The sequence below is a fragment of the Malus domestica genome, chromosome 04, assembly GCF_042453785.1.
Source record: "Malus domestica chromosome 04, GDT2T_hap1".
Lineage (NCBI taxonomy): Eukaryota > Viridiplantae > Streptophyta > Magnoliopsida > Rosales > Rosaceae > Malus > Malus domestica.
Window position 1 is genome coordinate 6,857,091 of NC_091664.1, and position 142,105 is coordinate 6,999,195.

At 37.5% G+C, this 142,105-nt stretch overlaps 3 protein-coding genes and 1 long non-coding RNA gene across 7 annotated transcripts; 2 read left to right on the forward strand and 2 right to left on the reverse strand.

The window, feature by feature from the left end:
* Positions 1-386: 386 nt before the first annotated feature.
* Positions 387-2,760, forward strand: LOC103424903 (uncharacterized). The gene is made up of 2 exons (XR_527841.4): positions 387-685; positions 2,389-2,760. It is a non-coding gene; the product is annotated as an uncharacterized lncRNA (long non-coding RNA).
* Positions 2,761-4,090: 1,330 nt separating this feature from the next.
* Positions 4,091-58,141, reverse strand: LOC103424911 (uncharacterized). The gene is made up of 64 exons (XM_029100981.2): positions 57,903-58,141; positions 56,015-56,118; positions 54,437-54,571; positions 54,300-54,350; positions 53,827-53,921; positions 53,622-53,739; positions 52,965-53,066; positions 52,669-52,857; positions 52,418-52,578; positions 50,722-50,892; positions 50,258-50,350; positions 49,814-50,138; positions 49,605-49,709; positions 49,436-49,531; positions 48,772-48,839; positions 47,251-47,371; positions 46,937-47,155; positions 46,629-46,832; positions 46,355-46,464; positions 37,714-37,810; positions 37,521-37,619; positions 36,778-36,942; positions 36,630-36,704; positions 36,007-36,426; positions 35,578-35,925; positions 35,360-35,491; positions 34,565-34,678; positions 34,297-34,481; positions 34,047-34,155; positions 33,700-33,843; positions 33,232-33,522; positions 31,371-32,021; positions 31,078-31,269; positions 23,023-23,126; positions 22,046-22,335; positions 21,855-21,939; positions 21,355-21,690; positions 20,684-21,043; positions 20,083-20,572; positions 19,374-19,537; positions 18,292-18,454; positions 17,898-18,167; positions 17,481-17,675; positions 16,995-17,037; positions 16,340-16,464; positions 15,688-16,188; positions 13,948-14,712; positions 13,755-13,828; positions 13,299-13,647; positions 13,119-13,217; positions 12,895-13,050; positions 12,282-12,463; positions 10,479-10,982; positions 9,634-9,811; positions 9,404-9,540; positions 8,175-8,301; positions 7,796-8,017; positions 7,356-7,715; positions 6,843-7,001; positions 6,462-6,743; positions 6,173-6,385; positions 5,999-6,051; positions 5,256-5,364; positions 4,091-4,734 (listed from the first exon to the last, which is right to left on the reverse strand). The coding sequence occupies exons 1-64, from the start codon at positions 57,997-57,999 to the stop codon at positions 4,387-4,389; spliced, it is 13,029 nt and encodes a 4,342-aa protein (XP_028956814.1). The 5' UTR covers positions 58,000-58,141; the 3' UTR covers positions 4,091-4,386.
* Positions 58,142-85,711: 27,570 nt separating this feature from the next.
* Positions 85,712-102,021, forward strand: LOC103400372 (polycomb group protein EMBRYONIC FLOWER 2-like). Of its 4 annotated transcripts, none has more exons than XM_008339017.4 (15): positions 85,712-85,902; positions 86,160-86,300; positions 86,760-86,815; positions 87,149-87,213; positions 87,873-87,925; positions 88,639-88,692; positions 88,766-88,825; positions 89,028-89,074; positions 89,180-89,313; positions 90,326-90,584; positions 90,850-90,898; positions 100,401-100,484; positions 101,029-101,108; positions 101,303-101,392; positions 101,658-102,021. In XM_008339017.4, the coding sequence occupies exons 2-15, from the start codon at positions 86,175-86,177 to the stop codon at positions 101,791-101,793; spliced, it is 1,293 nt and encodes a 430-aa protein (XP_008337239.2). In that variant the 5' UTR covers positions 85,712-85,902; positions 86,160-86,174; the 3' UTR covers positions 101,794-102,021.
* Positions 102,022-104,375: 2,354 nt separating this feature from the next.
* Positions 104,376-106,317, reverse strand: LOC139195250 (uncharacterized). Its single transcript, XM_070820455.1, has 2 exons — positions 104,637-106,317; positions 104,376-104,550 (listed from the first exon to the last, which is right to left on the reverse strand). Exon 1 carries the CDS (start codon positions 106,268-106,270, stop codon positions 105,191-105,193), a length of 1,080 nt encoding a protein of 359 aa, XP_070676556.1. The 5' UTR covers positions 106,271-106,317; the 3' UTR covers positions 104,376-104,550; positions 104,637-105,190.
* Between the last annotated feature and the right edge of the window lie 35,788 nt (positions 106,318-142,105).

Here is a 142,105-nt window from a genome sequence, read left to right on the forward strand (position 1 = left end):
GACTACCACACATAAAATTTTAGCTCTGCTACTGCAAGGAGCCAAGTAATGTCCTATTTTGGTTTTAGTGTCAAAATAGTTCATGCGTTTTACACACTTGGCCAATTTTGTATGTGTGTTTTCAATTTGGCCTATTTGGCTTTGTATTTAGCTTGGTTAGCCAATGTAATCCAATCAATCTAAATTAACTTGAAAATTGTTTTTGGACTATTTTATAAAAATTAAAATATTAACTATAGATATTTTTTAATACAATCGATATTTTACTGTAAACTACTTTGATTGAAAAAGAAGAGTTGGCAATGCGATAGGATGAAACAATAAATCCTATCCATATGACAATCAGGGCCGGCTGAAGTACACACCCACCTAGGCCCCCCATTTTTTTTTTTTTAAACACACGCACACATATATAATATATATAAAATTTTATAACTAATAGTTATCAAAAAAATAAAATCATAGGCAATAATAATTTTTCACAATTTTTTTTTTATATTTGTTTATTTTCTCTCAATCCAACTGTTCATTCATTTATTGAACGTAATAAGTAACTTTGTAACAATAAACAATAAAAAAAATATTAGAATTTGATGTACTGGGTAGCAAGGCTAGCGACTCTTTTTTCGGTCAAATCAGTCCGACTTGGTGGCGACTGGTAGGCGATATCCTTCCTCTCCTACAGGTCAGGTCACTATTTTTCTTCTCCAGCTTCCCTTTCCTATTCTTTTTCCTTTAATTCAATTTGTAAGCTTGTTTATAAATGGAATTAGGATTTTTGAATCTGTGCCCCCTCTAGGGATTTAGGATTTGAAAGATTTTAAGGATTTAGAGATTCGATCTTTTAGGTGTTTATGGATTACTATAAGGATTTAGGATTTGAAAGATTTTACGGATTTTTCTAACTCAATCTTTTAGGGGTTTATGGATTCAATTTTAGGGTTTTTATTTTGAAATATTGTTAAGTTGGAAACATAAAAAATAAAAACTAATGATTATCAATGTCATCATCCATTTGCAGATTGAGTGGGTTAGCGAATTAGTTGAAAATTAGATTATATAAACTTATTTAGTACATTTGCATCTAAAAAGCAAGACATGTAATATTTAAGTAATGTTTATATATTTTTCTTCTTTTAATGATATTTGATGTAGAGGTAGACTTTTTCAAGTATTTAGCGATTTTTTTTTTGTTTTTTTTGTTTTATACATATCAATGTATAAAGGATCGGAATTCAGAAAACTCTATTGCCCACTTTAAAAGCTCGCTTAGAGCCCCAAATTCTCAGGGCCGGTCTTAAGGAAAATCCTTGCAAATCATAAGGATTTAACCAACCCTCCAACACTCTATGATATTGTCCCGTCAAGCATAGAATGCCCCCACAACCCCAAATCTGTAGACTTGGTTTTACTATTTCAAAGGCTGCTTAGCCGATGCCTACAATATTGTGCAGATTTTTTTTTTGTTAGTTTCTATAATTTTCTATAGATAATAATCACACATTTACAACTTTGTCTTACAATTATGTGGATTAAAGAAATGAGGATAATGGGATTAACTTCTTGGAAAAATTAGGTATCAAACTAATAAGCACATATATGCATATTAGGAATTGAACTTTACATAAGATTATTTATTAGGTTTATTCAACATATCAACGTAGATAATATATGCATATTAGAAATATATAAGGTTATTTGATTAGGTGTACTCAACATATCAACATAGAGATGCACGTATATGCATATTAGGAATTGAACTTTTACATTAGGAATGAATATATTAAGTTATTGATTAGGTGTATTCAACATATTAACGTACAAATTAAACGTGTATCGATGTTTCTCAAAAACTATTTAATTTTTTAAAATTTCTTTAGTCAACATATAAATTTCGTAGATCTAGTAGTATTATAACAATTAATGTCCTTCTATAAATTAGTAGATTCAGATTAAATTTTAAATCTACCCCTATTAAATACAGAGTCTTTTGGATCACTGTATATACCTTGGCCATTACTGTATATATTTCATATTTTGCATTAGAAATGTATTGTTTGGTTTTGGTAAAGTTGGAGGTAAATTCTAGTCGGTCGTTGATTTACCAAAAAACTAGATAGAGAGTTGGCATCTCGACTCAGATTTCTGGTAAATCAGTGATTCGATTAGAACTTAATTCCATAAAACTTCATTTTCATGACGAAGTTGCTTAGCGAATTCGAGTTCAAGAAGCTAGAACATGAGTTGTAACATCCCACATCGTCTAGGGGAGTGCATCATGTAAGCCTTATATGTATATTCTCATCTCTACCTAACATTGCCTAGGGGAGTGCATCATGTAAGCCTTGTATGTATATTCTCATCTCTACCTAACACGAGGCTTTTTAGGAGTTCACTGGCTTCGGGTTCCGTAGGAACTTTGAAGTTAAGCGAGAAAGGGGCCAGAGCATTCTTAGGATGGGTGACCCACCGAGAAGTTCTGCTCGCATGAGTTTCCAGAAACAAAACCGCGAGGGCGTGGTCGAGACCCAAAGCGGACAATATCGTGCTACGGTGAAGTCGAACCTGGGATGTGGTGAGGACCCGGACCGGGATGTGACATGAGTTCCAACTTGACACATGGTGAGATTAGTCACCTACTATAAATTATATTCTTCTAGTAAAAGAACGAAAATTTTACAACAATTCTAGTCGAGAGCTTGTATATTTTCAACATAACTTGTTACTTCTATTGATGAAATTTAATATTTTTTGAGTAAATATATGAAAAATCCATCCTCTGTGATTAGATAATTGAAGCTTAGAGATTATGCGTTTAAAAACTTTATTAACTTTGTTCTTCATGGCCACTTAGTAGTACAATTTAGTTGTATTCCTCTTCACTTCTTAGAAAGAATTTTTATGTTCGAATTTTACAGATGACGAGTTTGAAATCAATTTATGCCCCCTCTCCCCAAATCGTTTTTATAAATATATTGTTGTATATAAATATGTTTAAAAATACTTCATGAGTATACCAATAAAGTTTTCTTTAGACGTCAGACATTCTAAACCAATTTTTTATTTTTTTGGTTATTTTGCTATAATTTCTGTGAATAATAACTACACATTTATAACTTTCTTTTACATTTGTGTGGATATGCATCTTATGAGTTGAAAATTTACATTAGTAATGAATATATAAGGCTTTTAATTTTACTTAGTAGTGGGTTAAACTTTTTTTTTTTTTTTGGTTAAACTATTAGTTGTTAGGGGGGTGGGGGAGGGGATTTGTTGGGGATTGAGCCCGCACTTGATTGCTTTCCGCCATTGTGGTAAAGCTTCAGGTTATTGATTAGGTGTATACAACATATCAATATAGATATATTAAGAATTGAACTTTTACATTAGGAATGAATATATATCAATATATATTAAGAATTGAACTTTTACATTAGGAATGAATATGTTAGATTATTAATTAGGTGTATTCTATATATTAACGTAGAGATTAAACGTGCATCGCTGTTTTTCAGAAACTATTTTATTTGTAAAAAATTCTTTAGTCAACACATAAATTTGTACTGTGATACTATGATACCCTTCCTTAAATTAGTGTTTCTGATTAAATTTTAAATCTACCATAGAACCCTTTGGCAGATGCAAGATCTGAGACGAGCCATAAAGCATTTGATCATGATCAATTTTGTAAGCCGACCTGAGTATTGAGCATTTATCTGCAAGAACTAAATTCATTGCAATCCGATTCCACCTCTCCCCTCAACAACTAACTATTTAGTCAACTAACGCTACTGTTTTTAAGAAAACAAAGTTGAAGATAAACCCTAGCCGATCGTTGATTTACCAAAAATCTAGTTAAGAGAGTCAGGTGCGATCGGTCTCATCCGATTCGAGCTTGATTCCATAAAACTTGACTTTCACGACCAAGTTGCTTCAGCATGAAGGTGAATTCTACTTCACCCGATTTGAAAGACTGAAGATTCATAGGTGAGATCGCCCCCTGCAAAAGCTTGTGACGGAACCAATGATATTCCTGAGTCACTTGACTCATAAGCAGAAAGACTCGACGCAACCAAAATCCAGACTGGTATTTAAGTGAAAAAATTTCATTCGACTCCACCAGAATCCAATCGTGGTGTCATACAATAGTCGGGTCCCTTCCCAGGAGAGAGATTCATCATCACCTTGAGCGAGACATCAACCGGTAATTGTTTACAGAGAGATGAACGTGATACAAATTGCACCCAACGCTATACGAGAGACGATGTACCGTACAGTAACACTGTACAAGACAGACGATATGCTATACAGTAACACCGTATACGAGAGACCTTTTCTAGCTACAAAATTTTTGGAAAAGGTCTTTACAATATAAACACACATATTTCAGTTCTCTTTTAGAGATCGCAAAAGAGGCTGAGGATCGTCAAGAATCCTCATAGGTTTCCAGTCAGATTCTTCCTTGGTTTGCCTTAGAGCCACAAAGTGAAGTGCGTCGCTTTGGACTTGATAAATGTGACACGCCCACGGGTAAGAATCTGGAGCAGACCACACCTTTTGCGCTTCGAATTCCGTCTCTTCAGCAAGTGACTCGGACACGCAACACACTTTGTCAAGTTCCGGCTCCATAAAACTAGCCATAGCAATGCATCCGGGAGACACATATCCCTCTGGAGCCCGAGGATGCCAAATCGATACCGGTGATGCATAGTCATCCGTGCAGTTCCTCCATACCTGCATATGTACGTGTATGTTAACCATTATATAATAGATGACCGTAGAAAGGTCATTAATATATGACAAAAAAGAGCCATCATATAAAACTTCAAGCGAAACAGGACTCATCATGGTTCAATATCGAATGTAATTATGGCAGGCCGCGCAGACCGGGGTGACAGACTATATTAGAAGTTTAAAAGAAGTTTGAAAAGGAGTGAATGGTTTATGATTAAAATTTCTAATATCCCCTACTTTCATTCCAATCGTTATTATGTGAGAAATGAAATGCTCTCGACTATTCCACACGTGATATGCCTGACATATGAAAAGAAAACATAAAACTTTCTGCTGATGATGATTAAGTTGATCATCAATAGCTACAATTTGTATGAAGGAAGTTTTTCAGTACAATGAGTGAGATGCTATTAAGGCAAACCACAGATGCAACACACAAAAATACGACCTAAAAAGTTCTATTGATCCTCATAGACTATCCTAACTAGGTTATAACTCTATTAGTGATTATAAATTCTTACCAGGTCATAACCAACTGGAAGTGCAAACAATCTGTCAATCTTGCGATAAACAGCAGCAACGTTTGGAGGATGGCTGCCAATGCGAGCAATATCACCAATCGAGACATAGCTGAAGAAAAAAAACCACTCATCAATTTTCGCAATGACAACTAGCAAGTTAGTAGCAGCTGGTAGTGAAATGCATAATTTCAGGAGACTGAAATGTTAACACGGTTCTACTTTCTTTAGAATACAGAGTAAAGGATCATCTTAACAAACACTTAAGACATGTTTTTCATTTTTGTAAATCACATTATATTAAAGGCTAAAGAGAACCACATATGGCCATTTTCGTCTTTTCCTGACTTTTCTCCTTTAATTGGGGAAGATTCGGATGGAGCCCTAGGGGTGGGGCATTAAACCGGTGATATACCATAGCTTTAGCTCAGCTAGAGAAACGTCTAGGAACAGCACTTTTCAACATGCCAGTCGGTCCCTTTAGGTTGAGCAAGAATGTGACGGAGCTTCTTGAACTTCATGAAGTTCAATAACAAGTAGCCTTTAAAAGTATCCTAGCTAAAAAAAGAAACAGCGCTCTAACTGTTGCAACAGAGCATTCACATGAACAGTCCTGCTCCAAACTAAGTAGGCTCTTTGACTGATAAATAGAAAGATGCATTTATAGTCCGAGACAAAAAATATAAAATGCAATGAATATTAATGTTATCAAGAAAAATAGAAAGTAGAAAATCGATAATAATTACCCGTCTGGACAGATGGGTCTCCAAATGCTACATATTACACCATCTTCAGGAACCTAATTATATAAAACAATGATTCATCTTTAGACTGCTAAACCATAAGGTGCCAAATCTTAACCAGATAACAAGAAAGTACTAAAAATGGAAACAAGGTAAGCAACGTGAACAGTAAATCACCTGTTTTCTGCACAACGTGCATCGACTTCTGGATTCTTGTTCGCTGCTCCAAATCTTTGAAAAGTTAATACTGTGTTTAACAAATTTACCATCCAATGCAGAATTGTATGATGGGATGTCTCTCAGCCTAGTAATTGCCTTGTTTGGTATACGGTGCTCTCTCCCATCAGCTTCAGACCCGGAAAAATACACATGTCGCTGGCTTGATGGAACCTGAGAATGGTGAACCATATTAAAATTGTGTATAGGTTACCTCTTAAAAGAACAAATCTTTATGTACAGTATTAACCTTCAGAATTAGGCAGTTCATGTCCGACTGAGATGCTTTCCACATCTTCCGTACTACGGAACAGATCCTAACAGCTTGGAGTTCATTTCCCTCAATTTCTTCAACAGTGCACTTTATCACCCGGACAAAATTTTCTGATCTTCTAAAATTTTTGAGGTGGAGGATCAAGTGAGATGGTTGATTGCAGCCTGCTTTTGCCAACTCCACAGCCATGAGCTCTTCCCAAGGTACATCCCACATGATCTTGCAAGGTTTCTTATCCATTTTGTCTGGAGCCAAACACTAGGAAGCAAAGAAAGAAGATTGAATGTCAAGCAGACAAAAGCATTGGGCACATATAACAGAAAAACCTATAGGCCATTGCAAGACTGCTTGACTAACCTGAAGCAGCATGACTCGCTTATTTGTCACTAAAACAATCCGTTGGTAAGGCACAACAAAATGATCTTCATAATAATCAGACCAAGCAAACTTTGATGGTTCCTTGAATAGCTCAGTACAACCAAAGTGCCGATGTGCTTCTGCAAGGTATAAAATCATCTGCCGAAAAGAAACAAAGAAAGTAAAAATAAATAGGACTTGTACATTAAGATAATAGCGACTTCTTTTTGGTGGAGCAGTGTGACAGTGTCAAATAAAATTACCCAAGACTCGCAAATGTTAGCAGTAAAAGGCTAATAACTAACAGATACATTTGATACATATTTGAATCTTTGATACATGTATTTCAAGTATCTCAGCAATGTGCCAATTGAAGTGAAAGACTTATAATCACAAAACTGAATTTTTTACCATCTCCTCCTTATGCATCCCGTATCCTACTCACTCACACTCCCAGGAAAACCAAAGCAAATAGTTTATTTGATCACTGAAGTTAAGGAAGTAACAAATTACCTGCCCAACAGCTTCTCTCTCACAATACTCTCTAAGTACAGCATCAGCATGGATTGCTCGGGGATTTCTAATTCTTTGGAAGGTTGTCTTGCTATTGAAAACTTCTAAGCATTTGGAACAACTTGCTCCAATTCCATCAACAGTCAATGAGAAGAAGTCCAATGCCCCACTGACTGGTTGCACTATCACTCCTAGAAAAGCACGCCCAAGCCCATGAACTAGTCCTAAAACACCATTCTGTCTTGCGCTCTCTACAGGCTTTTTCAGCACTCCAGACACCCCAAAGGCAACACCTTGCACAAGTGCTTCTGTACCTTGAATAATTCCATCACCCACCCCAGTTATTCTCCTTGACGTCACCTGAAACCATTTCAAAAACAGCCTTTCATCATAACATTGCATTACTAATTTTTATTTCTTGGTTAATATGAAAACATTACCTGCTTTGAACGCAGTTGCAGAAATTGTCCATCCGTCGACAGCTCAGCAAACCCATTACTAAGAGAAGCCAATGTTGAACTTGTCATACCAAGTACATCGACTGAAAATATCAAATGTAGAGGATTATGGATCAGATCTCTCCAAATACGGTTACCAATGGCAGAAGCAATGGAACTCTTCCGCATGAATCTGTCTTTGTGCATCACCCTTCTCAAATGCACCTGCAGCAATGACATATTACTGTCATGACTATAGCCTCACCTCAATATTATGATAGATTGGAAACATGTTCCGTAGTTTACATATGAAGACTGTTTACAAGTTTGAGAAACTGGAGAGCAAATCATAGCATCTGAATAGAGAACCACCCAGACTCACCTGAATCTTGAATGCATTTCCGACAGCTGATAGTATGGGGCTCCACACTCCTAGAACCCCATGAGGTCTTTGGGCTGGTGCTGTTTCCAATGACACCTTCAGCCTAACTTCTGAAACATCTATTAGGCTGGAAAGAGAAGGAAAGAAAAACAGCAAAAAAGAGAGTGAGGAAATAGAACTATTATCCCAAAATTAAATCACAAAAAATTATTCCTGATAGTTCACAACTCATATTTCCCCATAAGTAGACAGTTCCAAAGTTTGCAGGTCTCTAAACACCCCACAAATATAACCCCCAAAAATACAGCCACTAATCCTATATGTAATTGCAAAAAGAATAGGCTGTGCTCAGACAGGTAACAAATATTTGGGTGATAATACAACGGAACATGGAAGGAGGGAGGGTGGGTGATAATACAACGGGAACATGGAGGGAGGGTGGGTGATAATACAATTGGAACATGGAGGGAGGGAGGGTGATAATACAACGGGAACATGTTTCCCCATCAGTAGACAGTTCCCAAGTTTGCAGGTCTCTTGCAGCACCCCACAAATATAACCCCCAAAAATACAGCCACTAATCCTATATGTAATTGCAAAACGAATAGGCAGTGCTCAGACAGGTAACAAATATTTGGGTGATAATACAACGGGAACATGGAGGGAGGGAGGGAGGGTGGGTGATAATACAACGAATCCTATATGTAATTGCAGAAAGAATTGGCTGTGCTCAGACAGGTAACAAATATTTGGGTGATAATACAACGGGAACATGGAGGGAGGGAGGTAATTGCAAAAAGAATAGGCTGTGCTCAGACCTAACAAATATTTGGGTGATAATACAATGGGAACATGGAGGGAGGGAGGGAGGGAGGGAGGGGCACCCAATGGGTCATGGGGAATGGAACTAGAAGGGTATCGATATTTAGTTGTATACTTATATCTTTCTAAATCATATGGCTAATATTAAAAGAAAAGGAAACGGAATAAATGCTATAGCAAATGACATAAGAACCAATTTTGATTAATAAAAAGAAGGCCCAATGCCTTAGCATATGAGCTTTAACCGCCAAATAAGGACAAAGCAGTGGTGGTCAATTTTTTTCCCCATTACATTTTCTTTTTTTGTTTGGTGAAGGAAAAACAGTTCTCTTCGGCGCTCATAACTATATTGCTGCAAATCCAATGAATTGCAGTTTCTGCACACAAGCAGAAGTAGTGATACTTACTCAATGCGTATTTCTGGATCAACTTCTGTGACACTAGAACTTTTAGGCAAACGATCCAACTGTAGATTATTGTAGAAATCTACCAAAGCCCAAATTATTGGTTCATGAATATTAAGCCTCCAACACTTATCGGTTACCTATCATGTCATCACAAATTTGGGTCAGAGCTTAGGTACTTCACTGTTACAATTGATAACAAACATTTTAGGCATCCTGTAAAAAGGCATTACCCGTATATAAACATAAGGGTACACCTGTACGCCATCACTATTTTCCTTGCGCATTGTAATAGTCGTTTTGAACACTGGGTAATGCATGTCAGAGTTCATTTCTGGAGCCAACAGCACTGGCATCAATGTTAGAGGAAGCTGGTTGTCCAGCTGCAGAAGACCCAGTATGAGCTTGAACCTAGCAGAGTGAAACATAAACGTTTGGTGTGTAAAGCATATTATTTAATAAGAAAAGCTACATTGGAGTGAGGATGGATCTGAAAACACGGAGTTAGAAGGATAAAAAATTGGACACACAAAAAGAATCAAACAAATGACAGTCACATTCACAGATTCTGTAAATTTAAAACAAGTGTTTAGCTTAAAAGAACTGGGGTTCTGATTCTCCTGACAGAAGATTAAGAAGCAAAAGTTGTTTCACGGACCACGATACTCTACAATAACTTTATTGAATATAAACACTAGAACTTGGTTTGCTGTAAATTTGAATGAAAACTTATTTTCGGTTTTTAATTCAAACTTTCATACTTACGACACCACCTTTACAGCCACAATTCAACTAACATTTCGTTGTTTTAATTCTATTTAATAGTCATGATACTACTGCCAATATGCAATTCACATGATTATTTTAGGTATGCAAATGAAACAATGCTTCATCTTTCTAGTATGTTTTTAATGAGGTGATTACAAATCACTAATCCTCATTAATGTCATTAATAGCTCAATCTATAGGATAACATAAGTGATAAGAAAAGTTAAAATTTCAGAACTTCACATAACATTACAGCTGAAAGACATCCATAAGAAAATCCTATAGGAGTATAAGAAGGTTATGCTCTCACCTGGCTGTTGTACCACCATCATAACCGGTCGAATATGATACGAAGACTCTCTCAAAATAAAAGTAGGAGACCTCTTTTGGTCTATGGTCAACAATAGAGATCCCTACAACTCCAAACTCAATTATAAGCTCAACAGGGGAGGCACTATTACTTTGATTGGTGTTTTGCATATGAGAATGCCCCCAATTTCCAGCAATTTGCAAATCCAAACTTGTCCCCGAAGTTGTTGTGTCTGTGAACCTAGCTACCTTGATATCACCAACTTCCATAACATGAAATTGTAATCCAAGTCCCTCATCTGCACAACATATCCCGGTCCTTTCCAAATCAAGTTCCCAAGGCCCATTGCTAGCACCGTCAACCCCAGCTTCTATGATCTTTTGGCCATAAGGGTCTTCCCAAGAAAAATTCGTTGTTGAAAGAGGCGCTAGGAGAATCCAGGCATCCTCACCAAAAGCAGACTGGCGAATTCTAATTGTTTTGCTGACTGTCCTGTTCTCAATTCTGCTCAAATGAAGCTTTAATAGGTTAGTCACCTATATCTCTCTCATATATATATATATATTATACACACACGACACACACTACACACACATGGCCCATTTCTTATAAGGGATGCCCTTTTACTATTGATTAAAACAGATCTCAAGTGGGCCCAACCATCACTAAGGTCGTACCCAGTGCACAAGGCTCCCGCTTTACGCAGGGTCTGGGAGAGGTGAATGTCGGCTAGCCTTACCCCCATTTATGGAGAGGCTGCTCCGAAGTCTCGAACCCAAGACCTACCGCTCATGGGTGAAGGCACTTGCCATCGCACCAAGTGCCCAACCATCACTGCGATTAAAAAGTCAACGAAATTGCAAATCATTTAGCCATCTAAATACAACACAACAAATAAATGAGCAAAACGTGTGTGATAACACTACGACATTTTATTACGATGATCAAATAGTCAAACAATTTTCGATTCAAATAAGTTTTTGCAGGGGCTTATCCCCGACTGGGGATCTAAAAACTAAAGTTCAAATCACTTGATCACATTGTAAAGCGGCCCGGTCGGTGAACAGGTGTGTGTATCAATGTGCACGTATGCATTTTAACCGCCTTAAGAGTGATCAAAATAGATTAATTGTTGAAAGGGATCATTGGGAGGGGTATTTCACAATGTGGGTCAATAATTAGAATAGTCTAGCTTGTAAATCCCATTCAAACAACCATCCCTACAGAGGATCAGCCAAATCCTGTTTGACCATTTGACGATCGTAACGATCAATATTTCATCGATCGATAGCCTTATAGCCAACATTTGACAATATAGTAATATACAGTTATACATACGTCTGTTCTTTAATACACACCATATTTCATCAATAAGAGAATATACAGATGCAAAGAGAATATATGGCGGCGGATATGGCACCACTTTTTTTACACAACTTCTGACACACGTTTTTGTGGGCCCACTTGCAATGTATTTCAACAATCTAAACCATCTTTTAGGTCTTCCCTCAAAGATCATGTCTACCAAAAATCACCCAAATTTGAAACCATATTTCTTTTGTATGCAGTAATTCTTTATAGAATAGTATTCGCCCATTTTCTTCACTATAAATAACTGTCTTAATGGTTTTGGATTTGTCTAATTTTTTGCAAATATGATCTATAAATGATGTTATAAAAAATAGATGGTTCGGATCGTTAAAATACATTACGGAGTAAGCCCCACATTATATATGTATATATTATATAATATTATATATATTTAATATTTACCAGCATATAACAAAAACACGATATAAGTACCTGATGGGACCACGGTTTGATCCGAGGCGGAATACAACGATGAAACGCGAACCTTCTTCATAGCCCCGAATCTCTGTTCTCAAAAATCTCCGAGTACCATCATGCTTCTTCAAAACAAGATAAATGGTATCCTCCTTTACAATTTGAACAGGGAATGACCAGTCGGTATCTTCTAGACGAACCTAACAATGGAACCGAAAAATAGAAATAAGTTTTTTCAGAGTGCATAAGATTAAAGCTCGGATCATTCATCTACGTAGATAATTGAAACAAAAACCGTCCAGCATGATTCCAAAAGAAAAGGTTCTAGTTCGGGCAGGATACACCCGAACCAAGCCTTACTTTTGTACCAACCTGAGCTAAATTAATTTATCAGGCTTTCATGTAGCTTTTGCTTCTCCAAATATGATACATATTTTATACTATATTTGATCACATGGGACTTGTCAGGGGTCACATGTCCCTTACTAGGTGAAGTATCGTATTGTGAGTAGGTTCTTTAGATCCTTTTAAGGGTAAAACGCACCCTGATTTTCCAAAACAATGGATACAGATACAAGGACCATTGTTAAATATGTTTCCTATAAAGAATTACCGCGTACACTCCACTAACCTGAAGTTTATCATGTCCTTCTGACTCACGATGTACAAACGAGACCCTTGAATCAGATGCTCGAAGAATCTTTGGTTCATCCTCACTGCATAACTTAATGGATATATCCCGACCAAGTCTATTGGTAAAAGTCATATATGGTCGGATAGAAATTACCTGGAAAGAGAGCAAAGGGTAAATAACCAGTCTTAAGATTTATTGCAATCTCTAAAAATTAAAATTACCTTTGTGGGAACAGATTGATATAGGCATGGTTTTGTTGTAATAAAAATCCGCATACAATTGCCTTCACTATCATAAGCATAGAGATCCAAAGACCCATCCTAACAAACAAGGAAAGAGAAAATCTTAACGAGACTTGTTTACCAATAATGGATCCATATAAAAAAGACATAGACATCTACCATGTCACCAAGGGGAGAAAGATCTTTGGCAGGTCCAAACTGCTCCTTGCCAGATTGATCAATGGACAACGCAAGGCCCAACAATTTAAATTTCAAAGGTGAAGCAATTGTATGACCTTCATATATTTCCTCTTCAGTTATTTCCTCCAGGACAGTTTCATTGTCCTTTTTAGAGTGAAATGGATTACCAACCTTTCGTGTATGTTTCTTTCCTTTGATATCTAAAAGCCTAAGTTTGAGAGGGGGACACCTAGAAATTGAATACCAATAAGGAGCATAGAGCCTAATGATCTTAGCTTGCAGTGGCCGTTCTTTGTCAGAATTCTGTTCAAGAACAATTTGAACAATCCTGCAGAAACAATTACCACGGAACTATCAGACTATAAAAGAAATGCACTTCAAGAAATGTAGAGACTAAGATACACAATATAATTTATGATGCAGATTATTTGAAACCTTCCAGATATCGAACTTCTCAAACTTATAGTTTTTGGCGGAACTTCATGAGGATGGGAAAAAAGAACAGCTTCCTGCAAAAGAAATAAATGAAAGGGTGGGATATATAATAAAATTTATGTCAAAGAAAAATAGAATCATACAAAAGAACAAAAAAAAAAAAAAAGGGATTAGTTTGGTCTTAAAGGCTCACATTTATAGGCAGCCACCCTCTTTGTGGAAGCAGTGAAAAGAACAAAGGGTTTCTTATGTCAGCACTATAAACATTGACACTTTTGCCTGGAAAGAATACCCCTCTAGAGCAGGCAAAAAAGTTACCACTATCTTGCATCTCAAAAACAGAAAATTCAGCTGCAAGCGGAAGAAAATTGGAGATAGATAGCGGGGACTTGATTACAAGAGTCCAATCCTGGATCGGATCAGAACGAATATCTTTGGCAATTTCTGTTGCTTGTACACTCATACAAAACCACAACTTATGAGAACCGCTTGAAGAACTACCACTTATCTGAGTGCAATACAACAGTTCCTCTGACTCAGTGAGAGAAGACACACTTATCCCAGAGCATACTTTTGACTTACCAGAGTCCTCTGTTTGTTCAGACCCATCCACCACTGAACTCCAAGAATATTCACTACTATTGTGGAGAGAGGGCCTTAAACGCAATACATACATTCCAGGTTGTGCTAACCCAGATAGAGGAAGAGATACCGTATCTCCAGGTTTCAAAAGTCCAATATATATTTCCTGATGTGTATCATTTTGTTTTCTATTCCTGATCCATCTCCTTTGCCTTGCATAGTTTCCAGATCTTAATGGATCAAATGACTCGGGCCATTTTAAACTCTCAACATCTGGAGCATAAACCCAACCATCAGCAGTGTTAACAGATTCCATATCCAAATGCCAATCATCAAACCATTCCCAGCCAAGTGGTAACTCAACTGCAGGAACTCCCTGCATTACCGACAATAATCAGAAACAATCTAATTGCTCCAGAATTACTAAACCTGTCTAGTAATGAGACAGACCACAAAAAAAAGGTTTAGTCATCACCCAAATTAAAATATAGCTAATGGTCACAAACATTTGTTACTTCTCATCCAAAAAGAGCAACAAAAGAAAGGAGTGCCTCAAAAACTCTGCTCCTTCATTTTCGTACAAAGCTGTGAGTGGGTTTCTTCTAGAGTTTAGATTGGAGTGGCTTCGACCAAGAAAGTGTAGTTCACCAAAGATTTTTTTTGTAGGGGGTTAGACTTTGTAGATCTGTAGTTTTGGCTACTGCTTGGACTGTTTTGAGTAAATGTATTAAACAATCTCCAACCCGGTATACCATTCCACGGTATAGGGGGTTTGTTTTCCAGGTGATCAGGTATCCTTAAGTTTAAGATCTATGAGTGTAATGGTACTGGGCTGAGTGTTAGAGCGTTAGGGTGTATTTCTTCTATTTTGATATTTATTTTGGGCCTACAGGCGACATTCCACTTGACCATGTTTATAATGTGATTCAGTTAAAAGTTGAACCTTGTTTAATTTACTTTTCCGTCAGGCTCTGATGTTCAGACGTCAGCATTCCGATTTTGGGCGAATATCAACATTGGGGTGTGACAGAAGATGGGGAAGGAGGTTTTACAAGATTTATAAATGTTTTCATCGCATTAATTTCTCTTTTTATAAATGTTCTTATATCCTAACAAAAGAATCACAAATGTTTCTTCAATCCATATAGTATCACTAATTTAGGGACATCGTAGCTACCAATTTTGGATGAGAATATGTAACAAAAGTAATATACAACAAAACTATGAAAATCAACATGAAACATATGCTAAGCATGGAAAACTTCAGTCGGAGAGATTTAAATTCAAGGTTCAACCTACACGAGTTATCAACACAAGAACACATGCCAAGGACATCAACTAATTTCTTTACCTGATGAGATCCTGCACTTTCAACGATTTCTTGACTTGGTTGAACCGTGGTGCAAATCCAACCAGTACCAGGGCTGTATTTTTCAGTTTCAAAGAACTCATCGGTTTGAAGTTTCTTAAGATGTACTGGACCTTCAGGGGTACTGGCGTTGTTTTTTAACGTTGCGTCTTCCATGGAAACTTTTGATACAAGGCACAAATCAAGTACAAAATCCGTACTGTTACATACGGAAACAAGAGACCTAATATTCACATATCGATTGCCATCGTTCACATGTACTTCACTAGCAACAACGTCATTCCCTAACCGCCAACAAGCAGCTGGTGCAGCATAATTAAGCCTCACTGTAGTCCAAGGCCCTTCCCTGCTTGGACTGATCTGAATAAAACCAGATTTTCTGCCACTGTTATCAGTTTGATGATCACTTATCTCAGCTTCAGATATCGGTGACAAAAGCACCGCACATCTGATTTTTCCACAGGACTTTTCACCATTATATCCCTGAATCACAATTCACATAAGTATTACAAGGTTGATCTACTTGTTAGTACATTCTTGATAAATTTCTACCCCTAGAACGAGGTACATGTTCTGACACAAAACAGATACAATAGGAAAAATGATATTTCTAAAACATGAACGTGAACTCTACCGCAGAATCTGTTGAGGACAATTCAACCCAGGTCCATTTGTTCACGCTATCATATGGGTATGAATTATCATGGATGATCCATGCAATCTGCTTTAAAGGGGCTGAAAATAATCCAAGAGGGACCCCTAAAATCAAAAATGAAAAGTTAAACCCATCTTGCCCAAAATTGATAGGATAGACAAAATGCGTATTTCTTAAGTACTTAAAAAACAAAATTAAAAAAAAATTTAAGGAGTGCGGAAAATTCATTTACCTTACAGAAAATACATGTATATTTAGGTCAAAGTTGAAAAAAAAGGATGCATAACAGATAGGAACTAAACAAAAACAAACTATAGTATACAACAGGATTCACAATTTTTTACACGAGGACAGTGGGTAGGATCAACGTGGTGTAATGAAATCTGAAATACTATGCTTAGTTGGCATTTCTACATCTTCCGTTTCCGAGGTTTCTTTCAGTTTCTTAGTAACAATGGGTGAGGGTATTCTGCCTCAATAGTAGACACAGGTAATAAATAAGAGAATAGGATTCACAATGAGAATTTCAATATTATACAGATATGGCATGCAGATAAATAACAAATGCAGAAGGTGATCCCCATTGGGTATTAACTAGAAAGACCACAGATCAAATAAATAATAAATGAACTACCTTTCCCCAGCTCCGTCACAATTAATTCCACCGAGTAGTAGTCCTGCACAAATTTGGATAGAATAGCTTGAGTGGGAACAGAGACAATGAAGATGAAATGGGATAACCAAGAAGATTACTTATATGTTCATACAACCTCCAAACAATGATATATAAAAATAAACCAAATGGGTTAATACTGTTTAATGAATCATATACATCTACAGGTAGCATTACTGTCTATCATTTGAAATTTATGAAGCCAAAATTCAGTAAGTGAAGATTAGAAAATCCACTTAGCATGTCCTAAAAATACATTTTAATTACAAGATGTTACACAAATTTCATAGCACAAGAATTGAAATCCAGTAATCATCCTTTTGGTCAAAATTGTAAAATTAAAGTTCGGGTATTAACAGATGTGAAATCCAATGTGCAAAGAATACATGCAAAAGCAGAGCAGTTGTAATTGGGAAAACGTGCTAAAAAGAAAAATATTCTACATACTGGATCGTCGACTTTAAAGAAAAAAATTTCATTCCACTTGACCAACTCAAGCTCTGAAGACAAGTGATCTGAACTGCTTCCGCAAGTACGTGCACTTTGCTGATGGCTCAGTGATCCACTAGGGAGGTTCGCATCAGGACTAAGGCGAATTGCTATGGTATACTGGGGGGATGCTAACCCTCCAACCTGTGGGAACTGCATTTGCAGGTAGAATTAAAATTCATATATTTTTGTTATAAAATAAATTGAAAAAATTGTAAGCAACTTTATTTATTTATTTATTTTGTGAGAAAGACCCTTTTATTATGAAAAGACAATAAAACAATAAGCCAAAAAAAGTGGACATGATAACCACTGGAACAGAGAACAAATGGAAGGAATCAAAAGAAATTGAATCCATGAGGAATGAGAGTATACCTGCCCGTCCACTATGATAAGAGTAACCAATGTTCTAACTTTACGGAAATGTTTTCCTTGCAAGTGAGAGTCCAGCATATTCTTGGAAACAGGAACTTTCACGGGCCTCATATCCCCAGGAGTCATCTTAATTATGTTTGCGAGTCCCCTTAATTCTGTAGCTCGAATAAAGATATCCTGACCAAGTTTGTTTTGTGGAATTATATAGAAGTTTCTCTTGTGATGAACGTCAATAGCAGATCTTCCATCATCTGTTGGCGAGGATGCTTCCTATTCGATATCATGTTAAAAGAAAAAGAAAAGGTGAAACTGTAAGCAATAACTGTTAAATGCAGACAGGAGAAAGGGTGTACAAGGAAAACTTCATTTAGTGATGGAGGCAGAAGAAATTTACTCTTTTTCTATCATATTCATGCACATGAATAAGACTGTTCCAGCTTGCATAAGCTTGAATAATCATATTAGCATTAGAGACAGAAACATTCAAGTTCAGATCCCTTGTAGAGGTAAGGCGTAACTGGGACGCTGTAGTTGTAGCACTCGGATCATATTGGTACCTGTATGTGGGCCGATATAAGTAAATAACTACTGATGTTTCCGAAGTGAAATTTTAACCAAATATGAGCATAACTGCATCAAAAGTGATGTGGAAAAAGGAACACAAAGTTTACACTAGATGAGATATAAAATCTTTTCTCTAACCTTTCAACTAGTGGAAACTTCCTAAGCACCAAAGCTAAAAACATTTTTAACTTTTCTTATTTCTTCTCCACTCTACATTATCGATTAGATATTGGCCTAGAAGATGCCTGACATTTTGCGTATCAAGGTCAGACATTTGGGTAGCAAACCCATGTTTTCAAGAGGTTCTATGTTTGATCGTCGTTCCCAATTTCTTTGTTTGTTTTCGGGCTGCGTGGTGGGTGAGCTCCTGCACCTATATATTTCTCTCTATGTCCATATGTCTAGCTCTCCAGGTGCAGTAGGGGCTCCTCGTGGGTGAGGGTAGAAGCCTGACATATACAGTTGGACAGTTCCTCAACAACTTAAGCTTTTGGAGCATTTTAAATGAGCAGTTTCCATGAAAATTACCATTGAAATGATAATTCACCCACCGCGACCTCATTTAATCCGAGCATGGTCAACAATAACTAAAACATATATCAATCGCCATATTGTGATATCTGGTATAATTAGGGCGGGATACAAAGTCTTAATGAATTATCCCTCATGCCACAACCATTGACAGCACCCACAAAAAGATCCATAACCCTGAGAATCCACGGCCCTTTACTTGATCCTTTCAAAATTTCCAACTTCTTTTCCACACCATCCATTATGTATGCTCGACTTTTCTAGCTTCCTAGGTTCCACATGGATTCCTTTTAAACATTGAATTCAGAACTGATAAGCTACCTAATGCATCCTATATGTTTTCATAGAATTTTTTAATACTGAGGTAGAATAGAAAATTACCGTAAGAAACCATCTACTGGCTCAATGAGAGGCTCCCAAACTTCATACTTATCATTATATGATCTAGCAGCCAAAGAGAAGCTCACAGTAGAATTCAAGTAGTCGGTTCTTCCATGCAAACTGAACGCAATTCCACTTAAAGAGACATTAAACAATGGAACCATCTGTCATATTCCATGAGACAAAATCATTAGAGAAATTGCCGTAACTAACAGAAAATTAAAGTAACAGTAGGACTTGAGCTTTCAACATAACAACCACCAAAGACAGCATATATTTTTCTTTTCTTCAAAGAAAAAGATGGAAAGCTTAATATTATGTACTTGTGTTCCATGTTCAATAATTAAATACACAGTAACAAGTTATTATAAGAAGAGACGACTCAGCCGAGAAAATACCAGAATTGTCCATAAGGTTAATCTTCATGAACATAACAGAATTGTACATAAGAGTAGGTTTTCTCAATTTCTTGACACAATATTGCTAGATAAGATTAGGGGCCCATTCATTCCTTGAGCTTGCTTCACATTTTCTTTATTTAGAAATATGGCGTCCAGTTATCACTTATTACGGATGGATAATTGATACGTATAGAGAAAAAGTAATTATTAAAATTTGGAAGAAGGTTCCCTAATCCTACCTTTCATTATTCATTTACAAATCACTACGTTTCATACTCCTTATGTGCTATTTTAGTATGAATTCTTACCAAGCCACTATAGTCATCAAACAGTGCAGCAGAAAAAGTTCTCAATTCTGCATCAATTACAGTATCATCCGAACCACTTGGTACACTTGACTCGGCCAGCTTTAAAGCAAACCTTCTTGGAGGTTTTTTGAACCCACCGCGAACTATAAAGGTCCCCAACTCATTTCCAGCTGACCAGATACTAAAAGAATCTCTTGTAAGCTTGGCATCAGATGTATCCCATACACTTTCGTCCGAAAATTGATCTCCAGTGACCATATCACTGCGTATGCATCTTAATGAGCTGAAATCGGATTGCTTTGGTGTTCCCTTGCATGCAATACAACCAAGGGAAACAAACCCTGGAGGAGCCTGAGGAAGCCAGAAAGATATACTCTCCGTTCCCCTTTGTTTCTTAACTTGCCCAACAAGCTGGAAATCAAGAGGGGCTTTGAAGATCTCGTCACCTCCTGTTTCACGAAGAACAATGCAGGTATTTGGGGGCTCGTACCTAAGTTTAGTAACCATCAAACTTATGTTACTTAAGATACAACAGAAAAAGACATACACAAAATCATAATGTTATAAAGATAAGATATCCCTCAACACCATTATCATATACCCGTTGATTGCAATATCACCAAAATATACCATCCCCTGAGGGACAACTGGACGCCATATAGACAGTTTCTTCCTTGAGTTTGATCCCTGATTCCACCATATCAATTGGAAACTAGCAACAGCTTCGTAATGCCGCCTAGAGTTTACGGTTGCCAACCTTTCTGGTTGGACGTCATGACTTTGTGCAGAAGTATCTTGGACATCGAAAGGTTTAGATGATTTCTCAGGTGCTTCTGAAAATCCAAATATCATGTGACGCAAATCATAGGCTGTACCCATTACACTAGATGTATTTGGAGCTGCTGGCAAAAAGGTGCCAACAGAATTATCCACACGCCAGAATGCTAAATTTGACTGATAACTGCATTTTAAAATGGAACAAAAAATCACGTTTCAATCATTTTTACCAATGTAAACAGGCCAATTTAGTTGGAGATCTAACAGAAAGTGAATTTGGACCCAAAATCTAATAACAGAGTCATGACAATGCGTTAAATGTTTGAAGCCAATAAAAAATGTATTCCACTACCTCTTCGTATGGAATAGACATAAACCATCAAATATGTTCAAGTATTGCCAAATTTGGTACTTTTGAACCTCAGTGTAAACTATTGGCAACTTTAGTGTAATCCGAAATTATTAGAAGTGAGAGAGTTTGAAAGCACGACATACGGATTGTTGGTACTGATTGCAATGCAATCCCTTAAGGAAGAAGAAGAAACTAATGAAGCCAAGATACAAAAAGCAGAAGACAGTGGTGGCTGTGTTCTTCCAGGGGAAACGACACAACCCAATGCAACATATCCATTAGGTGCTTCAGGAAACCAAATGGAACAATTAGCTCCGTCAGAAAGGACATCATTTGGTATTGAATCAGAATCATTTACGCTATCAACAGACAAGCCCTCAGAAGGTAAAGGTGGCCAAATCAGCTTAAAAGACAGGGGCTTCTTGACTCTAGCAAAATTGGTATTTACAGCAAGAACTGCTTTTGTAGGCGGCTTGTCCCTGTCATAAGAAAATGGTATTATCAACATCCAAAACTATAAAAAATGAAAACAGTTTCAATTTTAGTAATACTGATATTTAAAGAGCACCATGAGGTACAACTAAGATATGACACTAAAACCATTAATATCAAAAGAAGCCGTTTTAAAACAGCATCCACTAACAATGGTGTCAGATAATCGCCAAGAACTGCAAAACCAGGAGGTGCACGAGGCCTCCAAAAAGCATATATTTGATCACTGTAGGGATCTGAAAATGTGAAGAAGCAGGAAATACATCATCAGCATGTAACTTTAGCAAGTCAAATCCTTCTTACAATATAGAAAAATAAACAAAATAAAACACTCTGGCCTACTTTGTATCGTTCCAATTTTGTCAAACTGCGAGCAAACCACTGTCATTTTCTTTGATGTTGTCCTTAAAAATGCCAAGATATCCTCTTCAACTGCTAAAAAAAGTCTGAGGATGCTAAATGAAAAATTCATAAATACATCTGAAACACTTAGATGTATATTGGTCTTTCCAGAAGCATTTGAATATTTTACAGAGGTGTCGAAAGGCTCCAGAATTGTGATTCCATTACTCTCCATAGTTAAACCAAGCACATTTGCATTCATCTCCATGGTATCACCCTTCATAACAAGCCTGGAAGCAGAAAGAGCATGTATAACGTCACTTTTCCATTACATTTCTGTAATATTTTAAGCATTCAGAGCATGGAAACCGATGCAAAAGTGATATAGGCTATTAAGTGAATCTCAAAATAAATGCATAGAGATTTTACTGACTATATATATATATATGTATGTATGTATGTATGTATGTATGTATATTTCAGAACATTAAAATATTTGTCTGAAGTTCAAGCAATAAAACAGAGTTTATAATGCATCAATTAAACATGAAAATTTCTAGCTAGAAGGTAAAAGGAAACGAAAAAGAAGAAAACGAAAAGAAAAGACAGAAGATAAAAGGAAAAGGAAATACTTGGGACCCATTTGAGAAACTATCCATAGTTATTCCTAATAATATTTCTAGCTACAGAAAAAATGGCAAAACACATAAATAACATCAAACATTCATAAAATCTGCAAACGAATTATACTAGTACGTCTAAACAATGATAATAAAAATAAATAAATTGAACTGCAGAATCCATCCAACTGTGCATGCAAAAGTTGGTTAGAGAGCACAAGTATCCATAGTTATTTCTAATAATATTTCTAGCTACAGGAAAAATGGCAAAACACATAAATAACATCAAACATTCATAAACTCTGCACACAATTTATACTAGTACATCTAAACATGATAGTAATAAAAAAAATTGACCTGCAGAATCCATCCAACTGTGCATGCAAAAGTTGGTTAGAGAGCACAAGTGATTCCCCAACATCTTCAGAAGTATTATAGAATGTCAGCTCTGGGCCAACCAACTGCAGCGAAATATTTTAGTTACAAAATAAATTTAGCTGTTCCAGAAAATGAGTATGGCCTGAAATTGGGAAAAAACAAAGGCTTATTTTTTGCTATGCCCCCTGGAACTCGATGATAATCTCATTTTCTCCTCTGAAACGCAAAATGCGTCACTAAACCCCCTGGAACCTGATTTTCGTCCATGTTGCTTGTTTCTGTCATTTATGTCATAAAATCTGTTAAATCCTCTTCCGTGGCTTAGTGGGCTCCAATTATTTGATGATGTGTTTACCATGTGTGAAAACAATAACAAAAAAATTATAATGAAAAAATTAGAAAATATCTAAAAAATTCTTTTCCTCCCATGGTCCCACCCTTTCTCTTCTTCTGTGACTAAAACCCCACCCACCATCTCTGCCCATCAGTGCAATTCCAGCACTGTACCAATCCACCCAAATTTTTTTGGAAGAAACGATAGATTTTTATTAAAACAATACAAGGAATTACAAGAAGTGGATAAGAAATCCACCACCTAGCAAAACTAGCTAAGTCCTCTCAAGTAGGACTACTTTACAACTAAAGCTGAACCAAATTCATTTTACGGCTGCTAACACATCCATCACTATATAAGAAAGAGAACAATCCCTCGATGCCCAGAGGGCTGCCCAGTACCTTACTCTACACCATAGTTCCTCTACTCCCACTCCCTTTTACAACAACAACAACAACAAAGCCTTTTCCCACTAAGTGGGGTCGGCTATATGAATCCTAGAACGCCATTGCGCTCGGTTTTGTGTCATGTCCTCCGTTAGATCCAAGTAATCAAGTCTTTTCTTAGGGTCTCTTCCAAAGTTTTCCTAGGTCTTCCTCTACCCCTTCGGCCCTAAACTTCTGTCCCGTAGTCACATTTTCGAACCGGAGCGTCAGTAGGCCTTCTTTGCACATGTCCAAACCACCAGAACCGATTTTCTCTCATATTTCCTTCAATTTTGGCTACTCCTACTTTACCTTGGATATCCTCATTCCCAATCTTATCCTTTCTCGTGTGCCCATACATCCCACGAAGCATCCTCATCTTCGCTACACCCATTTTGTGTACGTGTTGATGCTTCACCGCCCAACATTCTGTGCCATACAACATCGTTGGCCTTATTGCCGTCCTATAAAATTTTCCCTTGAGCTTCAGTGGCCTACGACGATCACACAACACGCCGGATACACTCTTACACTTCATCCATCCAACTTGTATTCTATGGTTGAGATCTCCAGCTAATTCTCCGTTCTCTTGCAAGATAGATCCTAGGTAGCGAAAACGGTCACTTTTTGTGATCTTCGCTAGATTGCTCCGGTCATTAGTGTGGATAAGTATATAAATGGATAGAGATAGGAAAGCAAACACAAGATGTACGTGATTCACCCAGATTGGCTACGTCCACGGAATAGAGGAGTTCTCATTAATTGTGAAGGGTTTACACAAGTACATAGGTTCAAGCTCTCCTTTAGGGAGTACAAGTGAATGATTTAGTACAAATGACATTAGGAAATATTGTGGGAGAATGATCTCGTAACCACGAAACTTCTAAGTCCCGGAGTGTGGTATCGGCTTGACTTTCCTTATCTGTCTCATAGGTAGATGTGGAATCTTCTCTGGAAGTACTCTTCTTCCATCCAGGGGTGGTATCTGTAACTGGTGGAGATGCACAAGGTAATGTATCAATGTCACTTGAAGCTTACTTGTAGTTTCAGGCTTGGTCAAGCGCGATACAAACCATGTAGTAGGAGTCCCCCAAGTCGCCGAGCTAGGGGATCTGCTGAAAGAGGTAACAGACAAGGTAAGCAATCAGAGCTCCGGCTGATTGTTCACATTCTCCCTATCTTGCAGGCAGCATGAAGGATAAAGAGAAGAAAAATGAGAAGAGATGATATGGGATACTTTTGCTTTTGAAGAAGTAACTTTCCACAGGCTTATTCTTGAACTGGGCTGGAGGGTTTTCTGGTTTCCTCCAAAGTATAAGGCCGACTGAAGAATTTGAGGGTCAAAACAAGTCCATCAAATCTAGAGTACGTTCGACCCTGCTGATATGGGATACTTTTGCTTTTGACAGAGTAGTGGATGTATCGGCACGTGTGCTGTTACGCTTGTCTCCACATGCTTCCTTGTATCCTTCTCACTTGCCCTATCTGTTCCTCAGGCAGATGCGGTATCTTCCTTGGAAGCATAAGATGTTGAAGATGAGTACTCGAGAGCAATGCCAGGGTAAGGGCTTCCAGGCAGTCAGTTCCTGGCTGGAAGCTTGATTCCAAGTGCTGACTGATTGCTCTCTTTCTCCTTGTCTTGCAGGTAAGAACAAGGCCAAAGGAAAAGACAGGGAAAAAGCATGATATGGGATACTCTTGCTTTTAACCCTGATGATATGAGATATTCTTGCTCTAGTATAGCTTGTTTACAGAGGTATTATCGGGGGGAAAGAAAGCTGAATATTTCGAAAGGCTTCGTTGGGAGTGCCCTCTCAGATAAGAGGAAGGGTTGAGCATTTTTGCAGGTCTGCCTGTCCGTTGGGGATGGAGGTCGACATATATAGAAGTCTCCCTAACATCAAGTAATAATGTTATTCCTTTACCCTGCTTGGTCATAGCACGGTAGTGGGAGCTGCCAGCTTCACAAGTTTTAACTCTGTCAGAGCACTTTGAAAAAGTGGTCTGTGGTATCTGGAAAGCTGATGTTGCGTGTGAAGATTACAGACAAGCTTTATCCAAGGAGATCCGGCTCTTGAAGTTGGGAAAGTGGTGCCTCTTTGGTTTTCGAACAAGCAATCCTGTCGGGGATCTGGCTCTCGAGATTCGGAGAACGATGCCTCTTCGATTTTTGAGAAAGCAATCATGCTGGGGGTCTGGCTCTCGAGATTCGGAGAACGGTGTCTTCGATTTTTGAGAAAGTAATCATGTTGGGAGTTGGGAGTGTTTTCTCGAATATGAGTAAAGGTTGGGCATGTTTGCTAGTCTACCTTGCCACGAAGCACAGAGGTTGACACACAGGGACTTTCCAATTATCCAGCAGTGGTACTGTTCCTTTACCCTCTCTTCGATTTTTGAGAAAGTAATCATGTTAGGAGTCTGGCTCTCGAGATTCGGAGGGCGATGCCTCTTCGATTTTGGAGCAAGCAATCTTGTTGGGGGTGTTTTCTCGAATGTGAGTAAAGGTTGGGCATGTTTGCTAGTCTACCTTGCCACGAAGCACAGAGGATGACACACAGGGACTTTCAAATTATCCAGCAGTGGTACTGTTCCTTTACCCTCTCTTCGATTTTTGAGAAAGTAATCATGTTGGGAGTCTGGCTCTCGAGATTCGGAGGGCGATGCCTCTTCGATTTTGGGGCAAGCAATCTTGTTGGGAGTGTTTTCTCGAATGTGAGTAAAGGTTGGGCATGTTTGCTAGTCTACCTTGCCATGAAGCACAGAGGTTGACACACCGGGACTTTCCAATTATCCAACAGTGGTACTGTTCCTTTACCCTTGTGGGTAATAATATGGTAGCTAGGCCGTCAAAATTTATGTGTCTAAACTTTGTTAGTGTTGTTTCTTTGCTATTCTTTTACCCTTCTTGGTTAGAGCGATGTAGTGAGAGTTGCAAGCTTCACGTGTCTCGACTTTGTCAGAGAACTTTGGCAAAGTTATATGTGGTACCCATGAGCTACTGTTGAGTGTGGGAAGTGGGTGATTGAACAGTACGATTCATGTGCTTTCTACTTCGCCAGAAATCTTCGACAGAATGCCCATAATTTCCGCAAAGTTGAGTGTGCGTGTGACAGGTGCTGACAAGGCTGGAAAAGTAGTCTCAACTTTGTCAGAGAACTTTGGCAAAGTTATATGTGGTACCCATGAGCTACTATTGCGTGTGGGAAGTGGGTGATTGAACAGTACGATTCATGTGCTTTCTACTTCGCCAGAAATCTTCGACAGAATGCCCATAATTTCCGCAAAGCTGAGTGTGCGTGTGACAGGTGCTGACAAGGCTGGAAAAGTAGGTGCCTCTTCGATTTCTGAGATTGACCCTCGTGGTCTCTGAGCAGCCCAGCTTTTGAGAAAGCAAACCTCTTCGATTTCTGAGATCGGCCCTCGTGGTCTCTGAGCAGCCCAGCTTTTGAGAAAGCAAACCTCTTCGATTTCTGAGATCGGCCTTCGTGGTCTTTGAGCAGCCCAGCTTTTGAGAAAGCAAACGCCTCTTCGATTTCTGAGATCGACCCTCGTGGTCTCTGAGCAGCCCAGCTTTTGAGAAAGCAAACGCCTCTTCGATTTCTGAAGCTTCGTCGAGTGCAGATTTTTATAGAGGCTGACATTAAGTTCCAAAGCACACTTGAATATCCACCAGTAGAAGCTCCATTCTTGCACTTCTAAGATCTTGATTTGTCCGACCTCTTCTCTTTTCTACACCTTTGAAAATGTCTGGCCCCTCCAACCGTCGTTTTGACTTGAACCTTGTTGAAGAGGCAGCCCCGCCTTCTCCAGACAACATATGGCGCCCATCCTTCGTCTCCCCTACTGGTCCTCTTACCGTTGGGGATTCCGTGATGAAGAATGATATGACCGCTGCGGTAGTGGCCAGGAACCTTCTCACTCCCAAAGATAACAGACTACTTTCCAAACGGTCTGATGAGTTGGCTGTTAAGGATTCTCTGGCTCTTAGTGTTCAGTGTGCAGGTTCTGTGTCTAATATGGCCCAACGCCTATTTGCTCGAACCCGCCAAGTTGAATCATTGGCGGCTGAAGTGATGAGTCTCAAACAGGAGATTAGAGGGCTCAAGCATGAGAATAAACAGTTGCACCGGCTCGCACATGACTATGCTACAAACATGAAGAGGAAGCTTGACCAGATGAAGGAATCTGATGGTCAGGTTTTACCTGACCATCAGAGATTTGTGGGTTTGTTCCAAAGGCATTTATTGCCTTCGTCTTCTGGGGCTGTACCGCGTAATGAAGCTCCAAATGATCAACCTCTGATGCCTCCTCCTTCTAGGGTTCTGTCCAGTACTGAGGCTCCGAATGATCCCCCTCCGGTGCCTTCTCTTTCTGGGGCTCTACCGACTGCCGAGACTTCTCCTAAGCAACCTTTGTGAAGGCTCCCTCTTGTTTGTTTATTTTGACTCAAGTATATGTACATATTTGTAATTTATCGGGGATATCAATAAATAAGCTTTCCTTCATTTCAACGTATTGTGTTAAATCACCAAAGCCTTTTTCGCTAAGTTCTTTGAATTTTCTTTTGTTGAAGCTTGTATGTTGGAGCTTTGTGAGTGGAGCATGTAGGTTGAGGTAGTGTTCCCTTAATTTCCCGAGCGAGGACAACTTCTCGGTTGGAGACTTGGAAAATCCAAGTCACTGAGTGGGATCGGCTATATGAATCTTAGAACGCCATTGTGTTCTGTCCTGTGTCATGTCCTCCGTTAGATCCAAGTACTCTTAAGTCTTTTCTTAGGGTCTCTCTCAAAGTTTTCCTGGGTCTTCCTCTACCCCTTCGGCCCTGAACCTCTGTCCCATAGTCGCATCTTCTAATCGGAGCGTCAGTAGGCCTTCTTTGCACATGTCCAAACCACCGTAACCGATTTTCTCTCATCTTTCCTTCAATTTCGGCTACTCCTACTTTAATCATAAAAAAAATCTTCTCTTACGCTCCAACCAAATGTTCCAAAAAACTGCCAACACCAAACAGCCCCACAAAGGTTTAGCTTTCTTCTCCTTTCCTAAAGACTCGAACTGGTAACTTGGAAGCTCGTAACAACCCTTTGGAATAACCCAACTAGCTCTAACTTCCTTGAACAATTTCCGCCACAGCTGTACCGAGTAAGAACAATGGAGTAAAACATGATTAACACTCTCCTCAAATTTACACAAACTGCACCACTGGGGAGAAATGCAAATAAAAGGCCTCGCTTTTGAACTTGATCACAGGTGTTGACCTTTCCAATAGCCACTAACCATACAAGAACTTTGAATTTTGGAGGAGCTTTTGATTTCCAAATTTGAGAATAGGATGCAAAATGTTGCACAGTTTCATTATTGCACAAGAAAGAAAGAGCTACACGATCTGCAAGTGAACAATCCTGATCTGTCTAGTTTCCACCACCTATTATCCACTCTTGATTGAAAAAAAAACGAACATCTTCCACCTTCTCTAATAACCCAGCTGCCTCTGCTTTCTCCAGCTGATTCAATTTTTTTCTGAAATCAAAATTCCAACTCAATGATTGAACAGAACAAATCCACAAAACTTGAAATTCTTTGGTCGTTCTTTCTCGATAACAAGAATAATCTAGGATATCGCTCTTTCAACGGTCCATCCTATAAAAACCTCACCCTCTCCCCATTGCCCACCTCAAACTTGCAACACTCTGGGAAAGAAGGACCCAATGAAATATCTATCCATGGACTACGACTTGAACCACGCAAGAAGGGTTTGCGTCTGACCCATTAGCCTCATGAAGAAGTTGAGGTTCGATCATAAAACCAATTGGCAATATGGAGAGTAGCCCAACTTACTCATAAGCCCATGCAAGGTCCCTCATTCCATCAATGTGAGATTCATTCCCAACACGGCTCCTCACATGTGGTGAATTTTCAAGCCTAACAAGTGGACAACACAACAGGGAGACGTGGAGCGCGTGTGGGCGTTTGGCTCCACACGTGGGACAATCTGCTCTGATCCCATCAAGAAGTTGAGGTTCTACCATAAAACCAATTGGCAATATAGGGTGTAGCCCAACTTACTTATAAGCCCATGCAAGGCCCCTCCTTCCATCAATGTGAGATTCATTCTCAACACCTCCGACCCTGTACTTGCTCCTTATCACCTTGTGCTACAGAGAATTTGAAACCTATAGGAATCTCCACAATTGGTAGCTTCTAAACATGTTTCTCTCAGTAATTCGCACGCTTTCTACGAATGACTCCTATCTCCATAGTCCAGAATGATAACCTTCTGTCCAATTTTGAAATATCTCGCTAAATGTCTATATCTTGCATTCCCTGCGAAACTAATCGCTCTAGCCCTCTCCCTTCCTCCCCTCTCCTTCACTGAATTCCTAGAACTGAAGTGCATGTCTCTCTCTCTATTCCTCCTTTTCCCAGTTGGCCTAGTATTTCAAACATATTTCCTAAGCACATATGAAGGTGAAGAAAACCTCCCTTCTTCGTGTCTGCACTACCAGGCCGCTCTCCCACTCTCAAATGCCAAAATTTGAGAATGACAGTTGGCAAACTTGATGAAGATAGACGACTGCCAAGCCGTCACCTTCATCCATGGAAGACGGTTTTAGTAAGAGGTGGTCATATGTGGATCAGTCAAGTCGTCTTCATTCATGGAAGACGGTTTTAGTAAGAGGTGGTCATATGTGGATCAATAGATGCCATCGTTTCGTTTATTAGGGTTTGATTGCGAAGGACAAAGAGAAGCTTAGATTGAAGGGGTGGGGTGTGGGAGGGGCGCTTGGGAGTAGATCTAATCAGGTGCCAATATAATATATAAATTTCAATTTAATATTTATTTTGTGAATCACTCATCAATTCTTTTCATTTCATTCTCGTTTTATTTCTGGTATTGAACTGGGAATTTAGATCACTTTGCTGTGTTTGGTTATGTAAGGATATTGAAATGGATAGAGAGGGAGAGAGAAGTCAGGTTGGGTGGAGTCGGGATCTGTGTTGGGGTAGTTGCCGGGTTGTTTGTTTCTTTAATCAATTTTGTATACGTGGTACTAATGGGTTACCACATCAGCAACCAAATGGGTCCCATTAATGCCACGTACGAGATTTTTAACAGATTTTTTGCCAGAAATGACAGACTGCAGGCTTGTTGAAAATCTAGTTTCAGGGTGACGCATTTCGCATTTCAGGGGGGAGGGGGGAAGTGAGACTAACATTAAGTTCCACAGAGCATAGCAAAATATAAGCCAAAAAGAAATAAAACGAAGCAAACACCTGCAACTCAATAACAATCTCTGTCGACCTGTCGGCCACAATACTTTGAGGTGGCACATTATTGACACCTTCTGTTGAGGAATTCATATTAGAATCTTCGTTCCCTCCCACTAAGGAGACCTGATCTTCCTTCAAAGCTGAATAGCTACTGTTGGATCCCATAGAAACGCATGAATCTAGGTATAGCCCATTCTACACCCACAGAAGTCACATTAGTAATTCAAATATCATAGAAGTTTTTTAGGTACTAGCATGTGGATAAACAAGAAAAGATGATATCGTAATGGGAGAACCTTGATGACAACATTTCTGAATTGCAACCTCTTCCCGTCTCCTATATATATTATTGGCTCTGTACTAGGCCCGGAGAGATTAAATCCCTGCCTATCTTTCAAATATAGTGTACCACCGTTGCCATCATAAACAAAATGATCATGCCTTCCATCATCAGCTATTAAAGGTCTTAAAGAAGAAAGAGAGAATTCAGAAGAGGGTTGCTTGTAAGTTGACTGATCCAAAATCACTGCATCCATTCCATGGACGGAGTTCTTTACTTCTTCACTTGACAGAGTATTGCTGATTGTAGGAACAAAAAACTCAACAACACCCAACAGAAAGTCAAGTGCAACAAGCAGTTGTGGCCTTTGGATGCATAAAGAAACAACTGTTGACAGCTGAGAAAATTTTGCATCAAGAATGAGCATCGTAGGTACTAATGTCAAATCATTCAGTTCCGTATCATGTGCACTGGAGATTTGTTGAGCACCATCATGAGTCACAAAATCTAGGGGACTTGAACCAACGCATTCGGGTTTTCCTACTGCCAACCTAAACTCTGGTTCAGTACCCTCACGATCATCAAGCACAGCAAACCCCTTTAGTGTTGCTGATAGGAAGCCTTCTCCTAGTGTATTTGATTTGTACAGTAACCATGCACCACTGATCTGTACGAGGAAAGGAAGTGATGGCATTATAAAACCGAGAAGATATATATGTACATATAACATCTATTCTTTTCTTAAAATGGGGATATCCACCGTGGTTACACACACATTGTACTATGATGACATCCAATACGGTCCTATTAAGTTCCAGTCTGCAAATTTAATATATCCTACAGTTACTATTATGAATTATGAAAAAATCAACAGTTTAACCATGTCCACAGTTGATTATTCCCTGTGTATTAACATCACCAAATTTTTTTTAAATAAAACAGTATTACTTTATTGAGAACTCTATATAGGAAGAGATAGCAGTGGCTGGCTACTAGCTTTACTTTTTCTATTAGCCTTGCTAGTGCTAGTAGTTAGCTTTAGGAGCCATTTTCAAGCTGTAGAATAGTGAAATAGCATTGCTTTAGTAGCTGTGTACAACCAAGCAGGCAAGGAAGAGAAACTAAGGGGTTTACAGGTTGATTACCTTGACCGTTTTACATATCCGCTCCCTTCACATTAGTGGAGTTTTCTTTTCTTTTTTCTTTTTTTTCTTTTTTCTTTTTTTTTTTTTTTTTTTGAAATTAGTGATAGTTAATTGACTTTGGTTGAACATTGTGGTGGGTTGAAACGAATATCGAGTATCACATCTATATGTGACACTATTTCTATAGGGGAGTGACTTACACCCACCATTTTTCTCTCGCTATGCACCCCTATTTATTGTTGGCCTTCAGATTGAAGAAATCATAGAGAATCTAGGGACATAAGTACAGGTGCGCAGAAATCATTCCCCTTTTTAACTGCGTGGAAGAATATTAGGTTTAATGGTTGGTTAAGATTGTTGACGAATGAAGACCCTGTTGGTCATATCAAAATAAGGGAGACGGTTGGATTTTAATTTTCGTCTTTCTTAATAAAGAAATCCTGTTTAAATCACTTAAACAAGGAATGTCCAAATACTGTATACTGGACCAGAAAATTTGAACAGAAAAGACATTTATATAAATGCAAGGCTTTGAAAATGAATTTCAATAAAGATGGATGTATTGATCAATCAATGATATTAAGGGGACTTGCAGGGGCCAATTCAATCTGTTAAAACCGAATATATATATATATATATATAAATACCTCCAATTTTCAAGAGACTGAATATAGATGCAAATATTGTAATAAATTACTGACAGTTAAAAAATCTACCAAATTAAGAAACTACCTGTACAGTGGCTAGAGATGCATCTCTTGCTACTCCAGTATGCAAGCACAATTCAACCAAATCAATAACAACAGAGACTTTCATCATAACCCAAGCTCCCTCATTTGCATTTCGAGATTCGACACCAACAGGGTCCTGAGGAGTGACGTGTTCTTCAACATCAACTGATGATATCATAGACTCATGGTTCAGTGGAGGTATAATATGTGGAGTTTCAGAAATGTTAGACTGTGCACAATCAGTGATAATCTGATATTCTCTGTTTGACAAAGCTGCTTTCAATTTCTCCATCTGAAAAGCACGAATCATAAACCTTTAGAATGTGACTTCTCTTATAATGCATTTTTCAGAAACACACCCTATACTTACACCTGCAACTTTAACAAATAATGTACAAGGGTGCACGAGTGCACGGAATAGAAAAAAACTTGGATTCACACACTGGTCGATGAATAAGTGATGCATTACCTTGATTACGACCTCAACACTAGGTATTTGATGCAGCAAATCTCGAAGTGACCTTCGAATCACAACGGAAACTCCCTTCACATCTTGAATTATACTTTCACCCAACTCTGCTTTAGTGCCAACATTTAGATTGATGTCCTCAACCTACATCCCCCCATAAATGAAGATTAATTAACATGCAGAGAGTAAATAAAAAATTACGATGCCAAGCACTCCAGGGTTTTAAAAATCCATTTCAATTGGAACCTCCATATCCTTTTCCAGCCACTACCCCTCAAAACAAATAAATAAAAATTGAGGATAGAGTTTAGACGGTAAAAGAAAAAACATCAAATGTACTCAATCACCTGAACCGTTAACACTTCCATATGAACAGCATTAATTTCACTTCTACTTCCACCAAACCATTTAAAGGTGTTCCGGACAGTAATATGAACAATGTCAAGCTTCAAGTAGCTGAAATAGAAAAATTCAGAGAATTACAGAACGTACATCAGAAATATCAAATAAAGATATGAATTATATTGGTGCACCAATGGAGCCTAAATTCAAAATCTAAAACTAAAATACAGAGTCTAAATTCCAAAGTAAGCATACTCAGGACTGTCGGTTTTCCGAGGCATCAAAATAATAGGCTTCCTAAGAGATACATCCAACTTCAGTGCAGGTGATCCCTCAAAATCACTAGTTGTAAACAATTTCTCTGAATTTGTGACTTGATCTTTTAGCTTGACAAAACCTTTTGAATTGTTGGGAACAAGACCCATGAAGTAACTAGCCACCTACAAATGATTTTACAGACATAAGAGAAGTGGAAACAAACTAGAGTGCATAACGAACAAAAGAGAAGTCAAATGTATATTACCTCCTGGATAAACCTATTCAAATAAACAATGCGTACTTCTGAAAGCTGCCCATAAAGGCTAAACTCATAACCTTCATAATCTTCCTCGTCAACACTGAATGAAGTAAGCACCAACTGCATCATAAAGAAAATAGTTGTAAAAATATCGATGATAGCCAATAAAAACAATTGAAATAGGAGAATAACAAAACAGCATAAGAAAAGAACATCCTGCAGAACAAAAGTATATATTTCTGTCAAAATAATGCAGAAACCCTATAATTCTTTATATATTTACTTACTATATTGCTATTCAAAATTCTCTATCAATGCTTACAAAACAGCAGCGCGCAACAAGAAGTCAGAATATTGTTAACAATCTGATCTTCCCAGCATCAACATTCCCTTTTTCCCATCTCCCTCAATAAAATCTCGCATCGAAATTATTTATTTCTTCCCCTATCCTCCCCTTGTCATCATTGTATTTCCAGTCACTCAAATCCAACAATTTGATCATATTCATTTTCCTCCTCACATTTACCATCTTATCAACTTTTTGGCATTCACATCACCCAATTTTTCCCAAGCCAATTCATCATTTCCCTCCACAAGACAAGCTATTCATATTTTGGTCTTAACTTGCCCTCTCCCTTCGACCAACAATTCCACCCAATTTAAAATTCATTGAGGAACACTTTTTAAATTTTATTTGGTCCACTGATCTATTCAATAACCATCCAACAAAATACACAAGATTACTAAGAAATAAATCTTAAATTTAGAAACCTCCAGAGGGATAAAGAGAGAAAGGAATACCTCAACAAATGAACTGCCTCCTGGATTTCTCATGTCGCATGCCCAGAAATACATATGGCTGCTAGGAAGACTCTCATCACTTATTCTAAGATTTCCAAGGGCTGCCTTAATACTAAAAGAGGATGGAAATACCTGAAATACAAGGAAGTTTAGTAAGCACGAATCAGGTAAGTTCAATAAAAATGGAAACTCTTCCAAAGATGGGAACTTGAAAAAACCTTAATATCGGTAACCAAATTATCTTGTGATAAAACAGCAAGCTTGCTTTCATCTTCATTCATTAATATAATTTGAGCGCGAGCCATATTTAATGTTAAATTAAAAACGACCCTGGACTTCCCCTTTCCCAGCAACCCTTTAATAGATGGCTCACTGATGGTCACTGATCGTGGATCATCAACTGCATCATCTCTGGAGATGTCATGTTTCACAATAGCTGCTGAAGGACTGTCACTGAAAGATTCACAGCTTTCATCCTCAATGGTAATAGCATTAACGAATTCCATGATGGCAAGAATTGTTGGTCGACGACAGAAAAATGATAGGGTAGCCAGGGTGACCGAGACCTAAACATCAATTTAAAGAATAATTATTCAAACCACAATGCAAGGGATTGATGTCCAAATTTCATGCAGAATAACACTCACCTGCATGTCTATGTTATGGTACAGAGGAGAATTTTGGTCATAGATAACTATTTGAGCTTTCACAAAACTATCCAACGGATCATCGAGTTCAATGTCCTTCTTAGTTGCTTGAAGACCATTGCCAGGGAGTAAACCAGCAATACGGGTAAAACAAGGGGATTTCAACAATAAAGTTTCAGGGTCAACCAAATTTTCTGGTGCCTCGTAAAATTCATCTCCTTCATTCAGGATAACATCACTGCCATCCAAAATTTGATTCCCGGTGGCACCAGGGGTTAAATTTGTTTCTGCATTGCCGATAAATGATCTTGCCAGATAGCAAGGCTGAGGCATTCTGTGACCAGAAACTAAATCTTCAATCTCCAAAGATTTCAAAACAGTTCCGATGAACATGTCACCTGCTCTAACCGATAGCTCAACCTGTATCCAAAAATACAACTCTGTGGAGTTGGAAAAAACCGATTGAAAACAGTACAACAACAACAACCAAGCCTTATCCCACTAAGTGGGGTTGGTTGGACGAATCCTAGAATGCCACTGCACTCGGTTTTGCGCCGATTGAAAAATAGTAAATAAAACATTAAAATAAAAACCGATTTGTCTAAATCAATTGATTTATTTACCTGGCCACCTATTGCTCGAAATTCAAATAAACGCCTTTCTTCGGTTAGGAGCACTTTCATAAAATTCTGGTCATGCTAGAGAAAGTAGCTCCTAGTTAGATCTGTCCCTTACAAGGAAACTTATGTCAAGTATATAGTTGAGGCTTACCTGACAACTACAACTGAAGCAGACCTTCAGTTCATCAAGAACACCAGTAATAAATGCTCTCTCCATTTTTGATATATCAACCAGATCCTCACTGGAATTAAGCTCGATTACTGAATCCTCAGACTCCGATGAAGTTTCAGTTAGACTAGTCACAGGAGCAGAACCCTGCATATAAGATTACTTAAGACATTGTTTATGCTTTTCCTTACAGTTGAAAGTGCTGCAATTTGTGGGAGTACTCCCTAAGAAATACCAAACAAGTTTCATAAAGTAACACTTATAAGAGAGATTGCCTAGCAGGAAAGTAATGACCAGAAAATGCTATATTCGAGGACAGAAACAACCTCCATAATTATGTCAGTACCAGTAATTCTGTGAAAATGTTATTCGGTAAAGAAAATCAGGAAAATAGGAACACAAATCAAACTAGATAAAGAGAGGAGGAAGAAAGCACTGCGACAAACGTCAAAACACCTATCTGTGACTCCAGAATCCAGGCCTTTGTGAACGACAATCCGAACAACAAATAGGAACACAAATCAAACTAGATAAAGAGGGAAGGACGAAAGCACTGCGACAAACGTCAAAACACCTATCTGTGACTGCAGAATCCAGGTCTTTGTGAACGACAATCGCAACAACCTAAACGACATTGGGCTGTGACGTTGCGCAGGTTAAAGGTTTATGGGGAATGGTAAAAATCATAAAATACTAATTTCAATCAGCAACTACACAAGAATTACCGATGAACGATAGACAGCCCCCTGCAACCGGCTCTGCCAAGTTTTCTTCGAATCATCGGAGTCACATTGTAATATTAGTGCATTTGCATCCTCCACCACCTATATAAAAACATCAAATAAGTATAGTCAACAAAACAATTTTATAGGGGGTAATCAAACTAATTTTCTTAAACTATAAAGATGGAGCTACAACTTTGGTATTTGCTCGTGCAGCATCACAGACAGCCAATACAAGATCAGCACCACCAACAGACTCTGGAGGAACCTGATATATGTGTTTTCCACTTAAGCTGCAATAAGCATATGATTCCAAGAATCAGTTGCAGTAAGAACAAATTCTACCAAACAACATTTCACTTAACATAAACTGTTACATTAAATTAGGCATTGCATATGAATTATGATGTATAGATATGAAATACTGAAAACTATTTCATAATTTACTAGTGCAACAATCTAAATAGCAGTAAATTTATGTAAAGTTAGAAACAAATAGAGGTAGTGGCAAAACAACAGGACAAAGACCAGTAACAAGTCTAAGATAATTTGGAAAACTAAAGTGCATTAAAAAATACCCCTAATAAAAGGAAAAGGATTAACAGCATCTCTATACACAAATATACCTATTTTTGTTTTTCCTAACATAACTCCGCCTATGTCTTACATGGCCGGTCCCAAGCCCGGATAAAGGAGGAGGGGGAGGGCGTCAGGTAGTCGACAGCCGGCACTCCATGATCACGTCGAATCCTTATGAAAATGAATCCAGAACAAAATCGCGCTAAAGTTAGGGCGTCACCCGTAAGTGGCGCGCTGTGTGGCCTGAGCACAGTGATAAGTGAGCAAGGGTCGCTGTATCTCCATCGGCACCCGGATGCAGTGTTAAATGAGCAAGGGGGCCATAGAAACTTCTTTTCGAACGACTCCACTCAAAGTTGTTTGGGAGCATATGCTCCTATCAACTTTACCCGGGACACACAAAAGAAGTACTTTGATCCTATTAGACGGGGGAGGGTGAAGAAGCTAGGACAGAAGGGTAGAGTTCAAGAGAGCAAAATGCGTTTAGGAACGTGGAATATAGGAACCTTAACGGGAAAATCTATGGAAGTAGTGGAAGTTATGGTGAGGAGAAGGATAAATATTATGTGCCTACAAGAAACTAAGTGGGTTGGTAGTAAGGCAAAGGATCTAGAAAACTCAGGGTTTAAACTTTGGTATTCGGGCACAAATAGAACGAAAAACGGTGTTGGCATCATCGTGGACAAGACCTTGGTACAAGATGTTGTAGATGTCAAGAGGGTAGGAGATAGAATCATGGCAATCAAGATTGTAATAGGACAAGAACTTATCAATGTGATTAGTGCGTACGCACCTCAAGTAGGGTTGGATACGAGTTCGAAGGAGAAATTTTGGGAAGATCTTGGAGACTTGGTGCAAGGAATTGCTCAAACGGAGAAGTTATTTATAGGAGGAGATTTAAATGGACACGTGGGCAGGGAGACAGGCAACTATGGAGGTTTTCATGGTGGCCATGGTTTTGGGGAGAGAAACGAGGATGGGGAAGCTATCTTGGATTTTGCAATGGCATATGATCTCTTCTTAGCCAACACCTTCTTTAAGAAGAGAGAAGAACATGTGATCACCTACAAGAGTGGGTCGTCAAAAACACAAATAGATTTTCTTCTAATGAGGAAAGGGGATCGTATAACTTGTAAGGATTGCAAAGTTATACCAGGAGAGAGCGTGGCTAATCAACATCGCTTGTTGGTGATGGATGTACATATCAAAAGAGTAAGACAAAAGAACAAGACTTGGAAGTGCCCAAGGACTAGATGGTGGAATCTAAAAGAAGAAAAACAAGCCATTTTCAAAGAGAAGGTAATCACCCAATGTGTGTGGGATAGAGAGGGGGAAGCTAGCCAAATGTGGGATTCCATGGCTAGTTGTATCCGAAAAGTAGCAAAAGAGGTATTAGGAGAGTCCAAGGGCTTTGCCCCACACCAAAAGGAATCTTGGTGGTGGAATGAGGAGGTACAAACGAAGGTGAAGGCTAAGAAGGAATGTTGTAAAGCCTTATACAAGGAGAGGACCGATGAAAATGGTGAAAGGTATAGAAAAGCGAAGCAAGAGGCGAAGAAAGCTGTCAGAGAAGCTAAGTTAGCGGCTTACGACGATATGTATAAACGACTAGATACCAAAGAAGGAGAGTTGGATATCTATAAACTATCTAGAGCAAGGGAAAAGAAGACAAGGGACCTAAACCAAGTGAGGTGCATCAAGGATAAGGATGGAAAGGTTCTTGCTACAGAGAACGCGGTTAAAGACAGATGGAGAGGTTATTTTCATAATCTTTTCAATGAAGGACATGAAATGAGTGCTTCTTTAGGGGAGTTGAGTAACTCAGAAGAGTGTAGAAACTACTCTTTTTATCGTCGAATTCGGAAGGAAGAAGTGATTGTAGCTTTGAAGAAGATGAAGCATAAAAAAGCAATAGGCCCAGACGATATACCAATCGAAGTGTGGAAACTTTTGGGAGAGACAGGTATAACATGGCTCACTGACCTTTTCAATAGGATTTTGAAAACGAAGAAGATGCCAAATGAGTGGCGAACGAGCACTTTGGTGCCTATCTACAAGAATAAGGGCGACGTACAAAATTGCATGAACTATAGGGGTATTAAGCTAATGAGTCATACAATGAAGCTCTGGGAGAGAGTCATTGAGCATAGATTGAGGCAAGAGACACGGGTTTCGGACAACCAATTCGGGTTCATGCCAGGGCGCTCAACCATGGAGGCAATCTATCTCTTACGAAGATTGATGGAAAGATATAGAGATGGGAAAAAGGATTTACACATGGTCTTTATAGATTTGGAAAAAGCGTATGATAGGGTCCCAAGAGACATTCTTTGGAGGATTTTAGAGAAGAAAGGAGTACGAGTAGCATATATCCAAGCTATAAAGGATATGTATGAAGGAGCAAAGACTGCCGTAAGAACTCATGAAGGACAGACCGAAAGCTTTCCCATAACTGTAGGATTACATCAAGGCTCATCCTTAAGTCCTTACCTTTTTGCGTTGGTAATGGATGAGTTAACAGGACATATTCAAGATGATATTCCTTGGTGTATGCTTTTCGCAGACGATATAGTGTTGATAGATGAAACTCAGGAAGGGGTAAATGCAAAGCTTAACCTTTGGAGAGAAGTGTTGGAATCTAAAGGTCTTCGCCTAAGCCGATCAAAGACAGAATATATGGAGTGCAAGTTCAGTGCAAATGGAGGCCAAAACGAGTTAGGAGTGAGGATCGGAGATCAAGAAATGCCAAAGAGCGACCGTTTTCGTTACCTAGGATCTATCTTGCAAAAGAACGGAGAATTAGATGGAGATCTCAACCATAGAATACAAGCTGGATGGATGAAGTGGAAGAGTGCATCCGGCGTGTTGTGTGACCGCCGTATGCCACTGAAGCTCAAGGGAAAATTTTATAGGACGGCAATAAGGCCGGCGATGCTGTATGGCACAGAATGTTGGGCGGTGAAACATCAACACGTACACAAAATGGGTGTAGCGGAGATGAGGATGCTTCGTTGGATGTGTGGGCACACGAGAAAGGATAAGATTAGGAATGAGGATATCCGGGGTAAAGTAGGAGTAGCCGAAATTGAAGGAAAGATGAGAGAAAATCGGTTACGGTGGTTTGGACATGTGCAAAGAAGGCCTACTGACGCTCCAATTAGAAGATGCGACTATGGGACAGAGGTTCAGGGCCGAAGGGGTAGAGGAAGACCTAGGAAAACTTTGGAAGAGACTCTAAGAAAAGACTTAGAGTACTTGGATCTAACGAAGGACATGACACAGGATCGAGCACAATGGCGTTCTAAGATTCATATAGCCGATCCCACTCAGTGACTTGGATTTTCCAAGTCTCCAACCGAGAAGTTTTCCTCACTCGGGAAATTAAGGGAACACTACCCCAACCTACATGCTCCACTCAGAAAGCTTCAACATACAAGCTTCAACAAAAGAAAATTCAAAGAACTTAGCGAAGAAGGCTTTGGGGTATTTAACACAATACGTTGAAATGAAGGAAAGCTTATTTATTGATATCCCCGATAAGCTACAAATATGTACATATACATGAGTCAAAATAAACACACAAGAGGGAGCCTTCACAAAGGTTGCTTAGGAGAAGTCTCAGCAGTCGGTAGAGCCCCAGAAAGAGAAGGCACCGGAGGGGGATCATTTGGAGCCTCAGTACTGGACAGAACCCTAGAAGGAGGAGGCATCAGAGGTTGATCATTTGGAGCTTCATTACGCGGTACAGCCCCAGAAGACGAAGGCAATAAATGTCTTTGGAACAAACCCACAAATCTCTGATGATCAAGTAAAACCTGACCATCAGTTTCCTTCATCTGGTCAAGCTTCCTCTTCATGTTTGTAGCATAGTCATGTGCGAGCCGGTGCAACTGTTTATTCTCATGCTTGAGCCCTCTAATCTCCTGTTTGAGACTCATCACTTCAGCCGCCAATGATTCAACTTGGCGGGTTCGAGCAAATAGGCGTTGGGCCATATTAGACACAGAACCTGCACACTGAACACTAAGAGCCAGCGAATCCTTAACAGCTAACTCATCAGACCGTTTGGAAAGTAGTCTGTTATCTTTGGGAGTGAGAAGGTTCCTGGCCACCACCGCAGCGGTCATATCATTCTTCATCACGGAATCCCCAACGGTAAGAGGACCAGTAGGGGAGACGAAGGATGGGCGCCATATGTTGTCTGGAGAAGGCGGGGCTGCCTCTTCAACAAGGTTCAAGTCAAAACGACGGTCGGAGGGGCCAGACATTTTCAAAGGTGTTGAAGAGAGAAGAGGTCGGACAAATCAAGATCTTAGAAGTGCAAGAATGAAGCTTCTACTGGTGGAGATTCAAGTGTGCTTTAGAACTTAATGCCAGCCCCTATAAAAATCTGCACTCGACGGAGCTTCAGAAATCGAAGAGGCGCCTGCTCAGAAATCGAAGAGGCGTTTGCTTTCTCAAAAGCTGAGCTGCTTAGAGATCACGAGGGTTGATCTCAGAAATCGAAGAGGCTTTTGCTTTCTCAAAAGTTGGGCTGCTCAAAGACCACGAAGGCCGATCTCAGAAATCGAAGAGGCGCTCGCTTTCTCAAAAGCTGGGCTCCCCAGAGACCACGAGGGCCGATCTCAGAAATCGAAGAGGCACCTATTTTTCCAGCCCTGTCAGCACCTGTCACACGCACACTCAGCTTTGCGGAAATTATGGGCATTCTGTCGAAGACTTCTGGGGAAGTAGAAAACACATGAATCTTACTGTTCAATCACCCACTTCCCACACGCAACAATAGCTCATGGGTACCACAGATAACTGTGCCAAAGTTCTCTGCCAAAGTTGAGCACGTGAAGCTTGCAGCTCCCACTACATCGCTCTGACCAAGAAGGGTAAAAGAATAGCAAAGAAACAGCACTAACAAAGTTTAGACCCATAAATTTTGAAGGTCTAGCTACCATATTATTACCCACAAGGGTAAAGGAACAGTACCACTGCTGGATAATTGGAAAGTCCCTGTGTGTCAACCTCTGTGCTTCGTGGCAAGGTAGACTAGCAAACATGCCCAACCTTTACTCACATTCGAGAAAACACTCCCAACAAGATTGCTTGCTCCAAAATCGAAGAGGCACCGCCTTCCGAATCTCGAGAGCCAGACTCCCAACATGATTACTTTCTCAAAAATCGAAGAGACACTGCTCCCCGAATCTTCGAGAGCCAAACCCCCAGCATGATTGTTTTCTCAAAAATCGATGAGGCATCGTTCTCCGAATCAATCGAAGAGGCGCTCGCTTTCTCAAAAGCTGGGCTGCTCAGAGACCACGAGGGCCGATCTCAGAAATCGAAGAGGCACCTACTTTTCTAGCCTTGTCAGCACCTGTCACACGCACACTCCGCTTTGCAGAAATTATGGGCATTCTGTCGAAGATTTCTAGTGAAGTAGAAAGCACATGAATCTTACTATTCAATTACCCACTTCCCACACGCAACAATAGCTCATGGGTACCACAGATAACTTTGTCAAAGTTCTCTGCCAAAGTTGAGCACGTGAAGCTTGCAGCTCCCACTACATCGCTCTGACCAAGAAAGGTAAAAGAATAGCAAAGAAACAGCACTAACAAAGTTTAGACACATAAATTTTGAAGGTCTAGCTACCATAATATTACCCACAAGGGTAAAGGAACAGTACCACTGCTGGATAATTGGAAAGTCCCTGTGTGTCAACCTCTGTGCTTCGTGGCAAGGTAGACTAGCAAACATGCCCAACCTTTACTCACATTCGAGAAAACACTCCCAACAAGATTGCTTGCTCCAAAATCGAAGAGGCACCGTCCTCCGAATCTCGAGAGCCAGACTCCCAACATGACTACTTTCTCAAAATCGAAGAGAGGGTAAAGGAACAGTACCATTGCTGGATAATTGGAAAGTCCCTATGTGTCAACCTTTGTGCTTCGTGGCAAGGTAGACTAGCAAACATGCCCAACCTTTACTCAAATTCGAGACAACACTCCCAACAAGATTGCTTGCTCCAAAATCAAAGAGGCACCGCCCTCCGAATCTCGAGAGCCAGACTCCCAACATGATTACTTACTCAAAAATCGAAGAGACACTGCTCTCCGAATCTCGAGAGCCAGACCCCCAGCATGATTGCTTTCTCAAAAATCGAAGAGGCATCGTTCTCCGAATCTCGAGAGCCAGGACCACTTTTTCAAAGTGCTCTGACAGAGTTAAAACATGTGAAACTGACAGCTCCCACTACCGTGCTATGACCAAGCAGGGTAAAGGAATAGCATTACTACTTGTTGTTAGGGAGACGCCTATATATGTCAACCTCCATCCCCAACGGACAGGCAGACCTGCAAAAATGCTCAACCCTTCATCATATCTGAGAGGGCACTCCCAACGAAGCCTTTCGAAATATTCAGCTTTCTTTCCCCCCGATAATACCTCTGCAAACAAGCTATACTAGAGCAAGAATATCTCATATCATCAGGGTTAAAAGCAAGAGTATCCCATATCATGCTTTTTCCCTATCTTTTCCTTTGGCCTTGTTTTTACCTGCAAGACAAGGAGAAAGAGAGCAATCAGTCAGCACTTGGAATCAAGCTTCCAGCCAGGAACTGACTGCCTGGAACCCCTTACCTGATTACTTACCTGGCATTGCTCTCGAGTACTCATCTTCAACATCTTATGTTTCCAAGGAAGATTCCGCATCTGCTTGAGGAACAGATAGGGCAAGTGCGAAGGATACAAGGAAGCATGTGGAGACAAGCGTAACAGCACACGTGCCGATACATCCATTACTCTGTCAAAAGCAAAAGTATCCCATATCAGCAGGGTGGAACGTACTCTAGATTTGATGGACTTGTTTTGACCCTCAAATTCTTCAGTCGGCCTTATACTCTGGAGGAAACCAGAAAACCCTCCAGCTCAGTTCAAGAATAAGCCTGTGGAAAGTTACTTCTTCAAAAGCAAAAGTATCTCATATCATCTCTTCTCATTTTTCTTCTCTTTATCCTTCATGCTGTTGCAAGATGGGGAGAAGGTGAACAATCAGTCGGAGCTCTGATTGCTTACCTTGTCTGTCACCTCTTTCAGCAGACCCCCTAGCTCGGCGACTTGGGGGACTCCTACTACATGGTTTGTATCGCGCTTGACCAAGCCTGAAACTACAAGTAAGCTTCAAGTGAAATTGATACATTACCTTGTGCATCTCCACCAGTTAAAGATACCACCCCTGGATGGAGGAAAAGTACTTCCAGAGAAGATGCCACATCTACCTATGAGACAGATAAGGCAAGTCAAGACGACACACCACTCCGATACTTAGAAGTTTCGTGATTACGAGATCATTCTCCCACAATATTTCCTAATGTCATTTGTACTAAATCATTCACTTGTACTCACTAAAGGAGAGCTTGAACCTATGTACTTGTGTAAACCCTTCACAATTAATGAGAACTCTTCTATTCCGTGGACGTAGCCAATCTGGGTGAACCACGTACATCTTGTGTTTGCTTTCCTATCTCTATCCATTTATATACTTATCCACACTAATGACCGGAGCAATCTAGCGAAGATCACAAAAAGCGACCGTTTTCGCTACCTAGGATCTATCTTGCAAGAGAACGGAGAATTAGATGGAAATCTCAACCATAGAATACGAGCTGGATGGATGAAGTGTAAGAGCGCATCCGGCGTGTTGTGTGACCGTCGTAGGCCACTGAAGCTCAAGGGAAAATTTTATAGGATGGCAATAAGGCCAGCGATGTTGTATGGCACAGAATGTTGGGCGGTGAAGCATCAACACGTACACAAAATGGGTGTAGCGGAGATGAGGATGCTTCGTGGGATGTGTGGGCACACGAGAAAGGATAAGATTGGGAATGAGGATATCCGAGGTAAAGTAGGAGTAGCCGAAATTGTAGGAAAGATGAGAGAAAATCGGCCCCGGTGATTTGGACATGTGCAAAGAAGGCCGACTGACACTCCGGTTCGAAGATGTGACTACGGGACAGAGGTTCAGGGCCGAAGGGGTAGAGGAAGACCTAGGAAAACTTTGGAAGAGACTCTAAGAAAAGACTTAGAGTACTTGGATCTAACGGATGACATGACACAAAACCGAGCGCAATGGCGTTCTAGGATTCATATAGCCGACCCCACTTAGTGGGAAAAGGCTTTGTTGTTGTTGTTGTTGTTGTTGTTGTTTTTCCTAACATACCTTACTTTTAGATAGACAGATAATATCAAGGAAAAGTTGGCATCAGAACCTGATACACTGTTTGTACGATTTCGAGCTAGGGCTCTCAAGTACATAAAGGAAAGGCCCAACTAAGCATAGGTAGCGCCGCTGCCACACTGCTTCCCTATTTCCAAGACCCTTCACATTAAAATAAATAAATGAGCATAGATATTCAAACATAGCACTACATAATAGACATGAAACTTTTTAGAAAGTGTTCGTTTGTTTTGGGGATGAGTGGGAAAAAAAAAAAAAAAAAGGGATAGATTGATTGATTGAAAGACAGCACGAGAGAGAAAAACCTTCCGTGTAAGAAGACACAACCACCCCTCAAAATCAGCCTCATTCCAAGGGCAAAGAAGATCTGAGTCCTCACTATCCTCCTCCTCAAACATCTTAACAATTTGCATCAATCGATGATACCTAGCTGGAGAGAAGTGAAACCCTAATGATGGCAGCCGTACAGCAACTCTTGTTGACGGGTAGGATGGGCGCTCTAATCTAATCTGGATAAAGTGACAAAATAAAACTAAAAACATCAGAAACAATCTTTTCACATTCAACAGAAAAACATGCTTCCATTTTAAGCTAAAAAGGTCCCAGCGTATACCTGTTGAAGGTTTACATTGACCCCGCACTTATCAAACAAAGGCAACAAACTAACACCATTTGTACCACCATTTGAGTTGGCAGAACTAGAAGACTTCTTTGAAGGAGATTGGCTCCAACAGTAGTCACCATCAACAAGAAAAGCAGATACATCGCTTAAAATTAAATTAAACTGCAGATACAAATCTAGCTCCTCTTGTGATCCATCTTCACAGCTATCCTGCATGCATTTTTAAGCTTGATGTAAATTTTTAGAAGAAACAAACATTCCCAAAAACCAACTTTCCCAAGTCAAGCATGAGCTTTGTTGTTAACCTTGGTACCAATAACCAACTTTCCCAAGTCAAGCATGAGCTTTGTTGGATGCTTGTTGTCGGGACAAAAATCAGTAGGAATTGTAATCTTGGGGGCTGCAATATCCAGGTCCAACAAAAACCTAACAGAAGATAATAAATGATAAAGAATATAATACATTAATAAAATAAACATAAAGAAGCTAAAGCATCACGTACTTTTATTAAGAAAATAATCAGAAATCACAAATAGATGGGAAGTCCATCAAAATAATCATCAAACAAGAAACTCAAAAATCCCTGAAACGCATACGAGGTTCTCTAAAAGTCCTAAAATACATTAACCAGAAGCCAAATGAGTGTACAAATCTAATTCTACTCCATAGTGATCCCACTTACTACACCTTTGCATAAAAATAAAAAAATAAACTACATTCATTTCCAAGCATACAGTACAGTCCATGAAGGTCAATGGCACACACTATCAAAGAAGAATTGCCTTTTGTTGGCTCCGATGCCCAAATCATTTTCCACTAGAAAGCTATAGCAACTATGAGGCCAACCCCACAGCAGTCTAAAACCTATCCCACGTGACACGAGAATGCAAGACAAATATTTGTATATATACACACACACACACGGGTTAGGATCGGGGGACCCCCATTTTTTGGCACACATTTGTAGGACCCACTCCTAACTTTTTTTCTAGTATCCAATGAAGAAAGTTGAGGTTCCACCATAAAACCAATTGGCAATATAGGGAGTAGCCCAACTTACTTATAAGCCAAAGCAAGGTCTCTACTCCCATCAATGTGGATCCATTCTCAACACGTCCCCTAACATGTGGCGAATTTTCGAGCCTAACACATGGACAACACAACAGGGTGACATGGAGCATGTGTGGCCGTTTAGCTTCATACGTGGGACAACCTGCTCTAATACCATGAAAAAAGTTGAGTACCACCATAAACCAATTGGCAATATGGGGAGTAGCCCAACTTACTTAAAAGCCCACGCAAGGTCCCTTCTCCCATCCATGTAGGATTCATTCTCAACATCCAAACCGTCTATATTTTAATTCATCATTCATAGATCATTCTTCCAAAAAAATTAGACAAATCCAAAACCATTAAGACATTCGTTTACAGTGAAGAAAATGAACGACTACGGTTTTGCAAAGAAACACTAAAATGACTCATTATATGCAACGGTCATACAATTCAAGTTTGGGTGATTTTTGGTAGACGTGACCTTTGAGGGAAGACCTAAAGATAGGCGGTTCAGACTGTTGAAAGACATTATGACGTGGTCTTTACAAAAAAGGCTGTCAAAATGTGTATCCTGGTCCTAACCCTACATATATATATATATGTCCACCTAGAAGGGCCCCTACTATACTGTATACCTGGGTATATATAATCAGCACTTCCAGAGCCCTTTTACAATTGCACAACTATCCCTCACTTGAAATGATCAATACAAAATTTAACAGGAAGGACTCAAGTTACTCCATAAAAAGAAACAAAGAACCTAATTAAAAAACCTGGAATGGTCCTTCAATGCTCTATTCACTTGTTGCTGAGCTGTGCGCTTGACTCCATTGATTGTCATCTGGTACAAAATGAACAAGACAGTTTGTATGCCATTAATCCCAAACTTGACCACCATGCTTGGGAGAACAGAATAACAGGCAGCCATAGGTCAATGAAGCCATGGTAAACAATATAATCACTGTTTCACTGAATTCTTGCACATTCCATCTTGAGCATGTTCCACAAAAAAAAAAAAAAAAAAAAAAAAAGCAGTAAGTTCTGTACTTCATTTAGCATCCTCACAATATTATGTACATTTTCTTTATCATGCATTATGACACCAAGGGAAAGTCAGAAGTGACATGGCATAAAAACACGCTAAAGAATTTGTCCAATGCATGCATGTTTCCCTTGAATATTTAATATTTTTTTCCTAATTTCTTCCATGTATTTGCTCTAAAAGTCCCCCAGTATTTAAACCCATGAATTACATGCCAATCTAATAATTCAGATTTAATACTTTGGGAAGTTCAAACAACAATCTTCAAATAGAAGAAACACACATACACACACAATGACTGGAACATTGTAACATGTCCAACAGCAGAAAGCAAGGATACTAGTTTAAACAACTATTTAAGCATATTTCAAAAATTAGCACACGCTAGATAGAACCTGCACTGCAGCTGCAGTTTCCAATGCTATTTTCTGACTGACAGCTGTATTACTTCGAAAGAATTTGATAATTTGACCGATTACGTCCTTTAGATACTGCCAAAGAGATAAAATCAGTAAAAAATCACCACTTAGAGGAACAAATAATTCAGTCGTAGCAGAAACCTACCGTCACATAACAAGGAGAAGCTTTAGCAACCAAGCTCCAGTCCACATTTTTGTTTAAAGGCCTATAACAGAATGTGCCAACTAAAGAATCATAGGTACTCGCACTCTGCAGGGTAAGTAGATGATATGTGGTTTTACTAATCACGTAGGGAACTGAGCCACAAATGTTGATCGGAAAATGACAAAGAACACATCAGGATAAAGGCCTACCTCTGCAAGGAGACCACTTGGCGTGGATAACTTGTATGATCCTAATTTCATGTCAAAAACTTTTGTCTCTGGATAAAGCTTTATAAAGCAATCCAAGCCTTCACATGATAATTCAGCAAGACACTCCAGGGACTCATCAATAAGCTTAGTAGCATTATGTTTCATGCAAATGCTCAAGGATGTCTGAAGGGCATCCACCTTGCCATTACTTAAAACTGAGAGACCATCGTCACTTTCCTTATACCCAATGATGCTATTTAACTGCTTCCAGTCTTCCTCACTGAAACTAAATGGCTCGCTCTCATCTATCTCAGACTGACTCCCCCTGGAACAGTACATAAAATGAAGGCAAAGAAAGACTAATATCAAGCTACGGTATATGCAAATAAGTAGGGTCTCGAACAAGGAACAACCTAGTTTCAAATTTGAAAGTAAAATTATTACCATCCCAACGACCACCAAGATTTCTTTGCTTTCTGTTTCCTCAAGTCAAGATCCGACTCTAATGACTGCTCTACAAACTTATGAGCCAACATCCTGCACGAATGATACCACAATACCATCAAAATCCATCTGACATAAAACCATTTCAAGTTATATACAGTGTTATATCTAAGCAAATAAACTTAAAGCCACCAAAACAGTTAAAAATGTTGTATAGAAACAAAACAGTTTCAACAAGTACCAATAACTACCAGAAGAGTATCACTAAGCATACCGCATTTTAATACCACTTGACAAGTGACTTAAACAATCAATACCCAAGAAGATGGTTCCACTAAATGACACGGCACGTACACTTCACTTGCCACATGATGTGCTACTATAATATGGTACAAACACGTGCTGTGTGTAGCACTATTACCATCAGAAACTAATAAATAATACATTTACGCAGAAAAGAATACCTCCACTGGAGTATGAGTTCAATATCAAGCCCACGATCTAGCTCCTCGATATCTTGGTTGTCGTCAACTACCACCCGACTAGGATCAGATCTAAGAAGTGAAGCATATAGAGAGATATATCTTTTACGCAAGCTTGCACACTTCAGAACATGGTCCCAGGACAATCTCCCACTGCCACAAAGATATTACTTAAGCAAATATAAAAATATAATTCTAACTTTTGTTTCAGAGCATACAAATGAAGTTCACTGTCAGTTTCATTACGTGAACAAAAATTGCACAAATTAGAATGCATTGAAAAATATAAATGGGTAGTGTTATTGGCACTCCAAAAATCTCTGTGTGCACTCCTCTCCTCCTAAGTGTATTTTGTTTCTAAGTATAGAAAGTTTGGAGTGCACAACGAGATTTTTGGAGTGCCAATAACAATACCCAAAAAGAAAAAGATAAACTAATGAAAAGGGCTTCAAAACTTTTAATTTTAACCAAAAACCATCCTATAACTCTATTGAATGATAAGGACAAGAAAAAAAAACAAAACAACCTAACTACAAGCGTGCAATTGCACAGCGTTTTTTTCCAGATTTTGTTTGGTATGGTGTGCTGGTGCTTTTTCACAGCTTATGTATTTGCTTCTATGGAGTTTTTTATCCATTTAAAATGTATGCCACAACTTTTTAAAAAAAATATTTATGTGGAGTGATTGATGGCAGGAGAAAGGGGATTCATAAAAAAAACTTGCAGGAGAAGGGGTTTGTTTTGCAAGAAAATAAAAAAGCATTCTTAGAGAACTTGTGGAGTTCATTAACATAACACAAGGAACTCCAAAAAAAACTGAGTTGTGAACCATATGAATTTTCAATTACCTCCAGTTCTAATTGGTTCTTTGTTTGATTAGAAAATATAAAAAATTGAAAGAGTTCAATATAAAACACTAGAACAAGAAAGGGACACTATTTATGAAACATGACGAAGAACTAGGCATTATATATGAAAGTGGACCAAGAACTAGGCACTATTTATGAAACTGGATAAAGAATGAGACACTTTTTATGAATCTATACCAATTACTATACACTATTTATGGAACATGACCCAATAACTAAGCACTATTTACAAAAGTGAACCAAGAACTAGGCACTATTTATGAATCTGGACAATAAATAGTGTACTGCCGTTTAGTTTCATAAATAGTATAGTACTGTAGTTTCATAAATAGTATAGTACCATTAAGTTTCATAAACAGTGTAGTATTGTTTCATAAATAGTGTCTGTGATGGACGCATCCAGTCGCGTAGGGTTTTTTTTTTTTTTAATATTAAAATTGTGTCATTTTCATTCAAATTTAAGTTCTTTTGTCCTCTTTATTAAAAGTTTAAGGGTTTTTCATTAAAATTTAAGTTTTTTTCATTAAATAAAGTTATAGCATGGTTTTTTATTAAATTACTTAACCCAAGCCCTTTTCATGACAACTCCCTTAAGAAAAACTAAATTAGCTGGTTAGATAGGAAGCCCTTTTCTTTATTCTTTCAAATAAGTATTCCAAAATTGTGGGAGAAAATGTCAGCTTTTTAGCCTATGGCCAAGAAATCCATCAGAAACACAAGTTACACAAACAATTCATATGGGAGGATAATTCAAAAATAAAAATACAAAATTAAATTAAAAAAAAAATTAAAACAACAGGAGCTGATACCTTGCCTTCTTCATTTGGTCAGCAACAACCCTATAAGCATACTTCCACCAAGATCTAGGGTCAGATTTTACAGAGACGTGTGGACGATAATGAGCATACTTCAATCGCTGATTAAATGCAGCAAAATTATCTGCTAACTTTAGCGCATCCCTGTATCCATCCTGAAATAAATAATACTCAACAGCTTTTAAGCGAATCAAATTACCTCCCAGCACCAAATCTGAAAGGATTGAAGTAAGATGGAAATTAACCTTTGGCAAGCAGAGAGTCACATCATCCAAATTAACTGCTGCTTTGTGTAAAGGCTGGCCGCTATCAGCAAATTCATTTGGACGTAGTTTTGAGTACTTGGCATTTCCAGACACAGGTTCCAGTATGTAAGTGTGCCTTTTGGCTAATCTATTCGCTGGTTTACCATATTCAGTTCCAAATCTAAAAACCTGAAGTGCCAAAATTAATATAATAAATGTGTATGCACATGTACACGCAGGTATGTCTGCTCTATTTAATATTTATTAGTGTTAAAAAGGATTCCTTGAGCATATACCTGGACCCACTCTGATGGAAGTAAATCCTCCCATGGTTTGTTAACATGCCATGGAGCAGTATCAGAATCCAAATAAAGTGCAAGCTGATCAAGTTGAACAGACTGCAAACAATGCCAGATCATAGTGTGAACAAACATGGTAGGGACCAACATATTGATGAAGCCAAGTGATTCACAAGTAATAGAAATTTTTTCTAAAATAGACAGTTTTAATCAGTCATTGAAAGATCCCAGCAATGTAAGAAATCAATATAAAAAAAAAAAAAACCAAACAATACATGAAAATACAGCAACATTGCAAAACATTTGGGGAAGTTTGGATGGAGTGGTATAAGAGAATATTAAATAACTTCGGCATCATTACGGGCTGCTATGGCTTCAGAGTTGGGACTATTCTGTTTCTGTTATTTTGTTGTTTATTTTGTTTATTTTCTTGTTACATTGTATCTTCTTTGTTTGTTTTATTGTTTACAGATTTTTTAGTGAAGAACAGGAGGTCAGTGGAAACCCTTTTCTATGTAATGCATTCTCTCATTTTCCATTGACGAAAGTCCTTTTTTCTTACAAAAGCATATGTACTTATAACATTTTAAATGCGGAAGAGTAACTGAATATTGTGTGGCAATTATAATTTCATATGACATGATAATAAGAAACCTTCTGTATACGGTCTAGAGAACCCCCAGTGACAAATGTTTCCATTCCGTTGTTATCAACTGTCACAGCAGAAAGACTTTCCAAGGTTATGCCTGCTGCAAACGGATGGCCCGGATTGCTACAGCATAAAAGACATAAAGCATAAGCCCAAGACATAGGAATTAAAAATACCAGAACATTTAAAGAGGCTTTTTGTTTCCTTTACCTTTCAAAATCCTCGTATCTGATGTGAATATTTGATATTGAAAGTTTCAAATTTCCAATTATTGTACTGATCAGGGATCCCAACCATGATGTATTCTTCAAAGAAAAACAAATTATAAATAGTAGAATTATAAAACATAAAGAACATAGAAATTCCAAATACATGGAAGATAAAGTTAATTCAATATTGAGCATAACCATAATCAAGCGAATATTGGATTTCAAACAAACGTGTAGGAGCAAGGACAACGAAGATAAAAGCAAGCCATATTCTGAAATGGAAGAAAAAATGTGTACAGTGTACATTATACATACGCATAGGTAAAGCTATATTCTCAGGTGCAAGATAAATTGGATATGTGTACACTGTACAGTGTACATTATATATATGTAGGCACACGTGCAAACCTAGTAATATCAAATTTTAATAATGGCAAAATTCAGTCATAGCACTTGGATTATGGTCAATCCTACCATTTCTGACTTTAGTTGCTGCGCCCTCTCTAACAGCTTCATTTCCATTTCCTATTTACAAGGGAAAAGTACAAAATGGTCACTCAGCTATTGGCAAAGAACACTATTCATTCCACAAACCGATTACTATGTCTCACCCGAATTCGGTTTTTCTTAGCTTCCTGTACAGCATCCTCACTGGATCCTTCAACTTGAGTTTCAGGTTCAGCTAATAGAAAGATGCGGTCCAAAGAAACTAAAACTGGATCCTGGCCAAGCCTGCTCCATGGAACCTTGGTTCAAGAAAATAAAATAACCTCATTGGAGAAAGGCACTTAATTACAAATATCATAGGTGAACAATATTCCACACAAACAAAATATTGCCAGTAACTTCGAAAATGAAAAAAGTTTGTAATAAGGAAGTAAATAGGAGGTGAAAATTGCAATCATCCAACAATATGTTCATCCCAAAGTTATAATACATCATCCATTAACATAACATCTGGTGTCACTTTTGAAATTATGCACCAATCCCTTCACCATTTTCACCAAAGAGAACAGAAGAAAACACAAATTGAAGAAAAAAAAAATTAAGGATTTAGATAGCTATCTATGGAATACTATCTGTAAATTATTACAGTGGAGGGCTTTAAAAAACAATTAGTTAAAAATAATACCACTGCAAATAAAATCAATTAAACAGGAAAACAAAAAGCAATTCAAGCCTGCAATGAAGGGAAGAAAAACAGCAGGAAAAAATTACACACACACACATATATATTTGCACCAAATATATACTGCAGAAAATATTGAATTCCACTGACATCACATCTTCCAAACCAAAAGACTTTGAATTGCCAGTTGATGACATTACCGCACGACTAATAATAACTACTACAATTCGAGTCATTCGGTACCCTTACAACTCCAAAGAAACTATTTTCCTGTACCTCATTTAACTAGGAAACCCTTACGAGAACAATGTTTTGAATTCTATACTGCATCGAACATCTTGACATCTCTGCTTACATTTCCAAATTGTTCCTTGAAAGCTAATGAATGGTTACCTTCCTTTATTTTTAAATAAGCTAACAATTTTTTACTTAGCAAAAATACATCACGGTGCACCACTGACCCATTTCAGTAAACAAGACAAAGCACACAACGTGGAAACCTACATACAACCATTTCCACTTCCAAAATGGCCCCCATTCCCAACCTATATGGCATCCTGCATCTTTCCACTACAGAAGAATAGCAGAAAGGGGTTATCCTCAACTCTTTCATGACTGAAGCCCATAGTGAGGACCAATACTTAACCTTATCAAAAAGCTTATCCAACCCAAATTAGTCAAAAAAAAAACCTCTAAAATCCCACATCCCCACTATACTTGACACTCTTTCCTCCCTGAATAACTGCAAAGCTTTCACACATAAAGAGTAGCCACCAAGATTACTTATATACACAGGTTCATTTTTATTATGAAACCAAGGCAATGATAAAAATTCCACATATCAGCAAATTTATCTTGTAAAGCCACCAAATGATATATACATGAGTTCAATTTTATTATGAGATAAATCCAAGGCAATTACATGAGACTTCCAAACATAATACAGACAATCATGAGAATGAAGCCAAACTTCTCCCCTATTGTCCAATCAGGAGCTGATGGACATTCAAATAAACAAAGAAAATCAACATAATAATAAACATTAATGTTAGTCCCGCACCTTAAGTTTCACTGATCCAAGAAATCCTGCCTTAACCTTCACTGGTAATTTTAGTGCATTGAGTGCCTCGGGCTTCAACTGCATATTTTTTAGCTCCACATCACCTGATTCACATTATAGCAAGATGTATGTAATACAGTTCTCAGGCTCTAGCATAATAATTTTTTTTTTCCTTTTTGAAACAAAAAGATGAAAGTGTGATACATAAGAGAAACTGTGCAGTAAAGTGGATGAGTAATCCACCATGAGTATAGAAGCGAACGTTAAATCAACAAACTACACCTAGCTTAAGAAACAATAATTAGTCATGACAACATAGTTTTCCAAGCTAGAATAGATCGGATAGTGATCTGCTCCTAAGAATAGGAGATACATAAGCCCAAAGCACTGGCCAAAACCTGACCATGAGGCGGGCCCTGGAAAGTTTTAACATAAGCAGGGGGGATTCGCAAATCCTCCAGATTATCTCCCACACGTCCTCCACTTCCAACCCCCTAACATCTTCAAAGATCCGCTGATTCCTTTCTGACTAAGGGAAAACTGGAAGAGAACAAGACAAAGGACAGGGTTTCTTCTTGCCAAGAAGACCTGACTTGCAATCACTCAGAAATGAATAAACAGCCATTCTCAAAGTAAACTACAGCCAAGAAGCACGCACAACAAGAACAAGACGCTAAGACACAGTACAGCTACCCACACGACAGTGTAACAGGAAAACCATAGTCTCTGAACCGTGGAAATGTCGAAGCCCATTAAGCATGCCCAAGATGAGACTCAGTGTCAAGTAGATATTTAATTTTGTTATTGTTACTCATATTTCTGCCCAAAAAATTAAATGTGCATTTATTTGCATATATATGCGTCTGTGTATTTATATGCAGTGGCATTTCATTGAGGACTTATCCTGAAGAGTGAAGACTGCATGCAGGAACTGCCCCGCCCTGTAGCCAAACTATATATCCCTCAGGCCCCTTTCATTTTCACTACAATGGTAACCAAATTGAAAACCATGTAGCCATCTAAGTTTAGTAAAGTGAATAGATGGACATTGTGCTTCTTAGTCCTTACAAACACTGAAATGCTCATCGTTATACCCAAATGGCTAAACCAATTCTGATGTGACTAATTTTCTTGGGCGACGAAATGGACAGTTGGTACAATGTCATTGACATTTAGAAACCCATTTCTCATTTTTCCCTATTGGCAATGGCAAGTTGGCAACCGACCCCAAGCAGCTAGTAGAGTGTCACTACCGGTGGTAGATCCAGGAAATAATATTAGGGGGTCAGTAAGAATAGCGCGGGCAATGCGCAAATTTTTTTATACCAGAAATAGCATGCATATTGCCATTTCATCGAGACTTCGTAGACCTGAAAGTCATTTGAAAATGCATACTACATGTTTATGTATGCAAGGGGCAGCACCCAAGGTATTCACGGACATTCATCGGGTTTTGGTAGGCCTAAAGTTGGTTGGAGGGCAAGTATGAAGCCACCTCTAATCTTCAAAAGGACAACACTCAAGGTATCCATGGACATTCACCGAATTTCGGAGGGTCAGCACTAAGGTATCTATGGACGTTCATCAAAATTCAGGGGTCAGCTGACCCCATGCCCCTTAATGGATCCGCCAGTGGTCACTACACTACAAAACCCTCCCCTAAAACCCTAAATATACCCTAGCATTCAATCGACACCACTCGAAACGCATCGTTTCGAGCAATTCCCAATTCAATCCACAGAAACCAAAAATTCAGTAAATAAAACCAATCAAAGCACAAGAGTAAAACATTTGCAAAAGAAAGAGGAGAATCGGAAAACCAAGTAGAAGACGCAGCAGCAGCAGGAAAAGGAAGTTTCTTCTCGAAGGAAGGAAGGAAAGAACGAACCCTGCCAGACGCTGATCTTGAGGGCCTCCTTGTTGAGCCCCCTGACGTAGTTCCCCAAGTACCTCTGGAGGAGGTTCGCCACCTGATCCTCCAACATCTTCTCTTCCTTCCAGAATCCAAATCGCTATCTCATTCCTCCGCGATTTCTAATTTCCGACTGAAATCGGAAGATATCGGATGCTGCTGTTGGTATCCAGACCACGCTTACTACGTACACGACTGGAAGGTGCGGCCGGATCAGAGATTCTCTGTTGCGCGGACATGTTTTTATCGTGGTCCTGCCAGTGCGATGTCGCCGTGTGTATGGAAGGGATCTATGATCTTACGTGGCGGGAAGGCAGATGCTTTTGGAGGTGGATTGTCAGTTGGGTTTTGGTCTTTGGCGGTGGATGCTTTATTAAAGTGACGTCGTTTGGCAGTCTGCGGCGGGTCTCTTCAGACACTGCCACGTGCAATAAAAGGTGTATTTATTGGCAAGGGTTATTCTTTTAATAGAATGTTCAAACACACAATCAATAAAATGAAGAGTAAACTGTCGGTTTATCCTCTGAACTTTCACCTCATTTTCGATTTCCCCCCTGAACTTTTCCATTGGAAAATTAAGGACTCAAACTAATTTTTTTAGCCAATTTGCCCCCTACCGTTAGTTTTTCATATATTCCATCCATATTTCCGTTAAGTGAGACCATGTACACAACATGTGAGGATAGTTAAGTTATTTCACTCTTAAAAATGATTAAAAAACTAAAAATAATAAAAAAAGCAAAACTTTCCCTCTATTTTTTCCCGCTAATTCCTATCCTCGATTTTATTTTTCCCTCTCATTCCTATGTATGAGAAATGACATATGGTGTTATTGTCTACCATTTTTATTTTCTCTAACAAATTAATAATTTGATAAATGCTAATGGTGCTATTGTCTCCAAAGCAGTGCATTAATATAAGAAACCCTAGTCTTTTTTATGGACATGTTTCTTATATTAATGCACTGCTTTGGAGACAATAACACCATAAGCATTTGTCAAATTATTAATTTGTTAGAGAAAATAAAAATGGTAGTACATGCTTCAAAAAAAAGATTAACTTAGCTACTTATGAAGACAATAACACCATATGTTATTTCTCATGCATAGGAATGAGAGGAAAAATTAAAATTGAGGATAGGAATTAGCGGGAAAAAATAGAGGGAAAATTATTATTATTATTTATTTTCAGTTTTTAATCATTTTTAAATTGAAATGACTTAACTATCCTCACATGTTATGCACATGGTCTCACTTAACGGAAATATGGATAGAATATATGAAAAACTAACGGTAGGGGCAAATTGGCTAAAAAAATTAGTTTGAGTCCTTAATTTTCCAATAGAAAAGTTCAGGGGGGAAATCGAAAGTGAGGTGAAAGTTCAGGAGGTAAACCGACAGTTTACCCTAAAATGAATCCTTCTTTTATATTTTTTAAGGAAAATTAATGAAAAGGGTTTGAAAACTTTGAGTTTTAACGATAAGGACAAAATAAATGGTAAAGTGAATAGTACCAGGATTGACTTTTTAGTGTAAAAATATGGGTTTTCGTTAAAGTGAACAGTACCATGAACTTTTCGTTAAAATTCTCTATTTTTTACTCTTCTTCTATTTTATGACATGGTCGTTTAGCACGTTTGAATTATAGATCTTTAAAAATATTTGTCTAAACATGGTTTAATTTCTTGTAAAGATGTTACATTTAAAAATTGTGAAATATGCACACAAGCTAAAATTACAAAGAAACCTTTTCAGAAAGTAGAAAGAAATACTAAAATATTAGATTTAGTTCATTATAATATATGTGAGTTTAATGGTGTTTTAACTAGAGGAGGAAAACGTTATTTTATTACTCTCAATGATGATTGTTCTAGATTTACTTATGTTTATTTAATGTCTAATAAAGATGAAGCCTTTGAGTTTTTCAAACGATATAAGAATGAGGTTGAAAACCAAAAAGAAATGAAAATTAAAATCATTCAGAGTGATAGAATTGGTGTATATTTTTCAAATGAATTCTCTTTGTTTTGTGAAGAACATGGAATCATTCATCAGAAAACTACACCTTACACTCCACAAAAAAATGACTTAGCATAAAGAAAGAATAGGACACTCACTGATATGATTAATTCAATCATCATAAGTGCAAATGTTCCTACATATTTATGGGGTGTGAAGCTCTTCTTGCAGCATGTTATATACAAAACAAAATTACATCTAAAAAAACTCATGTGTCACCATAGGAAGTATGGAATGGCAGAAAGCCAAATTTGGTATGTTTAAGAGTTTAGGGGTGTTTGTCCTTCTATAGGTTTCACAACCCTAAAAGATCCAAATTAGGTCCTAGAGGTATAAAAAGTATTTTTGTGCGATATGCCCAGAACTCTAGGCATACAGATTGCTTGATGTAAACTCAAATGTCATTGTTGAGTCAAGAGATGTAGAGTTCTTTGAGAATAAATTTTATAATGACCCTAGTCCTTGTTCAGTTGAAGAACATAATCAACAATCAGTGTCGAAAGAAAGTCCCGGTTCGATTTTTAGCACCAAAAGAGAAAGGAACCGGAAGAGGTTCTAGAACATAGGAAAAGTCAAAGGGTCAGAAAAGAAAAGAATTTAGGTCCTAATTTTATATCTTCAGAAGCCATTTTATTTTTGGTGGAAGGAAATAGAGAAAATTTTCTACATAAAATAACCTTCATTTTAAATGTAGAAAAAGATCCTGTAACTTTAAAAGAAGCAATGACTTCTAGAGATGCTGCTTTCTAAAAAGAAGTTGTAGATGATGAGATGAACTTATTGTTATCCAACCAAACATGGACTTTGGTTGACTTACCACATGGATCTAAACCAATGTGAGTGGGTGTTTATAAGGAAATATAATACTGATGGTTCTCTGCAAACCTTCAAGGCCCGATTCGTAGCCAAATGTTTCAAACAAAAAAAGGAAGTTGACTACTTTGACACATATGCACCAGTTGCAAGAATCACCTCCATTAAGAGTGTTGTTTGCTTTGGCATCTGTATATAATCTATATGTACATCAAATAGACGTGAAAACAACCTTTTTAAATGGGGATTTGGATGAAAAGGTATATATGGAGCAGCTGGAAGGATTTGTTCTGCCTGGTAATGAAAAGAAGGTTTGTAAATTAGTGAAATCACTATATGGTCTCAAACAAGCGTCAAAACACTAGCAATCCTAGCACTTTACATTGGAAAGCAATTTGTAGAGTTTTTGGTTATCTTAAAAGACTACTAATTTGGATCTATTTTATTCAAAATTTCCAATGGTACTAGAAAGGTACTTAGATGCTAGTTGGATTACTAGTGCAAGCGATAATAAATCCACAACATGATGGATATTCACTATTGGGGGAGGTGCTATTTCTTGGGTATCAAATAAACAAATTGTTATATCACATTCCACTATGGAATCTAAGTTTATAGCATTAGCAGCTGCATGCAAAGAAGCAGAACGATTGAGAGATTTATTGTTCGACATAGAGTTGTGGTCACAACCAATGCCATCTATTTCTTTGTATTGCGATAGTGAAGCTACATTGTCTAGAGCTTATAGCGAAGTATATAATGGCAAATCTAGACATATTAGCTTTAGACATGAATTTGTCAAACAGTTAATAACACAAGAAGTTGTTAACATAACTTTTGTAAGGTCAAATAAAAATTTGGTAGATCCTTTTACAAAGGGACTCTGGAGAGATATGGTACAAAATACATCTACTGGAATGGGGCTGAATCCCTTTACTATAAGTCACCAGTAATAGTAACCCAACTTTGCCTAGAACATTACTAAACCAAAGTTCAATGGGTAATAATAAGTTACTGATAAGTGGTTTGAATAAGCACTGAATAATTTATATAGCTTATTACAAAATGTCAGTGCATACTACTATGATATAGAGGATGAAATTTAAATTCTTAATGAGGCATAATAATATAAGATGTTCGAATAGCATAACATGTACAAGTAACCTCACCTATACAAACATAAGGAGTGATGCCGCTTCTACCAAGGGTTTTTTTGGGTTTTCTCTTGTAAATGTTTATGAAACCATGATGTAGCACATTGCCATAATAGTGCTAACTAGATACAAAATTTTCTCCAAGGAAGTTATAATATGATCATGTGTGAAGTATTTTCCGGCTTTGACTGATAAATACATAGTTTAAGGTATGGAAAGGCCACTATTGTATTTGTAAGAACCTTGAGATACTTACACTAATTGAAGGTTAAAATCAAAAGATACCTTTTTGTATGCATGAACATATGTGATTAAAGTTAATGATAGAAAGATTGATTCATTATAATATTTCTAGTTTTATATATTTTGAGATAGAGGAGAATTGCTAGATGTTTCCAAGTATATGAGCTATATATATTATTGAAATAAGGAAGGATTGTTGGTATATTTCATTAATATATATTTATATATGTATGAATGTGTAGCTGCCATGATGTCTCGTCCACAACTTTGGGAGTTGATGCATGTTCCATCAAACAGTCTTTGCATGTATGATGAAAGATTGGCTGCAGTGTCTTGTCTCTTGGTTTGAAAAAACACAACTAATGGATTGCAGTGCCGTTTGTGAAAAGCACAACTAATGGATTGCAGGGAGCCCATGTTGGCTGCATAATCAGATATACAATTCTTCAGACAATAGTTTATTATCCTCTTTCTCTCCATAAAAATCATACAGTTTCATTTTAGAAGATTTTAAGAGAATTTTAGTTCTTGCTAAACTAAAATTCCAAACTTTGTTGTATCCTGGAAGTGATTTGCTTTAGACCCATTAGCAAACTCATATTAGAGTGGGGGCAAATATCACTTTAAGGAAAACGTATGAAAAAGTCTTGGTATATCTCAAGTAAGGTTCTAAAAGACGCTAGGCGCTAATCGGGCGGCGGGTTAGAGCCTAGAGCCTAGGCGGATTTAAGTAAATCTATCATATTTCGTGTAAATAAGTGTCTGCTTATACTTAAAATATATAGAATTTCATCATAAACTACAAAATAAAATGCATATATATTAAAAAAAAAGCATATATATTATGAAATATTGGAACATAATGAAAACATGTGAAATAAGGATATAATGTGTGTTCATTTAAGTAAGTAACAAGTCTCTTATAATTTATTGGAAAAAAATAAAATGCAAAATGAAAGTTATCTATTTTTTGTCTAAGTGAGTTGCGACCTAGGTGGGTGCCTAGATGGGTTTGGGCGGGTTAGGCGGGCACCTCAATAGATCTAGGTGTCATTTCTTAATTTTCAAATGCCTAGGCATTAATCAGGGCGGTGGCCAGCCGCCTAGCGCCTAGGCGAGAATTTTTAGAACAACGATCTCAAGTTCTTGTTTTTCTCTATCCTTTATTTCTTAGCTCAAATACCTAGCCTTACGTTACAACCATTTCAAAGACCTAACGGATTTATAGGGAAGTCTAGCTTATTTGATGAAGGTTGATACATATGTTCTTAGTATTCGATTCCTTTTATGAGATCTATATTTTCAAAAATTGTCGTTTTTCAATGTAATCATATGTGATAGTATTTTGATTCCTTTTGTTGCTTTGAAGGCTTTTCCTAAGGAGATTGACTGGGTGTGAAAATTATGATTGAGTTTTGAGATTTCAATGAATTGGTTGTATTGGAAATTTTGATAGGGAACAAATGGGAAATGTGCCCTCAAGCCCCATAGGAACCGGCCCATTTCAAATGGGGCGAATTAGGTTTGGTTCTTATTTCAATTTTTGTATGATCAGGCCCACCCTGCCCCATTGTATTTTCAAACGGGTCTAGTCTGGTCCCCCTAATTTGGTGCCAAGCCCATGCCCGCCCCTACTCAAGGAGACGCAACTCCTCCTACTAGGGACACCTAGGGGTTTAAAGGCTTGTTGCACATGCTCAGTGCAATTGTTTTGCCAACGAAAGTCGACTTAGTTAGATTTTTGTTTTAGTCAATTTCTTGTTTTAGGTTTTGATCAAATTCATCCATATTTTTCATTAGTTCAATCATGAACTAAGTCCTTTTGTTAGGGCTAAGGTGTACTCTTATCATGAACATATAATTGTCGTTATTTTATATTAATCTTAGTTATTTTCCATGTTGAGTAATTGTTATTGTGCTTTGTTGTTATCAAATAACTAGCCATTATTTATGTGAAGAACTAAATTGTGACCGACATGTTGAGTTTAGTAGATCGCTTCTCAAAACAATTACCATGAATTTCATAGCCGAGTAGACATACTAGTTATAATTTGTATAGTTTCATATAATTATCCATTGAGCATAAAGGGTTGTGATTATCTATATCTATGGCTAGACATAGCATGGGTAGATAGTTAGAAACACGGTTAGTATTTCTGACAAGAAATAATGACGAATCAAGGGATAATTGCTAGCAACACGAGAATAATATGATGTTAATATGAATAACGGGGTTAGATGGGATTGAGAATGAGGAACCTAATGCCCTAGTGTTTCCATACATTAATCTTTTATTATTCATACACTTTTACTTCGAATTCAATCGATTGTTATTTTTACTTGTGTTTTGTTTCTTTGCATATTTGACTTTGTGATCATAATCCTTCTTTTATTTAATTTTAGTTTGAAGTTAATAGCAATAGTAATTTTAAGTTAATATGATCCTTGTTGGAACGACACTCTACTTAGCACTATATTACTTGGACGATATTGTACACTTGCATTTATCACAACACTACCCTCATGCGGCAGGGAGGACCGCTGCGACGGCAACTACGAATAATTTGGAGGTGGGGTGATTGCAGTGGTAGCAGCAATGGCAATGGCGACTGCGAAAGACGTGTCAAATCATCTAGCAATAAACTTGTTGGCAACTACGCGATACTGTTGGACTACCAAACACCTAAAAAGTGTACAAGTACTTGTTTTTAGGAAAAACCACCCGTGCAATTGGTCTTATAGTAACCATAAATTGATGTAACCTTCAAACAATTTATAGACTTTTAGAGTCAGTATATGTATGACCAACTGCTTGCTAGTTTAGGACCTCCAAACCTTTTAGAACTGCACAAGCACTTATTTTTTGGAATGAAACATCTGAGTAGTTGTTAGATCAGTTGGTGCTGCTTGCGAACCTCCAAACATTTTAAAATTGTACAAGTACTTATTTTGTTTTTCTGATATGTACATGAGCATGTCTGCATAGTTGTATGTTCATTTATATTCAGAGTTTCTTACTTTGACTTGCATTGAATCGTTTGCTTTGTCTGAACATGTGTATGTTTATTGAACTTGATGTGTATGTTTAATGGACTTGAGGTGTAGTTTTAATGGATTTGTTTCGTTGGTTTTATAATGTGTAGAATTTCGCATATGAGGTTGACTTCTTGTTAGGGGTTGAAGTTTTTGTGTTGTGATGCCATAGTCGAATGAGTCATTTGGTTTCTTTTTTATTGCGACTACCTTAATAGTTGTTGGCAAAGTGGTGGCAGCGGGTGTCAATTCTTTAATTGTTCGGGCTTGTGTTTAAGTGCATATGGCTACCCTTAATTTGTCTTAGATTGTTTGCCTTCCTTTGTATTGGCCATGTGTTATTTGTTCTCTAATTTGACTTAATTTACTTATAGAACTATAACTTTTTTAAGAAAAATATATACAATCTAATTTCTAAATCTTTTCTTATTAGGGTTAACTGATACATATTTATTCATCCTACTTAATACTGCGCGTGGTGGCCTTCACCTATAATTGAGAGATTTAAGATTCGAATCTCGTGGATAACGAGTTCGATACAAATTTATTCTTCAACACTCTTAATTTAAATATACGATTGTATAAGAAAATAAGAAAATGCTAGGAAGACCATACTTCTAGACTATATTTTGTAATCCAAATTATATGGCAACGATGGCACTACTGGCAAAGATTGTATGGCGAAAACGCCACAGGCGCGGAGCATGGTAGGCTTGCTTCGGGGGAACATAGCATAGGGATGAAAGGGAGCCGGATAATAGAATTAATAAAGGAGCGTCATTTGAGTCTTCAATCACGTTGTTTAGTTGCATGTCTAACAGTTCGAGAATCTGAAATGTTTAATGCCATAGCTGAGTTTGATTTGAAATCCCTTGAAAATGAGAAACCAACCCGTATGCACAATGTTATTGCTCAACCTACCTTGATTACTAGAGTTATCGATGCACAACAAAAAGATCTTTGGGTTCAGACTATTCGAGCTCAAATTGTTAATGGAGAGGGTCTAGAAGGATGGAGTACACACTCAGGTGGAAGAGTAACATATAGAGAACGATTATTTGTACCATCACAAAATGAAATGCGGCAGCAAGTTCTTCATGAATTTCATCAATCTCGTTTTGTTGTACACCCTGGTGGAACCAAGATGTATAATGATTTACGTACACTATTGGTGGAGTGGGATGAAACGAGATGTAGCGGAGTTTGTAGCCAAATGTTTCACTTGTCAACAAGTAAAAATGGAGCATAAAAGTCCAGCCGGTTGCTTCAACCACTCCTGATTTCTCAATGGAAATTGAGCATATAACCATGGACTTTATATTTGGTTTGCCAAGATCTACAAGAGGACATGATTCGGTGTGGGTCATTGTTGACCGTTTGACAAAATCTGCTCACTTTCTTCCAGTGAGAGAGACAAACTCTATGAACTCATTGAGTAAATTATACATACGGGAAATTGTTAGAATTCATGGAGTACCTGTTTCCATTATCCTTGATCGCGATCTGAGGTTTGTCTCATAATTTTGGCAGAGTTTACAAGGCACATTAGGAACTCAATTATGCTTTAGCACTGCTTTGCATCCTCAAACAGATGGTCAATCAGAGAGAACTATTCAAATCTTGGAAGATATGCTTCGATCTTGTATATTGGACTTCAAAGGTAGCTGGGAAGATTACTTACCTTTGGTGGAATTTGTATATAATAATAGCTATCAATCTAGTATTGAAATGACTCCATACGAAGCATTATATGGCTGACCTTACAGATCTCCTTTATGTTGGGCTGAAGTGGGTGAAAATTTTTTATTAGGACCAAATTTGGTACGTGAAACTACAAAACAAGTTAAACTCATTCGACAATGTTTGCTTACTACACAAAGCCGTTAGAAAAGCTACCCTAATCAGAGAAGATGGCCATTAACCTTTGAGGTTAGCGATCATGTATTCCTTAAAGTTTCACCTCGTCATGGTATCAAGAGGTTCAGTGGAAAAGAAAAGTTGTCACCACGTTATATTGGTTCTTTTTTAGATTTTAAAGAGGATTGGTGAAGTGGCTTATCGTTTAGCACTTCCTCTGAGACTTGCAAGATAATGTGTTCCATGTCTCAATGCTTCACAAGTACAAACCAAATCTTTCCCATGTCATTAATTGGGAGGATGTAGAGTTAACTGAAGGTGTGACATTTGCATTTCCTCTGAGACTTGCAAGATAATGTGTTCCATGTCCCAATGCTTCGCAAGTACAAACCAAATCCTTCCCATGTCATTAATTAGGAGGGTGTAGAGTTAACTGAAGGTGTGACATTTGATGATGGCTCGACCAAGATTTTAGATTCTCGAAATCAAGTACTTCAAAATAAAAATATACCAATTGTCAAAGTATTGAGGAGGAATCGTGGTATGGAAGAGTCTACCTGGGAAAGGGAGGACACAATGTGAGAAACATATCCCGAATTGTTCGCTACTTTTGGTTAGTCACGAAATTTTGGGATGAATTTTTTTTTAAGGAGGATGGATTGTGATGATCTAGGTTACCATGACTTCATACATGACTACTACATGCATAATGTTTGATATTGTGTGTGTCATTGCTTATGTGTGTTATTGTTGTTATCATATCTTGATATGATTCATTGCTCACATGAATTTGATTGACAATATCTGATTTGATAAAAATGCTTTATAGTTATAACTTGTTTAGAGTCCAAGCCAGTTATATGAGTGCTTAGTTTTGAGCCATCTAGTTACTTATAAAATAAAGTTGAAAGCAAGAAGTGTGAAACACAACTTAACTTAGTTAGTTATTAGTATAGGTGTCATGTTTAGACCCACTCCAGCTTTTTACTTTCTCCTGCTAGGCAGTTAGCTTTGAAGATGTGGGATGAAATTTTGAAACTCTTTGTTATTCTTTTTTGCTGGGTCATTTCTTTTTCTTTTCCATAATTCTCTTTCACACCACATAATTTGTCATCCTCCAGCTCTTCTTCCATCTTCTAGTTCAACAAAACCATCCTCCCACTCAAGACCTTGATTACTCATAAGCCATTTTTCATAGCAACAAGTTCTATTGCTGGTTAGGAAAGTGAACAAGTTTAGGCTGTTTGAAACTAATTTGTGTTTTGGTGGTCTTAGTTGCTGCTTACTAAGGTTTGAGGTAGGGAAACCAAAATATTTGTTACATTCTTGAATCTAATTTAGTTATGTATTTGGTGTGACTCTTATATGAAATTTGAACTATTTCCAGATGTTTCAGTATATATATATATATGAAATTTCAACACTATGGCAAGTATTTGAGAAAGGGAAATTTATTTAAGAGCTAGTGTTACTAGTTATAGAGTTTGGTTACATTACTACGAAACCATTTATTAGTGTCCCTATGATAACCGACAAGAAACCTATATTACTGTCGGACTTTAAGCAAAATCCGACAGAAAATGGATGCAGTGGCCGACAAAATTGCCAGCGTCAGAAAATGATTTTTCCAACAGAAAATACTCTAAAACTGACAGAAATTGTGTCAGATATAACCGACAGAGAATATATTAATAATGAATAAATAAGAGCATTCTCTGTCGGCTAAAACCAACAGAAAATACTAAAATTGACAGAACTTGTGTCGGATATAACCGATAGAGAATTTATTAATAACGAATAAATAAAAGCATTATAGTCGGATAAAACCGACAAAAAATATATTAATAATAAACAAAATATAAACCACTTTCTAAATCATTTCTTTCCCTTTCAAGTTGGCTTAATAATTAACATGATTAAATGTCAACCTTGGATGAACACAAATGTGGGTTTTAAAAGCCCTTCAAAAATGGCTCTTCCTAGTTCCCAATGGGGTTCTTTGTTCACTACTCTCCAGGTTCCTGCCATAGATGCACTGTATTATGGGGATGCAATTACACATTTTGTTGAGAAGTTGAATGCCATGGAAGTTGTAGTTGATGATTCTGGAGCATCTAAGATGATCGCTGTCCAATTTAATTTCCTAGTGTCTTCTTCCAACTTCCAGGGTAAGTTCCAATATTCAATTTTTATACAATAAGTGAAAATTGGACAAATTTGAATTAAAACCCTAAATCTTGCACAACTACTAATTCGACAAAATTGAACTACATAGAGCACACAAAATTCCAAAATTGAAAGTACTCCAAAACCCTAGAAAAGTAGATGTAGTAATTGCTGAGCTGCCCACTTGAGTTCCAGAGCTCTCATGATATCAAATTACACGAAGTCTTTTGCGCGATGACAAATCGAGGTCGAGAACACTTCAGAGCAATGAGACGCAGAAACTACCAATGGTGGAGTGCAAGGTGGATAGTGCAAGTGTTGAACTGGAAGTAAATGAGGAGAGAAGAAAAGGAGAAGGAAATGAGGAGAGGAAGGAAGGGGGAAGGGAGAAGGCACCGGAGCAAGGAAGAGATGAAGGAGTTTTATTTTGGAAAATTTTCATTACTGTCGGTTAAAACCGACAGAAACATTTTTTAAAATATAAACCGACAAAAAAAAAAGGGCAGAAAAAATCCCCCAAAATTTTAAATTCCCCCTCCCCCCCCCAAAAAAAAATTTGTTACAGTTTAAAAAAATAAAATAATAATTGTTTGGTTTAATAAATAAATAAATAATATGTATTTAAATAGAATACGTTTTTAAAAATTAAATAAATAATTATTTGGTTTAATAGATAATAACCCATGTAAAACATAAAGAAACAAAAAGATAACTGTACAATGAAAATGTCATCACACAAACTAAATATTGTCTAATCAATACTTGAAAAACATAAATAAAAATTTTAGCAAAAATTACTTTTCCCACTTCAAAATTTAGGCAAATTTAACAGAAATATGCATTCTACGAAACTAGTTTCAACGATCTAACCATCAAACTTGTTTGTCGTACTACAAGATCGCATACATAAAAAATCGCAAAAAAAAAAAACATTAAGAGATTAAGTAACGGAATAAAAGTTTTCAACGGTTATAAATGAAAAATCACAATTTAATTGTTATTTTAGCTTCGGTTTTGATGATTTTTTTACAGCTACACTTCTCGACCCTATAAGAATGCAATGAACGAATTCGATCTTCAATTTAAAATATTTACACTGGTGGATACCACAAAATCTTATTTTATACTTAATGGAAGTATAATATTAACTCTAAGTGTTTGTTTAATCTACCGTTTTTATGCGATATGCATTCTACGAAACGTTTTTCAACAATCCAACCATTAACCTTATTTATACACACTCCGAGATTGCATACGTAAAAAATCGTAAAAAAACAAACATTCAGAGATTACAAAACGAAACAAAAGTTTTCGACGGTTATAAATGAAAAATCACAATTGAACGGTTATTTTAGCTCCGATTTTAATGATGTTTTACAACTACACTCCTCGACCCTATAAGTGTGACAGCCCGTCCTGAAATATTTTATCGATGTTGTGAAATGACTTATATACCCTTGGATGTTTGATGGTGTTGTGTGACATGCACTTTGGTTGTGGACCAAATATGTTAAGTTCTAATTGTTTGGACCCAATTAGAACTAAGTTTTTCTTTGTTTTTGGGTGGTAGCCCAACCTGGACCACACACACACACCCAAACTCCTATTGACCATCTCTCTCGGATTTCATCCATTTTTCGTACAACTGTACAGACAACTCCTAACCGAGCTTCACCAGTTACGGATCGAGGTTGTAATTGGTGTTTTTGGAATCCTTGCAAGTCTAGGAGTCGAACCATACTTTTGGTTGGACGTGAGGACGTCAGGAACTCGAGAACCAAGAAGCTCCGAGGAGGTGCACTGTTCATTCGAAGTGATCGCGAGTGTTTCTTGAAGTTTTGAGCTTTTTGGAGGTCTTAAATCGTCTTCACGAAACTTAAGGAAGGATTTTGAAGTGTTTTGGATGTTAGGAAGCTCAGGTTTGACTAGTTGCAAGGTTTGGCCGGTTTCCTCGAATTTTTTTGGCAAGATTCCGTTGGTTTTAGGACCTTAAAGTGGTAATGATTTGTTCCTCTCATCCTAAGCTTCATTTTGGTATATAATTCGTGAATTTTGGTTGAGAAATGAAGAAGATTTGACAATTTGAAGTTTTTCCCAATTTTCGACGACGGCGACGGAATCCGGCGACTCGCCAGAGAAGAAGACGAATATTCTGTTAAAGTTGACGGAATATTCCTAACGGCGTCAGGTAAATATAACGGTATATGCTAATTTTTAATGGAATATTCCCTGACGACATTAACTGTTCCGTTTGGTGTGCTAGGCACGTGCCTGCGTTTGGCCGAGCGTGTGGCCGTGCCTTGGCCGGCGCGTGAGGGCGCGTAGGTGCTCGGAAAAATTTTCTAACAATATAGGAATGTTTGTGAGGTTGAGTAGATCACGTTGGTGTATTCAAACACCCCAATTGAGTAATGTATGAGAAGTTATTACCTAGTTTTGGTTATATGCTTTAAAATAACGTTTATATAGTTGTTTCGCATATAGGTGAGACCTATCCAGAAGACGAGCGTAATCAAGCGAGACTCGGGGGCTACGACCCTTCCACATATCAGTGAGTGGGCTTTTGGTTTTCAATATATACTTGTATACTTGGTCTTTTTCCTAGAAAATGTGTTTAAATGAAATTATGTTTTGAAATGCCATGCCTATTGATTTATGTTTAAACTATGAATTTGTATGGTATGCATAAATGTGATTTGACGCTGTGGACGCTTAAGTAAGTAGTAGGTGAGTTATAGATTGTTTATGTGAATTGATGATTATGTGAAATGTGTTGAGAGCTCATAAACTCGCACCACGGTGTTAGTGCTCCTGTCTGTGGTTATGACACAGTCATTCACGTGATATTCACCTCCCACACCATACGCTCACCTTGGATCCAAGTTAGGTGCACAGTCTTATCGTACAGACCACTATAAGTGGTTCTGACTCGTAGGTGATCCACGATTATTCGCACAATCTTCACGAAAATTTGATGCGAGAATTTTACTTGACACACAAATTAAACCCTCTTTTTGACAATTGTAGTATAGATATAAGTAGGGTATCGTTCTAGGCCGGGGATTAGGAGGGATTGCTAATCTACTCTAAATTAATTTAAAAATATTAAACAAGACTCAAGGACACAAAATTAGGCTAAAAACTCTAATAACTCGAAACACACTTAAAATGACTCAAAATAATGAAAACAATCAAATTAGACACTAGGAACTGAAATGGACGGAAATTGAATTAAAAGACTAACAACAATGAACACTAACTAAATAATATAATTTAATAATGGGGGGTGTTTGGTTTTTTACGAGAAGTAAATTAAACTTAAATAAATTACAGAATTGACAAAAGCATGAATTGAGGTGAAAGGATAGGTGATGGATTAGCTAGAGGGTTCTTCTTTACACATGACACATATGCAACCTAAATTGATTTTCAGTTGTTCTTTCAATAAATTGTAAATCTCAACGCCCCAAATTAACCGTGAATTGCACTAATTAACCCTCAGTTTTTCCACAAGTTATTGGGTTGGATGATTGCATACGACAACCCAAAACATTCCCTACAAGTTCCCTACATGAATTGCATAATAGAGATACAAGCAAGAATCATTAACTTCTATGAAAAACATAAGCATTGACGAGGCACTCGTTACTATGATTTGCATGAAACTTATGCCAAGAATTTACTTAACGTGATTGTGACTAGCAACCTTCACTACTTGTGAATATAAGTTCATAACGATTAGGTGAAACTCCCTTATATTCTAGCATCAAATTCATGCATGAAAATTAAGCGTGCACTCTTAATCGACATACACAAATTAGTTATCAATCAAGCAGTTAAGCAAATTAAATCACAACTCAGAAATCACAACTGAAGATAATCAATTCATATTACAAATATATTCATGGCTTTGAATTAACATCTAGCCAAAATAAATTTAGTTACACATTATTAAAACAGAAATAAAATATAAGTTTGGAAATATTTAACCGAGAGAGAGGAGAGTGCTTGCTGCTTCTGTCTGTCTGACTTCCCTTTCTGATCCAGTCTGCCCTCTCTTGCCGTGCCTGCCCATTGCCCCTGTCTCTCTGTTTTCCTGCGCCTCCTGCGCTCTCTGACCTCGCTGCCAAAGGGCAGCGTTCTTCCCCTCTGTCTTCCTGCTGCCGCAAGGCAGCTTTTGCTTCTCTCCCTCTTGCTTCTGTCCGTGTGGACTCCCCCCTTCTTTCCGCTATCCCCTTCTCCACATTGTTTCTTTCCTTTGTTTTTCTTTTATTCCTTTTTTTCCTCTCTGCACTGCTGTCCACTTCCTCTTCTTTTCTTCTTTTAATCCGTCAGTGCTCCACCTCTCTGACCTACTCTCCCTCTTATTCTTCTTTCATCTATTTTTTATTCCTTTCCTTTTTTTATTCCTTTCTTTTCTTCTTCTCCATCCGTTCCTTTCTTTTCTTCTACAAAACAAAACCATCATGATGAAACATCATCATGACTTATCATTATTATATTTCTTTTTAATTTAATTTAAAAGTTGATCTACACAGACAGTTTTGACGAATTTATTACATAAAATTTCACTTGTTCTATTTTTATTTTCTTTGCATAACAAATCCTATAAACACAAAAATAACGTAAATAGCTCAAAAATATAAAGAACTAACTAAGAAAAGACGAGTGAATTTGAAGTAAAAATATATATAAATATGATCCGATCAAATACCCCCATACTTAGCTTTTGCTAGTCCTCGAGCAAAACAAAGAAAACATGAAAAAGTACTAACATGAAAAACATTAGTTTCCCCCTATGTGACCCTCATAGAATTTCATTTGAGAACATAAATCATCAAGAACCATAGCTAGCACCAAACAAGTTAATCCAAGTTCATCTTCCTTATTCAAATATTAGCAGTAATCTTTGAATCATCCTTGAAGTGTAGTGTGTGAGATAGCCATGCTAATGCAATTTCAAGTTTTTATTTTTAAAATCATCATATGCAAACTAGTAACCTTCTCACGGGATATACACTCAATCACATATGTGTTTAGTTTTAATGTGTTTCGCTCAAAGAATCAAATGTGAAATTTCTACCATAAGCTTGCATAAAGATCACTTCTCCACAGTCATAATTGCAAAACTTAAATCAAGAGGACTTTTATTGGATGTAATGAGGCTTAGGGATAGGGTTATTGAAACGAAAGAATAGGAAAACACAAGTTCCAAGCTACATTGCAAGCAATTCTTTTCTTTAGATTTATAAGAACTCAAGCTCTCCAGCAATTCTTCTAGCACCTCCATCCACACCCTAAAACTGAAACTTTAAAAACTTTTTATTTCATTTGTATACAATCTTTCTTTTTCTTTTCTCTTTTTTTTTTTTATTATTATTTTTTTATATACAAACATGAAATACCCCCACACTTATTCTTTTGCCAAACACCTTCAAAGTACTTCACAAACGTTTCTCATAAGATAATCTCGCATTGCTCGCTTGGAAAGGGTAAGGAAAAATGTTTCAGGTATAAGGGTAGACATATCTGGTGATAAGAAATAAAAGGCTCAACATACACGGCTCAAATTGGCAATCTAATGATATCATTTTTCTTTGGGAAACATGGTTATTTGGGCCATGGTGGTAAACCTAATGCCTCTATCATTTCCAAGTTCATGCAATCAATGACAAACATTTCGAAAGATCGTTACGCAAGTTCTAGAGATGTATCTCACATAAGTTCATCACACATGAAAGAATAGGAGTGTATGAAAAATGCACACACTTTCAATAGGCTCAAAAACTCACATAAGATGTATATGGTCACTAAATTCACATATGAAGCTTTAAGTCATACTTTAGTTTCACATTAACAAGGCTATGTGCATTTGGTTTTTCAAAGATGATCAAACATGTACAAAACTAACAAGAGAATTAGGAATTTCACAAAACACATGTTAACTAAGTTCTTGATGATCATGGTTCAAATTTGATCCAATTATATCATTGGGTCGGGAAACTAACAAAAATCTAATTCAAAACAATAAGGGAAACAAGACAATATTTTTGGATTTTTAAATTTTCCGATTTTTTTATTTTTTTATTTTTTATTTTTTTTTAAAGAAAACAAAACTAATTAAGAAAACAAAAAGCAACAACACAGAAACAAATGAAACAAGTTCGTAGTTGAAGGTACAAAAAATTTCAATTTGGTCATTTTTTATACTCTTTACCCCCAAACTTAAACTGGACATTGTCCCCAATGTCAGAAAACACTATAATGCAAATAAAAATAAAATAAATAAATAATAAGAAACAAAATAAAACAATTGGACTGAAAACTTCCCTAAGTTGCAGTAAAATCAAGCGATGACCTCCAAGCTAAAATTCTGCAATCAACTTCAAGGGTGGAAATAACCAAAAGTTCCTGCAAAGAAAAGAAATAATTCAGTTAAGTAACACAAGAAAATATAAAATAAAAAAATTTGCAAACGAAAAATTGAAAATCACGATAAAAGACAATGAATATAACTAATAAGTGATCATTGGTCGTGCTTGTTGACTTTCCACAGCTTTCCTCTTGAACAGGGTGACACTTAGCTTTTTACTTGCAAGTGATGATTTGATGATATTGTACGGCGAAGCTTTGCTTTTTGGTGATGTTGCAGTTCCTTATTTGTTCTCCAAGCAGATGTGGCAGCTTCTCTAGTTCTTCAGCTCGGACTCCTTGTGCTGAGTTGATTGTACGAGCTGCATTCTTCTCTGCTTGTTTCTTCTGCACAACGGGCAGGCACGAGGGATAGGTGTTGGTCTGTTTCTTTCTTCAATCTTTCCAAGTGCCCACCTCTTGCTCTCTTTCTCCTTGTCCCTAGCTGAATTGTCTCCACATGCTTCGAGGTATCATTTTCACTTCCCTTACTGTCCCCCAGGCAGATGTGGTAGACGAAGAGAAAGCATAAAATGATAAAGATGAGTACTCGAGAGCAAGGCTAGGTAAGCAATCAGGAAGGGGTTCCAGGCAGTTGGCTCCAGATCGGAAGATTGATACCAAATGCTGGCTGATTGCTCTCTTTCTCCTTGTCGTAAAACAAAGACAAGAAAAAGGACAGGGAGAAAGCATGATATGAGATACTCTTGCTTTCAACCTTCATGATATGAAATACTTTTGCTTTGGATGGGTTGTTTGCAGGGGTATCCCAGGGGATGAAAAATACAGAGTGACTTGAGAGGGTTTGTTAGAAAGCCATTTCAGAGAGGAAGAAGTGCTGAGAGGGTGTGCCTTTGCTGTGGAAGGCGAAGGTAGATACTTATAGGACTTTTCTTCACAACCGGAACTATTCTCTCACTCATTGTCGGCAGCCGGTGGATGGATGAATAGTACGAATTACGCGCTTTCTGACAAAGCTGCCCGTAATTTCCGCAAAGCTGCCAGTTGCATGTGACGAGTGACGACACGTCTGGACAAATTGATCTTTTGAAATCCGGGGTTCGGCTCGTGGTTTCTGAGCAAGCCCAGCTTTTGAGAAATGCAACGCCTCTTTTGAGAAAAGAATCCGGCTTTTGAGAAAGGAGCCCCGACTCTTCGATTTGCGAGAGGACGCTTCTCTGAGGAACGCCTCTCCGATTTCTTCTTTTTATAGAGGCGCTAATTTTGTTCCACAACACACTTGAGCTCCCTCTTGTAAACACTCCCTCCTGTAAACTTCCAAAATCTTAATCAGTCCGACTCTCTTCTTTCTTCACCACCTTCAGAAAATGTCTGGCCCGTCCAATCGTCGTTTTGACTTGAACATTGGTGAAGAGGCAGCTCCGCCTTCACCAGACAACATATGGCGCCCATCTTTCATATCCCCTACCGGTCCTCTTACCGTTGGGGATTCGATGATGAAAAATGACATGACCGCTGCGGTGGTGGCCCGGAACCTTGTCACTCCCAGAGATAACAGACTGCTCGCTAGACGGTCTGATGAATTGGCGGTTAAGGAGTCTCTGGCTCTTAGCGTGCAGTGTGCGGGTTCTGTGTCCAACATGGCCCAACGCCTATTTGCTCGAACCTGTCACGTTGAATCGTTGGTGGCTGAAATACAGAGTCTCAAAGAGGAGATTAGAGGACTCAAGCATGAAAATAAACAATTGCATAAGCTTGCACACAGTTATGCCACAAACATGAAGAGGAAAATTGACCAGATGCAGGACACTGATGGTCAAATTTTACTTGATCATCGGAGGTTTGTGGGTTTGTTCCAACAGCATCTGCCTTCGTCTTCTGGGGCTGCACCGCGTAGTGAAGCTCCAACTGATCAACCTCCGATACCTCCTCCTTCCGTGGCCCCGCCGACTGCTGAAGCTCCGCCGACTACTGAAGCACCACCTGACCAATGAATGCTATTAGTTTACACATCATTGTAAAATATTTTTACTTTAATGTTTTTTTTTTAAGTGTTTTTTTATTTTATTTTATTTTTTTTTAATTTTTTTTAAATATGTAAATTAATGTAAAAAGACTTTGTTTAACCTTCCCCCACACTTAAACTACAAACTCACAGAAATCAACCAAATAACACAACCAACTAAACAAAACAAAATGAAAGCAGTAAAGATAAGGGTGTAAGAATGCAAATCTGATTTGGTTAGCGATTCCAAAGTCTCCCTTCGTTGAATGCTTGGGTTGCCTCCCAAGAAGCGCTTGATTTAACGTCTTTAGCCGGACGAATCTTTCCTTTAAACTCCCCTCGGCTCCAAAGCATGGAATTTATCTTTTAATGGGAGGTGATACTTGAAATGATTCGGCAATGATTTAAATTCAAGAGTGGGTGCCTGAATCATCAAAATCAGAAAAATGTTAGTATAAATAAAAATTAAAATTGGAGAAGATAGCTTACTTTCTTTTTCTGACACAAACTCAATGACAAACACCACATCTTTGAACATTTCTGGGATTTTGAACTTGGCCAGGTTTACTATGATGGTTGTGGCTTGTCCCGGGTCATCAAACTCAACTGCTTTGGGCTTGATTGTCTCATGCACAGCCCCTTGGATGAATTCTTGATCTGCTTCAACCACTTCATTCTCTTGAATCTCTTTTCTTGGTGTGCAAGGTTCTTTGAACGTTTCAATACCATCGGGAACTTGTTTTGGTGCACTAAGAATTGGGATATCACTTTGCACCTTTGGAAGAGCTTCCACAATGTCTTTTTCACTCTCTTTGATATTTGGAATCAAAAACCTACAAGGAAAAAGGACATGAAGGATGAAGCTGTCCCAGAACCATCCAAACACAGCCCGAACATGGATGAATTGCTGCTGCAAGCAGAAGAGGAGGAGGACGACCTGGGCAGTTTAGAAGAATTCTTGCTGCAAGCTCCTCAAATCCCTATGTCATCCAACTCAGGTGAGGAAGTTCTAAATCCACTTCATTCTAACATTATTCCACCAAAGTGATAGCATCGTGGATTTCAAAATCTTCCTTCGAATTTTCAACAGTTGAGCTGGAGAGTTCACTTTGCTCTTGAATTTGTACCATGAATTCCATAATCTCTCCCATTTGACTCATCAATTTATCCAACTTCTTGTCTTGATTTTGTTGGTCCTGCGTCAAAGAGGTTAGTACTTGAAGAATTTGATCACTATCCATGGACATACTTGAATTTGATTGGAATTGTTGTGGGGTATGCGGTGGTGGCTGCATAGGCGTTAAATAAAACTCCTCAGATTGCTGCCAATATCCATCTTGTTGAGCCTCCTTGGCTTGATTTTGTGAGCCCTGCACCAAAGAATTTAATTCATCAAAAATTTGATTGTAATCTATTGACGAACCTGAGTTTGATTGAGCATATTGCATAGGTTTTGAATAGAACTCCTCCTCTTGCTGCCAATATCCATCTTGTTGGAATTGTTGAGGTTCCCCCCACATATAATTTGAATGATCTCTCCAAGCCGAATTGTAAGCGTTGGAAAACATGTTGTTGCTTGGTTGATCATAGCCTTGATAACCCCAAGCATCTTCGTTCACAGTGAATTGATGATGTTGATATCCTTGCCCATAGGGCACATCAAATGTAGGGACACTTGGCATTGTGGTCCGTTCGGCATTATGAGTCAATTAAGCAGTGAGCTGTGCCAATTGAGCTTGAATGGTCGCAAGTGCCATGTCTTGCTCCATTTGTACCTAAAATCAAAGAAAGAAAAATAAATCAAATATCAAAAGTAAAATACACAAACACCAATATAAACATAAACAAAAACAAAAATAAAGGGATTAGCAAAGTTGCTAATCCCCGGCAACGGCGCCAAAATTTGATGCGAGAATTTTACTTGACACACAAATTAAACCCTCTTTTTGACAATTGTAGTATAGATATAAGTAGGGTATCGTTCTAGGCCGGGGATTAGGAGGGATTGCTAATCTACTCTAAATTAATTTAAAAATATTAAACAAGACTCAAGGACACAAAATTAGGCTAAAAACTCTAATAACTCGAAACACACTTAAAATGACTCAAAATAATGAAAACAATCAAATTAGACACTAGGAACTGAAATGGACGGAAATTGAATTAAAAGACTAACAACAATGAACACTAACTAAATAATATAATTTAATAATGGGGGGTGTTTGGTTTTTTACGAGAAGTAAATTAAACTTAAATAAATTACAGAATTGACAAAAGCATGAATTGAGGTGAAAGGATAGGTGATGGATTAGCTAGAGGGTTCTTCTTTACACATGACACATATGCAACCTAAATTGATTTTCAGTTGTTCTTTCAATAAATTGTAAATCTCAACGCCCCAAATTAACCGTGAATTGCACTAATTAACCCTCAGTTTTTCCACAAGTTATTGGGTTGGATGATTGCATACGACAACCCAAAACATTCCCTACAAGTTCCCTACATGAATTGCATAATAGAGATACAAGCAAGAATCATTAACTTCTATGAAAAACATAAGCATTGACGAGGCACTCGTTACTATGATTTGCATGAAACTTATGCCAAGAATTTACTTAACGTGATTGTGACTAGCAACCTTCACTACTTGTGAATATAAGTTCATAACGATTAGGTGAAACTCCCTTATATTCTAGCATCAAATTCATGCATGAAAATTAAGCGTGCACTCTTAATCGACATACACAAATTAGTTATCAATCAAGCAGTTAAGCAAATTAAATCACAACTCAGAAATCACAACTGAAGGTAATCAATTCATATTACAAATATATTCATGGCTTTGAATTAACCTCTAGCCAAAATAAATTTAGTTACACATTATTAAAACAGAAATAAAATATAAGTTTGGAAATATTTAACCGAGAGAGAGGAGAGTGCTTGCTGCTTCTGTCTGTCTGACTTCCCTTTCTGATCCAGTCTGCCCTCTCTTGCCGTGCCTGCCCATTGCCCCTGTCTCTCTGTTTTCCTGCGCCTCCTGCGCTCTCTGACCTTGCTGCCAAAGGGCAGCGTTCTTCCCCTCTGTCTTCCTGCTGCCGCAAGGCAGCTTTTGCTTCTCTCCCTCTTGCTTCTGTCCGTGTGGACTCCCCCCTTCTTTCCGCTATCCCCTTCTCCACATTGTTTCTTTCCTTTGTTTTTCTTTTATTCCTTTTTTTCCTCTCTGCACTGCTGTCCACTTCCTCTTCTTTTCTTCTTTTAATCCGTCAGTGCTCCACCTCTCTGACCTACTCTCCCTCTTATTCTTCTTTCATCTATTTTTTATTCCTTTCCTTTTTTTATTCCTTTCTTTTCTTCTTCTCCATCCGTTCCTTTCTTTTCTTCTACAAAACAAAACCATCATGATGAAACATCAACATGACTTATCATTATTATATTTCTTTTTAATTTAATTTAAAAGTTGATCTACACAGACAGTTTTGACGAATTTATTACATAAAATTTCACTTGTTCTATTTTTATTTTCTTTGCATAACAAATCCTATAAACACAAAAATAATGTAAATAGCTCAAAAATATAAGGAACTAACTAACAAAAGACGAGTGAATTTGAAGTAAAAATATATATAAATATGATCCGATCAATATCGTAGTACTAGAGCGTATTTATTTACACCTAGTCTTGTCATACATACCACTTTAGGTGGTACCGACTCATGTGCAGGCATACTTGTTGAGCTATAGATTTAGCCGTACAGGCCACTTTAGGTGAATCCGGCTGATATGTTATTCTCATGAGTCAATTCCCCTGAGTTACTTATTTAGTTATTTTGAGATATTTGGCATGGCATACTTTTGAATATTACTATTCTGAGCATGGTTTTGAGATATGTATATATATATTCTATTTTCTAGGAAATTATACAAGTTTTACGGTGATGGGTTAATATCTTTAATGTTGAAATAGTTTTGGAAAACTTTGTTTTTGCCCACTCACACTTTCTGTTTTGTGCCCCTCTAGGTTTTAGGTAGGAGTGATTGTTGGTGGTTACGAGAATTTGACGGAGGTTCTGACAGATTATCACCAATGTAGGATCACCTTTGGGTGTTTTATAATTAGTATTAGTTCTGCTGGACTGAACTTAGGCTACTTATGCTCTGGTTGTGCAATCACACTTAATAACGCGCTTGCACCTTATCTTATCTAGTGCTCTAGTTGGTTTGGTTTTTTGTTCATTCGCATTTCTTATATTAATATTGCTTCCGCACTGTGCACATGGCTACGTCACGCTTACGTGACCGGCCAACATGCCTCGATTTAGGTCGGGGTGTGTCAATAAGAATGCAATAAATAAATTTGATCTTCAATTTAAAATATTTACACATGTCGATACCACAAAATATTATTTTATACTTAATAGAAGTATAACATTAACTCTTAAGTGTTTATTTAATCTACCGTTTTGACGTGATATACATTCTACGAAACTTTTTTCAATGACCTAACCGTCAAACTTGTTTGTACACACTTCGAGACCGCACACGTAAAAAATCACAAAAAAAAACATTCAGAAATTAGGTAACAGAACAAAAGTTTTCGACGGTTATAAACGAAAAATCACAATTTAATGGTTATTTTAGCTCCAATTTTGATGATTTTTTACAGCTACACTCCTCGACCTTATAAGAATGCATTGAACGAATTTGATCTTCAATTTAAAATATTTACACTAGTGGATACCACAAAATCTTATTTTACACTTGATGGGGAAGTATAACATTTAACTCTAAGTGTTTGTTTAATCCACCGTTTTGATGCGATATGCATTCTACGAAACGTTTTTCAACAATCCAACCGTTAAACTTGTTGTACACACTCTGAGATCGCATAAGTAAAAAATCGCAAAAAACAAACATTCAGAGATTAGGTAACAGAACAAAAGTTTTCGATGGTTATAAACGAAAAATCACAATTTAACGGTTATTTTAGCTTCTATTTTGATGATTTTTTACAGCTACACTCCTCGACCCTATAAGAATGCAATGAATGAATTCGATCTTCAATTTAAAATATTTACAATAGTGGATAAATCTTATTTTATACTTAATGGAAGTATAACATTAACTCTTATGTGTTTGTTTAATCTATCAATTTGATAGGATATGCATTCTACGAAATTAGTTTCAATGATCCAATATGTTTGTATATACTCCGAGATAGCACGTGTAAAAAAATCGCAAAAAAAAAAAAAACATTAAGATTAGGTAACGAGACCATGAGTGAAAAAAAAAACATTTAGAGATTATTCTGGCGCCCACCCAAAATTTTGCTTTGTTCGTGTCGGTTATATCCGACAGGGCCATTAGTGAAAAAAAAATATTTAAACCATGTGTTTATTTATTTATTTTTAATCAATATAATAATTTAAAATAATAAAATAGTTAATTTCTGTCGTTTCTAAGTTATAACTGTCATAATACTAAAATAATAACCACCAGAAACTAAAATAATAAAATAGTCAATTTCTGTCGGTTATAACCGCCACGATTAACTTAAAAACTATCGGAATATGTTAAAAATATTTATAAAAAAAATTCAAAAATACTGGCAGTTATAATAATTTTATGGCGGTTGTATCTGACACTAAACATCCATCAAGAATTTATGTCGGATATAACCGACAAGATTTCATTGTTATCCGACACTAATTGAATGATGTGTTAGATATCTTTTATCTGACATAATGACTTATTAAACCGCTACCATCATTCGGCACCTAAAGCTAATATTGTAGTAGTGTTAAGTTAGTTCCAAGGATTTCAATAAGTAGGGATTGTGTCTCCCTAGGGTGGAAGACCCCAAACTTGATCAGGATGGCTTACTCGGTGACCTTAATCCGTGATGGTGGCCATAACTGGTGATTAAAGCTCATGAATATAGTGTTGTGAACTAACCAAGAAGGGAAAGTACTGAAATAACGTTTTGAGAAGTGAAAATACTTTGAACCTATGTTATCCCTATGGGATGTATTACTGTGTATCTTTTGAATGTAAACTATATTTCTGTCATTCTAAATGCATGCCTTGTTAGAATCTTGATTGAAATGAATCATTTTGTTGTACCTACTGAGCTTATGAAGCTCGCCCTATTTTATCATTTCAGGACTTAAGTGAAGGTATAAAGGTAGTGATATCCCCTAGCTGTCTTAAAGAGCTTATCGAAGCACATCTATTTTGATTTTGCAGACTGCATGTTGCTTTATTTGTAATGTGTAGTGTTAGAGCCTAGCGTTTTTTTTTTTAACTCTTTGGAAGTGCTACTTGTAAAGCTTACTCCAAGATGTGGTGTAAAGCTAGGGGGTTTTGTATCTCTAGTGGTGAAGGATTTTAGGAATAACTTGCATCTTAACTTTGTAAATTTACATGTTCAGTACTTATGTACAGTTTATTGAGTTTATTTTCTACCCAACTCAATCCATCAATTTAGTCATTCCACATGGTTTTTGGGTGTGACACGGGACATTCTTTTTCCTTTCGATTGAGTTGAAATCCTTGGTAAATTTTCTATTGAAGCCCATTTAACTGCATCATTCCTCCAATTTCTATGTATTCATTCATTGTATCAATGAATATTATACTTGTTCGTTAATTACAGTAAGATCCCCTAAGGTTTATTATATTATCATAAAACTCTCTCACGTCTAATAAGTAACACTAACACCCTATAAGATTCCAATTTGCTTTCACATTACTCCTTAATGACGTATTTATCCCTATAATTAATTACTTGAGAAATAAAAGCTTCCATAATTTAATTTTTTTTAACAAAAATAAAAATAAAAAAACCCTATGGAATGAAAAAGTATTGCTCCCACCAAACGAATCTTCCTCTCCTCTACTTCCTCTCGCCCTCAACAATCTCAATCCAACCTAACACTCCTCGACGGTCTAGTCTTGAGCTGGGGTGGGGGAGGTCATGAACATATAAAATCAATTCAATTGGATGAATAAGGAAAACTAATGAAAAATGTTTGAAAACTTTGAGTTTTAACCATAAGGACAAAATAAAGGGTAAAGTGAATAGTACCAGGTTTGACTTTTTAGTGTAAAAATATGGTTTTTCGTTAAGGTGAACAGTACTGCGGGCTTTTCGTTAAAACTCCCTATTTATTAAGTGTCACAAAGATTTTATTTGCTGAGAATTAATAATGAATGATATGGCTACAAGTTTACAACTAAACCTAAATACAGTTCTCCGTTCCTGTTTTGCAATGCCATTAACGACATCACTGCTCTTTCATTATGAAATTTTCTTATCAACATCACTATCTGTTTCGCTCTATTTATCTAAATTTCATACTTCATAGAAAATATTCTTGTTGACACACCATCTCTTTTGTTCAAAGTTTTGGGATTGTTCAACGATGAAGAAGAAGAAGATCTCGGGAGGGGTTGCTAGAAATGAGGGAAATGAGTTTGTGGGTCGGGTCGAGTGCATGTTAAGTGGCAGCAGTGGAAAAACAAACATAAGATATATTTGGATTCCAATAGGATTTATCATTCCTTTTTATTTGTAATGTTTTGTATAATTTTTTATTTGATTTCTTTTTTATTTATTGATATTTTTTTTATTTTGTTAAGTAATTAATTATAAGAGTGAATTTTTTTTATAGACTAATATTCTACAAAAGAGGTATTTGAAAAAGTGAATTAAAACTCCGAAGGGTGTAAGTATTACTCATCAAACGTGAGGTAGTTTTGTGAAAATAGAATAAAACTCATGAGATATTTGTATAATTAACCGTATTTGTTTTGGCAATTTGCCTGTAACCAATTATGTGATGTGGTTTGAAGAACCATCAGATATTATCTTAGATTCTTTATTTGAGGATTGCAGCTTCATCTTATAACTTGGTTTAGAACAAATTGAAACTCCCGACAAAATTTTTATCGAGACCCTTAACATGCATCATATTCTTAGCATTGTATGTAATCTTTATCATTAAAATAAAAAATAAAAAAAAGGAACCCAAACTTACTATTATTATTATTATTATTTATTTTTTTAAATCTCTGTCTTTACCGAGACAATCAAATATTTCAACCAAAACGAAAAAGTCCAACTTTGTGCAATTTCCCGTTTCGTGACCCAACGACTTACAAGCCGAAGAAAGTTAAAAAAAAAAAGAAAAAAGAAAAAGAAAAAAGGATTCTAAGGATTACGGGCCCAGCTCTCCCGCTCCTCGCCTGCGTTCTGGAAGCGAAGAGCTTCAAACTCTCCCTTCTCCGGCCAATTTTCCGGCGCAACCTTCAAACCGGTGAGCCTCCTTTGTCTCTGTTTAACAAAGCTAATCGTTCCCTCGCTGCAACCTATTTTCTCTTCCTTTAACTAAATAAGTTTTGCTCTCTGTGTTGAACTGGTATTTTTCTTGATAATTTTATAGCTTTATTTCAATTAACTAAAATTAAATCAAGGTTATAGCTCAAATTTCATTGTGTATCAGATCTCTGTGAAGACCGAAAACCCGAATTCTGATTTTTTTGCTGTTTGTTTTGATTGTATTGTTTGCCGTAGCCGTAGGTATATAAGATGTGCCGTCAGAATTCTTGTGCACATGTGCCGGTAGAGGAGGCGGTTGCTATCGACGAGAGTCTATTGATATATTGCAAGCCAGTTGAGCTCTACAACATTCTCCGCCCTCGTGCTCTACACAATGTTTGTTCACTCTCATGCATTTTGTTCTAGCTCTACTTTTTTTGTATAATTGGGTCAAATGTTAATTTTCAGTCAGAATTGCGTGTGTATGGTATTCCACTCGATAAGGGTCGTGGTTGTCAAAGTTTAATCAGGAATGCACATTCAAATGTGATTGCACTTGTAAATTTGTAATGATCCTCATTAGCAATTTTAATAGTTTGATGAAAACAATACTACAAACTTGGACCCGTTCGGTGTTTTGGCATGGTTTTGTGTACTATGGTTATAAGAACAAAAGGAATGTTAATCCAATGTGGTTATTTCCACTTGTATTACTCATTTAATGCTGAGCTCTGTGGTCTGTGCTGTGCGCTCCGTATGCCATATGTGTGGGTTGTTATGAGGTCTTGGTGAACTCTTTATAAAAAGGTACAATCTTTGTTTCTGTATTCTCATCAATCCCTTTCTATGTTGTAGCCGTTATTTCTTCGCAGATGTTTGCGTTATAAAATCCAAGCAAGGCGTAGAAAGAGGTACCAATTCTATCTTTAAGTACACAGTCAGACATATGGAAGTATGTTTATGTATTTTTTTTATGTAGTTCGTATTTCCATTGCCCTGAATGATTTTATTTTCAAGATGAAAGTTTTAATTCTTTGAAGAGTACTGATGTAGAGTTTTGATATGGGGTAGTTCACCTTAAATCATTCTGTTTTATTGAGTCTCTTAGTTTGTCGAGTCACACGCACACACTCTCTCTCTCTCTCTCAAGTACATTATTTTTTTATGCGAGGACTTCAAGAAGACATTATGTTGCTTACTTTAAGAGGGCAATTAATATATTTTTCTGCATGTTATTTTTCTAGGTCCAGGGCTGGGGTTGTAATATTCAACTACAGGGACTACAACAATATGTTACGAAAGACTGAAGGTATCATCAATTTCTTTGTCCTCTGAAGTGTAATTATTTTCTATTACTATAGTTACAACGGTTATTTGTATCTGAAGTATCAACCATACTTGTTAAGTAAGTATCCAAAACCCCTTTTTTCCCAATAGAAAACAAATTTCCACAAGTTTGTTATTGTTTCTGATGTCTCTAGATTTATTTAGTACTTTGTTTTTCCTGTCCTTTAGTTGGGTTTACTCTCAAATTTCTTCTTTTTATTTATTCCGTTTCCCATGGCCCCATCCCTATCTTTTAACTCATGGAACCCTACTTGGCATGATGATGATCCTTGATTCTTGACGATTTATGGTGTAAAGCTTTATTAAAGAGGGAAATGGGTGTCCTGGGATACTGTTTCTCTCTTTATATTTTTCCCTCTGTCAGAGTAAATGTATTATTTAGTTTCTTATTTAAAATGGCTTCGTTGGCTGCATGGTAGTATGCACTCTTAAGAAAAATATATGTGATTTGGTTTTTCCACTTATGAGGATTAACATTTAGACAACTACTAATAAATTTCTGGTGAATCATGTTTTTGTCTATTTGAACTTCATTTTTATCAGCAATGAAGCTTTTATTGTTGAACATTCAGTTACTGAAACCCTAACTGTTATGTGTACTTTTTGTTTTTGAACATTCAGTTACTGAGGACTTCTCCTGTCCCTTTTGCTTGATGCAATGTGCAAGCTTCAAGGTATGAACCAGTATGGATATTGCTTTCTATGTTGTCCCATTTATGTTTGATATAAATTAGCATAAATTGTAGGAAAAACCAAGTTTTCCTTAGTAAGGGACAGAAAGGAGAATTACTTCCCATTCGGAATACCTTATCTTGTATTTTAAAGTTGGCATAAAACCTATAAAGTATTTTCAGTATCTGCAGAAAGATTGGGTGGAAATACTCTAAACATAAATGCTTTGATATACAATATCGTAGGAAATACTGATCTAGTATGAAACTCTTAGTTATTTCCATATTAATGATTAATTTTTCATTCATATTCCAGTGTGCACACATGGTGCGGATTTGTTTATTCCTGAGAAGCTTAACCTTTAATTCTTCAATATTTTATACTTTCTTTTCAGTTTTCCATTGTAAAATAGAATCGATAGTTGTTTATAATTTAGAGATATATTTGACACTTGAGGCTGAATTATTTGTGATATGATGTCAGCATACCCACTTGTGTTGGCTAGAGTTTCAGTTTTTTGATTCATAATGCATATATTTCTCTCCTGAGAATCTAATTTATTTATTGAACCATAATATTGAAAGTTATTGTTCTTCTGTTAAGTGGCCTATTTCCATGCTTTTTTTGTTTGTTTTTAGTTTTAATATTTTATTTGCTTTACTACTATATACTAATTTAGCTTGTTGCTGAAGTGAACCTTCATTTTTTCTTGTAGGGTCTGCGTTATCACTTGTGCTCTTCACATGACTTATTCAACTTTGAGTTTTGGGTTGGTGATTGAGTATATCTTTTCACTTTCTGCTTATTCTGAAGAGGTTGTTGAAGAAACATTTATTGTGTAGGTAACTGGAGAGTATCAGGCAGTCAACGTTTCTGTGAAAGTTGAACTATTGAGATCCGAGGTCAGAATTGTTTTCATCCTGAAGTAGTGCAGATCTTTTTTGTGCGAGTTCAAAATATTTGTTGCCATTAGGGTTCATATGTTGAACAAAAGCAACTCATAGGCACTCCAGTACTGCTTATGTTTCCTTTTGATTTTTTTTTTCAGCATGCATGAACAAGTTATATGCCCCAATCATATCCAGTTACATTTTTTGTATACAGACTGTAGCAGATGGAGTAGTTCCACAACTTCAAACATTCTTCTTCTGGTCGGTTTAAATCTCTTGGTACAACTTAAAGCTACTGGTTAATAGCCTATTCGTTCTCTTAGAAGAATTCAGAGAGTTGAGTAGGTGAAATAACTTTTTTTGCAGTTCAAGGTCGAGAAAACGTAGGCCAAAGAACCATGGTCAACTTGAAAACCACGTTAACATACAATTCTTGGAGTTAGACTCACCTAGCCTTGCCAATGGAGGGGCACACGAGGCACATTTGGAGAATGGTGATGGTAAGTTTTGCTTTCGTACTCCGTTGGATTGATCATTTTCAGGTAGTGAAAAAGAAAAGAGACTCAAGACAAAGAGATGACAGGTTCCATCATATCCTGTTAATGTGCAGAGATGTATCACCCTAGGCTCATTCAGAGTACCTTTAGTCTCTATCAAGATTGCTTTAGAGAAATTTTAGTTTTTTATAAAATTTTATCCTCTTTTCTTTTGGGTAGTGGTTTAGAGTGTTTCTGCCCTTCTTTTGATCACGACTGAGCTAATGCTTAAGAAGGTCTCTATATAATAATATGAGGCTCATGATGCATGTCTTAAAGTTGTCCACAACTCCAGCATTGTATTATGGCATTTCATTCATCCTATTTTCTTTACAAAGTTCCCTTTTTACCTACGAAATAGCTGGTCAAGTTGGTTTGCCCATTTCTAATTTTTTTTACTTCTTTTGAGGTATATAGTAACTCTATTGGATATTCTTGTCAATGCCTGTCTTTGCGATCAATATAACAATTTATTAGTTTAAGATCTCTTACATATAACATATGGAATTGGTTTGAAGTTAGTATTTTAACTAACCGCTTGTTTATTGGTTTAACAAGTTCAGTTACATACTTTGATTTGACTATTCACTGTTCCACCAAGTTCAATTTAAGTTAGATAATAGTGACTGTTGGATGACAAATCCCAGCTCACATTTAGTTGAGAGTCTGATATTATGATTGAGTGTTAATTGGGTTGAATGTAGTTACTTTTAAATCCAAGCCATGCTTAGTTTAATAATAGCTTCCTTTGGACCAAAAGTGGTATTTAAATAAAATGTCTAATACAGTAATTATTTATAAAAAAAAAATGTGATTGTGCAGCACAATTTACAGATGTGACTGTTTTAAATTTTTTGTCTTGGGGTTTCAAATGAAGATTCAATGATTTTTCTTACTCAATTATCTCTCTTCTTAGATGCCTTTGTTGGGAAGACTGAGATTTAACCGTATTTCTTGGATATTCTATCCTGTAAAGGTGTGAAGGCTCCCAATCTGCTCTCTGGTGGAAAAGATTTCCAAAATGGAAGGCGTAGACATGAAAACTGTGGTCATGATCATCCTAGTTCTGTAGAATGTATAGAATGTGCTACCTCAAGTTCCAACAGTCATGGTGCTACAATTTCCATTGCTCAATCATCTCCGGACATTGATTGTGTTAAATTGCTATCTGGAAGTGATTATGCACCACCAACTAAAATAAGGAAGTTAACTGCAGAGCGTTCAGAGCCAAGAAAGTACGTCAACCTGTGTTATGGTTTCTCTCCATTGTTTTCCAGAAGCTTCCGTTGATTTTCCTTATAAGCATTACTTGATTTATGTTCTTCTCATTGTTATTACTATCAGTCTGTGGACTTCACTTTAGGATGCATTTTTAGAGTATCAAAAGCAGAGACTTGTGTCTGCCGTTTTTGAAATTGGTATCCTTATTTGAAGTGTCCATAATTGAGGCTGTGAATTTATTTTGACAATTCTCACAGTTGTTTAATTTTTGTTTGTCAGCCGTATGCTCCTGCAGAAACGACAGTTCTTTCACTCTCATAGAGTTCAGGTAGTTATTGATTTTTAAACCCGATAGCAGTTCCAAATTTTGTTTCTCCATCAATTTGCATTTTTTGTAGGCTTAATTTTTGTTTTATTTCTTGCACACCAAAAGCTGCTGTCAACTAAAATCTTTTATTTTGCAACAGTTTGAAACTTAAACTGTTTGTTTCTTTATCCATTGCGAAACTTAGATATACGTGAACTGTAATAATCCTTCTTTTAAACAATTGGAGAGTATTTTTGTCATTATATTTCCTGTTTTTGTTTATATACTTAGTTTGCTTATGGTTCGTGAGCTGATGGATTTCCATCTTTATTTATAAATGCATTCTATTCAGTAATTAGCATGTACCCCTTGCATGTAATTCTTTTTTGGTGTTGAGAAGTGGTTTTTGTGGGTTTTGTGCTTTCAAAGACTGAATTTGCAGCGTTTTTTAGCCCCCGGGAAGTAGCACTACTGTCGTAGTGCAGTTATGCAAAAGTGGTTGTATTTTCTATAATAAGTGACCAAACTGAGTTGTAGTTATGGTGTAACTGAGAGGGACCCATTGTTAAATTATGGTGAAGGCTTTTGGAGAGAGAATTATGTGCAAGGGACCTTGATGGAGGAGCCAAGTTAAAAATTCAGTAAAGTAGTCTTTCTACCTTCTTATGTAATAAATGCAGATTAGTCTGCAAGTTCTTTATGTTTGAGTCTCTCTACGTTACAATTTTAATGTATTAGGTGTCATAGATTAGTCTTAAGAATTCCTGAGTATATTAATGTGGATCTTTCCAGATTCATGGACCAGTTAGCCTATAAAAGGGCTACTTTGTATGCTTTAAAGAAGTGTTAAGTGAAAAGAAATTCTGGATTCCTGCTTGTGTGTGAGGCACAACAACCTTGGAGTGATTCCAAGTCACCTTCAGTGTGAGGCTGCAGGCCGGTGTGTTGCTGGAATTTTTTTTAAATTCTCTATTGGACTGATTAACTCCGCCGTGTAAGTTTATCTTACATTGCCGGTCCCAAGCCCGGATAAAGGAGGAGGGGGAGGGCGTCAGGTAGTCGACAGCCGGCACTCCATGATCACGTCGAATCCTTATGAAAATGAATCCAGAACGAAATCGCGCTAAAGCTAGGGCGTCACCCGTAAGTGGCGCGCTGTGTGGCCCGAGCACAGTGATAAGTGAGCAAGGGTCGCTGTATCTCCATCGGCACCCGGATGCAGTGTTAAATGAGCAAGGGGGCTATAGAAACTTCTTTTCGAACGACTCCACTCAAAGTTGTTTGGGAGCATATGCTCCTATCAACTTTACACGGGACACACAAAAGAAGTACTTTGATCCTATTAGACGGGGAAGGGTGAAGAAGCTAGGACAGAAGGGTAGAGTTCAAGAGAGCAAAATGCGTTTAGGAACGTGGAATATAGGAACCTTGACGGGAAAATCTATGGAAGTAGTAGAAGTTATGGTGAGGAGAAGGATAAATATTATGTGCCTACAAGAAACTAAGTGGGTTGGGCGTAAGGCAAAGGATCTAGAAAACTCAGGGTTTAAACTATGGTATTCGGGCACAAATAGAACGAGAAACGGTGTTGGCATCATCGTGGACAAGACCTTGACACAAGATGTTGTAGATGTCAAGAGGGTAGGAGATAGAATCATGGCAATCAAGATTGTAATAGGACAAGAACTTATCAATGTGATTAGTGCGTACGCACCTCAAGTAGGGTTGGATACGAGTTCGAAGGAGAAATTTTGGGAAGACCTTGGAGACTTGGTGCAAGGAATTGCTCAGACGGAGAAGTTATTTATAGGAGGAGATTTAAATGGACACGTGGGCAGGGAGACAGGCAACTATGGAGGTTTTCATGGTGGCCATGGTTTTGGGGAGAGAAACGAGGATGGGGAAGCTATCTTGGATTTTGCAATGGCATATGATCTCTTCTTAGCCAACACCTTCTTTAAGAAGCGGGAAGAACATGTGATCACCTACAAGAGTGGGTCGTCAAAAACACAAATAGATTTTCTTCTAATGAGGAAAAGGGATCGTATAACTTGTAAGGATTGCAAAGTTATACCAGGAGAGAGCGTGGCTAATCAACATCGCTTGTTGGTGATGGATGTACATATCAAAAGAGTGAGAAAAAGAACAAGACTTGGAAGTGCCCAAGGACTAGATGGTGGAATCTAAAAGAAGAAAAACAAGCCATTTTCAAAGAGAAAATAACCACCCAGTGTGTGTGGGATAGAGAGGGGGAAGCTAACCAAATGTGGGATTCCATGGCTAGTTGTATCCGAAAAGTAGCAAAAGAGGTATTAGGAGAGTCCAAGGGCTTTGCCCCACACCAAAAGGAATCTTGGTGGTGGAATGAGGAGGTACAAACAAAGGTGAAGGCTAAGAAGGAATGTTGTAAAGCCTTATACAAGGATAGGACCGATGAAAATGGTGAAAGGTATAGAAAAGCGAAGCAAGAGGCGAAGAAAGCTGTGAGAGAAGCTAAGTTAGCGGCTTATGACGATATGTATAAACGACTAGATACCAAAGAAGGAGAGTTGGATATCTATAAACTAGCTAGAGCAAGGGAAAAGAAGACAAGGGACCTAAACCAAGTGAGGTGCATCAAGGATGAGGATGGAAAGGTTCTTGCTACAGAGAACGCGGTTAAAGACAGATGGAAAGGTTATTTTCATAATCTTTTCAATGAAGGACATGAAATGAGTGCTTCTTTAGGGGAGTTGAGTAACTCAGAAGAGTGTAGAAACTACTCTTTTTATCGTAGAATCCGGAAGGAAGAAGTGGTTGTAGCTTTGAAGAAGATGAAGCATAGAAAAGCAGTAGGCTCAGACGATATACCAATCGAAGTGTGGAAAGTTTTGGGAGAGACAGGTATAACATGGCTCACTGACCTTTTCAATAGGATTTTGAAAACGAAGAAGATGCCAAATGAGTGGCGAACGAGCACTTTGGTGCCTATCTACAAGAATAAGGGCGATGTACAAAATTGCATGAACTATAGGGGTATTAAGCTAATGAGTCATACAATGAAGCTTTGGGAGAGAGTCATTGAGCATAGATTGAGGCAAGAGACACGGGTTTCGGACAACCAATTCGGGTTCATGCCAGGGCGCTCAACCATGGAGGCAATCTATCTCTTACGAAGATTGATGGAAAGATATAGAGATGGGAAAAAGGATTTACACATGGTCTTTATAGATTTGGAAAAAGCGTATGATAGGGTCCCAAGAGACATTCTTTGGAGGATTTTAGAGAAGAAAGGAGTACGAGTAGCATATATCCAAGCTATACAGGATATGTATGAAGGAGCAAAGACTGCCGTAAGAACTCATGAAGGACAAACCGAAAGCTTTCCCATAACTGTAGGATTACATCAAGGCTCATCCTTAAGTCCTTACCTTTTTGCGTTGGTAATGGATGAGTTAACAGGACATATTCAAGATGATATTCCTTGGTGTATGCTTTTCGCAGACGATATAGTGTTGATAGATGAAACTCAAGAAGGGGTAAATGCAAAGCTTAACCTTTGGAGAGAAGTGTTGGAATCTAAAGGTCTTCGCCTAAGCCGATCAAAGACAGAATATATGGAGTGCAAGTTCAGTGCAAACGGAGGCCAAAACGAGTTAGGGGTGAGGATCGGAGATCAAGAAATACCAAAGAGCGACCGTTTTCGTTACCTAGGATCTATCTTGCAAAAGAACGGAGAATTAGATGGAGATCTCAACCATAGAATACAAGCTGGATGGATGAAGTGGAAGAGTGCATCCGGCGTGTTGTGTAACCGCCGTATGCCACTGAAGCTCAAGGGAAAATTTTATAGGACGGCAATAAGGCCGGCGATGTTGTATGGCACAGAATGTTGGGCGGTGAAGCATCAACACGTACACAAAATGGGTGTAGCGGAGATGAGGATGCTTCGTTGGATGTGTGGGCACACGAGAAAGGATAAGATTAGGAATGAGGATATCCGGGGTAAAGTAGGAGTAGCCGAAATTGAAGGAAAGATGAGAGAAAATCGGTTACGGTGGTTTGGACATGTGCAAAGAAGGCCTACTGACGTTCCGATTAGAATATGCGACTATGGGCAGAGGTTCAGGGCCGAAGGGGTAGAGGAAGACCCAGGAAAACTTTGAGAGAGACCCTAAGAAAAGACTTAGAGTACTTGGATCTAACGGAGGACATGACACAGGACAGAACACAATGGCGTTCTAAGATTCATATAGCCGATCCCACTCAGTGACTTGGATTTTCCAAGTCTCCAACCGAGAAGTTGTCCTCGCTCAGGAAATTAAGGGAACACTACCTCAACCTACATGCTCCACTCACAAAGCTCCAACATACAAGCTTCAACAAAAGAAAATTCAAAGAACTTAGCGAAGAAGGCTTTGGTGATTTAACACAATACGTTGAAATGAAGGAAAGCTTATTTATTGATATCCCCGATAAATTACAAATATGTACATATACTTGAGTCAAAATAAACAAATAAGAGGGAGCCTTCACAAAGGTTGCTTAGGAGAAGTCTCGGCAGTCGGTAGAGCCCCAGAAAGAGAAGGCACCGGAGGGGGATCATTCGGAGCCTCAGTACTGGACAGAACCCTAGAAGGAGGAGGCATCAGAGGTTGATCATTTGGAGCTTCATTACGCGGTACAGCCCCAGAAGACGAAGGCAATAAATGCCTTTGGAACAAACCCACAAATCTCTGATGATCAAGTAAAACCTGACCATCAGATTCCTTCATCTGGTCAAGCTTCCTCTTCATGTTTGTAGCATAGTCATGTGCGAGCCGGTGCAACTGTTTATTCTCATGCTTGAGCCCTCTAATCTCCTGTTTGAGACTCATCACTTCAGCCGCCAATGATTCAACTTGGCGGGTTCGAGCAAATAGGCGTTGGGCCATATTAGACACAGAACCTGCACACTGAACACTAAGAGCCAGAGAATCCTTAACAGCCAACTCATCAGACCGTTTGGAAAGTAGTCTGTTATCTTTGGGAGTGAGAAGGTTCCTGGCCACTACCGCAGCGGTCATATCATTCTTCATCACGGAATCCCCAACGGTAAGAGGACCAGTAGGGGAGACGAAGGATGGGCGCCATATGTTGTCTGGAGAAGGCGGGGCTGCCTCTTCAACAAGGTTCAAGTCAAAACGACGGTCGGAGGGGCCAGACATTTTCAAAGGTGTAGAAGAGAGAAGAGGTCAGACAAATCAAGATCTTAGAAGTGCAAGAATGGAGCTTCTACTGGTGGATATTCAAGTGTGCTTTGGAACTTAATGTCAGCCTCTATAAAAATCTGCACTCGACGAAGCTTCAGAAATCGAAGAGGCGTTTGCTTTCTCAAAAGCTGGGCTGCTCAGAGACCACGAGGGTCGATCTCAGAAATCGAAGAGGCGTTTGCTTTCTCAAAAGCTGGGCTGCTCAAAGACCACGAAGGCCGATCTCAGAAATCGAAGAGGTTTGCTTTCTCAAAAGCTGGACTGCTCAGAGACCACGAGGGCCGATCTCAGAAATCGAAGAGGTTTGCTTTCTCAAAAGCTGGGCTGCTCAGAGACCACGAGGGCCGATCTCAGAAATCGAAGAGGTTTGCTTTCTCAAAAGCTGGGCTGTTCAGAGACCACGAGGGTCGATCTCAGAAATCGAAGAGGCACCTACTTTTCCAGCCTTGTCAGCACCTGTCACACGCACACTCAGCTTTGCGGAAATATTGGGCATTCTGTCGAAGATTTCTGGCGAAGTAGAAAGCACATGAATCATACTGTTCAATCACCCACTTCCCACACGCAACAGTAGCTCATGGGTACCACATATAACTTTGCCAAAGTTCTCTGACAAAGTTGAGACTACTTTTCCAGCCTTGTCAGCACCTGTCACACGCACACTCAGCTTTGCGGAAATTATGGGCATTCTGTCGAAGATTTCTGGCGAAGTAGAAAGCACATGAATCGTACTGTTCAATCACCCACTTCCCACATGCAACAGTAGCTCATGGGTACCACATATAACTTTGCCAAAGTTCTCTGACAAAGTCGAGACACGTGAAGCTTGCAACTCTCACTACATCGCTCTGACCAAGAAGGGTAAAAGAATAGCAAAGAAACAACACTAACAAAGTTTAGACACATAAATTTTGACGGCCTAGCTACCATATTATTACCCACAAGGGTAAAGGAACAGTACCACTGCTGGATAATTGGAAAGTCCCGGTGTGTCAACCTCTGTGCTTCATGGCAAGGTAGACTAGCAAACATGCCCAACCTTTACTCACATTCGAGAAAACACTCCCAACAAGATTGCTTGCCCCAAAATCGAAGAGGCATCGCCCTCCGAATCTCGAGAGCCAGACTTCCAACATGATTACTTTCTCAAAAATCGAAGAGAGGGTAAAGGAACAGTACCACTGCTGGATAATTTGAAAGTCCCTGTGTGTCATCCTCTGTGCTTCGTGGCAAGGTAGACTAGCAAACATGCCCAACCTTTACTCACATTCGAGGAAACACCCCCAACAAGATTGCTTGCTCCAAAATCGAAGAGGCACCGCCCTCCGAATCTCGAGAGCCAGACTCCTAACATGATTACTTTCTCAAAAATCGAAGAGAGGGTAAAGGAACAGTACCACTGCTGGATAATTGGAAAGTCCCTGTGTGTCAACCTCTGTGCTTCGTGGCAAGGTAGACTAGCAAACATGCCCAACCTTTACTCATATTCGAGAAAACACTCCCAACTCCCAACATGATTACTTTCTCAAAAATCGAAGACACCGCTCTCCGAATCTCGAGAGCCAGACCCCCAGCATGATTGCTTTCTCAAAAATCGAAGAGGCATCGTTCTCCGAATCTCGAGAGCCAGATCCCCGACAGGATTGCTTGTTCGAAAACCGAAGAGGCACCACTTTCCCAACTTCAAGAGCCGGATCTCCTTGGATAAAGCTTGTCTGTAATCTTCACACGCAACATCAGCTTTCCAGATACCACAGACCACTTTTTCAAAGTGCTCTGACAGAGTTAAAACTTGTGAAGCTGGCAGCTCCCACTACCGTGCTATGACCAAGCAGGGTAAAGGAATAGCATTATTACTTGATGTTAGGGAGACTCCTATATATGTCGACCTCCATCCCCAACGGACAGGCAGACCTGCAAAAATGCTCAACCCTTCCTCTTATCTGAGAGGGCACCCCCAACGAAGCCTTTCGAAATATTCAGCTTTCTTTCCCCCCGATAATACCTCTGTAAACAAGCTATACTAGAGCAAGAATATCTCATATCATCAGGGTTAAAAGCAAGAGTATCCCATATCATGCTTTTTCCCTGTCTTTTCCTTTGGCCTTGTTCTTACCTGCAAGACAAGGAGAAAGAGAGCAATCAGTCAGCACTTGGAATCAAGCTTCCAGCCAGGAACTGACTGCCTGGAACCCCTTACCCTGACATTGCTCTCGAGTACTCATCTTCAACATCTTATGCTTCCAGGGAAGATACCGCATCTGCCTGAGGAACAGATAGGGCAAGTGAGAAGGATACAAGGAAGCATGTGGAGACAAGCGTAACAGCACACGTGCCGATACATCCACTACTCTGTCAAAAGCAAAAGTATCCCATATCAGCAGGGTCGAACGTACTCTAGATTTGATGGACTTGTTTTGACCCTCAAATTCTTCAGTCGGCCTTATACTTTGGAGGAAACCAGAAAACCCTCCAGCCCAGTTCAAGAATAAGCCTGTGGAAAGTTACTTCTTCAAAAGCAAAAGTATCCCATATCATCTCTTCTCATTTTTCTTCTCTTTATCCTTCATGCTGCCTGCAAGATAGGGAGAATGTGAACAATCAGCCGGAGCTCTGATTGCTTACCTTGTCTGTTACCTCTTTCAGCAGATCCCCTAGCTCGGCGACTTGGGGGACTCCTACTACATGGTTTGTATCGCGCTTGACCAAGCCTGAAACTACAAGTAAGCTTCAAGTGACATTGATACATTACCTTGTGCATCTCCACCAGTTACAGATACCACCCCAGGATGGAGGAAGAGTACTTCCAGAGAAGATTCCACATCTACCTATGAGACAGATAAGGAAAGTCAAGCCGATACCACACTCCGGGACTTAGAAGTTTCGTGGTTACGAGATTATTCTCCCACAATATTTCCTAATGTCATTTGTACTAAATCATTCACTTGTACTCCCTAAAGGAGAGCTTGAACCTATGTACTTGTGTAAACCCTTCACAATTAATGAGAACTCCTCTATTCCGTGGACGTAGCCAATCTGGGTGAATCACGTACATCTTGTGTTTGCTTTCCTATCTCTATCCATTTATATACTTATCCACACTAATGACCGGAGCAATCTAGCGAAGATCACAAAAAGTGACCGTTTTCGCTACCTAGGATCTATCTTGCAAGAGAACAGAGAATTAGATGGAGATCTCAACCATAGAATACAAGCTGGATGGATGAAGTGTAAGAGTGTATCCGGCGTGTTGTGTGATCGTCGTAGGCCACTGAAGCTCAAGGGAAAATTTTATAGGACGGCAATAAGGCCAACGATGTTGTATGGCACAGAATGTTGGGCGGTGAAGCATCAACACGTACACAAAATGGGTGTAGCGGAGATGAGGATGCTTCGTGGGATGTATGGGCACACGAGAAAGGATAAGATTGGGAATGAGGATATCCAAGGTAAAGTAGGAGTAGCCAAAATTGAAGGAAATATGAGAGAAAATCGGTTCCGGTGGTTTGGACATGTGCAAAGAAGGCCTACTGACGCTCCGGTTCGAAAATGTGACTACGGGACAGAAGTTCAGGGCCGAAGGGGTAGAGGAAGACCTAGGAAAACTTTGGAAGAGACCCTAAGAAAAGACTTGATTACTTGGATCTAACGGAGGACATGACACAAAACCGAGCGCAATGGCGTTCTAGGATTCATATAGCCGACCCCACTTAGTGGGAAAAGGCTTTGTTGTTGTTGTTGTTGTTGGCTCTATTGGACTGATTCTAATACACCTTTTGATGTGAAGCCAAAGGCCAGAGTGAGTCCGGTTCTCTTCAATATTCCTATCTATTTCTACTGTCCTGCATCAGACCTCTTCAATATAACGTTAGTGATTGAGCCTTTAGATAGCAAACATGGATTACTTTATATGCTCTGGTTGTGAATTTTTATTGTCTTGCACATTCTGCCATAGTTTTTAAAAAACACAGTTTATTGTAACTGCTGGTGTTTAGATAGCTTCTTGGAAAAGTGAAATACCCAATCTTTCTGACAGCTTCATTACATTTCATTTTATGCATTTGCCTAACTAATTGTGTTTCAGAAATAAATCTTTGAATATTTAAACGAAGATGTGATTACTTCTTATATGCAGTTATCTTGAATAGATTCCTAAGAGCTGATTCATCAACAACAATATATACTTATTCTACATTGATGTACAGTTCTAGTTGCAATTAGAAATTTATGCTGTGCAAGAAATCTATATTATTATAAGGTTGTTCTGTATGAATTTTTCTTTCTATATGAAGCCCATGGAGTTAGAGCAAGTATTATCAGAACGGGATAGCGAAGATGAGGTTGATGATGACATTGCAGACCTTGATGATCGGAGGGTATGCTCAACGATTCTTCTAGATTGGATTTGCTTATTGTACATTGATTCATGTTGCACAAGATAAAAAATTCTACTTGCGGTGACTGCAGTTTAGTTCTTTCTTGGCTCAATTATGAATAATTGGGTCTAGTTTGTTTCGCCATCCCTAGTTTTTGTTTGAAACTGGGTGTTTTAATTACCCGACTTGCTAAGAATAGAAAGCTCCTTCCTCAAGTTTTCTAAACGTTTGATCACATTATCTGAAAACTTAGGCCTTTCCTCCCATAGTCAATTGGTTTTGGGTTGGATGCTCCAACAATAACATTGCTGAAAATACAGTAATAATCAATGTGCTTGGTTCAATTTTACAACACGTGCTCTACGTCGTATGCTCTACATTTGAAGGGGCCTGTTAAGGAAATAATAATCACGCATCGGATGCACTAATAAAGCTAGCATTACAAACATAAGATTAAGGTCTCTCTACTCATATCTAATTGGTTTTGGGTCTAACAATATTATTGTAAGAACTGAAAATCTAATAGTACATTGTTATGTTGCAGATGCTTGATGATTTTGTAGATGTTACCAAAGATGAAAAGCATCTTATGCATCTCTGGAACTCATTCATCCGAAAGCAAAGGTAGTCATCTCTTGCTGCTTTCGGCTTTCTGATATTGTGCAAACTTTATAGTTCTCTGTTATTCTTGTTCTACTATCCTGTTACTTCTTCTGTATTGTATGTCAAGTTGATGTGAAAAAATGGTGGCATCTTTAACTTCACGTCAGTTTGTTGGGATTTCCTGTAATGACAAAGATGCATTTTCAATGTGGCAGTGTGCTAGCAGATGGTCATGTTGCCTGGGCATGCGAGGCATTCTCAAGACTTCATGCACCGGAGCTAAACTCCTCTCCAGATCTTTTCTGGTACCGCTATTGCATTAGTTTTCCCTAATTCCATAATTAATGGTACAGTTAATAAAACATAATTCCCAAGATAATCGAACTTTTCAAAGGTAGAAGCACTGAATCAAAGGGGTTGAGTAATATTTGGAGGATGGCTATTTCGTGCATATAACTTTTTAAACGTAATTTTCAGTCAGTGGCATTTTCCAACTTTTATCTTTGTGGTACTAATTGATGTCATTCGTTGGATAATTGCGTGAAATTTATCAAATGCTCATTAACTCAGGTGTTGGAGGTTATTCATGATCAAACTTTGGAATCACGGTCTTCTTGATGCATGCGTAATGAATAGTTGCAATATCATTCTTGACGATTACAAACACAAGGGATCAGAATCATCAGATGCCATGAGAAGAAGTTAAAAGGAAAGGCGATGACTCGGCTCTAGATAGTACATAGTGAGATGGAGGATGCTAATCATGCTTCATTTAATGTTCTTTCTCCCATTGTTTTCTTTTTCTTTTTAAATTTTTGTAACGACGTTTGGACCAGAAACGTAACTAATCACATTTCTTCATAGGAGGCTCCGTTACCTTCTCGATGTAGAATACATTGTTTTAAATTAGTTATGAAGACCTTGTTACATATGATATCGTCTTCCCTGTCGTTCGCCTTGCTTGATTCTTCCAGTGCCATTTTCATGAACCTTGACTGTGTGCCGTGTACCAACAAAGTTGAAACACCCTATTCATTTGAATGCAATCTTTTCCGTGGGCTGCTGGTAGCCCCAGGAAACATCACTGTTTTGCAGCCGAGATTAATTCCTTCCAAACCCGTAGAGGAAAATCCGAATTTACCAGTCCACATTTCAACCGCTTCTGCAGCCGATGGAAATGGAATGACAAGATCTTTCATCCTCAGAACGCGCAGCCACAGAGCCTGAAAATAAATCAGTATGAGGATTTTCTTCACAATACTGCTCGATCACAATCACGAAGGAGAGTTATTTAAGTAAACAAGAGTATTCGAAAGTGTTGTAAACCATTAAGCAACAAGCATGTAAAGGTATTTGTTTTTGTTGAGTTTTGGTTTCAATATTTGTTGTATATTTCATTATGAAGATTACAAGAGAGTGAAGGCAACTCTTATAGAGAGCCAAAAGAAAGTTACAATAGATTGTAGGATAACTACACAAACACAATCCCTAAAATCTGTCCTAACAAGTGGAAAAACAAAAACTAAATTCCAAGTAAAGAAGCTTTTACAAGCAACTAAGAAAGGTTGATGTAAGGTGAATGACAAGCAAGGAAGAAAATATCGGTGATATCGGAAATATCGGTAGTCCGAAAACACGGAAATATCGATGGAAATATCGGTAAAATATCGATATCGATAAAAATTACATGGAAACCACGGAAATTGTAAGAAAAACTTGGAAATTTTTATTGAAACTTTGTAGGATGTTTATTTAGTCAATTATCTATTAGTTTATCACAAAAAATTGGAAGGAAATGCATTGCATGATGGATTTAACATTATCAAGTTGATTATATAGCGATCTGACAAACATTATGAGTGTAGAAAATATGTAGTAATTAATGAAAGAAGTCTAAACACACCATAATCATTTATATATAATGAATTAGTACAATATTTTACACTTTAGTACCACATAGAGTTCCTATGAGGTTCAAATTTGTCACTATCTTCATCATCTCTATGTGTAGAATGAGTGTATTGTGAAGAGTAGTTATCAAATGATAAATCCCCAAAATAGTTTTGCATGTAATTGTTAATATGCCACCCATATGGATCCGAGATTGGTTGAGGTTGTCCATAAGAAAAATCATTTGAAGATTGAGGCTGTGATTGTTTCCATGAGTCGCTCGATTCCATCCCAACAGGAATGGGATATGAAGGGTAGGGAAATGGTTGGTTATGAGTATAACCATAGTTACTACTTCCCAATCCAACAGAGTCTGAAGTTCTAGATAACGAGTCATCTTCTTGACTTGACAAAATCCCTTTGCCTCTTTCTCTGCGAGTATAGTCCTTCCCTATGGCACCAATTCCTGGTCCTGCCCGCCTACTGCCATGGTCATCATCCTGTGTTGCATGCGTGAAGTTTGCCTCACCAGTGAAGGGGCTCATATATCCGGGAGGTGGTGGTCCATAATAGTTTCCATATCCACCACCACTAACTCCAGCTCCACTACCTCCAGCTCCACTATGTCCTTCATCATTCCCACCTCCGGTGGTAGGTGAGTCTCCTGATCTTGTACTAGAGCTATCATTAGTATCAGCACGATGTTGTGGTTGTGTAGGATTGGAAAAAGGTGGAATTCCAGTGTTGCTTGGTCTTGGGTGCAAAAGTTCTTCGAAAGAGTCAGCGCTGCTAGATCCCACCTCCTCCTCTAATACTCTTTCTACATTTATCCCTTCATTACGTGCTTCTTCAGCAACTCTGGGAGCTGGGTTGCCTTCATCATCATCTAAATGAAGAGGTCTAATCCATTGAAAAAGTTGGTTACCCTCCGTATCATCATCTTCACCAACAATATCAAACACATCTAGTGGGTCACCACGGTCGACATGATTGATTTCTGCTTCCTTATCTCGAATTTGAAGCTTCATGTTGTAGTAGCAATAAACTAATTTTTCCAAGCTACTATGAGCCAACTTATTTCTTTGCTTTGTGTGTATGAGTGCAAATGTGCTCCAATTTCTTTCACAAGCAGATGAGGAAGCTGTTTGTGATAATACTTTTATTGCTAACTTTCTCACAGTTGGTGCATCGGTCTCATACATGATCCACCATTCAGCTACAATGAAAAATAATGTTGATAAGCCTAATAACTCCAACAAATTCTATTATAAACTTATAGTGAAATATGTTTATACTCACTAGGAGACATATTTGTTCGAGCAGCAACTGATGTTGGTTCTCCAAATGTTCTTCTTGCATCTTTAAACCATGTTAGCTGAATACAATAAATTGTGTTAGTTTAATCCAACAAAGTAATTATTATAATTTAAGTAATTGTGTACCTCATTTCCAAATTGGCCAACTGCTGGTGATGCAGGGTCTAATTTAGAGTATACATTATGTACAGCACGTATAAGGTTACCATCATCTCCAACACCGGGTCTGTATTGGTATCGGGGATTCAAATAATATGCTGTTCAAAGAAACACATACTCTAATAAGATAAATAATACTTATGCAACTAAAGAAATGAATTGCAAATTATGACATAATTTATACCTGCTGCATGCAAATCGTGGTATAATGTTTTATACCATTGGTCTTCAATTATTTTTACGACCCACCTTGCACCATGTTTTCTTTCCAATTCATCCTTCACTACACGCATCAACTCATATACTGCCCCCATAGTAGGATACACTTCTGTGTCAACGATCCGTAAAACTTTGTAAAGAGGTTCAAACACTTGACACACATGTTCTGTTTGACTCCAAAAAGCATGATCAAGCACTATACTTTCCACCATACGACCTGTATTTGAGCGGCTGAAATTGTGGTTGGCCCAATCGTCACTAGTGAATAGTTGCTTCAACCCTGCTTTCTTCTTGAGTAGGCTGTTTAATGCAATATAGTTGGTGGCGAATCGAGTGGTAGCTGGACGAATAATTTCTCCTCTGCAAAATTCACGCATCTTTGCCAACAACCAACCGTGATTGTAAATATAATTTGTGATCGTTCTAGCTCTTTTGACCACAGTAGCAACATTCTCTCTCTTCCCCATTGCCTCAAACATAAGATCAATACAATGTGCTGCACATGATGTCCAAAACACATTATGATGCTTCATTAACTTTTTTTCCAGCTTTGACAAATGCAGAACCGTTGTCGGTCACGACTTGGACAACATTATGCTCTCCCACCTCCATGATTACATCCCTCAATAATTTGTAAATATACTTGTAATTCTTTATATGGTCTGAAGCATCAACAGACTTCAAAAAAATTGTCTTTCCCTTGGAGTATACCATGAAGTTGATGATAGATAATCTGGTCGGGCCGGTCCATCCGTCACACATGATTGTGCAACCATTAGTTTCCCACTTTGACCTCAACTTGTTAACATACTCGCCAATGTCTTTATACTCCATATCCAAATATTTGTTTCTTATCTCATAGGGAGTGGGAGGTTGTACTCCAACACCGGCCTGTTGACATCCCACAACCATATTTTTGAAATGATGTGATGATGCCTTCGCAGCAGGGACATTTTCATAGATAAAGAACTTGCTAATTAGACGCCCCATTCCCTCCTTCACATTACCTCCCTTGAAATAACTCCAAACACTCTTTTGACGTGCGTTGGATGACTTATATAAACTTGGGGCTATTGGTGGTGTTGGTTGTGATTCTCTAAGACTGCCTCCCCGTCTCATTTGTGCACCACCACTTGTCCCGGAACCTTGTCCCCTATTAGGAATTTTATGAAGGTGTTCTCTTTCCCATGCTGACTGTTTGGAGGCACGTAATGCTTGTTTCAAACTGCGTCGTTCTTCAGGTCCCATGTCATCATCACATTCGTCCTCATCGTCATCATCATCACTGTCAACCGCTTGGCCATAGACTTCTCCCCGTAGCCCAGCTCGAATATTTTCCATTCCTTGTGTCATCTTTTCCTTCTGCTGTTTTTTATTTTTTAATAATGTGCTGATGAATGCCTTCACTTCTGGGGGGACATTATCGCATCGTTGGACATTTTTTGCTGGATCTAATCCACTAAGATGGTACTTAAGTCGTGTCACTCCACCACTCTTCATTACCCGACCACAATATTTGCAAATTGTGCCATGTTTGTTTCCGTCTATTGGGTCGCCATGTTCCCAAGCTGGATCACGTTTACTAGCTCCACTAGACATCTTAAACGTACCTACATTTATTTTTCATGAAAATTAGACAAAAGAATTAAATAATAAAGTTTTTTAAGAGAACCTAAATAATAAAGTTATTCTACAGAAGAATACAATATGAAGTAAAGAAAATGATTGTAAAAATTTAAGTAATTAAAAAAATAATATGGAATAATAAAACCTAATATTAATGAATAATAATCCAATTTGATAAAAAAATAATCCTAATATAAATGATGAATAATATTCCTTTTTGATAATAATCCTAATATAAATAATCCTACTATAAATGATGATAATTATGTTTCATGAAAATAATCCTAATATAAAACATAGTGATGAATAATATTCCTTTTTGATAATAATCCAATTTAATAATAATCCACTTTAATAATAATCCAATTTAATGAATAATCCAATTTGATAATAAAAAAAACCTAATATTAATGAATAATCCAATTTGATAATAAAAAAAACCTAATATTAATGAATAAAAATGAATAATTCGTTTTTTTTTTCCCCTAAGTTTTGGACCTTTTGGTTCAACCCAACCCAACCCAAGTGTGGTTATGTTTGAGATTTGGGCCTAAGGTCAAGTTTGGAGACTACATTGAGTGGGCTTTAATGAATAGTCCAATTTGATAATAAGCCAATTTAATGAATAATCCAATTTAATGAATAATAATCCAATTTTATAATAATCTAATTTAATGAATAATAATCCAATTTGATAATAAAAAAACCTAATATTAATGAATAATAATCCTATTTGATAATAAAACCTAATATTAATAAAATAATAAATAACATTAAACATATTAAAATTATCCTAGGGAATAATTATACAACATTACTTAATTACTTACAAAAATTAACAAGTAATTGTTAACATTACTTAACTACTTACAAAAATTAACATGCAAGTATTAATTACTTAAAAAAATTAACATACGAGTCCACACAAATTTATTTGTTGTTGTATAAATTACAATAATATAAATATAAGTTTGTAAACTTACCTTAAATATGGAACCCTTTGTGTTCAAGCTTTGGAATGGATCTAGAATGACTTTGAAAATGGTAAGGGAAATAAAATAATAAATAACATTAAACATATTAAAATTATCCTAGGGAATAATTATACAACATTACTTAAGTACTTAAAAAAAATTAACATGTAATTGTTAACAATACTTAATTACTTACAAAAACTAACATGCAAGTATTAACATTACTTAATTACTTAAAAAAATTAACATGCAATTGTTAACATTACTTAATTACTTACAAAAACTAACATGCAAGTATTAACATTACTTAATTACTTACAAAAACTAACATGCAAGTATTAATTACTTAAAAAAAATTAACATGTAATTATTAACATTACTTAATTACTTACAAAAACTAACATGCAAGTATTAACATTACTTAATTACTTAAAAAAATTAACATGCAATTGTTAACATTACTTAATTACTTACAAAAACTAACATGCAAGTATTAATTACTTAAAAAATTAACATACGAGTTCACACAAATTTTTTTGTTGTTGTATAAATTATAAGAATATAAATATAAGTTTGTAAACTTACTTTAAATATGGAACCCTTTGTGTTTAAGCTTTGGATCTGGAATGACTTTGAAAGGGGTAAGGGAAATAAAATAATCGAAAAGGCTCCTCTGATACTCCACCTCTTGAAATTTTTTCACAATGACAACTTTGAAAGAATAACACAATACCTCTGATACTCCACCTTTTAAAACAATATTGGCACACGGTTTTGAATGAAACCACCGCCCATGGTTTGAAAAGACTACAAATTATAATGGTAAAAGCTGCATGAAATTGTCCAAATAATTGTAAAACTTGTCGAGAATATGGAGTGAGTCATGTGTCCTCCTGACAGGACGAACCCACACACACACACACACACAAATGACCACCATTCATGGTCTGAAAAGAATACAAATTATAATTGTAAAAGCTGCATGAAATTGTCCAAATAATTGTAAAACTTGTTGGGAATATTGAGTGAGTTGTATCCTCCTGACAGGAGGAACCCACACACACACACATACACAAATGACACATCGCACGCACACACAACGCACGCACGCAGACAACCTCAGTCTCTCTCTTTCTCGATCCTTCTCGTTCTCTCTTCTCCCTTCTCTTCTTCCACACACACACTCACACAGAGAGCTCCTCAGTCTCTCTCTCTCGATCTCTCTTCTCCCTTCTCTTCTCCCACACACACACTCACACAGAGAGCTCCACAGGTTGACATCAGATCCAACACACGCACACACAGAGATCGGACTCACAGAGATCTCCGATCTCTCTTCTCCCAAACACACACACGCACACAGAGATCTCTCGATCTCTCTTCTCCATTCTCCGATCTCTCTTCTCCCAAACACCCACATACAAAGAGAGATCTCCGATCTCTCTTATCCCAAGTCCTAAACACACACACACACACAGAGATCTCTCGATCTCTCTTCTCCCTTCGCTGTTGATCGTGGCTCTGGCGAAGTCAGAGTTGTCTCAGTCGTCTGTGGCGGTGCGCCGCTGAGCAAGGATCGTTCGTCTTCGTCTTCGTCAGGTGAGATTCCATTGAAACCCTAAACCCTAAACCGACTTCACCCTGCCTTGAATCGTTTATGCATGCGTGAAATCTAAAGTATATATGTGAAATTGATGTTAAAATTCGTGTTTTTGCAAGGTTTTTGGGACGAAACTGGCCCGGGAATCGCCCCACCGTCTCCGGCGTTCTTCTCCGACGTCGCCTCGAATTCCGATTCCACCAACCCATGGATATTTCGCCGATATTTCCAAAATATCGCGATATTATCGATATTATCGATAATATCGCGATATTTGGCCGAAAACCATTCGGATACCACTTATAATATCGCCCTCCCGAAAAACCGATAATATCGGCGATATTTCGCCTATATTATCGGCATTTTCTTCCATGATGGAAAGTGATTAGTGCATGACAAGCTATGGAGAAAGGTTGATGTAAGGTGATGAAGGATTATTTTGTGAAAACATGTTTATTTGAATAACATCTATAGCATGCATTTAACAATTAAAAGGCGGAATCATGCTTGCATGCATTCAAAAACAAAACATTACCCATGAAATTCAAAGCCTAGTAGATTGGTGAACCATGAATCAACTCAAAACAAAGTGAGTTGAAATTTATACCTTTGTAGATTCCTCTTTGCATAAGCAAAGGCTAATCACCCAAAGAGAGGGCCTTCATTCCTTGCATCTTAAATCTATGGATTTGGATGGAAGAATAGGTTTCTCCAAGTTCCCAAAATTGAGAACCTCTAAGTCTCTTCACCAAGGAGAGATTGGTGAAGAAATGAGTGACCTTGGAGTAGAAGTATGGCTAGATACACCCTCCAAGGGGGCCTTCCTCCTAGAGAGAAAAAGGAGAGACATGTTCTCACCAATTTTCTCCAAAAGAACCCTTAATGAATTTTAGGCTATAAAGTTCTTTATATAGTCACTTCTATAAATGACCTAAAGAACCAAAAAACCCTAATTCAACACATATGGCCGGTCACATTAGGGATTTGGGCTTTTGGGCCTTTGTGAATCTTTATTCATTAAATTGTCATACAACTTAAGTCAATGGGCTTGACGTTCGAAGCCCATTGGGCCTTAAGGTCCAAAACTATCCCGAGGTCTTTAACGAACTTATTCGTTTGATTAATTAACATATTAATTAATCATTGCCATAAATAATTAAACCTTTTAATTATTCTTACTCATCTCCATTGTTTCTTCAATCTCCACCTTACACGGTGTACGATCCATTAGGTTCCTTTTAGCGAGGCAGTGGGCGATTAAAACTCTTTCAAATCGATTGTGAATTGAAACTTACTTTCAATTCTCCCTTTAGTGATTATACACGTTTAGGGCTTCCACAAACCATGAGTGACACCTAGCAGCATATCATGGTTACCCAAGCTAATCAGAAGAGGTGGAGAACCTATTCAGTTTAGGATTACAAATTCAATACGGTCTTTCTCTAATACAATACTCTTGACCACATTGTTTGGTTTGATAGTTTATTCATGTCTACTATCCAATGTGATTCGTGTGCTTATATGATTACCTTGAATGTGATTTGGAACGCCTTCCTAAATCTCATTCATACTTTGGCCAAAGATTCTTAATCATATCATAGAGTATTCTCCCTCAAACGGTTTGAAGGTTAGAGATCCCTTGTTGCGCATTCACTTGCCTCCATGGCTAAGTAGCTTAACCCCAACGATGCCGTGGACACCCGCGGATGGGGTGACTTTGACATAATCAAAGATCAAGGACTTAACCACAAGGCAGCTGTGATGCCTCAGGTCAAAGGACTACTTTGCATTATCCCAACCATGAGTTCTCATGTGACATGAATATGAGAACTCTTCGTTGATCGTGTTCAGTGAACTCATTCTCTATTGAGCACCTACGTACTTGTCTTGATGTCACACACACCAATGACTCGAGACTAGTCACTCTCCCTGAGAGAAGACACAGCACGTATTGATCTTAACGGACTGTCAATGCCCAATTGGCAATCCGTTTAGGATGTGTCTACGAAAGAATAATCTCATGAATCTAACTTCTTTAGATCGTATTCTCCCAATCACATATTCCTTGGACTTATCGTTTAAGCATATAACATTTATATGAGACGGCTTAAAACAATAATCTATGCCCTTGATATTAAACTAGATTAGTTTAACATGTGAAATGTCCGTAAAGTATCATCATATGATTGGTTTTAGGGCACATTTCCAACAATCTCCCACTTGCACTAGAGCCAATCAGCTTGTTCATCAGTGATGATACCTCTTCTGTAGTCATTTCATAAATGGCTGAGTAGTAGGCCTAGACAATGAATATCTATATGTTATCCATAGAAGCAACCTTGAGAATAACGACGTCACCATTATACATGATTCTCAATCATGTTGTTCAGTCTCTCATTTGAGTTCGGACCTTGATGAGACCTTGATTCCCTAGCTTGAGCTATCGCCCCATTAGTGTCATACACTTTCTGGTTGGAACCGAATAGAGAGTTCATAAATGAACTTTCCCATCCAAACAACATTGTTGTAAACTTCTATATGGCAATATATTTTGCATTCATAATGGAACACACTAAAGTCATTACTTTAATGTTTCGATCCAAATATCTCTTCAGTCATAATAAAGATATATCTGTTTATCTCTTCATTCATAATGAAGAAACATCCAATGATGGATTAGATTCATAATCTAATACATTTACGCTTCCATTACGTTACTCTAATTCTTCCTCGAGCTTTGAGGAATTTATCCTTTAGTATTTCTTAAATACTTAAGGACTCACTTGACAGTTGCCATGGTTCTGATCCTGGGCTTGCACTGATATTGTCTTGCACCTTTCTAGGTACAACTCATATCAATGTTTTTCATACAATATGAAATACATAAATCACCTTTCTGCGTATGCATAAAGGATTCTATTTACGCATTATTTCTTTGGGAGTCAAAGAGTACGTTCTCTTTGAGAAGAGCAACTCCTTAGGCTTACTAGAGTTGTCCATTTGATTGAAGTTCATCATCATATGAGAAACTTCCTATCATCTTTTGTCTAAATTTAGGGCTTGATATAATCCAATTATATCCTAAAATCTATCAATATAGATTTCCATCCCATGTATATATACTATGTCTCCCATATACATTCTATCTTCATATAATGTTTTAAAGTCATAACTTTAACGAAGAAGTATTCTTTTCATTTCCAAAATTAATATATCATATATATATTTAAATTTTAGGAACATGATTAACTTCCATATACATTCTATCTTCATATAATGTATTAAAGTCATAACTTTAATGGAGAAGTATTCTTTTCATTTCCAAAATTAATATATCATATATATATTTTAAATTTTAGGAACATTATTAACTCCCACTAATCTTTTGTAAACCTAGTAAACAAAAGATTCATTTACATCTTTATGAGAAATCAAACGATTTGATCCTTTTCTCATAAGATGCTTATAGCTCCCACTAGCTTGCTAAGATCCATGATGGATGGATCTCTACAACTTACATGTCTTGTGATTTATAGTTTTAGATATATATTATCAAGACTATCTTAATAATGGTTTCGGAAACCCATATAATGTCCAAACATTGAATCACAATTTAGTTGTAGCTAGCAATCTTCGAATTAATTGAAACCTAGACTATCTCAAAGATGGTTTCTTCAAAGTCAACCATTCTCTTTGATTGTAGTCACCTTAAGCTACCAATTAGCTTATGAAGGTTTCATTATTTCGGGTCAAATGGTACTTTACCATTTCCTTGAGTATATATCATATATACACTCAATGTAGTCATAAGGATTTTTATTCTTATTTCTTTCGAATTAAGAGGTGTAACTCTATGACATAGTCATAAAGTTCAAACCATTCAACTGAGACGGTTTATAAATCCTTCTCGACTACCTTGGAGCCTTTGGTATAGGAACTAGGTTGTTATATTTGTTGATTACTTTCTTGTCTCTCAAAGAACCCATCATTTGAGTTCTATCTCTCGTTCATTAGCTCTTAGGCAAATCACATTGTAGGATTACAATGAACTACCCAACAAAACAACATTTGTTAGTTGGTTTATAGAAGCGATATCCAAAAGTTAATTTAAGGATATCCTACAAGATTGTTATCAAACAAATATTGCTAATTAGCACACAACCCCAAATCTTAACATGCTTAAGATTTGTCTTTCTTTCCAACTACATCTTATGGAGTCATGAAAATTTTGGAAAGATCTTCTAATTTACAATCATATTATTTTTAGAAGTATATATCCTATATATGGGTAATAGATAACATCTAACGAACTAAATCTTATTCAAGTTCGTTCTTCTCCTAATGGAGAAATTCATTATCTTATGATGCTTCTTTCCTTGATATCTTTCAAGGAAACTCATCTAAAGTGTTACTTTTCCTTGGATCAAATCTAAGGAGGTAAATACTTTAGACGTCTTACTCATTAACTTACATTTCTTGAATTCTTTGAAACCTTTTGCAAAGTATTCGGACTTGTGTTTATTCAAAATAAACTATAGTCCAACCGAGAGTGATCTTCGGTGAACGTCATACAACATGAGTAGTATTATGTTGTGGACAAGTGCCACTAACATCTAAGTGAATTAACCTCAACAACTTTGTGATTCTTTCTTCTTTCCAAAAGAATAAAGATTCGAACATTTCGCCTCTATACAATTTTAATAAGAAGGTATTGGATCCGGATCTAACAATCCAAAGCATCCATTTTTCACCAACTCATAACTTATGTTTTAGAGGTATCACAACTCAGTTGGGATTAGTCACTACCTTGCAACCTTTTGGGTTTTAAGCATCATTATATTCTAAACAGTTAACACTACCATATCATCTCTACTATAGAGACAATCAATTAGATTACTATAATCCAATCATTGATTAATAAAGAACAATGTTTTGTCAAACAAAGCATTCATCCATCTCTACTATAGTGACGGAATTAAGTTCCTTAAAATTGGAATGTAAAGACTATCTTTGGTTTTTCCAATTTCTTTGGTAGTTCATATGAGGAAGTAAGTACTATCTGCTTTCGCAGAGATCTATATTTTATTCACGTTCCGAATGTGAAGCACCTTTTCTTCTCTCATATATCTTCTACTTCTTATTAGTCACACTTTTACAATGATTGTAAAACATAGTTACTAATACGGAATCAAGCATTCAAGTAGAAGAACCAACTGTTTTGAACTATTCAAGAACAATTTACAACACCTTCGAAAGGTGTGTTCTTGACACTTGCAAGACATTTCTTGCAAATACCCCTTCCAATGTCCATCCTTTTATAAAGAAAGTTTGTTCCCTTGGAGTTAATTTTTATCTTCTTCATTTGACTTTCACCTTTGACTACAATAATCATGGTCCCTAAACTCCCACTATCTCTCTTGAAACTTATTTCAATTGTGTTATACACATCAAACATTTTGGAGAGCATGTGGTTATTGTTCACTACATAGTTTACAATAAACTTAGTGAACCATTAGGATAAGGAAACAAAGGTGAAGTCCTTGCCTAGTTTCCGTCTCGTTAAGTGGTTTTAACACTTCAACACTCAATGATTCAAAATCATCATAAGTCCATGTTGATGGACTATTTTTGTCAACCAACCATTATGTTCTAAACATAATTACAAACTTTCAAGAGTTGTTCAAGGCAACTCTCATTTCTTCATACAACAATTTGTAAGTGAAGAATCATGGCACATAAAGTGTCCATGCCCTTGTGCTTACTTCTAAAGTTCCTTGTTCATGTAACAAAGAAACAAGCACTAATGTTTGCATTGATTAAGGGTTGTTCAAAGCAACTCTTATTTCTTCATACAACAATTTGTAATTGAAGAATTATGACATTAAAAGTGTTGTCCTCTTTATGATAGACATTTTCTAACATATTCTTCTACTGATACATTATCAATAGGAAGATTGTGAGGATGAGACTACTTAGGTACATTTACAAGCCATTAAAGACAATCTATGGTTTTGTAGTACCAAGTCCGGAAATTAAAGCTTTCGGCTTTTATTTGTCAAGTGTTGGATAGCGTTTGCAAATATATTGGTAAACAAATACATAACGAATATAAATTGATTGATTTTAAGCCATTTGATTCGGGTCTTTAAATCAAATAGCACCACCCACTATTTTTGGCAAATTCCATATCCCTCATTGGAATTCGAGAGTTTTGGAGGAAACTTTTAGTAGGGTATGGGAGACTCACTACTACCAAGCCCACCTCAGAAGAAAATCATATTGGCTAGCGTTAATAATAATGAGAGAGTACGCTTACTCATTTGCATCTCTTGCAAGTACCCATCTAGTTTGGCCTCTAGAGAATGATGCCTCAGAAGAATATCATATTGGCACATTGCACTTAGTTAAGTCATTCCCACCATGCTAGTTCAAGTAGGGGTTCAAGAATGGCCTCAGAAGAATATCATATTGACCACACTCGTTGCCTACCTTTCACTTCATCATATGTGTATAGGCTTCTCCTGAATGTAAGCACATACTTTTGCAACCCCAGAACTGGACGAATACGGTGTATGAGTCACAAACGATTGAAGCCCACCACGGTGGAAGGCCACGAAAGAGTGTTCAAAGCACTCTCACGCTTATCAACTTAATAATGGTTTGGTTGAGGGTTTTAGGTCTCATCACATATAAATATTCATTTTAATCTTTATCAAAACAATTTTGGTCCTATTACAACTATTGGTCCATATGATTGTTTTAGTTGTATATAATACTCCCACTATGCTTATAAAACGGTTTTTAAAGCAAGAGTATATGATACTACTAACATAAACTTTGCATTCATTTGATGGACTATATAGTTGCCTTAGGGCCTTAGGATGACTATGAACCTTTGTTTAGATTCAACACGAGCCTTGTGTTGAATCTCGGTCTAGGGATGGAGATTGATTTTAGTTACGTGTTTAATCACATTAAGGCGTGTTGTCTTAGGGGCGTTGGACCCAACTACTTCATTTTCATGCATATCAAATAAAGCAAGAAATAAGTACTTCAAAGTAAAGGTGAGCTTATGCTCATTACAACATTTGCATAAAACAAATTACCTTAAAGTAAAGAAGGGCTTATGCCCTTTTACAACATTTGATCAAATCAAATTACAACCAAAATCTAATCTACACATTCCCATGGTTCAAACAAATTTGAAACGGCCTTTCACATAGCTCAATTATATTAGGCGTAGGTTCATAATCATCCTTTAATTAATTAACACTTTAACTAATTAAATTGAATGCAACATTTTCATTTGGTTTTTGTATCCATAAAATTGATTTAAATGGAGCTAAATGAAATGAAAATCCAATTCTCATTTAAAGAGACAAAACAATTTTGTTCTCTACCTAATTTGGGCCAAAATGCAATTACCACAACCTTTGGGCAATATTGCAAAAACATAAACTTTTGGGGTCACTTTGTAAGAACACAAAAGTCCACTACTTCATGTAATTACACTCGAACCCAAAATTTAAACAATGTAAAAACTTCATTAAAGGAGCAAAACAATTTGTCCTTTAGCGTTTTTGGACCTAAATGTAAAAACGTAAACTTTTGGGCCAAAGTGCAAATACACAAAAGTATCAAAACTTTATGTAATTGCATAAAAGACCCCAAAAGTACCCCCACTAGGGGGTGGCCGGTTTTGGAAGAAGAAATGGAGTGATGTGTGTGTTGATTTGTGAGTTTTGACATAAAGCAATCAAGTGGTGCAAGTGGTGTGTGTGAAAGGAAATTAATCCTTACACACCCACCAATATCTCTTACACCATTTAAACAAATATCTAAAACATTTAAACATTTGAAAATCATAAAACATAAACTTTATGAAATAAATCAAAACTTTGAATCAAAACACAAAACTTTTTGTTCTTGGCTAAAATGTTAGGAACAATGAAGAACATTCATGAAACACTCAAAAAATTTCCATGAACATTTTTCACCCAAAAACATTCCAAAACCATTCAAACTTTAGGGAAATAACATATAACCAAACTAGGGTACATAGGGGTTCAAAAGTCACTTTAAAACACTTTTAACAAGTCAAACAAGAACCCAAAAAATCACCCTATGTATTTGGCCGAATTTTCCCAAAATCATGGCACCAAATTTTAGCTCCAATATTTATGCTCATATGAACTACATCTACAACATTTGAGATGGCAAATTTTCTAACAAAATTTACATTCAAAGAAACAAGAATAAAGATTGTAACATATTACAACTTTTAAATCAAAACTATGAACTACAAAACCCAAAAGGATTCACCAACTACTAGACCTAGGCTCTGATACCACTTGAAGGATTATTTTGTGAAAACATGTTCATTTGAATAACATCTATAGCATGCATTTAACAATTAAAAGACGGAATCATGCTTGCATGCATTCAAAAACAAAACATTACCCATGAAATTCAAAGCCTAGTAGATTGGTGAACCATGAATCAACTCAAAACAAAGTGAGTTGAAATTTATACCTTTGTAGATTCCTCTTTGCATAAGCAAAGGCTAATCACCCAAAGAGAGGGCCTTCATTCCTTGCATCTTAAATCTATGGATTTGGATGGAAGAATAGGTTTCTCCAAGTTCCCAAAATTGAGAACCTCTAAGTCTCTTCACCAAGGAGAGATTGGAGAAGAAATGAGTGACCTTGGAGTAGTAGTATGGCTAGATACACCCTCCAAGGGGGCCTTCCTCCTAGAGAGAAAAAGGAGAGACATGTTCTCACCAATTTTCTCCAAAAGAACCCTTAATGAATTTTAGGCTATAAAGTTCTTTATATAGTCACTTCTATAAATGACCTAAAGAACCAAAAAACACTAATTCAACACATATGGCCGGCCACATTAGGGATTTGGGCTTTTGGGCCTTTGTGAATCTTTATTCATTAAATTGTCATACAACTTAAGTCAATGGGCTTGACGTTCGAAGCCCATTGGGCCTTAAGGTCCAAAACTATCCCGAGGTCTTTAACGAACTTATTCGTTTGATTAATTAACATATTAATTAATCATTGCCATAAATAATTAAACCTTTTAATTATTCTTACTCATCTCCATTGTTTCTTCAATCTCCACCTTACACGGTGTACGATCCATTAGGTTCCTTTTAGCGAGGCAGTGGGCGATTAAAACTCTTTCAAATCGATTGTGAATTGAAACTTACTTTCAATTCTCCCTTTAGTGATTATACACGTTTAGGGCTTCCACAAACCATGAGTGACACCTAGCAGCATATCATGGTTACCCAAGCTAATCAGAAGAGGTGGAGAACCTATTCAGTTTAGGATTACAAATTCAATACGGTCTTTCTCTAATACAATACTCTTGACCACATTGTTTGGTTTGATAGTTTATTCATGTCTACTATCCAATGTGATTCGTGTGCTTATATGATTACCTTGAATGTGATTTGGAATGCCTTCCTAAATCTCATTCATACTTTGGCCAAAGATTCTTAATCATATCATAGAGTATTCTCCCTCAAACGGTTTGAAGGTTAGAGATCCCTTGTTGCGCATTCACTTGCCTCCATGGCTAAGTAGCTTAACCCCAACGATGCCGTGGACACCCGCGGATGGGGTGACTTTGACATAATCAAAGATCAAGGACTTAACCACAAGACAGCTGTGATGCCTCAGGTCAAAGGACTACTTTGCATTATCCCAACCATGAGTTCTCATGTGACATGAATATGAGAACTCTTCGTTGATCGTGTTCAGTGAACTCATTCTCTATTGAGCACCTACGTACCTGTCTTGATGTCACACACACCAATGACTCGAGACTAGTCACTCTTCCTGATAGAAGACACAGCACGTACTGATCTTAACGGACTGTCAATGCCCAATTGGCAATCCGTTTAGGATGTGTCTACGAAAGAATAGTCTCATGAATCTAACTTCTTTAGATCGTATTCTCCCAATCACATATTCCTTGGACTTATCGTTTAAGCATATAACATTTATATGAGACGGCTTAAAACAATAATCTATGCCCTTGATATTAAACTAGATTAGTTTAACATGTGAAATGTCCGTAAAGTATCATCATATGATTGGTTTTAGGGCACATTTCCAACAGGTGAATGACAAGCTATGGTGAGGATGACAACTCATACATACAACCCATCCATACAACCCGGTTTCAATACACTCCCTCAAGCTGGATCAAGGGGATTGATTAATCCAAGCTTGCACAACAAACGCTGAAATTGAGTAGAGTCTAGTGCTTTTGTGAATAAATCAGCAAGTTGATCGTGGCTGCGTGTGAACACGGTGTCTATCACCTTGGATTGAACTTGAGCACGAATATAATTGCAGTCAACTTCAATATGTTTGGTCCTTTCATGGAATACTGGATTGGAGGCAATGTGCATGACAGCTTGGTTATCACAATACAAGGACATAGGTGCCATGCTTGTGAATCCGAGCTCAGAAAGAAGACCTTTCAACCATATGAGTTCACAGGATGTTGCTGCCATAGCCCTATACTCAGCTTGGGCACTAGATCGAGCAATAACAGTTTGTTTCTTGCTCTTCCAAGTGACAAGGTTCCCTCCAACAAATGTGTAAAAACCTGTTGTGGATTTTCGATCAAGGGCATTTCCAGCCCAGTCAGCATCTGTGTATGCCAAGATGTGATTTGATCCATTGTTCTTCATAATTATCCCCCTTCCTACTGAGCCCTTGAGATATCGAAGTATTCTCTTGACGATTTCCCAGTGAACTAGAGTAGGAGAGTGCATGAGCTGACTGGCTAGGCTAACTGAATATGAGATATCAGGTCTAGTAATGGTGAGATAAATAAGTTTCCCAACCATTCGCTGATAAACACTAGGGTTCGAGAGAGGTTCACCCTTTTCATGCCACTAAAGTTTGCTAGCTAGGGGTGTCCGAGCTGGTTTACATTCCATCATGTTAGCTTCATCTAGAAGATCGAGAACAAACTTCCTTTGATTCAAGAACAATCCCTTTGAAGAGGTAGCTACCTCAATTCCAAGAAAGTATTTCAAGGGCCCTAAGTCTTTAATGGAAAATTTTTGGTGAAGTGACTGCTTAAGCGTCTTGATTTCACTTATATTGTCACCTGTAATAATTAGGTCGTCAACATATATAAGCACAACCAATTTGCCAGCAATACTACTTCGAACAAACAAAGAAGAGTCAGCATGACTCATTTTGAACCCTATAGCTTCAAGGACTGAACTAAGCTTCGAATACGAAGCTTGAGGGGATTGTTTGAGACCATAAATGGCTTTGTGAAGTCTACAAACCTTGTTGGGTTCATTTTCTCTTGGATGACCAGGAGGCAACTTCACGTACACTTCTTCTTCAAGATCCCCATGAAGAAATGCATTCTTCACATCCATTTGGAATAAGGGCCATGCATTATTGACTGCCACAGACAACAACACCCCCACTGTGTTCATTTTGGCAATAGGAGCAAAGGTCTCCTTATAGTCAATGTCATAGGTTTGAGTAAAGCCTTGAGCTGCTAACCGTGCTTTGTGTATTTCAACGTTTCCATTGGAGTTGAATTTGGTCTTATATATCCACCTACTTCCCACGACCTTCTTGCCATTTGGAAGATCCACCACACTCCATGTCTGGTTGTCATTCAGAGTTTGAAACTTTTTAGTCATAGCATCTTGCCACTCAGGCATGCATGTGGCTTCATGAAAATTCCTTGGTTTGAAAGTGTGGGACAATTTGTTAAGGAAAGAAGTATGAGAATATGAGAATCTGTAATAAGAAATGGCTGCAGAGATAGGATGCCTTGCAGTGTAAGTAACATAGTCTTGTAACCTCACTGGTGGATGTCTATCTCGTGTAGGATTTCTTCTCAGTGCAGTTATAGCTTGCTGATTTGGTTAAGCTTCTAATGGTCCAGAGGAGCTTGGCACTGCATCAATTACACTCTCAGTGAGTTGAGAATTATCAGTGTTGATATGAGTAGGAGTGACTTCATGAATTTCTGCTAGAATAGGTAGTGGAAATAGGTCCATAAGATCTTCCATATTAGCATTATTCTCCAACCTTTTGTGGAAATAAGGTGAATATTCATCAAATCGCACATCTCTAGAGACTGCCAGCTTCCCCGTGTTAGGGTTGTACACTTTGTAACTCTTTTGAGAACTGGCGTATCCCATAAACACACATTTGGCAGCTCGAGGGTCGAGTTTGTCACGATGGAGAGCTTGAATGTGCACATAACAAGTACAACCAAAGGTCCTGAGGTGAGACAAGTCTATAGGCCTGCCCTTCATGACTTCAAAAGGAGATTTAGTATTCAACACCCGAGTTGGCAGTCTATTAATGATGTACGTGGCAGTGAGTAGGGCTTGAGACCAAAATTTCTTAGGAACATTCATTTGGATCATAAGTGATCGAGTCTTCTCCAATAAGTCTTGATTCTTTCTCTCTGCCACACCATTTTGTTGTGGTGTACCAACACAGCTAGTTTGATGCAAAATGCCATGATTGCTCAAGTAATTACTCATGTTATTGGAAGTGTACTCAATACCATTATCTGATCTTAACATATATAACTTAGATGAAAATTGATTGGTGATTAGGTTGTGAAAGTCCTTAAAAGCATCAAACAAATCACTTTTAAGTTTTAAAAGATACAACCAGGTTACTCTAGAATAGTCATCAATAAACGTAACATAATATCTATACCCATCAAATGATTCTACACGAGAAGGACCCCAAATATCAGAGTGAACAAGCTCAAAAAGTTTACTAGTTCTAGAATTAGAGGAAACAAAAGGAAGTCTAGTGGCTTTTGACATTTCACAAGTTTCACATTGTGTTTTTACAAAAAAAGGGAAACAACTTGGCCATCAAATGTTCTGAGGGATGGGCAAGGCGTTGATGCCAGAGTTGGTGTTCCTGAACTTGACTTAAGTTGACACTGAGCTTTTTGACAAAATTGGACTCCTTTGAGAGATAGTAAAGTCCATTCAAGAAGAACCCTTAACCAATCTTCTTTTGAGTAACTCGGTCCTGAAACATAACATTGTGAGGGGAAAATATGCCAAGACAGTCTAAGGTTTTTGTGATTTTTCCTATTGACAAGAGCTGAAAAGGAAAAGAAGGTACATAGAGAGCAGTGGAATCAGTACGCTCACTTAGCAATCTAATCTTTCCTTTCCCTAGAATAGGTTCCCCTTTCCCATTTACAACAGATACATGAATTGGATCAATAATTCTTTGAAAATCGTGGAGACTAGAGGGTTTATTAATTATATGATCAATGGCACCAGAGTCAATAATCCAAAAATCATGTGTAACATTTGCATTAAGAGTAGTGGAAATGACACTGATAATACCTGGAATATTGCCATTCGATGTGTTCTTCGAGTCAGCCAAGAATCCAGCAAATTTCCCTAGCATTGCAGTAGGGGTTTCAGGTGTCATTTCATTAGGTTCAGTGCTTCCTTGCTTCTTTTGAAGAAAAACATCAAACTCGTTGATCAAGGACACATGATTTGTTGAGAAATTGGCCATCCCATCAGTTGAGGAACAAGCTGAATGAAATGCTTTTGGAGTGACTCCACCCTTCCCATCTTTGATCATCCTGCCTTCCTTATCAAACTTAGGCTTTAACTCCAGATGAAGAATCCAACATTTTCTCTCAAATGTCCCTTCATGTTGCAATAAGAACATTTCCAGTCTACTTTCTTGCCAAGCACCCTATCACCAGTTGTTTTTGTGATTTTTTGTGAAAACCCTAGCTTCAGAGTTGGATTTGGGCTCAACGTTCATCATTCTTCGTCGAGTTTCCTCTCTTTGGATTGCATGACACACACTGGTAAAAGAGGGCAGCTTTTGAGTCATTAACAAGTGACTACGCAGGTCTTCATACTCCGCTTCCAACCTTGTTAAGAGTTGAAACACCTTGTCTTCATCAGCCATCTTCAGTAGCACAACGGAATCAATCGTGTGTGGACGATACATATCGAGTTCATTCCACATGGATTTCATACTTCCAAGGTGTTGAACAAATGAGTGATCACCTTGCTTTAAACTAGCCACACTCTTCTTCAGTTGAAAGATGCGAACTGAGTTATTTTGGCTGCCATACATATCTTTGACAAACTCCCATAGGAGAATGGAAGACTCTGAGTAGTTGAAAAGCTCAGATAGTTTTGGCTCCATGGAGTTAAGTAACCAGGACATGACCAGCTGATCAGTAGCATGCCATGCATCGTAAGTTGGTGAAATGGATTCTGGGGGCTCAGAGCTTCCATTGATAAACCCTAGCTTCGATCTTCCTCCTAGAGCAAGTGACACAGCACTTGACCAAGGAAGGTAGTTGAACTCGTTTAGTAGCACCGAGCAGAGTCGTTGATTTGGATTGTTCTCAACCCTTTGGGTTAAGTTTGTGGAAGAGGATGAGGCACTGTCGGCACTAGACACATTTTCTTCTGCCATCTCTATCGATGATGAGCAAATGAAGAAGTAAAAAAAATGAACAGAGTCAGTACCCTATGGTTCCTGCTCTGATACCATGTTGAGTTTTGGTTTCAATATTTGTTGTATATTTCATTATGAAGATTACAAGAGAGTGAAGACAACTCTTATAGAGAGCCAAAAGAAAGCTACAATAGATTGTAGGATAACTACATAAACACAATCCCTAAAATCTGCCATAACAAGTGGAAAAGCAAAAACTAAATTACAAGTAAAGAAGCTTTTACAAGCAACTAAGAAAGGTTGATGTAAGGTGAATGACAAGCTATGAAAAGTGATTGGTGAATGACAAGCTATAGAGAAAGGTTGATGTAAGGTGAATGACAAGCTATGGAAAGTGATTGGTGAATGACAAGCTATAGAGAAAGGTTGATGTAAGGTGAATGACAAGCTATGGTGAGGATGACAACTCATACATACAACCCATCCATACAAACCGGTTTCAATAGTTTTTATAGATTGACTTACGAAACAACTTACAAATTTAATAGCGGTGAGTAGCTTAGGGTACAACCCATTTCTTCTGTAGCTCTCTTGGGTTGCAACGAAGGTCATCTCTGCCATCTTCGTTCCATGTATCCTATATAATACATGAATCGTCGTTTTGGTCTGCTGCTATTGTTCGGGGCTTTGATATGTAGGTCAATCAACCATGACAAAATAGTTCTTGTATCCTCAAAATTTTGTGTTTTGTGTCTTGACGATCTAGCACGATGTCTATATGAAGGCCGAGCTCGTGTTTTTTTTTCTAGGATATACTACCCTTCCATGACAACAACAACAAGAACAACAACAACAATAAGAACAGTAACAATAACAATAACAACATCAAAATTAACGATAAAAGGGTTGTCGAAGATAAGGCAAACCCTGGCCCTGAAGAAGACAAGGTAAACCATGACCCTGAAGAAGACAAGGCAAACCTTGACCCTGAAGAAGACAAGGTAAACCCTGACCCTGGAGAAGACAAGGCAAACCCTGAACTCGAAGAAGACAACGTAAAGTCGGACCCTGAAACAAGGGATCTCTTTACAACCACTTAGCATTCATGATCATAACTATCACATGATGTTTGTGGGTAACGTCTCTGGAAACCTTCACGAGACTTCACTCGTCCCATCAGGGTCACCTATGGGTTTAAAAGGCTTGTTGCATGTGCTCAATGCAATTGAGTTCCCTGCGAAAGTGGCATTAGTTTTCATCACTAGTTTTTCTTATTTTTAGTTTCCAAGTATTTTAGTTTCACTGTATTGTGTGTGTGTTAAACCAATTAAAACTAATTGTATCAGCTCTGTGGTTATGTCCTTTATGTAGTAGCTAGTGTGTTCAATAAAAGTTGTGTTTCTTGGGAATTCTTGCTTTTAATGACGTACATATCACTTTATTTCCACATTTCAGTAGCTTTAAGTACTAATTAAACTAATTAAGAAACCGAGAAGGAACTCCAAACTTGCCACTCTCTTCTAAATAAGTGAGAAGGGAAGATTGGTACCTTGCATCAACTTAGGAATCGATCCGGTGGAGGATTAGTATTGTAGTGCAATCTATTTTCATGCATCTTACACCAATCAATATGACAGGCCTTAGAAAACTTTGTGAATATAAAAGTATAAACCTTTCGGAAATGTGTCTGTAGTTTTCAATTTTCCGTTAACTACGTTGTCCAAATTTTTTTTTCTTTTCAAATCAAACTAAGGGGTTTTAACTCATTAATAACTAACTCGGTGAAAATCTTCCTAAGTCAGTTTCAAGAACTTCCAATAATTTTCGAACAACGTCTCTAATGGGAGATGTATGAGCATCAACAATAGAAAAATAAATTCTAATTTGAGATGCGAAAATCATATTTACATCACAATATACACATTTCTGGAAAATGTAAATATGAGTTGTATTTCCAATGAGAAATATGCAAGTTTGAGATCTCATTTAATTTTCTGTATTTGATTGGCAAGACCGACCACCAAAAGATGTAAAATTAGGTTCTAAATTACATATTCTAGCCAAGGTGAATATTTTACATCTCTCTTTTTGAGATAATCTACAATGCATTGAAATTGGCATTGTACATTTCTTGTTGGCCGAAAATCTCTCCGTGGAAAGATGTAAAAAATTCATATTCGGCATAAAATGTAAATATACACTTATTTTACATCTTTAGAACATGGACAAAGTTATAGAGAGAAACAAAATACGGTCCTAAATTTACATCTCCTCCATTGGATTAGAATCTACATTCACATCTCTTGGAGATACAAAATGAGAAGTAAATGTGTTTTCGCATCTCATATTTGCATCTTTCCACTAGAAATGCCGGTGTACTTTTACAACTCTATATATTTTTTATCTTATTTTTCTCTAGAAGTAGGCCAAGATGGGAGGGGATTGTTCGAACTCTTGGCATGAAGGACGGAATGCTCAAACTCTTGACTAAGTACAAAACTAACTAAGCCAATTCCACGAATTCAAATAATTTTCAAGTGAAGTTCGCAAATTTAGAATTGTTTCAGCAAATCTCTATTTTTGTTTCTCTTATGTGGAATGGAGGCTAAAATGGGAGGAGAATGTTTGAAACTCTTTGTTGGGGTGAGGGATAAGTGCTTAATACCACTAAAACTAAACATTTCATAATCCATTTTACCTAGTTGTGAAAAGATTCTCACAACCAACCAGTGACTGATTGAGCTCTTGAATGTATCTTTGTGTACATAAGGCACGGTCAATCTAGAAATTTCACATGTACGAAGTTCATTTTCCATCCACATTATTTCTTTCGGTTAGCTGGCATTGTTCCCACATTAGTTAAAGCTCTGCAATGAGATCATGTTATTCAATCAAATTTGGCGTCATGTCAAGCCACTAGGAATAGCCTAGTGGTGAGGGTGAGGGTGTGGGTAAGGGGTGGGGAAGATTAGGTCCCAGATTCGAGGCCTGGTGTGGGTGGGGTGGGGTGGAAAAAAAAATTTGGCGTCAAGTCCAATGACTTCACCTAATTAAACAACTCAGTTGTTGAAAACATCGCAAATACATATATACCACAAAAAATATAAATTAGTAATCTGAATCATACAACTACATACCCAATTATAGAAATATTAATAATGCCCAATAAAAGCTAATATAGTACTTGCATAGGATTTGTCTTCGTTAGTTTACCAAGTAGTCCGACTTTTAAACAATCTTTCATCGTTTGATTTCTTAGAGTTTTGAGTAAACCCTAAATGTTGACCATCGTTGCCCTACCGGCTAAAACATACGTCCCTTTACCCTACGAAATTTAGTCCGCTTGGCAAACATTTGTTGGGCAAGCTCTATTTTCTGGTAGTATTGGTAGAACTACAAAGAATTGTTAATGACAATGGCTAAACCTAGTGCCCTTCACAATTAATTTTTTTTCAAAACTATTTGTTTTTCTTACTTGCTGTCGAGTTAATTTTGCAAAAACCACTTTTAATTTTCTTTTTTATTTATTTTAATTTACAACAGAGCTCACGTTGGATTATTGGTTATTGGTTAAGGTAAAAAAGTTTGTTTTTGGCATGCCAATTTGTTGGATAAATTCTTAATTGAAGTTTTAAACATTCCAAAGGCTTTGAGTAAAACTTTGCATGCACTGGTCTCCAATTTTATTATTGATGGGAACTGGATTTGTCCTGCCTCTCTCCTTGATAGTTTACATCTTATTTGGGGGTCAAATTTTGTTCTATTTGCTTGCCTAAGACCGCTAAAATTGATGATACTTTGATTTGGACTGATTCTCCTGGTGGTCATTGCTGAGCAAAAATTGTACACAATATGTAAACAAGTAATTCATTAGACACATTTTCACCCTTGTTCATTTTTTTGAAGAGGGTTTTATTAATTTGAGTTCTACTGATTCTAGACTATGCGTATATTAATTACAATCCTTCATTAATTAAAAGGAAAAACCCTTTGATTCCATTATGAATAAATCGTAACTTGGGGATTTAGGTGTTTATTTGATTTTGCAACTACACCTAGGTCGAGCCTTAGATTGCCGACGTACCCTCTTGAGGGTCAAGTCACTCGTAGTTCCTTTGATTTGGTTTAAGATTTTTAGTGAGTGAATGACCCACTAAAGAAAGATTTTGTATTCGGTGAATTTGGTTGAATGAACCTGGGATTCAGTTTGGATTTTGTGGTAAATTTGGTTGAGGTGAACTAGGGATTCGATTTTGGATTTTTGTCCTTGTTTGGTTGCATCTAGATTGAATCTCTAGATTGCCTATGTATCCTTGGCGGAATGGAATGGTAGAGACCTATAATATTTGGAAACATCACGGGGAACAATTAGACAATGCTTCATCTTCAAACGTGACGAGAATGGGCAATGTTGAACCTAATATGGATCCTAATGAATAAGTCATGGAAATCTTAAATGACGTTTTTCCATTTGCGTCAACAAATACCAATCAGGAAGTGGAAGATGACATGCCTACACCAATGGATAGTGGAGAATTCGAACAATATAAAAACAATTAAAAAAATGCCAACCAAGAGTTATACCTGGGGTGTGAGGAATTTTCCGTTCTTACAACTATTGTGGAACTAATGCAGGGGTAAATAAAGTATCATATGTCGAACTAGTGTTTTGATTACTTTTTGGGGGTTTTCAAGAGAATGCTACCACATGACAATTGTTTACTGAAAGACCATAGAAATGTTCAAAAGGTATTGAATGGTCTCAGATTGCGTTATGAAAAAATTCACGCTTGCAAAAATAACTGTGTATTGTTCTATAAGGAGAATAAAGCGTTAGATAAATGCCCTGTATGCAATGAGTCAAGGTTCAAAATGACATCTCATAATAGATCAACGTAGATCCCACAAAAAGTCATGCGTTATTTGCCTTTGAAACCTAGGTTACAGTAGTTGTATATGTCAATGTATACTGCCATCGACATGAGATGGCATAAGGAAAAACTGGTAAATGATGATGTCCTGAGGCATCGTGCAGATGGGGAGGCATGGAAAGAGTTCGATCGAACGTTCCCTGATTTTGCTGCTGATCTCCAGAAAAATTAGATTAGGACTTGCCACGGGGTTCTAAACCAACACCACAACACTTGGCCGATTTTCATATTTCCGTATAATTTGCCGCCATGGAAATGTATTAAAAATGAATACATGATGATGACTCTATTGATAACTGAAGATCCTCGTAGGTCAATTGATGTATACTTACGGCTGTTGGTGGATAAGTTAAAAGATTTATGGACACACGTTGTTCGCACATACAATAAGTGTACTGGCAAAATGTTCACTTTGTGGGCACTAGTGATGCGGACAGTGAATGATTTCCCTGCATATTCAATGGTTTCTGGGTGGAGCACTAGGGGTTATATGGCATGCCCTATATGCAAGGAAGACGTAACATCTAGTTAGTACATTGGAAAAGTTTGTTACCTTGGTCATTGGAGATAGTTGGCATGGGACCACGAGTGGGGAGAGAAGAATAAAGAGTTTGACGGGAAAAAAGAGCCTCGCCTCAGACCTAGAGAATGGTCTGGTGATCAAATTTTGGAACAGCTTAACCGTTTAGGATTTGCTTCTTTCGGGAAAACTATAAGTAGGACCAGACCTTCTACACATATGAATTGGATGCACAAGTCTTATGTTTTTTGAGCTCTTGTATTGGTTGAAATTAAAATTGGGACACAACCTCGATGTTATAGATGTTGAGAAAAATGTATTTGACATATTGGTCGGCACAATTCTGGATATCGAGGGCAAGACAAAGGACATGATGAAAGCTTATCTTGATTTGGAATGAATGAGAATATGACTGGGTTTATGGATGAATAGGGATATTGATAAAGCCAGAAGGGATCTTGCATTTCTTTCCATGAAATCGAATGGCAAAAAAGAATTTTTAAATTTTTTATTGTCTATAAAGTTTTCTGATGGGTATGCTTCAAATATCGCGTGTTGCGTGAACGCTGATGGGGGTAAATTGGCTGGACTAAAGAGTCATGACTACCATGTGGGTATTCGACATCTCTTGCCAGCCGATGTAGTGAAACCAATCATGTTGTTGTCCAACTTTTTTTCACAATTGAAGTCAAGATCGTTGCGAAAGACGGACGTTAATCAGTTGTGCCATGACATTGTGTAAGTTCTATGCAAGGTTGAGATGATATTTCCTCCAGCTTTCTTCACAAGTATGATCCACATGATGGTTCACTTACCGAAAGAGGCATTGCTTGTTGGACCAGTCAACTTTCGATGGATGTATCCAATAGAAACATATATAATCCTCGTCATTTTTATTAATCAATATCTTACGATTAATAAATTTGTATCGTATTGTTTTATTTTGGCAAACTTCGAGAAGACTTGAAGAAAAGTGTACGAAACAAAGCGAAGTCCGTAAGATCAATTATACAAGCTTGGGTGTAACAACCCGTCCCAGAATTTACGGAACAAAAGGGTATTTTTGTATTTTCATTTTGGTTGGGTTTCATTTGTTTAAAATATTGCTTTTTAGGGCTTATTTTGTGTGCCAATTGGGGCCCACTTCCATTTTGGTTCCCTTTCCCCTGACCCTTTTTCTTTTTCCTTTCTCCCTTGTTGGACCCGAGAGCTCTTTCTCACAACTCTCTTTTATCTCACTTTCTCTTCCTCTCTTCACTCTCGGACTCCCCTTTCCCGAGCTCTCACCACTCTATAAACCCACATTCCTTCTCTCTGAGATCACACACACACACACACACAACGACCTGCACACTTGGACGGAGGAGCCCTAAAAACCCCAGGCCGTGTGCTGGGAAGCCCCACAGTGAAGCTATCATTATTCATCATCTTCCCTGACGTATTTTCGTGATTTCCGATTAAGGTAAGCCTCTAAATTGGTCCCTATCATTGTAGGTCATGTCTAGGTTCACGGTTAGTAAGCTTTTGGATGGTTTTGGTGGTGTAGGAACTCGGAAAAGCTCAAGGAAAGCCAATGTGCAAATCTGGAAATTTCCAGGCCGTGGTCGTTTGCCATCTTTCAAGCCATTTTTGGGCCAATTTCGGCCATCACTCAGTGCCCACTTGGTATGAATCTCTTCTCCACATTCCTAACTACATTTTGACTATTGACAAAGTTATAGACGTTGAAAATTTACCTAGAAATTCCTGTGAGTTAACAGTTTTCCCTCGAACAGCCACTTTTCGAGGCTTTTTTTGGCGAAACCACGACAAGTTAGTCATCGTGCAAGGTACCAATCTCTTCATCTCGTCGATTACTACAACTTTCATTTTTGGATCACTTGATTTGGTTGACTAACGAATAAGTTATGTGAGTTTGAAATGGTGCCCAGAAACCGGCCATTTCGGGCCCATATTCATAATAATCCTTGGCTCCCACGGCCTCATACATATAAGGTGCGTTCGAAACATGTTGATATGCCGGTGATGGTGGATGCATTGATTAACTCGAAGTGGGGTGCTAGGAAGGAAGATCTTATTCGAAAGGTCTTTGAGGAGGAAGAAGGTAATATTATACTTGGGCTACCTATAAGTTTAATGGGGTGTCCGGACAAACTTATATGGCATTATTCTAATAATGGAGCCTATACGGTTCGAATGGTTTATGGTGTTGTTATGGATATGGGGGAAAATAGAGAGCTTGGGAGGAAACGGACAGGGGGAGGGAGTAGGCGGGATGTGGGTGACAGGTGCTAGGGGATATCTGGAGGTGAGAGCTTCCAAATAAATTGAAGTTTTTTATATGGCAGTGTTGTAACCATTCCTTGGCTGTGCAAAGTAACCTTTTTAAACGCCGAATGCAAGTGGAGAGCAATTGTGTTATGTGTGGAGCAATGGAGGAGACAAAGCATCACTTGTTTTTCCAATGTGCGTTTAGTCGTGTGCTATGGTAATGGTACTGTTGTTCTTTGCAACTAGACATGGCATCTATGGCATGTAGGGATTTCTGCGAGTATTGGCAATGACTATGTGGTCGCTTCCGCGAGAATGAAAGGCAAGAGGAGTTGTTGCAAGAGTATGTGTTTGTTATGTGGAGAATATGGAAGAGCCGGAATGAGATGGTCTTTAATGGAGTGTTGATTAAGCCTATGAAGATGGTGAATTTAGTGCAGCGCCACCTTTTGGAGTTTCGAGCTGGGCAATGCAGCAAGAGAAGTGATGGTGGTTGCGGTGATGAGGGGATTGAAGCAAGCTTCGCGGGTCAACATGTTCGATGGAAGAGGCCACCTTTTGGTGTGATGAAGATTAATTGTGACAGGGCATGGTGTGGGAAGACTTGCAAAGGTGGTTATAGGTCTTTTAAGGGATTTTGTTGGTTTGTTGCAAGCGGCTAATGGGGAAAGAGGTGTGTTTTTCAACTTGATAGCAATGGCAGAAGCTGCTGCAATCCGAGCAGCTCTGAGGGTGTGTATCGAGTTGGGTTGTGCGGAGGTGGAGCTTGAATCAGATTCTCAGGTGCTTATTTGAATGCTTACAGGAGAATATGTGATCGATGCTACTTTTGAATGCTTTATTCATGATATTGGGCTTTTGGTATCTCAATTAGGAAGGGTGAGGATTGGGTTTGTTAAGCGGAGTGGAAATGCCGCTAAGAATGCCGTTGCCTCATATGTAGCCTCATATGGAGGTGCTTTCCAGTGGGATGCGATTGGTCTGGAGTTTTTATTTAATAAATATTCTTGCTCAAGATGTAAACGTTTCAGTTAGAATCTAATAAAGTTTAACTTTGACAAAAAAAAGTAAATAAATAAGTGAGACGAAATTGGAACAAGGACCAAAGTCAACGTATTAATTATTATCTAAACGGTATGACTTTTTCTTCTTACATTATGATCCATCAAGATTTCAAAATTCCACCAACTAGCTAATGGTGCTCCTTTCCTAAAGTCCAAGATCCTTTTTTTTTATTATTTAAATCACCGTTTTAGGAATAACTTAGCTAAATTTTTTGCCATGCAGTAAAAGTTAATTATTTTTCTAGATAAACAAATTTCAGATTATGAAATATTCATGAGCATGCATTTGAATTTGACATGGAAACTAAGTAATATAAATTGGAAAAGCTATGATGCCTTTTGTGGGCTTAGATATTGTTCCATAACGAAATTTTCATGAACCTTGGTTTTTTGCACTAGCATGCACAGAATCTAAATTGTTTACCATTTATAAGAAATTTACAAGGAAAATATAGAATGGTTTATTATGGCCTTGGATGCAGAACCCTAATGTTAGGTTCTGCGATATATTCATGCATCTTAGTTTGTTCCTACGTGCAGAATCTCAATTCCTTGGCATATCTATATATTGATATTGGAAATATTGGGTAAAAGGGTAACAACTTGTTGTAAGATTTAAGCTGGTTAACATTTGTATTAATTTTTATTTGGAAATCCCGTATAAGGGAAAAGTAACCTACCTTGCAAAATATGGATGTATATGAAAGTGTTAGGTAAAACAGAAAGGAAATATTAATCTTTAATAACATTGCGGTTTATGAATTCTTGTACCTAGCTTGCAAAATCAAAATTGGTTTACTCTTGAATTTAAATGGACGGTATTTAGGCAAAAATGATATAATTTATCTTACCTACCACTCACCATATATATATGGATTTTCGTATGAAAAATATAAGGTAAAACTAAGAACATGGAAAGAATTATTATGGCGTTAAATTTGTAATTGTTTATGCATCTTGGTTAGTATCCACGCCGCTTATCATTAAGATTATACGTTTTATGGAAAATATGGGGTATAAGGGAAGTATAATTAATTAGATAAAATGGAAAAGATAGAATACCGTTCATCGTACCTTTGTGTTTTATATAATATATTCATGCATCTTGGGTTGAAGTTTCCTTAGCCTGCAGAATATGAATTGGTTTTACCCTGCAACTCACGTTGGTCATCGTCATTATATTTCATATGTAGTTGATTTTCACACATTTTTTTTTATAGTTCTGTATAAATATTTTTTAAATATTTTATTGAAATGAATAAATCAAGTAAAAACAATGAACATGATTAAATAAAGATATGTAAAAGAAGAAAAAGAGATGCAGTTCATCATCTCCCAAGATATATGTATCATGCATGTTAACTTTCTTTTAATCAAATACCACGATATGCCCACACATAAAGAGTGAAATTTTTACTTTGGTTGTTAAAACTGAAGGAGAGAGGAAGAGAGTGAGAGAGAACGTGGGAGTGAGGAGAGAGGGAGAGAGGTTGTTTTTTATTATTATTTTTAATTAGAGAAGATAAACTTACATGTAGGCGAGGTTAAAAAAAATAGCAAAATTTTGTTTTGTGAAATTACGTTACTGTCCTTAACTTTTTTGTTATGATGGAAGACAAAAATGTATTTTCACTCTCTTTTAGTTGACAAAGAGGATTTCATTATTGTAGTTTTAGATTATTGGTTTTTATAGTTTTTTTTTTCTTTTTAATACAATGGCATATTGAGTCAAAGAGGTAGGGAATTTGAGGAAATTAACATTATAGTTTTTGTTTTTCCTTTTGTGTTTTTTGTTTTCCTTTTTTGTGTTTTTTTGTTTTAATTTTTCACATTACTTTTTCTTTTTCACATGAGTGATACTTTAAACCATTTTCATTTATTGGGAGGGAATCAGGGCCAGTTCTAAGAATTTTGAGGCACACGACAATGGCAAAAATATGCCCTAACCTAAGATAAGAATATTTTTTTTTTTATATTTTTTTTTACAAATAAGACTTTGATAAAATTTAACTTAGAAAAATGCTTCAAACTCAGTCATTTAGAAACACGGCATAACTAATTTATTTTGTATTGAGAGAAAACCAAAAAACCCTAAGCTTACAAGTAGAGATGATCAGTTTTGTTTCCCCTCTATCTTGAACTTTTAAAGTGTTTTAATATAAACCAAGACGTGTTTTTTCTTATTTACTAACGTTGTCAATATGCGTCTAAAAAAATAATCATATTTTGGAATCTTTAATTAATATGTTTAAGTAATTAATGAGCATCAAATCAAACCTAGTACGAGTAAAGACATACATTCTTCAATTTCTTGAAAGCCAATGCTAGGGAGACCAGACCATAATTTTAAACCAAATTTTGTAAACTATATGATGCGATTGTTAAGGATTAGATTATTATTTAAGTGTTAATTAACGTGAACTGTCTCGTGACGTTCTGAACCTAGCCCACATACCGTTTTAATGGGTGAACAACCCAGCTATTGGTGACACATCAAATGATTTGCAAATTTAGTCTATCATTTGATCTATCTAGCATTATTCTTTGTTGAAGGCTTGAATTGAAATGAATGTCTAAAAATTGGAATCCACATAGGGTGATGCTATCCTCACTCTTTTTAACCTCTCACACACCTCTCTCAAATAAAGACCATTGAATCGAATAAATTGAAGAAAAAAAATTAATGAAATAAAACTAACAAATCCCTCTGGTGGAAAGGTGTGAAGCCCTTGCATGACGACTGATGCGAAAATTATCTTAACACACAAATTTAACCCTCTTTTGACAATTGTAGTACAAGTATAAGTAGGGATCGTTCTGAACCGGGGATTAGGAGGGCTTGCTAATAACCTCTAAACTGACTCAAAAACATAAAACTAAATTTAAAAACACTTAACAAGACTCATAAGACTCAAGGCAAACTTAAAATACTCAAAACAGCTTAAAACAACCAAATAAACTTAAACTAGACACTAGGAATGACTTTGGACGAAAATTGGCTTTTACTTGAATCAAAACACTTAAAAACACAAACTAAAACAAATTTGAAACACTTTGAAACAAGAAACTAAAAGGGGGGTTTTGATTTGGATGAAGTTGGAACAAACAAACAAGTATGAAAAACTAGACAGATTGTAAGACAAATTTGAGAAATAAGATGATGGATGAGATAGCTAGAGGCTTTTTCTCCACACATGACATGTATGCAAATAACTTGATTTCCAGTTACTACTTCATTGAATTATGAACGACAATGCTCCAAATTAATCGTGACATCACTAGTTAACTCTCAGATTTTCCTTGTTTTATTGGATTGGATGACATCATTCGACAACCCAAAACATTCTTCAAAAGTTCCTTACATGACATCATAATAAAGATACAATCAAAGATCATTACGTTTAATGAAAATCATAAGCATTGACAAAGCACTTGCAACTATGACATCATGTCGCTTATGCTAGGAATTGAACTTAACGCGATCGTTTATAAGCGACCTTCACTACATGTGAATATAAGTTTGTAACGATTATGTGAAACTTCCTTATATTCTAGCAACGGATTTATGCATGCCAATTAAGTGTCGATCCTTAATTAACAAATACAAATAAATTATCAATCAAATAGTTAAGCCAATTGCATTCACGATTCAAGAGTTCATAACTAGAATTTATCAAATTATATTGCACACATAATCATGGCTTTGAAATCACCCTTAACTAAGAGGGGTTTAGCCACTCATATTTACAACAAAACGAAAGGAAATGAATTTAAACATTAGAAACAAAAGAAAGAAAACACTTAAACGCTCCAACGATCCAAGTTGGACAGCAAGCACGTCCAAGCACTTTCCTTCCCTTCCTTTGCTACGGCACAAGGTATTGGTGAGTGTTTGAAGGTTTGTTTGTATGGAGGAATGGATGTGAAGATGAATGGATGTGTTTGGATGAAGGTTGTGTTGAAATGGGAGTGAATGATCTAACAAAGTATGAACTAAATTTATGTTACACACACTTCCTTTTATAGAGGAAGTGCATGGCAATGGAGGGGAACATGGAGTGGTGTAGCAATTGAGTGCAATGATGCATGAAATCTGAAATGATGGAGGGAACAAGGAATGGTGTAGCAATTGAGTGCAATGATTCAATGTAATGATGCATGAAATCTGAAATGATAGAGGGAACAAGGAATGGTGTAGCAATTGAGTGCAATGAGTGGTGTTTGAAATGATTCAAAGGTGAAAGTGAAGTGATGATGCAAAGCATGGGGGTAAAATGAAGTGGTGTTGCAGCTAAGGAACATGAATGATTGTGCACATGGTAGAGAAAGGAAATGGAGGTGGAATGATGCAACAAATGAGTCAATGGAGGGAATATGGATGATGATGCACGACATAGGAATCCAAAGGGAGTGCAATGGTGGTGCACAACAATGATGGAAAAATGAATGGTGGAGTGACACCCCTTTGTGGTTGAGCTCTTTGTCCTTTTTACATTAATTCTTCTTTCTCTTTAACACATTCCTAGCCTCTTTAGTCTTCAATTTCATCCATCCACCTTGCTCCATGCATGTGTTATTCATTCCAAGCCCAAAACTGCTCCAAAATGCACCAAAATGCATCTTATTGCTTCGTAAGGCCTATGGACCTACAAACACACGAAAATAGCTTAAAATACATAATTAACTAAGAAATAACAACATAAATGTATGAGAACAAGCTAACTCAGTCGCATAAATATGCTCCTATCAAATTCCCCCACAGTTAGCTTTTGCTAGTCCTCGAGCAAAACAAAACAAACGAAACAAACAAAACACAACCTAGACCTTCCAACATTTGCCTCAGGGATTTTTAATGAAACATGACATGTTAAAAATCATCATTCCCACAGATTTTGACATGTTAAAAATCATCATTCCCACAGTGACCACTTACTAGTTCAGAATTAACAAATTAAAACGATGTTTTGAATGTAGTAACATGCCTTAGAGAATTTGCTCAATTTCTTACAAGATACTCTCTATTTTCACACACATTTTCTGACTACACACCCTACACTAGTATATGTGAGAAGCTTAATGTAAACACAAAAGACTAGGACTCACATATGTTATAACAAAGAAAGCAATTTTCTGGAGTTATTAAACATGTTTAGATATGATCTCATGAATGGAATGCTACTACTTAGATGCGAGAACCAGTGACACCATATGCTCATACCAATTTCGAACTCCACAAATTAAAACACATAACACTCAAGATTGAAGTCAAGGGTTGTAACAGGGCTTGGGGTAATGGCTAATAAAGAAAGGATAGGAATAACAAACGTTCTTAAAGCGATAGCAAGCAAAGCAATGAAATAGACACTTGGAATTCACTTTAGAATGCAGAATCAACTTTTAAATACAAAGGGAAGATTCATGCAACACTTAGGGCCGAATTCAATGTTTTGGACCCTTTTTTAACAAACTTTTTTCTTTTCACTTTTTTTTTCCCTACCCGTGCCTTATTAAGGACTTTGGCACACACACACACACAAGAATCACTTCCCCCACACTTGCTTTCTGCAATACATTGATAAAAAAAAGGAGTTCATTTTAAGTCATGCTTTACTATGCTTCAAGAACAAGGGTATGGATGGTCCTAAAACTAGGCTAGGTAAGGATAGTGTGGATTAACAAAGAACATAGGCTTAACAAAGCTCAACGGGGTTAAACTTAAACACATAATGAAATAGGGGCACGGCAATTTGGCTTTGGTGGTCACTACACAACTTCATCTTGAATATGTGTTATGCAAATCAATAGCATGCTTTGAATGAAATAGGCATGAGTTCTATTATTTGGAACTAAATGATGAAACGCCTTCTAAGTAGCAACCAAGCAAAGAATAATGAGATCATGCAACGACTTTAGAAAACAATGATGCACAGATTATTAACTCTCCAAATAAACGTTTAGGCTCAAGTCTCACAAGGTTGTAGTGTTCATTTGAGTTCATTCAAAGCATGTTACAAAAATGAATTTTTCCTTTATAATTGCATGTGAATTCATAAATTATAACCACAACCAAGCATACACCAAAGAGTAAATCAAATTTTCATCCATGTTTATAACTCTCTTTAACAATCATGTAATTAAAAACCAAATCCTCATCATTGTGTTGGAAGGTACCCTAAGACACAAATAAACACACAAAAACAACTCTTTTTGGGTTTTTTAAAACAATTTTTCAAATTTTTATGAGATTTTCGGATTTTTATGTCAAAACACACTAAAACACTCAAAAACAGTTTAAAAACACTTAAAAACAGTAAGGAACAACACTAGAAGTAATGGGTGATAAACTCCTACGAATTTTATGCAAAACAACTTGGTTACCCCCCCAACACTTAAATCAAACATTGTCCTCAATGTTTCAAGCACAAACTCACACAAAAACAAGCAAACAAACAAACAACGAATAAACATGACAAGTATAGCAAAGTAAAAACCAGACAGAGTAGAGTTTAAGAACGCAAATCTGGTTTTGGAGATGGATGATCTTGTTGACGGTGCATACGGCCTTTGATAGAATCCCGGAGGTTGCTGTCTGAATGCACTTTGTTGTTGGGTTTGTTGAGGCTCCCTCCATTTGAAATTTGGATGATCTCTCCAACCTGGATTGTATGTATTCGAGAACGGATCATTTCTTGGTTGGTTTTGACTCCCAAAACCCACAGCGTTGGCAGATTCCCACCTTCCGTTCTCGATCAATTGAAGGCACTTATCCGTGAGATGTCCATTCATTGAGCACACGCCACAAGCAGCTACACTTTGTTCTTTTGGTTTTTCAACCACCTGTGAAAGAAAAGTAGTAAGATTAGCCATTTGATTTTGAAGTTCAAAAACAGCACTTACCTCATTAACTTGTTGCTGTCGTGGGTTGTCTCTTTGACCAACGCCTTCATATTGTTAAGCATTCAATGCTTGGTTAGCAATTAAGGTCTTGGCAGCCATGGGTGTTTTGTCCACCAAAGCTCCTCCCGCTGAGGCGTCTAGCATTTGGCGTTCAATTGGTAGAAGCCCTTCGTAGAAATATTGAAGAAGAAGCTCCTTCTTCATCTGGTGCTGTGGACATGAAGCAACAAGGGTTTTAAAATGCTCATAGTAAGTGGGAAAAAATTCACCTTGGTTTTGCTGAATGCGACTAATCCTTTTGCATAGTAGAATGACTCGAGAAGTTGGAAAAAACTTCTCCAAAAATGCCCGTTTCATACTCTCCCATGATGTGACAGTTCTGGGGGCTAGCTCATACAACCAATCTTTAGCCTTTTCCAAGAGAGAAAAGGGAAAAGCCTTCATTTTCAGAATGCTCCCATCAACATTCACAGGGGTCATGCTCGAACAAACAACCTCGAACTCCTTCAAATGTTTATTAAGATCTTCCATGGACAACCCATGGAACTTAGGAATATGGTGCAATAAACTGGACTTTAATTCGAACTCGTCGGTCTTGTTTTGGGCCACTCTTGGATATTGAATGCATAAAGGCAGAGCATTGTCCAATCCCGAAGCGGAAAACTCCTTGATTGTTTGATTGTCTACTGCCATATCTTGGGACTTCTTCAAAAGTCCTTGTCGTGGCCTCCTCTTGCTCTTCTACTTTGTCTTCTTCAAGATCTGGTGCAGGTTAAGATGATTGGGGTTCTTGTTGATTCCTTGCTCGTCTCAAAGTTCGTTCAAAATCGTCGTCAAAGTCAAAGATGTGCTTATGAACAGGTTGAGAACTTCGAGTCATAAACCACCAAAAACAAGAAAACAACTAAAATCAGCAACTAGGAACAAAAACACATGAAAATAAACAAAAAGAAATAATAAGGGATTAGCAAAGTTGCTAATCCCCGGCAACGACGCCAAAAACTTGATGCGAAAATTATCTTAACACACAAATTTAACCCTTTTTTTTATAATTGTAGTACAAGTATAAGTAGGGATCGTTCTGGACCGGGGATTAGGAGGGCTTGCTAATAACCTCTAAACTGACTCAAAAACATAAAACTAAATTTAAAAACACTTAACATGACCCACAAAACTCAAGGCAAACTTAAAATACTCAAAACAGCTTAAAACAACCAAATAAACTTAAACTAGACACTAGGAATGACTTTGGACGAAAATTGGCTTTCACTTGAATCAAAACACTTAAAAACACAAACTAAAACAGATTTGAAACACTTTGAAACAAGAAATTAAAAAGGGGGTTTTGATTTGGATGAAGTTGGAACAAATAAACAAGTATGAAAAACTAGACAGATTGTAAGACAAATTTGAGAAATAAGATGATGGATGGGATAGCTAGAGGCTTTTTCTCCACACATGACATGTATGCAAATAACTTGATTTCCAGTTACTACTTCATTGAATTATGAACGACAATGCTCCAAATTAATCGTGACATCACTAGTTAACTTTCATATTTTCCTTGTTTTATTGGATTGGATGAAATCATTCGACAATCCAAAACATTCTTCAAAAGTTCCCTACATGACATCATAATAGAGATACAATCAAAGATCATTACGTTTAATGAAAATCATAAGCATTGACAAAGCACTTGCAACTATGACATCATGTCGCTTATGCTAGGAATTGAACTTAACGTGATCGTTTATAAGTGACCTTCACTACATGTGAATATAAGTTTGTAACGATTATGTGAAACTTCCTTATATTCTAGCAACGGATTTATGCATGCCAATTAAGTGTCGACCCTTAATTAACAAATACAAATAAGTTATCAATCAAATAGTTAAGTCAATTGCATTCACGATTCAAGAGTTCATAACTAGAATTTATCAAATTTTATTGCACACATAATCATGGCTTTGAAATCACCCCTAGCCAAGAGGGGTTTAGCCACTCATATTTACAACAAAACGAAAGGAAATGAATTTAAACATTAGAAACAAAAGAAAGAAAACACCTAAACGCTCTAACGATCCAAGTTGGACAGCAAGCACGTCCAAGCACTTTCCTTCCCTTCCTTTGCTACGGCACAAGGTATTGTTGAGTGTTTGAAGGTTTGTTTGTATGGAGGAATGGATGTGAAGATGAATGGATGTGAAGATGAATGGATGTGTTTGGATGAAGGTTGTGTTGAAATGGGAGTGAATGATCTAACAAAGTATGAACTAAATTTATGTTACACACACTTCCTTTTATAGAGGAAATGCATGGCAATGGAGGGGAACATGGAGTGGTGTAGCAATTGAGTGCAATGATGCATGAAATCTAAAATGATAGAGGGAACAAGGAATGGTGTAGCAATTGAGTGCAATGATTCAATGTAATGATGCATGAAATCTGAAATGATGGAGGGAACAAGGAATGGTGTAGCAATTGAGTGCAATGAGTGATGTTTGAAATGATTCAAAGATGAAAGTGAAGTGATGATGCAAATGATGGGGGTAAAATGGAGTGGTGTTGCAACTAGGGAACATGAATGATTGTGCACATGGTAGAGAAAGGAAAGGGAGGTGGAATGATGCAACAAATGAGTTAATGGAGGGAACATGGATGATGATGCATGGCATAAGAATCCAAAGGGAGTGCAATGGTGGTGCACGGCAATGATGGAAAAGTGAATAGTGGAGTGACACCCCTTTGTGGCTGAGCTCTTTGTTCTTTTTACATTAATTCTTCTTTCTCTTTAACAAATTCCTAGCCTCTTTAGTCTTCAATTTCGTCCATCCACCTTGCTCCATACATGTGCTATTTATTCCAAGCCCAAAACTGCTCCAAAATGCATCTTATTGCTTCATAAGGCCTATGGACCTACAAACACACGAAAATAGCTTAACATACATAATTAACTAAGAAATAACAACATAAATGCATGAGAACAAGCTAACTCAGTCGCATAAATATGCTCCTATCAACGACGTTGGTTCAAACCCCACTAATGGCTAATCTAACATCTAATTGATAAAATA

Excerpts from the sequence above, each read along its gene's own strand:
- LOC103400372 (XM_008339017.4), top strand. The coding sequence starts at position 86,175 with ATGTGCCGTCAGAATTCTTGTGCACATGTGCCGGTAGAGGAGGCGGTT. Across the intron at positions 86,816-87,148 it reads CAAGCAAGGCGTAGAAAGAG|GTCCAGGGCTGGGGTTGTAA; the intron begins GTACCAATTCTA and ends TTATTTTTCTAG. Across the intron at positions 101,109-101,302 it reads TCATTCATCCGAAAGCAAAG|TGTGCTAGCAGATGGTCATG; the intron begins GTAGTCATCTCT and ends TCAATGTGGCAG.
- LOC103424911 (XM_029100981.2), bottom strand. The coding sequence starts at position 57,999 with ATGTTGGAGGATCAGGTGGCGAACCTCCTCCAGAGGTACTTGGGGAAC. Across the intron at positions 31,270-31,370 it reads TCAGAAATGTTGTCATCAAG|AATGGGCTATACCTAGATTC; the intron begins GTTCTCCCATTA and ends CTGTGGGTGTAG. Across the intron at positions 7,002-7,355 it reads AGAGAGAAGCTGTTGGGCAG|ATGATTTTATACCTTGCAGA; the intron begins GTAATTTGTTAC and ends TCTTTTCGGCAG.
- LOC139195250 (XM_070820455.1), bottom strand. The coding sequence starts at position 106,270 with ATGTCTAGTGGAGCTAGTAAACGTGATCCAGCTTGGGAACATGGCGAC.